General features: G+C 33.5%; 5 protein-coding genes across 6 annotated transcripts; 2 read left to right on the top strand and 3 right to left on the bottom strand.

Moving 5' to 3' along the window:
* Positions 1-15,362: 15,362 nt before the first annotated feature.
* Positions 15,363-37,455, top strand: LOC132730587 (anaphase-promoting complex subunit 5-like). Its single transcript, XM_060716550.1, has 20 exons — positions 15,363-15,477; positions 17,437-17,518; positions 17,878-18,042; positions 18,279-18,361; positions 18,659-18,777; positions 19,501-19,729; positions 20,892-20,958; positions 21,615-21,716; positions 22,121-22,326; positions 23,157-23,238; positions 24,036-24,128; positions 25,119-25,186; positions 26,323-26,436; positions 27,766-27,889; positions 29,847-29,881; positions 31,093-31,122; positions 31,499-31,621; positions 32,431-32,578; positions 36,020-36,182; positions 37,164-37,455. The coding sequence occupies exons 1-20, from the start codon at positions 15,473-15,475 to the stop codon at positions 37,373-37,375; spliced, it is 2,250 nt and encodes a 749-aa protein (XP_060572533.1). The 5' UTR covers positions 15,363-15,472; the 3' UTR covers positions 37,376-37,455.
* A 4,654-nt stretch (positions 37,456-42,109) lies between these two features.
* LOC132730626 (uncharacterized) lies at positions 42,110-43,825 on the bottom strand. The gene has a single exon (XM_060716600.1). It carries the CDS (start codon positions 43,823-43,825, stop codon positions 42,110-42,112), a length of 1,716 nt encoding a protein of 571 aa, XP_060572583.1.
* A 4,274-nt stretch (positions 43,826-48,099) lies between these two features.
* LOC132730616 (ER degradation-enhancing alpha-mannosidase-like protein 3) lies at positions 48,100-77,555 on the bottom strand. The gene is made up of 19 exons (XM_060716587.1): positions 77,293-77,555; positions 69,909-69,954; positions 67,099-67,199; positions 66,871-66,910; positions 66,312-66,424; positions 65,184-65,337; positions 64,301-64,429; positions 61,727-61,832; positions 60,979-61,076; positions 60,407-60,532; positions 59,774-59,941; positions 58,039-58,163; positions 57,233-57,395; positions 54,712-54,896; positions 53,871-54,115; positions 52,876-53,105; positions 52,601-52,646; positions 50,195-50,374; positions 48,100-49,871 (listed from the first exon to the last, which is right to left on the bottom strand). Exons 1-19 carry the CDS (start codon positions 77,406-77,408, stop codon positions 48,502-48,504), a joined length of 3,741 nt encoding a protein of 1,246 aa, XP_060572570.1. The 5' UTR covers positions 77,409-77,555; the 3' UTR covers positions 48,100-48,501.
* A 5,273-nt stretch (positions 77,556-82,828) lies between these two features.
* On the top strand, positions 82,829-98,553 carry LOC132730606 (uncharacterized). 2 transcript variants are annotated; one of them, XR_009625779.1, is made up of 8 exons: positions 82,829-83,006; positions 88,996-89,595; positions 90,637-90,737; positions 92,757-92,835; positions 93,325-93,446; positions 94,563-94,632; positions 96,998-97,068; positions 97,886-98,024. XR_009625779.1 is itself a non-coding variant. In XM_060716574.1 (7 exons), exons 1-7 carry the CDS (start codon positions 82,911-82,913, stop codon positions 98,018-98,020), a joined length of 1,203 nt encoding a protein of 400 aa, XP_060572557.1. In that variant the 5' UTR covers positions 82,830-82,910; the 3' UTR covers positions 98,021-98,553. The 2 variants fall into 2 exon arrangements, 1 of the variants encoding a protein (XP_060572557.1); XM_060716574.1 differs by lacking the exon at positions 96,998-97,068 and having other exon boundaries at positions 82,830-83,006; positions 97,886-98,553.
* A 7,949-nt stretch (positions 98,554-106,502) lies between these two features.
* On the bottom strand, positions 106,503-113,925 carry LOC132730599 (putative RNA polymerase II subunit B1 CTD phosphatase RPAP2). Its single transcript, XM_060716559.1, has 6 exons — positions 112,857-113,925; positions 112,329-112,489; positions 111,568-111,662; positions 109,307-109,387; positions 107,998-108,066; positions 106,503-107,143 (listed from the first exon to the last, which is right to left on the bottom strand). Exons 1-6 carry the CDS (start codon positions 113,857-113,859, stop codon positions 106,987-106,989), a joined length of 1,566 nt encoding a protein of 521 aa, XP_060572542.1. The 5' UTR covers positions 113,860-113,925; the 3' UTR covers positions 106,503-106,986.
* Between the last annotated feature and the right edge of the window lie 6 nt (positions 113,926-113,931).

Raw genomic sequence — 113,931 nt, 5'->3', positions numbered from 1 at the left:
GTTTGATGACGTTGCTAAACTACGTTCAAGATCTGCCACTCGCTGTCGAGATGTTTTAAGTCGCCCCGTAAGATCTTCAACCTCTCCTGTTACGATATTTTCACCATGATATTATAGTTTCAATAGATCTTAAAATCTTATTACAATTTTCAATTTACAAGACATAAAGTATGAGACAAGTGTAATTCTAAAGTATAATCAAGCATGCAGTGTTAACGATCAATAGCAAATGCCTACCAAAATTCTAACTTAAAAAGGAGTATAACCCCAAAAATATTGCTTTCAGAATTATGCCCTTGTGGAACAACTGCACCTTATTATGAATCCAAGTATTCCAAGTTTCATGTGGATAAACCTTTAAACATTTTTGAATAATGGGCTACATTTAAGTTTTTTGCATAAAAACGACGATGCAACAATCATAACAGTTCAACTTTTTCTTCAAAACAGACAAGATATTAAGTGTTATTCCATTTGTAATGAAATTTCAGTGTCTATTTTAGGAGGGGGATGTGGGGGATTCACTAATAGTTTTTAGAATTCCTCCTACTTTTTTCAGATGGCAGAGGAAAAAAATCTTACTAAAAGAAAGCAGGAAACAGATCAACAAATATGTAATAAAATTACCTTATTAATAAAAATCCCCCATTTATTCGAATGCTAGAATAGACACTGAAATTTAGGGGTGGTAAGGATAAAAACCCAACTTACCAATTCTCTGTTCTGAGATCTTTTGAGACTGTGATAACTGGGACTGTAATTCCGTTTTTTCAGCTACTAGTATACCTATAGTTTGTATATGTACCTGAAATAATAAAATACACCTTTAATTTGTAAAATAGACTTGTCTTTTCTTCTTATTTAGAACAGTCCATTTAAATTCAAAGGGGTTTCAAGATGAAAAAGAAAAATATTTAATTTAAAGTATATAAAGCTACTATATTAATTTTATTGTCTGTGAATTGAAAAAAAAAGATTAAAATGATTACAGAATACCTCACATGTAAGAAATTTGTTAGTATATATTATTGCAAGTGAATGGGATATGCATGAAATCATTGCCAAACCAACTAAAAATAACAGCGAGATATGTTGTTCCAGAACATTTTTTTTATTCTTCTGTTTACCTGCAATATTCATGTATGATAAAATGCTAAAATCTCACCTTTTGACCTTACAGAATGAACTTTAAAACGTCTTATTTATCTTTTCACACCCAATTTATATACGATAATGAATGAAAAATGTAAGAATCGGCAAATAAATTAAAAAAATTGTCAATTTTGTGATAATGGTTTCTGTAAGCGTCTAGAGGTACTGCTCCAATCCTGTATAGAGTTAAATCCAAAATAGACTTCACATACCTGTAACTGTTCTTTAAGTGGACCTAGTTCTTTATTGACTCGCTGTTGTGTTTCAGATCTTTCTTTCTCTAGTTGAGATTGTACACTTATTGCATGCTGTCTCTGGAAATAATATAAACATATTATAGGTATATTTTAGCCTGTTTGAAACCAATCTGAACCAGCTTGAAATTTATATTAACTGGCTTAATGCTTATTTGAACCAGCTCAAACTTATTCAAACTGGCTTAATACTTATTTGAACCAGCTTGAAATTTATTTAAACAGACTTAATATTTATTTAAATCAGCTAAATACTTACTTAAACCAGCTTGAAACTTATTTTAACTTGCTTAATACATATTTAAATAGGCTTGAAACTTATCTTAACTGGCTTAATACTTATTTGCACCAGCTTGAAACTTATTTAAATATATATTAACATGGTATACATATGCAATATGCTTTGGATAATGCTATTTAGGTACAAGACAACTTAAATTTAATACTAAATTGGTGAAAAATTATTAATATTATCAATATTGCTGAGACAGACACCACAGTACTTGCTTATATCCAAAGCTTATATCCAAATATAAGAAACCATTTAATTCAAGTTCTTATTTTGATTTATAATTGTGAAATCTTACAATTTGCTCATTTTGTATATTTAACTGTTCATTAGCCTGTGCGTGCTGGGCTAGTAAAGCTGCTAGTTCACGGTTCCTGGTCTCAAGGTCGGCTATCTCTGACTGACACTGTTCTGCTTCAAATCCCACGGGAGACTAAAATATATATATTTCAAAAACTTTCATTAACCCTTTATCCTGGTTGAACGGAAGGTGGTTAGCCTTTGCCATAAACTTCTAAACATTTACTTATTTCAACAATAATGATTAAAGCAGCATGCTAATTTTCATAAAAAAATGAAAAAGTATCTAACAGTACAATATTGTGAAGTTACCATAATAATGCAATTTAGACATTATCAATGGCACTTACAACCCATGTTAACTACCATAAAGAGGTCAAAATATGCAAAAATAGCCCTTACTGTGTTAGTAACGCAGTAGAAATATAGTTATAAATACTGAAATATTGGTAATTAATCGCAAATTACATATAAATTACTACTAGAATTTTGAATCTTTATACTCTTCCGAAAATCTAATTACCTTATTCTAAGGTTTGATTTTATCGAAATATTTTTGCTCATCTGGAGGTGTGCAGCTTTAATTAGACTGAATGGAATTGAAAGTTACAGTACATGTATAAGCTACATCAATGCAGTCTGACCAAGCTCTATACAGTTGGTAACTCATTTTTTGTATTCTGTTGTTAAAATCCCTTCAATATTGAATGTATTGTTCCAAATTCAAAACTGGGTGAATCCATTATACAAATGCAGCAGGTTTTGGGTTGTTAAATAAGACAGATTGGAAAAATAAATATTATATGCACATGTACTTATATACTACTCAGAAACTAAACAGAAAACTTTACCTCAGCTAAAATTCCATTTATTTGTCTTGAAAGTTGCTGGAGACTCTCTGTAGAGGCAGTAGGTCTGAAAAAAAACAACATAAAATCAAGTACAACCTAATGAGGCATGTTATAGAGGATATATTGAATGAGTGTAGGTTCAATACTGAAATTATTGAACAAGTTGAATAAAATTGTATTATGCGAGCATCTTTCGAGCAAAATATTATTTTATTCAACAAGTTCAATCAGTTATGAACCTACACAAAATAATATTCTATTAATCCAAAAATAAAGACTGTTTAAAGTGCAAAAAAGAATCATTTTTCTGTGATGCAACTGAAGCGTAATGCTAACATTTTGCGCGTCTTTACACTATGTTTTAGAGCTTAAATGACGTAACATCAAAATATAAGCACCGCTGTGCGATATCATTTTTATGGAATTGCAAAATCGGCATGGGTATGTGATACATATAATATCTGTTATACCTCTGTATAATCAACGATTTCCGAATTTTTTTTATATATTGTTTGAAATAATACAAATTTTCACATCAAATATTTAAAGGCTCATTATGCCTCAGAAATGCTTTATATTTATTTCTCAAAAGTTTTTTTAATTTTGGTATACTTTTTTTTAGCATCCAAAAAGTTTCTTATTGGCCAATTACCTGAACCATCTTTTTCATCTGTTGCCGTTTGATAATTAGTACAGTTATAGTGACTTAGTGTTTTTGTATGGAAGTCAAAATACTACCCTTATGAGTGAAATTATTTAACAATTTATCACTACTTTCTTCAGTTTACAAGCATCTCACATTCTCTTAAACCATTATTTAAATGATATAAAATTTTCATGCATGTCCTTCCTGAAAAAGTAGAAATTTATTTGTTTCTGTATAATGTGCCTTTAATACAATTATCTCTTGGTTACTTGTCAACATTTACACCAATTCTCTCCATGTCATGCTAATTGTCATCCAAATATTAAACACAATTTATTTTAGTTCAATTTTGTATGAAGCTATAAGCTTATAGATAAACAGTATCCATTCCTGGAAGCAAACAGTACTAAGCAATGAGTGTCAAGTTTCTTGCTTAAAGAAACAACGGTTTGTTCCTGATGGGCTTTGAACTCGTCATTGTATTAACCATTTAATTATGCTGCCACTTCATGAAAATTAAGCATATTGTCACAAAACAGTACAGAGTCACATGACAGCACAGAGGCACATGGTAACACAGTGTCATGTGACAGTACAGAGTCACATGACAGTACAGAGTCACATGACAGCACAGAGGCACATGATAGTACAGTACCACATGACAGTAGTGTCAGATCACAGGACATAGTCACATGGCAGCACAATGCCACATAACAGCACAGTGTCACATAACAGCACAGTGTCACATGACAACACATACTTTATTCTGTGCCTGTGAGTAAAATAGAGACCATGCGGGAATTTCTGTACAGAAATAGGTAAAAATTCATGCAAGAAATACAAGACTTGATTAATGATCTACAACTTTTTATGAAACTGAAGAAATTAGTGAAGTTTCTAGTGCATGACTCTCATGTTTTTGGAAATAGAAGTTGTATGAAAAACAAAAACAATCAAAGTAGAGAGTAAAGAGTAAAAAAGTGTGCAGAAAATATACAGAAGATATCGTAATCTCAAAAACCATTTTAATTTATTTCTTGATTTAATTTTATGCACAAACATATGTAATGAAAAAAATCTACCTGTCAGCAAGTATTTTAATTTAACTTGGGGAAAAAACTAGGGAGGAAACCAGCATAAATGCCATTCTAAATGGGTCAGACTGTCTGATCTGTGGTGAAACTAGAAAAAGACCTGCCAGAAACTGATTATCTGACTCGTGGTGACACTAGGAAAAGAATATTTTCAAGTTTTATATGTTGAAATCTGAACTAAACAGTCAAGACTTTTTTGTCATTGAAAAGGGACGTTGCCTTTCCCTTAAATAAGGGGGAAAATAACACAGTACCTTTGCAAAAGGGGAGGAAAAGACATTCAGAAAATCAGAACATGTAAATTTAATTTTAGGGAAAAAAAAATGATGATTTATAAAGAATTTTACTGTGGGAAAAATGCCTGGAAATAACCCCTGTTGTATACTGAAAAAAAATTTAATTTTAGTATAGCAGATAACAGAAAAAGGCCTCCAACTTTCTACCTTTGAAAAGAAAGTAACCACAGAATGTGCATTAAATTGCATGCAATTGTCAAACAATTTGTTCATGTCTTTACAAAACTAACACATAACCACCAGTGCATAACAACAGAAACATTAAGTACCTGGCCATCATTTGATGGGAACCTGATCCTTTATCACTGTGGCTGGAAAGAATCAAATCTTACATATACAAAACATAAACAAAACATAAACAAAACCTGTGTCATGACAGTGAAACTTGGACATTTAAGATATACTATGCTCATTCTTGAGCAAAATATTTGAATCACAGAAATGTTATTGAATCTATGACATTTTTACTGAATATGTTTAATTTAAATAAAAGAATGAGTAAACTATGTGATATGGAAAGCTGTATTTCTATTGCAGGTTACTGTAAGAAAAGTTGGTCTTTTCTTTAAAAAAATCTGCCATTGTTTTAATAATGCTATATATTCATATTGTGACTACCTATAGTGTGTAGAACTACATAACACATCTTCTTCGTGTGAAGTTACAAAGATACTGTGTAGAAATTTTCAATATTTTCTTTTATCAAAATCAAGCATGGTATATCTTTAAGTCAAATATCAAAATTTTTGTTACTTTAAAGGGCACATAATTGGTATGCCTCAGAAATGTTTTTTTTTTTGTTTTTTTTTTTTGGGGGGGGGGGGGGGGGGGGGGGGTCCTTACAATCTTAAATTTGGTGTATCTATTATAGTATCCAAAAAGTTACTCTTTGGCCACTTACCTAAACCATTTTTGTGATCTGTGGTTATGTGGCAGTAAGTTTAATTATAGTGAGTCTTTTGTATGGGAGTCAAAATACTACTTTTGTTTACATTTTGCTATTTTTATGACAAACTATTTCACATTCATCGCTACTTTCTTCAGGTAACAAGCATCTAAATTTGCTGAAAGCCTGAAACCATTATTTAAACATCATAAAATTAATGTTTGCCATTTTTTAAGAAGTAAAAATGTATTTATTTCTGAGGCATAATGTGCCTTTAATATATATCATTGTGTGTAGATGACATAATATAGAGGGAAGAACAAGCATGTAGCAACTCCACTGATGTTTTTTTAACATGACCGGACAGAAAATATTTTTTTCCAATATTTTTTTTTATACCACTGATGTAGTTCTTTACCGACCAATAACTTTTGAGCAAATTTCAGATCATTTGTTCATTCCATTTTGTCCCGAAATAATTTAATTTTCAACAGTTTAATCGTGTTTTTTCAAATCAGGCTTAGAAATCGCCCAAAATATTGATTTCCAAATAATTCTGATATTTCCATTTATTACTTTCATTATTTTTCAGTTTTTTTATTTTCAAATTTTTCGATTTTCCAAATTTTATTAGTTTATGCTTTTAAACCTCAGTGAAGTTCCTACAATGTATTAATCCAAAATAAAAGTTGAGCAAAATTAAACTGAGTTCTACTGTCAGGATTTTCCCTTAACAGGACATAAAATGTATTAAGTTAAAAAAGTTATCTCACCTGTAACCTGAGTCTGAATATTGAACTTGACCTGTCACCTAAAAATAAAGAGATAAAACATTCAATAACTGCAGCAATATACCCATATACATGTATATGTCACAAACAAGAGCATCGCATGTTGTGCTAACTGACATCTGTTAAAAATGCTTAAGTTAAGGGGGCATAACTCCAAAAATATTGCTTTCAGAATTATTCCCCATGGTTAACAATGGCAACTAGTAACATGATAAGCAAGTATTCCAAGTTTTGTGTTGATACCTTTCAAAATGTTTTAATGATGGGCTAGATTAAAGATTTTACACGACAACAACAACAACGACGATGATGTCACAGAGATCAATAGAGAAACAGACAAACACATTTAAGCTAATTAATAACAACCAATTTACCAGATTATTCCCCCTGTTGGAATACTGTGTTTCGTTTACAGCTTCACCAGTCAATTTTTCCGACTCCTTATCAACTCTATTGTCTTTATTTTCATCAACAAATATCACTTCTTTAGCTGGCACACTCACTCCTTCAACAGACACTGGTACTTGAACACTAGAACTCTCCACCGAAGTTTCCTGTGTTGAATCTATCACAGTTTCAGGATTATTCAAACTTGTAACTGAGTTACACTCTTCAAGTTTATGAACACTGTCCTTGTTTTCACTGTCTCTATTTTCAGCGACACTATTTGAATTGTTCCCTTTTGGTATTTTATGCTTTGGACTTGATGTGCTGTCTCTAGCCTTTGGCCCTTTACCGGTTTTCTGAAACTGCTTTAACTGTAATGAAAAAAAAAACAACCTTTTACCAAGAGCTGTCATTGATTCAGCGCAAAGCATATTGACGATACATCGATATCGGCTGACAAATATTGGCATTGATACACCAATATATTGATAAATACTCTTTTTTTTATATAATTTTTTTTTTTCATACCTGTTTAAATGATTTTAGTAAAATAAATGAATGTGTTGTGTCCTGTTTCTAAAGGACCTTTGTATGATTTTTTTTCTTAATATATTTTGTCATGCATCACTGCCTATGAAGTGTCCATACATAACAACAGCTTAGTGTTAGACATGGCACCTGCTTATATTTTTTTTTAGTGAATTTTCATTTAAATAATTAATCAAAATAAAACCTATTTTTTCAATTGCGTATCAATTATTGATCAGCAGAAAACATCATAACAAACTAAATTAACTGTCTCTATCGATGCCAATATGTATTGAAAACTTACAGATATTTTTAGAGTAAAAAAATTGTCCGAACACCAATAAATAGAATGTTACTATTATTTTTATGTATATATCAAATACTGTCTTTATATCAAATTAAATAGCCAAAATACTGGAAAACATTTGAACACACCGACAGTCCGTTATAACGCTCATGTTGAGTTCCAAGGTCTTAAACCACAATATAAACAGGGTTCTGATATGTGATATTCAAATTCGACTGTTGATAGGTAGAAAATTCATCATAGTTCACCATTCAATTACCTATTCACTTAACAGTAATGTTTTGTTATATTTCAATCAATGAAATTCATTTAAAATTTCCTCACATAACCCATTACTTCATATAGATGTGTTTTGACAGCTATGGTACAGTCAACATTTGTGCCAAGTTTGAACAGTATTGAAGCCTTTTCGATATTTCATAGCATTTTATATTGCATCTTATAGGAGGTTTTTCAATGAAAACAGCCATTTTTCACAAAATGCTCATGCAGTAATAAGTAATAGTTGAAACAAATTAATTCATCTTATTTGGTTGTGTATGTAACAATTATATATAATGAATCTATAACCTATAATTCTGTTGTGTAGTAGAGCTGTCATTGATTCAATGCAAAGCATATCAACGATATATCGATATCAAGTAACTAAAATCAACGATACGCCGATACATCGATAATATCCTATACTCACTTGTCTGTCATTCATTTTCATACCCTTTTCAGTGATTTCAGTCAAAAACATGTTCTGTACAGTGTCTTGTCCACCGCATGAATTTTTCTAGAAAATATTTTTTGTCACCATTGCTATGAAATAATTCCACTATATAACAAAAGCATCACATTTGATATAAATGATTGTTTCTGCATATATTTTGGGTGAATTGTATAATTTCTAGACATTTAATTTATTAGTCAAAAGTATCTATTTTTTAAAATGTGTATCGATTATTGATCGACAAAAAAATATCAACGATACATCGATATTGTCGATATCGATGACAGCTCTATTGTGTAGTGTTACCAGCATTATAAAGTGCTGCCATGAATTAGGTCAGGTACATGTATCTATATATAATCAACATTCCAGGTGAATTTACTGAATAGTTCTGTCATCACTTGGACATGTATTTGTATTAAACGAGCAGATCTTCAATTATACAATATATTTTAAAGAACATAATTAATGTCATTAATTAGATTGATTCAAAATGCACATTAATATTTTTTCAACTTGTTTATGGCGACAAATTAACGCAAACAAAATGTAATATCAAATAATCTCTGCTTAAACTGTTAACACTTTAACTATGAAGTATATATTTTGTATAAAACTTTCTTTATCATTTACCATTTCAAGTTCTGAAGTTTTTTGTTTACATAACTTATGATAAGAATGATCAGATATCAAATAATTATGTTTAGTTATCTCTAAAGAAATTTTGTTGTTTGTTTGTTTTTGTTTTACTTAGAATCTATGACCATTTTATATATCTTACAATATTTCTAAAATAATTTTAAACTGAGAAGAAATCTGCCACCCATGTTTAAAAATTACTCAAAATTTTAAAGGAGAAATGAAAAAGACAGCCTGAAAAACAAAACACTGGCCTGAAAAACAAGAGCAGTGGCCTGAAAAACAAGAGCAGTGGCCTGAAAAACAATACCATTGGCCTGAAAACAAGAACAGTGGCCTGAAAAACAAGAGCAGTGGTCTGAAAAACAAGAGCAGTGATCAGTGTACATCAGCGGCAAACAAATTAGACAGCTTTGTATATAGACAAGAGCTGTGTGTAAGACATACCGGACAATTCCCTGCTTTACAGAAAGAAAAGTGACATAACTCTATACAAAGGTAACTCAAGAGTTACAGGGCCTGTGTCAGCCATGTAATGTCACAGTGTTTTTTTTCACTTTTTGGGGAAGGGGGTCCTCTTAATAACTTAGTATTATATTTTACTTGCTAGTGTTTTTAGGGAAATTCACAAGGTACACATAGTTACACAAGTTTGAGGAGAGGAAAAATACCTTTTTTATGGGAACCATGAGTGGCAGATAAGCATTGGGTCAAAGTACAGGGACTCAGCACAGTGATGGGATAGTGTAAAAAGTTTCTACACTATCCGAACACTGTGCCGAGTCCCTGTGGGTCAAAGCTTTGACTTATTTACAAACAGAAAGTCCTAGTTGAGCCATTGGCCCTACAAGTACTCTCAGATAACATGTATGGTGACAAGTTTGAGAAAAATCCTTAGTTAGCTAGGCAGGACCATTTTGAAAAATCATCGTCTGTTTCATATTTGAGCTTTATTTAAATCACAGGACACTTTTGAAAAAACATTTAATACGGGGAATTCAAAGTCCGGGTCCGCTTCGCCTGCCCGGCTATAGACTACACGTGTATATTTAAAAGAAAATTCAAATAAAAAACAATTAAAAAATATATAGAATTCTATACCTATCAATGAAATTTTCAGTGTCAGTCCTAGTTTAGGCGCCGCCATTTACAATGTAACTCAATGATAAAAGGCGGTGTATTCCGATAACGGAACAAATCTCAACTTTTCGGATTATTAATAATCGTCGGGTGTTCCGAGTGAAAACGGAAGTGGGTACATATAATACCGAATGACACCTTTAAAACGGAAAAATGAAAGGATTTTTTTACCGACTTCCCCGTTCATAGGCTTTGCCTAATTTCATATTAAAAGTATTTGCACAATTCACTGAATTCAGGCTGTTCCTGTTGAAGTATGATGTAGAAAATCAGTAAATAATTATTACTATCATTGATAAGATTAAGATTATAATATGTAAAAGGCAAAGCCTCAAAGCCAGCTCGATTTTCTTTTACCGTAAAATAGTTTAAAATAATCGTTCATTTTTATTTTACATTTTCTGTTTTAAAATTGTCATTCGGTATTTTATACACTGCTTTCGTTTATTCTGCTTCCTCCTTTCTATTATGGTTCCCAACTCAGTGTGCAGGACACCAGTCTACGCTTCCGTTTTCAATCAGAGTACATTGGCTTTTATCGTTATCTTGTAATTCGAAAAGTTGCGATGTGTCCAATTCGGTACTTCAGACGAAAGTTTTCAAAACCATCACCTAGCAGGTACTCGCGTTACCGTTAAGCTCGTTTGCGAGCTTCGGGCCAGCTTGTCAAGCTCGCTATAATAAGAACTGTAGTTATGATGATAAACATAAAAAGCTTCTTATTTAAATAATAGCCACTTCGATAAATCATTGCGTTGAAATACGGTAAAAACAACAACTCTGATTAAAGATTAACAAAAATGACTGAAAGGATATTCGCAAACATACGGAACACTTCAATGATAGGTTTAACACCACCAATTCATCATGTTCATTCAAATATTGAACAGTATTAAATACCTGGATGTACTTAATATTGCAAAGTCCAGGACAGATCTGGTTGATACATTGAAGACTTTACGCTTGTTATTAAATCATGACCTTTCCATGTCATAGGTTGCACGTAATTTCATATAATTTATGGAATGAGAAAAAAAAATTGCAAAGCGGGAGGGGGGGGGGGTGTGTGGTCCAGAACAGATTGTAGTCTAGTTCCATGAAACTATATGTAATAGCAGATAACATATAAACAGATGATATGAAATATGTTAAAAATGTATATGCCACATGCAATTATTGTCTGAAAAGGTCAATTTAGTTCCATAGCTAACCACCGGACCGGTAGAAGTTGACAAGTGTTCGCTGAAGAATGACAGACTATTCTCTCCCTTACCAGTTCCTCTCCCTGACGGTTCTCTCCCTAACCGTTTCCTCCCCTGACGGTTCTCTCCCAAATTAGAAATATGCAGACAGTTCTCCCCCAATTTTATTTTTATAAGAAATCATTTTAGTTTTGACTTAATCTAATAATATTTCTTAATGAAGCTTATTAAAAGAATGTGTTTGATATTAACTGCATTTTATGTTTTATGTTTATCAGCTGAAAAGGGTTTGTAAATTTAACACCTTTTTTCAGTATTTTAAACCTATCAACACCTTTATAGTGAGAGATATAGATCATTGGTCAGTGATTGATGTACACCTGTAATTATGTTAGGTCTAGCTTGTGATGTTCATTCATTTGTTAAATAGTGAATAAGGTGGAAACAAGAATGTTCTAGAAAATAAATAAACAACAACTGGTATGCAAACACATTCCACATTTACTTTTTTACGAAATTGATTTAAAAACATGTAGTCATTAACTTGAAACAATATATAATACCAAATAACTAATATAATAGTTAATACTTATTCTTTTACACCTTTTCACAGCTATTTTAATCTAATCAACACCTTGATTCTTGAGTAATAAATTAATAAACACCTCAATTATCACTCAGACAGCAAACTTAACACATAGGCCTACATGTGTGTATTGAACTCCTTTTTTCATTATACAAAAGTTTAGCAATTATAAAAATAAGAATGGGGAGGAACTGACTTCTAATTTGCAAATATGCAGACAGTTCTCCCCCAAAATAGGGAGAGAACCGTCAGGGAGGAAACGTCAGGATAGGAACTGGTAAGGGAGAGAATAGTCTGACTACCTTCGCTGAACAAGGGAATATTGGGAAAGGATTCGTACCCTCAGGGTGAAATTAAAGGGATAAATTTTAATTCTTATTACTCTAGTATATGATTACTTGAATGACAATCAACGTTAGTATTATTGAGTCCGTAGTTTACGCATAAACCGTACTTTTTTACGAGCAGCCGCAATCTTCTCCCGTTTTGCACTGTCGGCCATGTTTGACAGGTGCGCACACGAAGACGGAAGTCTAAGGCTAAACTTTTACCATTTCCAGCATTTAGAGTACTAAATAGAGCTGGCTTTTTTTATATACCCGAATTTCTGGCATATTATGTTATACCCGCTGGCGTCCGTCCGTCCGTTAGCAATTTGGTTTCCGGAGCATAACTTAAGTTCCATTTGGCCAACAGTATTCAAACTTTATAGGATGATTGTCCGTATTGGGTCGAAGACCCCTATTGATTTTGGGGTCAAAAAAGGTCAAAGGTCAAGGTCACTATTACCTTAAAACTGAAAATGGTTTCTGCCACAGATATTATATTTAGCTCCATGTTTCCGCTCAATCATTTAAGTATTTATCAACCTAAGGCTGTAAAATTTTATAGGATGAACAGCCACGTCCAATACATGGCCCCTATTGTTTTAGGGTCATAAGGTCAAAGGTCAGGGTCACAATGATTTTTACACTGAAAATTGTGGTTTCTGGAGCATAACTACAACTTGGTGATGGTGCTTTGATGTTTCATCCTTACTAACAAAAAACACTTTTGGGCATATAATATGCTCCGCCTAACATGAATTAGTAACAATTCACCGCACTAACGATTTGCCACAGAACAAAGTGGGTAAGTTTACCATTTATTGATATGAATTAGAAAAAAAAATATTGAAGTATTATAAATATTGTTTAATAAATGGATGAATTACAGAATTTCAATGACTAAACACATTTACAAGTATACGTTAGATGTAATAAAAAAATTAGAATACATGTAATTAACATGGAGCTAAATATATTGTTTATATATCTGTATAATTAATAATATCATATATATGCTAAAATATTATTTTCTCTTCCTAATTTATATCAATAATAAACTTACCCATTTATTAAACATGTCACAGGGTAGAATTAATAATAACAACTCCTGGCGTATGTTCGTCAATTTAATATAATACGAAGATAAAGCCTAGAAAAAATAAATACATGATTAAAATACAAGTTAATTAAAACATACATAAAATACAACAATATAACAATTGAACGATGCAAATAAGAATTATTTCAAGTAAATGAATCAAATGAAAATAATCTTACCACAGCGTCTCAATACAAAAAGTAAATAACTTAATAATAAGTTATTTCCAAAAATTCTATTAAATAAACTTACAGAATTTATGTACTAAGTAGAATAGTATATATTAACTCATAAGAGAATAAAGACGAAGTGAAGTGAAAAAGGAAAGTTCGCGGGAATTTGGAAGAAAGGAAATGTTAAAAACCTATCTAAAACTTTCTCTCAAAACTCTTTCATACAACGTACAAAACAAATGGACATACAAAAACAGTTCACAAAATTGCACGAGATACAGACATAGTTGAATTGTTTTGTTTCGGCTGTTTCCGTGAATTTCCGCTAATAAGCGTACATTACGGAACCATCCGATACAATACAATAGCAGACGATAACAGACGCCACAGAGACAAACGATAATCGACGCATGCGCGGACATTAAGATTACTTTTCCCGCGACTAAATGACGAACATTGCACGGCAAAATGAACAATTAACATAATAAATAAAACGACCCGTGACAAACATCTAAATAATTCAATAACATATTTTTTCTCTAATTTGTATCAATTAAGATGAGAATAAAATTTATGAGAAAAAATGATAATTTAATTTTAATTGCTAAATTTCATACTTTTGTATAATGAAGAAAGGAGTTCAATACACATCTGCATATCTTTGCTATCAGAAATAATTGAGGTATTTATTAATTCATTACTCAAGAATCAAGATGTTGATTGGATTAAAATAGCTGTGAAAAGGTGTTGATGAATAAGTATTTTTATTAGTGATTTGGTTTTATATATTGTTTCATGTTAATGACTACATGTTTTTCAATTTTGTATAAAAGTAAATGTGAAATGTGATTGCATACCAGTTGTTGCTTATTTATTTTCTAGAACATACTTGTTACCACCTTATTAGCTACGTAACAAATGAATGAATATCACTACACCTTAACATAATTACAGGTGTATATCAATCACTTTCCAATTGTCTTAATCTCTCGTTAATAGGATTAAAATACCTGAAAAGGATGTTAAATTTACAAACACTTTTTAGATAAACATAAAACATTAAATGCTCTTAAAATATCAAAAGTATTTTTTTAATAATCTTCGTTAAGAATATTATTAGATCAAGTCAAAACTATAATGATAACTTATAAAATAAAATTGAGGATAATTGTCTGCAAATTTCAAATTTGGGAGAGAACCTTCAGGGGAGGAAACGGTTTGGTAAGGGAGAGAATAGTCTGTCATTCCGTGAAACGTAATAAAAGTGAAATAAAATTCAATTCTTTTTTTTAATTCTTTCAAAGTACTACTGTATTACCTAAATTAATCAGATTTCCATTATCACGGATTTAATTCGTGCCATTACATCCGATTATTATCATGCTTTAAACACCAAGCATCTATAGGCTATATTGTCCGTGTTTCGCTCTTTCTCTATTATTATTGTGAGCATTTAGACTGTGCCATTGTATACATTCTCAAATGTTGGATTATTTTGTATGTATATATCAGTTAAAACAATTTTATTGCGTTTTTATTAATAATTTATACAACTTAAAAGAAATTGCATTACTTAATGATACAATATGAGCATTTATAAATATCTATCGACTTATTTATACATACCGGTAAAAGTAACCAGTACTCGGACAGGAGATGTAACTGGTTAACAGGTCTAGGATTTCATGATATGTATGGATAGTCTAGAAATCTACAGATGTTTAATGTGAAATTTGATGTTTTTATTTTTATACTATAATCCGCAGCTTAATATGAGTTGTTTATATTGATTCTTTACATTATCAAAGGAAATGAGGTAAGTTTCAACTTTGTATGATAACTTTGAAATTTTTGTTATAAGTGGAAATTGAAAGTCATCAAATTGTTCTAAATCTTACCATACTGCTATATTTTATTATATAATCAGTAACCTTATTCTTTTTTAACATGCGGTTTAAAATTTTAAAAATTAAAACAAATTCAACTATTTTATCACCGCTTTATCAGTTTAATGTCTGTAAATTTACAGATGAAAAATCTCTAGAGTACATGTAAGTAATAGAAGAGAAAAAAATCTGTATAAAAGAAATACTTTTTAGTTTAATTTTTATGCTCCCCGAAAAATTTTGGGATCACCATATTGAGACGACGTGTCGCGCGCAACATTTGGGTCGCTACCTTGAAGGTCAAGGTCACAGCATGACCTTGCAGCAAAATCGTGTCCGGTCCATAACTTTGTTATTTGAAGTCGGATTTTAAAACTATTTCACAGAAAGGATCACCATATTGAGACGACGTGTCGCGCGCAACATTTAGGTTGCTACCTTGAAGGTCAAGGTCACAGCATGACCTTGCAGCAAAATCGTGTCCGGTCCATAACTTTGTTATTTGAAGTCGGATTTTAAAATATTTCACAGAAATGATCCCCCTATTGAGACGACGTGTCGCGCACAACATTTGGGTCGCTACCTTGAAGGTCAAGGTCACAGCATGACCTTGCAGCAAAATCGTGTCCGGCCCATTACTTTGTTATTTGAAGTCGGATTTTAAAACTTTTTCACAGAAATGATCACCATATTGAGATGACGTGTCACCCGCAACATTTGGGTCGCTACCTTAAAGGTCAAGTTCACAGCATGACCTTGCAGCAAAATTGTGTCCATTCCATAAGTTTGTTATTTGAAGCCGGATTTTAAAAATATTTCACAGAAATGATCACCATATTGAGACAATGTGTCGCGCGCAACATGTGGGGGGCTTCCTTGAAGGTCAAGGTTACAGCATGACCTTGCAGCAAAATCGTGTTTGGCCCATAACTTCGTTATTTGAAGTTGGATTTAAAATGTATTTCACAGAAATGATCATCGTATTAAGGTGACGTGTCATGCACAACATTTGGGTGGCTACCTTGAAGGTCAAGGTCACAGCATGACCTTGCAGCAAAATTGTGACCGATCCATAACTTCCTTATTTGAAGTCAGATTTTTAAACTTTTTCACAGAAATGATCACCATATTAAAATGGCGTGTGGGGCGCAACATTTGGCTCGCTACCTTGAAGGTCAAGGTCACAGCATGACCTTGCAGCAAAATTGTGTCCGGCACATAACATCATTATTTGAAGTCGGATTTTACAACTATTTCACAGAAATGATCACCACAATGTGACATTGTGTCGAGCGCAACATTTGGGTCACTACCTTGAAGGTCAAGGTCACAGCATGACCTTGCAGCAAAATCGTGTCCGGCCCATAACTTCGATACTGGAAGTCGGATTTAACAACTTTTTCACAGAGATGATCACCACATTGAATCGACGTGTCGCATGCAACATTTGGGTCGCTACCTTGAAGGTCAAGGTCACAGCATGACCTTGCAGCAAAATCATGTCGGCGCATAACTTCGTTATTTGAAGTAGGATTTTACAACTATTTCACAAAAATGATCACCATATTGAGACAATGTGTCGTGCACAATATTTGGGTTGTTTTTACACTTTGAACTTTGTCTGTGACATAACTCTGACACAACAAGAGGTATACCTTCCTGTGTCCAAAACCTATTCGGGGAGCATCACCCGGTTCAACCGGCTCTTGTGTTCATAATGAGTTATATGCACTTTAAAAGACAGTCTTTATTTGGACATAGTCTAATACACAGGTTTCATTGTAGATTGATTTTTCTGTAGCAGGTCTACAATTTATGAATATTTATAAGTATAACTATTCAAAATGTATAAATGTATAGAGTGTAAATTTTCTATTGATTATTTCTAGTCATGATTTGGCGTCATTAATGGGGACACATACAGATTTATTCACCATGGGGCCGTTTAGCAAGAGGCCACTGAGAGAACAGGTGAAACCTTTTTAGTACAGTACAAATACTTTGATATAAGCGCTTCTTGGTTTAAGTCAGGAATATCATATTTTATCTTCAACTGCATGATATCATTTTGTATAATTCCTTAGCCTCTTGATTTTGGGAAAAAATATAACTAAATTTGTTATTTGGGAAGTAAAAAAGCAGGTTTATGCTACAATTTTTGGAAAAACTGTGGTTTTAAAGAAAATTTCTGTTGGGAAGAGGCCTTTTATTGGAGTCTGTTCATATTATTTATTATAAGCAGGAAAATCACTGTACACATGTATCTATTTTTAAAAAAAGTGAAAAATTGGACTGAAGATAATATTATTTTTCTAATTCTTGCACCACAGGTAACACCCCACAAGATGTCGGTGATTGTGCTGATACAAGAGTACTGTTCACTAAAAAAAGCCGAGTCCCCTACCTTCGCCTCTTCAAATGAGAGCAGTCTTGAGATAAAATTTACAGAGAAAGAGAAAAGAAACTTTATGATCACAATACTGCAGCTTTTACAGGTTAATATTTTACTTCTAGGTCTGCTACAATTCAGCTTTCTTTTTCAAAAGGACTGGTCTTCCTTCACCAGTAAACCTTATAAATTGCAAAATACCTTTAAAAGTATTGGTGTGACTAAGAAACAAATCATAATGAAAAATTTAATCATAAATTCTGTAAAATGTAAATGATTAAAAAATCATGGCAGTTCTTTGTAGTTACTTGTTTTAATATGTACTGTATATATATTACACAGACATCTGATATCACCCTGAAAGAATTATGCATGAAAATAAAAGACAAGATGAAGTCTGATCTCTACACGATGTTCATAAATAAGTAGGTTATTTTCTTGTCTTGTTATTACTAATGAAATTTTGTTAAGATTGTATTATTTCAGATTTGATCTAGAAAATCAGTCATTGATATATTTTTGAAACATCATTCTAATTATTGATTATTAATGTATAGTACATTGCTATCTTTTAATCAATGTAATTGGTTAATAGACATGTTCTTTAATAAAATTTTGATCTATTTTAAAATTCCAATCTTTTCCATTCAGTTATTGTTTAGAACATTTCAATGTTATGTTACATGTAGTAATGTTGTTGTTGTTGTTTTTACTGTTGCTAGGTTGAAGGAGTTTATTGAAGAAGGTGTTGGTGCCATCAAAGACTATTTCCAGAATATCACATTTCTACTTATGCCCGACACTCAGGAGCCACCGATGATAACAAAGTCGAGTGTCCTAGGTTTGTTTGTTATGTTCGGTCATTCTTAACCTTTAAACCTTGCTGACCCTTAACACTGCTGGAACCAAAAGTGATTTCTACTAATAAGATTTTGCTGTTTTATGCCGTCGCCTCACCAATGACACCAAATGTGACAAAATGATTATTCTCATTTAGTGCGAAAAATTTTCATTGGCAAATTTTACTGGGACCATCAAATTGTAGGACACTTTGTGAAATATATTCAGACGCAAGTGACAGTGTGTTAATTTGAGTAATAAAGTCAGGCCAGCTTGTATTTTCATGCAATATAACCAGGCTCTGTTCTGTTGGTTGGCTGTCTTAATAGTTTCAGCTCGCTGTCCCCAAAATTGATAATGAACCATTCTAGAAATAGAGCTTGGACATGTCCATTTATGAAATTCAGCATGCTAAGGTAGAATTATGAATCAAAAAGTTATTTTTGTTTGTTTGATTAATTCTAGGGTGAGTTAAACATTATATCAGATATGGACCGACATGCCTTTCTAAGTTTCTACCTTAACTGTTTGATACTGTTGCCAAATTGCCTTAGAGTAAGACTTGTTGTGAAATCTTCCAACATGAAAGGATCCAGAATCCTGGGCAGGATTTGAACCCACAGAGGTGTGGGGCAAGTTATTTGAAGTCAATGACTTTAACCACTATGCCACGGAGGCCCCAGACATTGTTCTAGCTAATATCATATCATCTTAATTTTTCCAGGTTTATTTATAAGACGGATGATTCTTGCATTTGAGAAGTTGTCATTCAGCCAGATGACAGACTTATATAGCAAGTTTAAGCGTTACTATGAGACGGCGAACTTCCAGAACGGCTACGATGAGAGCCAGGACTTTGGTGGGTCTCTTACTGACTCTGCCATGAGCCTGTCAGGTGTCCGGTTCAGTCGGTTGGGCAGGTCCCTGGATCCATTCCAGCTAACAGCTGATAGGTGAGTTTGGTAGCTGTCTGGGTGGTGAAGGTCATCGACATTAAACTTCTTGCCTATAAACTCTTCGGGTTTGAATCATTTAATGAATTTTTGATTGTGTCAAGTGAGTTAACTGATTACCTGGCTACATAAACTTGATTTCTCTACTCAGATGCCTGTTGAACAAATGCACATAATCCTCCATCAGTAAAGATGGCATAATCATGACCTTAAAGCTGCATTCCTCCAGATGAAAAAAAATATCTCAAGAAAATCAAAGTTGAGAAAAATACGCTGAGCTTTAAGAAAAGTGAAAAGATTTAAGATTAAAGTAATATTTTCTGTGCGATTAATGACCGATTTTGCTGTTTCTTCATCATATTTCTATTCTGTTAGTACATGTATTTGTACTGCGTTATTTCTACTGCATTAATAATCTCATTGCGTTAATATTTTGACCTCTTTTTGGTAATTTGCATTGGCTGTTGATGCTGTTTTCAATGTGTAAATTATTTTATTTGTTCACTTCACATAGTTTTTCATGAAAATTAGCAGGAATTTGGAGGTGTGCTGCTTAAACTGGCTCCGGATAACTTAAAACCTTACCAGAAAAAAACAAAAAAACAAAAAAAAACACAAAAAACCAAATTAAATTTCTCTTTAACGATTTGTCAATAATTTAGTAATTAAATAGAAATATGACCCTTTATAGTGGTCATTGTTTTTACAAATGGCTTAAATTTATTTATTTTAAGGCATATTCAGAAATAATTTGGCTGTTTTGTAATCAGAGGATTTCAAGTCTATTTCACCGTGGTAAACCATTTTGAATATGGTATTATTGTCTCTAGTTTAATATTGTTAGCAAAATTCTAAACTGATACAATGAAACAAAAAATTAAGCCGCCTCACGACAAAACCAACATAGTGAGTTTGCGACCAGCATGGATCCAGACCAGCCTGCACATCCACACAGTCTGATCAGGATCCATGCTGTTCACAATCAGTTTGTCTACTTGTAAGAGAGTTGGTAAGCAAACAGCATGGATACTGATCAGACTGCGCAGATGCGCCAGCTGATCTGGATCCATGCTGGTCGCAAACACACTATGTTGGTTTTGTCGTGACGCGGCTCAAATATTTATTTGATGTTTTTCCACATTGTTCTTTTTCTCACTAACAGAAAGATGACTGAAGATTTTGGTGGTTTTAATTCACAAAGACAAGCTGAATATTTTATTTTACAACAGGTAAATATTGATGTAACACTAGCTGTAACTTAGTATCATATAATCTGTAATAAAGACCAAAGTAACCTTATACATTGTAAACTGTAAGTCAATGGAAAAAAATCAGCTTAACCATATACATTAAAGCTGAAAACTGAATCTTGCGTGCAAAAATAAAGGTTAAATTAACCTGGAATTAAGGTTAAGTTACCACTGACATAAATCCAAATCAACCTGAAATAAAGAATCAGAAAATAAAAAATAAAAGGTCAACTAATAATTGGAACTTATTGCTGTTGTATTGTGTGCTCAGACTAACAGACAAAGCTGTAAGAAATTAGAAACACATGCTATCATAAACAACAAATCCATGAGAAAAATATTAATAAACTTTATTCACAAAACATGAAAATTTGTTTAAAAAAAGTGATATTTCCATTTAAACAAGTTTGTTCTCAGATATTGTCTTGACACGCAATGAAAAAACAAATTCAGTATTTATTAGATCTATATTTTCTTATTTAAAAAGAAATGACATAGCACACAAATTACCTGTCTGGGAAAAAGGATTGTGCTTAGATGGTAAATTTATCCGAAGTGAAAGTGGAATTAAACTACATGTACATACAACTGGAAGAAAAAAAAAATGAGTTTTTTTCCCCTGTTTTTTTTTGCAGGTGTTTCTATTACAACATAACCAGAAAGAGGCTCTGTCACCATGTGATCTACAGGATAAGATAATGGACATGTTAAAGTCAAACCCTGACATGGCTGAAGCGGTAATTACATTGTGATCTTTCATTAAAGGCACATTATGTCTCAGAAATCCATAGTTTTCAAATTCTTTAGACATGTAAAACATGTGTTTAATAATGTTTTAATAATGGATTAAGAGCAAGTTAGATGTTTAACAACTGTCTAAAGTTGCGCTGAACATGCAGTTATGTGTCATAAAGGTAGCAAAATGTAAACAAAGGAGTACTTTGACTTCCATACAAAATACTAATTCACTATAATTATACCAATTGTCCAACAGAGCAACAGAAGCAAAAATAGTTCATCTATAATCTTTTAGTAAATTTACTGTAAACCTTAAACTTTGATTATGTTAGCACACATTTTATTGTTGTTTTCCTTTCCTTTAATTCTTGGGTAACATGTGCATGCTTTGGCTTTATTTCAGCATTTTCTCAGTTATTTAAACAGTCTTCGAGTCAAGGAATACTGCACAGCACTGAATAACCTTTACCATTACTTTGATCGTAAGACGTCATTTTCTGTGGAACAGACTCCGCCCCAACAGGGACAAAATAAACCCAAAGATGACGAAGTGCACAGAAGATATGCTGCACTAAATTTAGCAGCTCTACACTATAGATTTGGTCATAAGTAAGAAATGGTCATTCTTTGTAAAATTGGTACCTATTTGCAGTCAGGATCTGGTCCAAAATATTTTTAAATTTGGAGAATCAGTCTCTAGTGAAATTGAATCTGTATAAAATAAAGTTTGTTTTAAGTATTTACCATAGTAAATAAAGCCCTTTTTATAGCAATGATTTCTTTATAAGAACATAGTCAGTTCTTTTGAATTTAAAACTTTCATAAGACATTTAATCTCTCTCAACACCAGTCACATGGGTGCAAATTTTCTGGCATGTGCCGAAAGTTCCTTTTTTTTCAGATGCCGAATGGATCAGGTTTTGCAAATTTCGTTGAAATATTTGGAGGGGTATGGTGTGGGTCTGCTCTTTCAAACTGATAAAAAAAAAACATTGATCCAAAGTTCTTAATTGAGAACGCTATAGACATTAACATTAGGGTATGCATCTCTTAACTCCAGCAGGTTAGGTGGTTTTATCATCTGGTGTTTTGTAACACCCAAGGTTTACCAAAATCATCTTTCCTGTTTCGTCACCATATGACCTTAATTGTGTTGATGCACCATAAAACTTAAGTAAACTAGTGGGCAGCAGAGAAATACCATTGATCTTCCATTTGCTCTCTGGATAGTTTATTCACAAATACCAAAGTAATATATTGACTTGGTATTGGCAAGTCACTATAGCTTATAAGCTTAATAAGCCCTGTTTTTATTCATTTGGCATCTCCTCAATATAGTATCATTAGTAAATACATTTTCATAACCTTTGCTGACCCAGCAACTATATAGCAGACATTACATCTGTTGTAATACTGGAATAATTGTGTTGTATTTGTAGAGATGAGGCCATGGCAGCACTTAGAGAAGCAATTGGGATGGCACAGGATACAAATGATAATGTTTGTCTGCAGCATGCTCTAGTAAGTCATACAGATTGTCATTCTTATGGCCTCGTAAAGTATTTTTGGTGCGGCAGTTTTTGTTGCTGGTTTGTCTGTCTAACCTTTCTGTTATTCTTCAGTCTAACATACTTTGCGGGGTTAGCCAAAATCATTTTTCCTGTTTTGGTGCCATATGGCCTCAATTGTGTTGGTGGGTCATAAAACAAAACAAAAGAAAAATACTTGTTTCGTTGACTTACTCTTTTATGGTTGACTTACTCTCGTTTGGTTAACTGTTTTCATGTTCATGTATTTCTTTATTGAAGACATGTATAGCTTAAACAATATTCATCTGTAAATTCATTTTTCCTGTTAAACAATTCTGACAGGGGGTGTCCGTGGCCGAGTGGTTATGGTCGTTGACTTCAAACCACTTGCCCCTCACATCTGTGGGTTCGAATCCTGACAGGGACTTTGGATTGTTTCATGTGAGGAAGCTATCCAACTAGCTTATGGAACATTGGTGGTTCTACTCAGGTGCCCGTTCGTGCCTGAAATAATGCACGGAAGGGCACCTGAGGTCTTCCTCCACCAGTAAAGCTGGAACGTCACGATATGACCTATACTGTTTTGATGTGATGTAAAACCCAAAACAAACAATTCTGACAGTTATTGCAAGAAAAAGAGTAGTTTTTTTTGTAATTAAATATTAATATATGAAAAGAAATTAAAACAAAAGATATGATAATGGAATTATATTTATGACATTGTTTTCTGTGCTGATAAACTGAATGCTCACATATATTATACATGTAAGTACATATATATACTCACAGGGTTGGTTACACAGACTTAGTGAACAAGGAACTGCAAGGACGGAAAATCTTCTTGAACGTGCCGTCGCTAAAAGCAATGAATTGAATCTCCCGGTAAATATCTCTAAAAATTAAATTATTACCATCCTTACTTACCATAAAACTGCTTGAACCAAAAATGATTAGCCATTTTCCACCAGTATAGAGCCAGGCCAGCCTGGACATCTTTGTCTTCTTACCAGGCTTTATACTATTGGTATCTCAATTTTTGTATTTTGATGCTGTAATCCCTTAAAGTTAGAATGGACTGTTCCCAAAATTGAAGCACAAATTTAGGGTTCAATTCTTGAGCTGTCTAAAAGTAAGGCAGACATCTAACAAACATTCTTCGATTTGATACGGGTACCACCATATTGCCATATTTCTTGGTACCGCCATATTTCTTATGCCAGTAATTGCCAGATGCTCAATATGACACAATTGGTAAATTCTCTTTTCCTATCTGAGCTTATTTTCATGTCAGATTTAGACTACTTATAAATAATCATCTATTTTAAGCTCACCCGAGGACAATCTCTAGGTGAGCTTTTGTTATGGCTCAGTGTCCTACATGTATCATCAGTGTGTGCATCTATGTGTCATAAATTTCTTTAAACAACTTCTCATCTTTAACCACTTGGCCAAATGTGTTGAAACTTTGCAGGGATGTTCCTTGCATGAAGCTCTACCAAACTTGTACAAAAAATTAAATTCCATAAAGAACTCTGGTTGCCATGGCAACCTAAAGATTTTTTTTACAAAAAATCTTAAAGAAATCTTCTTGTATAAAACCGATAGAGCTAGAGCTTAGATATTTGGCATTAAACATCTTCTAGTGAATGTCTACCCAGTTTGTACAAATAAAAGCCCTTTTATGCATTGGTTATATCATCTAAATTTCCTGCTTGGCCGGCCTTATCGAGGTGTTTGAAAATCTTAAAGTCCAATTTATTCCAAGGGGGAATGGTGAGGGTGAGGATGGGCGTGGTTACAATTTACTGGTGCATTATTAAGGTAAACCAATATTCTGACTTTAAAATTTTGTGTTTTATTTTCCCCACACAGAATCTGACATCGATAGGTATTCAAGCTTATGCCAGACATAATGCCTTTGCTACCGCAAGACCATCGCAGTATGTATCTTTCATTTTTTTTGTTTATTTATAGTACATGTATTTGATTGCTATCTATCTGCACTTATTTTATCATCAATCTCCAGTGCATTGTTTGTGCTTTAGGTCGTAGGTCTGATCCTCTACTAGGTTATACCAAAATGGTATGAGTGGCATCAAGTTTACCTCTTGGCATTAATCAAGTAATTCAAGTTTCTGTAAGGTGTATGATTTATTCAACTGGGTAGTTCAAGGGTCTATTTCGTAACCTGCTGTACAGATAGTGGTTCAACATCTCTGTCAAGTATATAGCCAGGCTATTCTCTGTTCAGTCTGACCAGGCTCTATGCTGTTTACTGACTAAATTAAAAAAATTATTGTGGTATTGCCAAAACTTGATAATGGACTGTCCCAAAATTGGAAGCTGGACAAGTCCATTTAAGAAATTTAGCAAGGTAAATATGTGGGTATTATGCCTACTATTGAAAGTAGGCATCATTTCATACATTGAATAATATTTGTTATAAGTATTTCTGATATACGAAGGAGTACTGAAAGGATAGTTCTGGTATATTTAAGGGTATGTGAGTATTTAAGAAAGAAGTTAGGAACAGTTTAGTGTTTTTAAGTTTTCACAATGGACTTTTGGTGTATTCCAGGGCATTTAAGTAAATAACCTGGGGTTGTTTGCTATTGCAGGGTGTTATGAATTTTAAATGAGAATGTTGGTATATTGCAGGGTGTTTCTGCGAAAATTTTATTATTTAAATATGAGAATTTTGGTATATTGCAGGGTATTTACTCAAGAATTTGAGTAGTAACATATGAGAATTTTGGTGTATTGCAGGGTATTTACTCAAGAATTTTAGTATTTACATATAAGAATTTTGGTATATTGCAGGGTATTTCCTCAAGAATTTGAGTAGTTACATATGAGAATTTTGGTGTATTGCACGGTATTTACTCAAGAATTTGAGTAGTTACATATGGGAATTTTGGTATATTGCAGGGTGTTATTAATTTTGTATGAGGATTTTTGTATAATGCAGGGTATCTACTCAAGAATTTGGGTATTTACATATGAGAATTTTGGTATATTGCAGGGTATCTACTCAAGAATTAAGGTATTAACATATGAGAATTTTGGTATATTGCAGGGTATTTGAGTACTTACAGAAGAGTGATGTGTTAAACTGCCAGCATTCACAAGCAGGTTTTATGTGTACAAGCTTTGCTAACAAGGCAGCATTATGGCAGATGTATGGGAAAAGGTGAGGAAGGTCACTGAGAACTTACCTTTCAGAGATTTTATTTTTGTGGCTTATTTTAATGCCAATATTTGGTTATATTCACAATTGAAACAGTATATTATTTTCCCAATCAAGAGGGAAAAATTCCCAATTGAAAGTCACAAAATAAAAATATTGAATAACAAATTCTAAAATCTTTGAAAATAAGGGCTTCTTCACTGTTATAGTGCTTAAGTGTTTGAAGATGCCATCCTAGACAGTGATTGTTTGCATTCATTTAATCACTGCAAAATTTCAGTCATGCATATTTTCCCAATTTTTGACAAAAACATAGCTGAAATTCCCAATTCCATGGGTATGGGTAATGTTCTCAAAATCCTGGGGTAAATAAACTGCATTTTTTTTTTGATATACAGGAAATAAATATCATTTAAGGTCACTAATTTCAAATCACTTACCCCTCTGCCTGATACTTCTGTATGTTCGAATCTCGTCAGGGACTTTGGATTTTTTCTTGTGAAAAAAAAACTTTGGATTTTTTCTTGTGAAAAAGCTATCTAGCTAACATAGGTATAGTAGGTGGTTCTACTCAGATGCCAGTTTGTGCCTGAAATAATGTACAGAGGGTCACCTAAGGTCTTCTTCCACAAAGTCCCCTTATGACTGAAAATCAGACAAACCATATAAACAAACAATAATCAATTTTGAGGGCGTTGTTGAAGCGTTAATGTGCAGAAATATATACATGAAGGTCGTATGGAAGATTATGCACATCATTTTTACTTTTTCATCAGTGAAAAAATGTGGTTGTTATGGTTATGGCAGTCAGTTTAAACAATGAAACTGGATAAATAAATAAGATTCTGTGACAACACAAAAGTTAAGATAAAGATAAATAGATAATCAGATAAGAATTATGTTGATGTCCTTAAAATTACACTAGCCAAGTATTCCTTTCTAGCTACATGTATGTGAACAAAAATTCTTGAAAGTCATTCCACATTTGTTTCAGTTGAGGTAGGGTCAGGAATTATTCTACTGTTACGGGGACTGCTACATAGTCTGTGACAAGCTCTTGTTTCTATTAGTTATTGCAAAATCATTATTATTTGTAGGGCACTTATTTTCGTGATTTTCGTGAATAGGTCAATACACGAATTTAAGATCCAATGATATTTCCTTTCGTCTGCTGTAAGATTATTTTTGCATCACATTGTTTACATTTAACCTTTTGGAAAAATAGAAAGTCCACAAAGTTAAGAACCCATGAAAATGTTATTCGTGACAAAAACACGAAATTTCATGCCCCCAAAAATTATGTGAATATACAGTATGTTGTTTTATTTTCAGAGATTGTATGTCAATGATGAGTCAGCTAATTCTACATTTAGATACCACAGAAAGTGGGCTGTATTTTAACGGAGAGTCTGTGTGTATAGCTCTGTGTAATATAGCCAAACTTCATGCTGATGGTGTAAGCTCAATAATGTTTCATATTTTTTTAAAAAAAAATTAAAACAATGTATTAAAGTTAATTGGCTTCGTCTGATGAAATCATACTCACATTAGGTTATAGGTAAATGTTGAGGAGTTATAGGTAAACATTGATGGGTTATAGGTAAATATTGATGGGTTATAGGTAAATATTGATGGGTTATAGGTAAACATTGATGGGTTATAGGTAAATATTGATGGGTTATACAGTGATTAATCTAGAAATTCCTTGCAATGCGTCGGACGACGCACATGTATGAAAACAATGAGTCCTGTAGCAAAATCAATGAGTCACGTAGCAAAATAATTGCGTCTTAACAGAAAAAAAAATTAATAGCAGATCCTTGACATGATCTGCATGTTTTTTAATAAGGGATTAAATAGTAATTAGTGTATAAAACATTATTTTTGGTTCTAATATTAATTGCAGGCAAAACATCTTCTATTGGCTGCTCAAAAATCTTTTTTGCATAATTTATTTTCTTACTGCTTATGCCTAATACTGTGCATAATCCATTTTAATTGTTTCTAATTTACACAAACTGTCCCTGTCACACTGTTTACTGATGATTTTGCTCCTTGTATGCCTCTGTGTAGAAAGCATACACCAACAGACCTTTTGATCATATAAAAAAGTCATGCACAATGTGTCCCTGATTGGTTAATCTCGGTTCTGATGACGAAATAGACTATTTTTACACTTCATCAGCCAAAGCTTGCGTGAACTTGAGTGACCTAAATAGGGGAAATCAATTTGCACACCTGTCAGATTATACTGTAACTTACAGCATTTCTTAAAATAACACACTTTTTTCAGTTACCGATAATTATTTAAAGTATTAAGTAGATTTATGATTTTTTGTTTGCTTTATTAGATTAAATTTACGGTAGTAGAAATGCGTTTCTGTGTGGGAAAGGGATTAAGTAAGTAGATAACATGGAAAAAAGCTATAGGGAAAAATATGCATAATGATAGGGGAATGGGTAACCTGTTGTTGTTGATGGCTAAATAACATACGATATAAGTCTGGGACAGATTTTAGATGCCCCCTTGGCCCTTTGCTGATGATTTTCCTGTGCCATTTTCATTTTTAGCGCCAATGGCGTAGGCAAATCTCTGCCTTAAGCATTTTTATATTTCACCATTGTAGGCGATTTCGCTCTCATGCAAAAGGGTCGCTCTGATTTGCTAATGCCAATAATGGGTGGTTGCAGATTACAAGCAACCCTTGCTTGGGATTCAATGTTTTAAGCAAATGGGGGATGAGTCTTGCACCTGTTATCATCGGAAATAAAATTATTCAACTGAAGAAATTGATGATTATTCAACTGATGAAATTCAACTACCAATTGGTACATAAAAATCACTAATCGGATTATAAACTACCAGATTTGCATGGGTCAAATTGTATGCACATATTTTGAAACTGTGCGTCTTTTTCCATTTTTATGCGTATTTTACGCAGGACGCACATCTAGATTAATCACTGGTTATAGGTTTCTGTTGATGGGTTATAGGTTGTTGATGGGTTATAGGTAAATGTTGATGAGATATAGGTTTATGTTGATGGGTTATACATAAATGTTAACATGGGTTATACATAAATGTTAACAAGTTATAAGTAACTGTTGATGCGTTATAGCTAAAAGTTGATGGGTTATTGGTTTATGTTGATGGGTTATAGGTTAATGTTGATAGGTTATTGGTAAATATTGATGAGTTATAGGTTTATGTTGATGGGTTAGAGGTTTATTTTGATGGTTTATACATAAATGTTAACAAGTTATAGGTAACTGTTGATGCGTTATAGCTAAAAGTTGATGGGTTATTGGTTTATGTTGATAGGTTATTGGTAAATGTTGATGAGATATAGGTTTATGTTGATGGGTTATAAATAAATTATGTTGAGATATAAGTAAATGTTGATGGGTTATAGGTAAATGTTGATTGGTTACAGTTAAATGTTGATGGGTAATTGTTTAATATTTATGGGTTATTGGTTAATGTTGATGGGTTATAGGTAAATATTGATGTGTTATTGGTTAATGTTGATGGGTTATAGGTAAATGTTGATGGGTTATAGCTAAAAGTTGATGGGTTATAGGTAAATGTTGATGGGTAATTGGTTAATGTTGATTGGTTATAGTTAAATGTTGATGGGTTATAGGTAAATGTTGATGGGTAATTGGTTAATGTTGATTGGTTATAGTTAAATGTTGATGGGTAATTGGTTAATGTTGATAGGTTATAGGTTAATATTTTGAAGTAATTTCTGTATATTACAATTAGAATCACACTAACCTTAATTAACACATATAATACTGAAGAAGAACCACATAGGTGCGAACCTCCTCTGTGGTCAAGGGGTTAGAGTCAATGACTTCTAATCCATTTACCTCTGACGTGGGGTCGATTTAATATCTTGTTTTAAAGTGAAAAGATTAGGAAGTCAGTACCACTATGAATATCTGAATACTATATTTATTCAATATCTTAATTCAATATTGAAAATTAAGGTAATGTAGCACATCTCAGTACAGATCATGTATTCAAAATCTATCATGACAATTTAGGGAATTGATACTTCATTTTAGATCAATTTATAGTGCTTTTTTTTTTCAAAGGATAAGCAAAAGTATTTCCGGATTTTTGTTTCTAAAGGACAAGTTCAGTTGTATTTACAATTAAGTAATATTCCTGTTAGGTCTCAGTAACCCAGGGGTTCTTGTTTCTGTCTTTGAAAACCTTACCTGTCACTGCTGTCAGCTTAAATCCTGTTTAGGATTTTGCGTGGATTCTTTCATATGATATGAGGAAGTTTGGTTGTTCTTCTAAATAGTCTGCAATAAATTTTCCTCCATCGATGATGAATTTGAATAGCCATTATATAGCCTTTACAGTTATTGTTTGACTTATTGTTTTTTTAAAGGGAAAATTGAAGTGGTAAATCAGAAAAAAATTTAAAAATGTAATCATTATTAAAAAACAGATTAAAATTCATTTTGATAGGGGTAGTAGGATTTGGCGCTAAGATCTGATAAATTGTTGCGAAGAAGAGATTTCCCAAAGAACAGTTTACACCGGAGACTGGATGGAGTGCGAGCAATTGATTCGATCGGACAGGACGAATGTTCAACCGTAAATTTGGGTTTGTAGCCGAACTGGCTGTCCTAATCTTAAAGCATTAAAATCAAACACGAAGCGGAACTTAGGGTTAATCTTTTTTCATATTTAAATAAATGTTCATTGCATTGATAGATTGGAAAGCATATTGTTTTTGCAGGGTGTCTGAGGCAAAGTTGTTATGGTTGATGACTTTGAGTCACTTGCCCCTCGCCGCTCTTCCCAGGAAGAGTTTGACCTCAAAATGGAGAGACGGCAAATGAATGGACTTGAGCTTCTTGACCATGTATTCAACAAGTTCCAGACAAAGTTGTTGATGTAAATTGTAAGAACTTAGTTCACAATAGTGGTCATCCTTTTTTAACCCACTATCATATCATGTATTTTTTCACAGATGTACCAGTATAGAACTTAATTGGTCTTTTCTTTATAAAGTACTTATATATCAGTTATTTGTTTTCACAGATGTGCCATATTGAATAAAGAGAAAGGGGACATCACTCTAGCATTACAGCAATTTCTCCACCTACTGGATAGTTGTACCTTACAAAGGGGAGAGAATTCAGTATCCTCTGATTTTAGATGCAGGTACAATTACATTCTAAATTTCTAGATAATATTCTAATCAGACCTTTGTTTGTTTATGCAAGTGAAAGGCGTAAAACTTTTGTAACCTATATGGTTTAGATGATGCAAAATAAAGGTGAAGGATACAGGAGTAGAACGGTCTTTTCATAAGCTAGCTGGATAGCTTTTTACACATGAAAAAAGCCCTAACGGGTTTCGAATTTATAGGAGTGTGGCGCAAATGAATTTAAGTCTCTGACCTCAACTACACAGCCTTGAAGACCCCTTCTGGCATGAAGCAGCACTTCGAAGGTAGATATTGAATTGGTGGGTACAATTTTTAAGTAGACACTGTATCTACATATATATAACTAATAGATTTTTAGCTTGACTAGTTGAAGAATAGGGAGAGTCGTTGTTCTCACAATGGAGTCAGTGTCACACTTTGGTAAAGTTTTTGTGTGCAAGTTACTTTCTCCAAAAGTACTTAAGGGAATGGTTTGAAACTTCTCTTTGAGAGTATAATACATGGTCATTGTCCAAGGCCCATAATTCAAAAACTTTGACAGAATTATGACCCTTTTTGAACTTTATTCAAATTCTACATTATCCAGGCTCTTGTTTTACAATCAAGCAGTTAGAACAGTCAAGAACGCTATTGTACAAACAGCTCTTCTTAAAATTGACAATATTGTTAACCTCATACAGTAATACTGTTGTTATTGTCTATTTTCAGAGTATTACTGGCTCTAGGAGAGTTGTACAGTCAAACAGGAATAAATGTTAAACTCAAACAATAATAATATATTGTTGTTATTGTCTGTTTTCAGGGTATTACTGGCTCTAGGAGAGTTGTACAGTCAAACAGGAAATCCCACCAACGCCACAACTTATATACTAGAATGTATATCTTTAGCCAACAAACATCATTTGGAATACCTCCGTGCTATAGCATCAGTGCAGCTTGCCTACATCCAGGTTAGTTGGCAATATAGGCTTAATTCAAACAATTTTATACCTAACTATGCTAAATATCTTAAATGGACTTGCCCATCTTTCAATCAGGACAAAACTATTCATCACTTTTAGGGAAAATTTCAAAATATGTACTGACTGACACCATGATCAGACGGCACTGATAAGGATACACATTATTTAATTATGTTGATTGAGAAGAAAGCCTGAACCTCATTTGAACTACTCTTTGAGTCTACTTTCTTGAACTAACCAGTACAGGCCTCAAGGTTATAAAACTTTAATCGGGAGTTCTACCTCGAATCTCGGGATTTTCATTGGTTAGTATACATTCTGTGCTGCTTTCTGACCAATCAAATACCTGAGATCTGAGTTTGTGTCATGTAAGGTAATTACACTTGTAGGACTCGAACTCGCAATTCCTGGTTTGAGCAGCAGGCACCTTAACCAGTTGGTCACCGCTTGCCTGAAAACAACTTTCATAACCATTATGTAAAGGGTTCCTTGTAGATAACACTCTCAGAATTTAGGTTTTAGTTTTAGTTTTTGAATTAATATATTTGTTGTTAATGTTAATATGCATCTGGATGGGGTATCATGGTATATTCTAGAGCTTGATGGTTACTATGCTCACTGCTAAAAGTTGAAGCCATTAACTATACAACTAACTGGAGGGTGATGATAAAATCAAAATTGTCCACCTTAGTCCTGAAAACACTTAAGCCTATTACATAAGTCGGCATGGAACCTTCAAGTCATGTGCCCTTATGGTCATGTGACCTAGCTTAGTGACCTTTGAGTCTTTTGATCTAGCTTAGTGACCTTTGTGTCATGTGACCTAGCCATGGGACTGTCCAGTCATTTGACTTAGTCTTGTGACCCTCTAGTCAATGACTTTCTTGCCATAGGACCTCCTAGCCTTGTGGAATTTAAGTAATGACCTTTAAGCCATGACCTAGCCTTCTGACCTTCTAGCCGTGTAACATAGCCACTGACCTTCTAGGCATATGACCGAGTCAGTGACCTTCTAGACATATGACTGAGTCAATGACATTCTAGGCAGTGACCTGGGCATATGACCTAGCCACTGACCTGGTAATATGACCTAGCCAGTGACCTGGCAATATGACCTAGCCAGTGACCTTCCAGCAGTATAATTTTCTAGCCATGTGATCTTCAAGCAGTATATTTTTCTAGCCATGTGACCTTCAAGCAGTATATTTTTCTAGCCTTGTGACCTTCAAGCCATGTTTCCTTTGTCTTCTTACCTAGTCATGTAACCTTAAAGTACAGTCAGTACTCATTACAACGACACTGTTTGTTCCCAAAGGATATGTCAGTACATCGAATTTGTCAGTATATTGAATTTCATTATTCATAATATTGTAATTGTAATGATATGCTTATTCACTGGTATCTGAACATTATGTATTTAGATCTATAATAAACATCTAAAGTGAAACAGACGGACGGACACCAAGGGGTATAACATAATATGCCCAAAATTCTTATTAATATCACTTTGTGTAACATCCTTTTTACTTTCTTTATATGAAATGATTTCGTATTTTCGTACAAAAGTTAAATTAGTCTGTTGACGTTGAGCTGGAGGTTCTGCCATTATTAGTCCCCTACCGGTTTACCGGAGGGGACTTTAGGTTTACCCTCCGTCCGTCTGTCCGTCTGTCTGTCCGTCCCTCCGTCCGTCTGCACTACCGAAAAGGGATAGGGGGCCATCTAACTGTAAACAGAACAAAAGAGAACAATTGAGTTCATTCCGTAACAATAGAGTTAGGGGCCATTGGCCCTCTATTAAACAATAGAAAATAACAAAAGAAATGGCCCCTTATTCCATTTCGGCCGGACGTCCGTCCGGACGTCCGTCTGTCCGTCCGTCAGTCCGTCCGTCCACAAAACTGGATCCGGCGATAACGCAAAAAGTACTGAAAATATTTGAATGAAACTTGATATATGGATAGATGGCAGTATGGAGATTATGCACGTCTTTTTCTTTTCTTCCTATGTTGAAAACTCTGGTTGCTATGGCAACAAATAGACTGAAAATATGGCAAATTTTATACATAACCTGGATCCCGGGATAACGCAAAAAGTACTGAAAATATTTTTATGAAACTTGATATATGGATAGATGGCAGTATGGAGATTATGCACGTCTTTTTCTTTTCTTCCTATGTTGAAAATTCTGGTTGCTATGGCAACAAATAGACTGAAAATATGGCAAATTTTACACATAACCTGGATCCAGTGATAACACAAAAAGTACTGAAAATATGTTTATGAAACTTGACATATGGGTAGATGGCAGTATGGAAATTATGCACATCCTTCTCTAATATCTTCCTATGTTGAAAATTCTGGTTGCTATGGCAACAAATAGACTGAATTTCAAGATTTCTGATTCTAGTTTTTAAGTTTTTTCACTATAAGTTCTTTATTTCTTAAGGTATTTTCTTCAAACTTTAAATATAAGTTGCTTGTCATCAACCACATCATATGTGACAAGGTTTACAACTCTAGCACAAAATTTATCAGAATTACCTCCCTTGAACTTAAAATTTTCATGAAAAAAAACATTGTTTTTTTTAATAACTTCATTTTCTGAATGTATCTTAACTTCAAACTTCATATAAATGTTTCTTATTATCACTCAACATTTGTGAGTGTTCAATACTCTAGCAAGACTATTTCCAGAATTATGCCCCTTTTGAACTTAGACTTTTTTTTGAGAAATTGGTACTTTTTACTCCAACTTCTTCAATCATGATATGATTTTAAAAATGTTATATTTTGATAACAGGGATGTTTAAAAAATAACTTTAGAGTGTCCTTCAGTCTGTCTGTCTGTACATAAAAACTGTTTCCTGTGATCACTTTTAAAGAACTTTTTCAACAAATTAGGAACCTAAGTGAATGGCCAATGGCCCTTCAAAATGTTGCTTGGGCTCTTACCGGTAGGGGACTTATGGATTGCTTGCAATACTATGATAATTGCTTGTTTTAATAAAAAAGTCACAAGTTGGCAAGTGTAACAAAATTCAGCTGACAACAACACATTGGTATTGTAATAAGGTGTAACAATCAACTGACCAAGGTACAATACCTGTTTTAACACCTTGCAGCTTTTGTTCAAGGCTCAATGATACACGCGCTTGACTGACCAAGTGTCAGTTTAACGGGTACTGATTGTATAGAAAATAACAGGTTTGGTTACCTATTTTATTGTGTCGGAGTCGGAATACGAATTTTCCGTTATAGCGGAAAATAATAACGTTGAAAAAGTTTGGTTCCCACCAATTCACTGTCGTTATTTGAATTTGTCAGTATAATGGATTCTGATGTATTGAGTCCTGACTGTAGTGTGACCTTGATCATATTCATGTTAGTTTCATCTATTCTTCATAAGTCCTTCTATTTCTTCTTCAGTTTCAGATGCAGTTACCTGAACAAGCTGTCTCAATTTTAACTAAAAATATGTTAACTATACTATCCCATGGTACAGTCTGTGATCAGGGGAAGTTACTCTGTTGTTACGCAAAATGTCAGGTTGCCATGGCAGCAAAGTGCAATGAAAAGGAGAGGAAAGCAGGTAAGGCCTTCTATGAAATTTGAAATTGTAAGATTGAAATTATAAAGTAATAATCCTTATTTCCTTGTATCATTTCATTTGCTAGATTTGAAGTATCTTTTAAAATGCACCCCGAATGAAAGAGCTCATTTGTCAAAGGTGGTTAATAATTTTTCTTCAGTTTTAATTTTCCCTAATAATAAGTCTTTTTCACAAATGAAGTCGTGTTTTTCATGTCTAATACAAACCCAAGTAACCTACATGAATATAAGAAGAAGGAAAAAATATTGTATTAAGCAAAAAAGTCCAATTCAAGAGCAGATAACTAAAAAACGAGGAAGGTCACTCAAAAATTTTAAAAAGTTACTGTTAACAACATTCCTAGTCTAAAAAAATTCTGTATAACAGTTTTGATTTTGCCTAGAAGTCTATATGTAAAAACTCCTGATATTGTCTTTAATTAAGATAACACAATCTAAAAATTATGTAATATATCGCATATACTAAATGTGATTTTTTTTTTTATTACATGCTTTTCGGTGGTTTATAGAAATATATCAGTGATTTAAAACTGGTAATTTCACTGTTTGAAACAGTGAAATTACCACTTTGATAATTTCACTGTTTTGAATTTAAGCCCCTTATGTTGTTTCAGTGAAATACCAGCGTGCACAGTACTGGGTACCAACTTAATGACGTGACGTCGTAAATGACGTCACGTTGTATTATTATTTGGCGCGCTTTTCATTCAGTTTTAGGTGAAATGTCTTTTTAAAACGTTTCTTTGCATATAATAAAAAGAAAATTTGTTTAGTTTAGTGTAAGATTGAAATATATTTCACCTTGTGAACACCAAAAGTTCATATTTCACTCGTGGCTGCGCCACTCGTGAAATATACCTTTTGGTGCTCACTCGGTGAAATATATTCCGATCTTACACTGAACTAAACAAATATCCTCTATATATTCATTTAGATATATCTTTTTTCCTTATATTTTCAGCAATGCTAGCAAGTGTGAATCTTCTATACACAGTAATAGATTTGTACCAGTCAGCCGAAGCATTTCTACGTGTTAAAGACACTATGTATTACCAAGCCAGGTTATATCACGAGCTCGGCTATTATTTTGAGCGTAACAAGTGTTCCCATCAGTTTAGACAATTAGACGCTCAATATCCTACACTTAGTCAGATGTCCGTAAATGTGTTATGAAAAAAGAAAATTACGCAAAAAAAAGTAACACAGAGATTTATAGTGAATAAAATCTGAATTTCGTTAAGTTGTTAAATTTATTATGTTTCCTTTTTCAGCTTGAATAATGTAGCCAATGGGTGAACACATTTAAGAATCTTACACTGGCTGCCGGTACTGACCTGAATATCTAGCTCGAGGGTGTTTATGGCGGTAGGAAGGCTCTGCTTATCAGATACCCCAGAGTCAGATATTCATGTCTGTACTGACAGCTGGTGTTTCTTTTTTTTCTGGTATATTACATGTCAATTGTTTTTGGAACAGAAATTACGCACTTTTTTCTGATAATAGCGTATGAACTTACAAACTTCATTCATAACTGGAAAATGATGTCATCCAAAGAATGCTATTCATTCATAAAAAGGGCGAGACAATGACATCATTAAAAGCATGTGACTTGTCTTATAGAGGGGGGGGAGGGGGAGGTGTTAGCACCGGTGTAAACGGTAGATAATCCTGTGGAGATAATAATTTTCATTTTGTGCAGGCTCCTGATTTATAATTGTCATTTGTGGCAGTAAAATAGTTCGATTTTAGCATTTTGATACCAAATCCCCAGAATCAAAATCCCATACTTTAAAGAAACTCGACTAAGGTCCAACTACAAAAATCTCTAAACAAATAATATTTCCAGTCCTGTCCTGTCAAAAAACAAAACAAAGCCTCTCAGTGGAGTCCCTTTAAATACATTGCATTTAAAAAGTTCAAAGTAAGGTTTTAAGTCCCATTGATGCAGAACTGCAACTTTCAAGCTTTACTGGTGGAGATATAGCTCAGATTATATGAAAAGATGTTAAAACTTTGAACAAACTGTATGTACAAATCAGCCTCCATAAGTACAGGATTTGAAATACAATATGCGCTTTGGTTTCAGAGCTCCTAATTTGAAAAGGTTTATAACATACAAAAGAACTAGTGTTGAAGAAGATATGTTTTATTTTCAATCACCATTTATGTGAAAAATGGCATGTCCATGAAAGATATCTATACACAACATGACAAGATTAACAAGGTGAAAATATACCTAATTCTATTTCAATTTGTTTATAGAATGAAGTATTGCACATGACCAGCATTGTGACATACTGGTATTAACAATAATACAAAGTATAGGCTGCACAAACTGAAATGTCTTAAATAAATATAAGTATAGGCTGCAAATACTGACATGTCTTTTGAAATGAAAAACTAGCAATTGTGTAACAATCAAATTTATAGGCAGCACAAACTGAAATGTCTTTAATAAATGAAAATCTTGTAACCTAACAACAAACAGATTATTATAGACGGTACAAACTGAAATGTCTTTAAATAAATGAAAAACTGGTATATCACCAATTAAAAGTATAGGCTGAACATACTAACATGTTGTTTTGAAATAAACTTGTAGACTTACAACAATTAATCAAATTTATAGGCTGCACAAACTGAAATGTCTTTAATAAATGAAAAGCTAGTTTCATCAAATGAAAGTACAGGCCGCACATGCTGAAATGTCTTTTTGAAATGAAAAACTTGCAGCCTTACAACTTATCAAATTATAGGCTGCACAAATTGAAATGTCTTTAATAAATGAAAAAAACAAAAAAACTGGTATCATCAATTACAAGTATAGACTGCACATATTGACATGTCTTTTTGAAATGAAAAGCTTGTAGCAATTGTGTAACAATCAAATTTATACCTAAAATTAAAAGTACTGGCTGAACATACTGACTTGACTATATTTAACACATAAAATAACAATCTGCATTCTTGAAAATATAACAGTAGTTTTCAAAGAAAAGTAAAAATGCACATCATTTGAACATACATGTACTATGTCTAATAGGAAAGCATATATTATACATCAAAATTTCTTCACAAAACTTTTGTACATTTAACTTGAAATGAAAAATATAAATAAAAAATATCCGAACATTTATATTTATATTGAAAAACTTTCATCAACACAAATACATTTATATTAAAATCCAGACAGATTTTAATAACTTGAGTAAATATTAATTGAATTAAATCTATAATTTCTACAGCTCTACTCAATGTACAAAAATAACTGGAAAGCATTTTTTTTAAACACTCTGAAAAACAATATATTTGAAATTATCATTTAACATTATTCAAAAACTCAAGAGATATGTTTCAAACAGTATAAAAGCTATATCTGAACGAATTATTTTTTAGAAAATTCAAAAATGATAAAATTATGTTCTTTCCATAATTCTATGAGTGATTATCAAAAGAGTTTTATCATAGAATGTTTCTGTTATTTAACATTGATGAAAACTGAATATGTACAGAATAAAATGTTCCTTAACAAGCTTTTATGCTGCAATTTTAAGTAGGATTCTAACGATTAAGCACAGATTTCATGCGTGGGCTCATAAGGAAAGATACCAACGTAATTTGTTACATAGTTACTTTTTGGAATTAATCTTTTTAAGATTAAAACAAATATTTTATAATCTGCAGGCAGCAGATTTTATTTTAAAGGGAACAATTCATTTTTCACTGGTTCCAATTACAACAACATGCTTAATCTATATTAACGAACAGCAAACAAAGAAACACCATAAAACAATAAAATGATACAATTTTCAAGATATAATACAACTTAAAAAATACAAAATAAATTCTATTCGTTAACAATGAATATATTATAGTATAGGCAAACTTGAGTTAAAGACCACCGCTAAAAGCAGCCCATACAAAAAATCCTATTAATACCATTTTCTCCACGTCCGAAATTGAAATTTAGAAGCCTCGCCATTCCCGACAAGTTTGACTGTTGTGAATTTTCAAACAAATTCTAAAATTCTATCAAACTTTCTTTCAATTATGGTGAACATATCATGAAAAATGCATGCAGTAAGTAGATAAATGAAACATTCTAACATACATATATATATATATTATCACAATTCCTTTATCCTTTAAGAAGCAAATTTTGGATTCATATGCATCACAGTTCTTAATTATCGTACATTGTAATATAAATTTGTGATACAATGTAAAATCTATATTTCATCTCTTATTCCAAGAATTGTAGTTCGGCACTTCTAAATTGAACCCATCCAAACACACATTCTTACAAAATAGACATGTATATAATTATCATACATAATGATAGCACTTGTTAAAATAAACCCACCCAAGCTCCAAAATCAATTGTTGATATGAGTATATGTATAACCATGGATACACATTATGATACGCAACCTTTCTGGCATTGACCATAATGTCATAATGTAATGATATAAAGCAAACTAACATATTATTTCTTTCTTACACCCATGCTTTCATTTGTAATTTTTTTACCATTTTAATATCCTTCATTCCTTTTTTTTTCAATCTCTTGTTCACTTGTCCTTCATTCTCCCTTAAAAAAATCTCCATTTTTTTTATCCCACTCTTAATTTCTTTTCAATCTATTGCATCTATAATTCCCTCCACTCCAATTTCCTACACTCCTTTAACCCCCAATCCAATTTCTCTATCCAATTCTTTATCGTCCTCTCTTATTACAACTTATCTCTTCTTGCCTCTCACCTCACCATATTAATGCCCCACCATATTAATGCCCCCCCCCCCTTCAACATCCTTCCCACCCCCACCCCAAAAATCTCCTCAATCAGCCCCCATTTCCGACCAATATTCTTACCTTTATCTCTAATAATTCCTAACTATTGGATCTCGGACTTCCTTAACCTTTCCTTGATTACATTATATAAAGCAATACTAATAATATAATACTTTTTTAGGTCATTTCACTGACTTGATGCAAGAAATTACCCTGAAAAAATGCTATCATTAATACATTAATATTATTTTTAAGTTAACTAACAGTTTTTCAGTTGTTACAGTTCAACCTTTGCAGAGCAACCCCCTTTTGGAGACAAAAGAACTTGGTTGCTGCAGAGAGGTGTTGCTGTACAAGTTATTGTAAAACCTTTCTTTGGGAAAAAATGATTTTTCTTGAAGATTTCTCTACAAAGGGTGGCTGAGTTGAGGTTGAACTGTATATGCATAGGAAAAAAAATATACTGGTAGAAGAACAAGTGGTATAAAATATACCTTAACTTTGGTAAGGAAAGATTTTCTGACTGTAAAATCATATTTGTTTGCACAGCACAAATTTTCGTTAAAACTTTAGCTAGAAAAATGCATTAATCAAAGCACAGAAGGCGCTGAATTTGTTTTGGTGTCAGAAAGGTGAAGGTTGTGAGATTATAAACCAATTTGTTTTTGTATAGTGCCACCAATGCTTTCCAGTGTTTTAACTGTAGTAAATTGGCTATAAGACTAATTGCAACACTGATAGTCAATTCAATGTTTATTTATCCTGGATTGACGGGTTTTCGATACGACAAGATATTTTTGGCAATTTTCTTTAGTAAAAAACGAACAGAAGTACAAAAAATATAGCCTTACCTTTAATTTAACTTATTTTCTTGTCAATCACATGTTTTCAATTATTTAATCAATGTTATTCCTTTTGAAAATATTCCACAAAAGTCATATATAAATCTGTCCTTCCAGAAAAAAAATTGACGTATATTCGAGACTCCAAAATTGAAGAGTACCACATGTACAGTCACTACCCAAAAGTCTTGTAACAATATAAAAATAACTGGAAACATTAAATTTAAAACATTTATAAACTGTTTGAACTTGTAGTGTTATTTCTTATATGGATTATACCTCAGTATTTTCAGTGTTATGGCATGGACAGATGAAGACATCATGTGTCCTCACTACAGTCTCTTTGCAACAGTACTTTAGATGTGTCCAGTGATTGCAAGACTGGAAGTCACATTGAGCCCATGAAGTGAACACCAGAGAAACACAGTTTTGTAGTTCTTTTGGTTGAAAAAGTTTACAAACACAACATTTCTCATCATCTGAAACATCTGAAGAATCTTCAGAGTCAGAGCTAGCAACCACTTTTTGACGTTTATGTACCTTATTTGTTTTACCTTTGCCACTTGCAGACCTTTTAGTTTTTGATTTTGAATACTTTGAACTCATTTCATTTTGATGATCAGTAATTTGTTTTTCAATTTCAGAAGTTGTAATTGATTTCCCAGAAACAATTTTACTCAAAGTAGCGTTTTTTGTCTTTTGTTCAAACCTTTGTTTATTTACTATTACTGTCTCTGCAGCTTTAAAGAATGAATGTGGTTCTTTTGAAATTTGGTTCTGATTTTCAGTAGAACACGCTGGCTGAGGTAAATCAGATGAGGAGCATGATTCAGACTGTGGTGTTGAATAGGCCTTAGATGGTGCCAGTTGACTGTCTGTAATAACAGCAGGGTTAAAAGGAAATATACCACTGCGTTTAAATGATGACCTTAGATTTACAACAGACAGAGCTGAAGCATATGCTGGACACACCAAGGAACAAATATTGTACCTTGTAATTTTAGATGCTGGATTGTTCCTCAAAAATTTTTGACATTCAGAATTGTATATTCTTTGGAGAGGGCCAAAACATCCAACATCTAAAGGTTGTAGAATATGACTTGTATGAGCTGGCAATACCATGAGGATAACATGATGATCTTTTGCCCAGTTGATAACTTGAAGATTTATATGTGACTTATGACCATCATAAATGAGTAGAACAGGTGTTTCACTATTGGGTCTCTGTACATATTTAAGAAAGTGAGTTTCCAGATACTCAAGAAAAATGGCAGTATTCGACCAGCCACTGTCTGTAACGGTGCCTTGTGCTCCTGGTGATGACCCCTCCATTAACTCACTCCTCATTCTCTGTCCCTTGAAAATAAAGTAGGGAGGAATTTGAGAACCAATAGCATTACCACAGGCTAAAATAGTAGTGGTGGATGAGCGGGCAGAGGTTATTGCTGGAGTTGTTTTACTCGTACAAACAATGTAAGGTGGACTGTGTTCAGTCTGGACACCCTTCTCATCAACATTATAAATTAGTTCAGGGCTGTCCATCAAATTATTGTCCTTCAATACAGACTGGAGGTTATCAAAGAAAGAAGAAATTGCTTCCTTAGAAGAAGCCTGTGCTCTGTAATTGGAAAGTGCTCTTGGTTTCAAAACTTTCATCTCAGGCCATCTATCCATAAAACCACGGAACCATCTATCACTGAGTGGATGATTCTTATCCCGTAAGCCAAGAAATAAGGCAAAGTTACTGGCTTGAGAGGTGACTTCAGTACGGGAATACCCATACCCCAATTCTGCCATGGCTTTAAGATGCTGAACAAACAAAGCCTCTTGCTCTTGTGAGAATAAAGCCTGTGGTCCAGAGGATACAGTATCTGGATCTATTCTACCCAGGACACGGTCACGTAGTGTAGTCTGGGGTACACCATACTGGCGAGCAGCAGTTTTAATAGGCATACAGGCATCTTTCACAGCTTGGTAAGCTGAAGTCATGGCTGTAGGACTATACAGCCTATACTTCATGGATGTTTTCAGAGAATTTGCCTATAAGAAAAGAAAACCAAACTATAAATAGTTGTTATAATGTTAATTTAAAGATAAAATACTTTTTAATAATCTCAAAATGTTATAACAGGTAAGTATTTTTCAAACACCCTGTACTTATTTATAGACCATGGAAATCACATGACGATCATGTGACCTCAGATAGCAGACGATGCAGGACCCCCCATGAAGCTTTTTTCTTTATTTGCAAAATTATTATTCATAGAGCTTTTTATTTTGAAACATGTAACAAAAGTATTAGTAAAAAGTTAAGTTTTATTCATTTCATTTTTAAAAGTAAATAAACTTACGTTTTTCTTGCGCATTTTGCAAAATTTTATAGTGTTCGATTAAAGTTAGGAACTAGGTAGTTTTATGAAATCCCGTGTGACGTCATTCCACTTCCGGCGGTGTCGCGGTAAACAAAAAACATAAAGTATCGAATTCAGGTCAGTATCGATTACACGTCAATCCACGATAAAAAAAAAAAGAAAATGAGTTGCCTCAACTGGGTTTTGAACTCCAGTCCTCTCGATTCATACGCGAGCGTGCAAACCACTCGGCCACGGTGAAGTTATATGTTAACGGCCTGAAGAAAACCATATTATTCTAAATTAGGTTTTGTAACTCTTTATTATTTCGACACTAAACCTGTTGTTTAACACAGATGTAAATAATCATGGAGCTTACTGTAAGCATGTATATCTATAAAGAATGAAACAATATAAGAAATATTCGACCATTCGGGAACTACTTTGCCTGAAAATTAATGCGCCTGTCATTTGACCATCTTTACGCATTGATCTCCCCTAAATTTTTCGGCGTTGGTGTACATATAAAGGGAAGTAACCGCTTCAAAAAAGTGGACTACTTTAGGCATTTGCAATTAACAGCATTAGGCTCTGAAATTTCGCTACCATTATTTGTTTGGGTCGTCAAAACCATTATTTGTTTGGTCTGACGACCCAAACAAATAAAAACTGCGCATACTTCCCATTTATGCTGTTTGCATGGAAATTAAATGATTTTACTGTAAGAACAATACTGTTAAGATTTGTACATAATTATTTTAAATGTCTGCCTGACACACTTTTCTTGAAAAAGAAATCGAAAATTTAAAACAATGTTTACAAAAAGAAAAAAAAATCATATGAGCCGCGTCATGACAAAACCAACATAGTGTGTTTGCGACCAGCATGGATCCAGACCAGCCTGCGCATCCGCACAGTCTGATCAGGATCCATGCTGTTCACTATCAATTTCTCTACTTGCTATAAGGTTTGTAAGCGAACAGCATTGATCCTGATCAGACTGCACGGATACACAGACTGGTCTGGATCCATGCTGGTTGCATAACCATTATGTTGGTTTTGTCGTGACGCAGCTCATATACACATTCACTCAACAAAAAATATTCATATATGCCGTACAGATATTTGTATGTGTAAACTTTGAGCATACGTTTCTGTTTATATAATAAATAAATGCCATGATATATACATAAGCTTTTCACAACATGATCTACACTTTACTGAACAATAGTGAACATGTAAATAAACATACATAAAGATTATCGACTCGAGTTAATTTTTGATAGGAAATTAACTCATCATTTTAACACATTTATACTTAAAACTGGTAAATTTACCCTTAAATTTATATAATAGACTTGTCAAGGTGTGTTTTTCGAACAGTCCATTACTATTTTAAGGGATATCGATATTTAAAATACTAAAATTGTTCAGTGGACAGTATCGATGTGTATTCTAGTATGACTATATGCTTGTTATAATTCAGTGTACACTCACATGATTAAGCCCTGGCCTACTTGATTTTATTCACACGATTAAGCACTGGCCTACTTGATTCTATATTTTAAACTTTTTTCAGAACGAAATTCTACAGATTTGCCCTATTCGACTAATATATATTCTTCTTAAAATTTTTAACTGCTGTATGAATAAAAGAATACAATCATATTAAACAAGAGTTTTTTTAACACCTATGTTAGTTATACTATGTGACTATGCTGCATTTACAAAGCTAAAATAAAGCACCTTAAGCAAAGGAAAAGAAAGAAAATCTATTTTTGACCTCAGTGACCTTTGACCCAATCCACATAAACCCCTACCTGAGGGTATCATTTTATGAAAGGTATTAAAACACTAAATATCTAATACACTGTATATCAGTCAATTAGTAAAGGTGCTATGAGAAATGGAGTGTGATGAAAAGACAGAAGGAAAAACGAAATGTCATATTAAAATCCATATGTGCCATCAAAAATAAATCTTAAAGGGACTGCACTTATATGCGCCATCAAAAATAAATCTTAAAGGGACTGCACTAATATGCGCCATCAAAAAATAAATCTTAAAGGTGCTGCACTAATATGCACCATCAAAAATAAATCTTAAAGGGACTGCACTAAGGTTTTTTTACACGATGGAACTAGAAATAATTTTTTCATGATTGGTTGACTATTTGATGTAGGTCTATACAGAGATTTATTTAGCTTATCTTTTAGATATTCCCAAAGAGAAATATTGTATAATATTTTCCTAATCCACAGGAAAAAATTCCCAATTGAAATTACAAAATAAATGATATATAAATGAATAATGAATTCTACGAGGGATGTCCGGAAAGTTCATATACTTCTTCATTTTTTATTGTAGAACAATACATACGTTGAACAAATTTTGTCAGCAGAAACATACATATCTAGCGAACAAATTTATAAAAAATTACTGAACTGTGACTAACGTTTGTATTTTAACAGTAATTACATACAACATATATACATCATCATGGAGCACTTTGACAACGTCAACGGCGTCAAATTAACTTCATGTTTATCCGCTATTCAATTTCTTCCGATTTCAACAGCCATGGTACATGTCTGGCTTATACAAAATATATGTTGTGTTGCTTTTACTTTATGAATTTCATATTTAAAATTATTATTTAAAAACAAAAATGTCACTGGTTCCCATACTGTGTTGTGAGATGTCTGTCTATTTCAAGGTTGTTGTAACGCAATATACGAAATCTCGCCCATGCTACCTTTAGGCGTCTGGGGCGTTTCTTATACGATATACTGTCATCGCCGCTTCTTAATCTTGTTTGCCATTTAAACACAAGTTGCCTTCAACATTTTTGGTTGGTTTTGTTTTTAAAGTAAAGATTAAAATCTCAGCTGGTGCCATATTAGCGTTGCTATGAAGGTAAATATCATTACGTTGCTCCGTCCGTAAATTTGACGTCATTTTTTCAACACAAAATTTACGCACCTTCATTGCCTATAATCGTCGTTAACAAGCTGTTTATTTGCGTATGACGTCATAATTTTCACTAAATATCATGTAATAGTATCTCATGATGTCACAAAATTAAAACGACAGTTTGAGTTAAAATTACAACTTTTAGCAACTTATTACTCAAGTAGCTATCGTGATGAAATCAAAGTGCTCCGTGATTCGTTGATCATGTTGCCATGGTGATCGACGCTTTGCGAATATTACTGTTATGATGTTTTTTAATTTAGAAATATGTAGCAAATAAATACATTAGCAAATTATTCAATCTTCATATTGATAATGACTGTTCATAGTAATTTAATAGTCTTGTCTACGAACTTTCCGGACAACCCTCGTAAAATCATTGAAAAAAGGGCTTCTTCACTGTTATGGTGCTTAAATGTTTGAAGGTGGCTGATGCCATCCTAGACAGTGATTCTTTTATTTCATTTAATCACTGCAAAATTTAAGTCATGCATTTTTTCTCAATTTAAATACAACAAACATTGATAAAATTGCCAATTCCATGAAAATGGGTCATGTTCCTAAAATCCTGGAAAAAGAACCCTGCTAGACCAATAACTTGTGCACAAAACTCTAGATCATTTTGCTCCCTTTGTTTTTCTAGAAAAAAAAAATCATTTACATTCAGCATTATGACCCAAAAGTAAAACGTTATTTGCTCTTTTAACTCATATGGGGATTAGAATTGCATGAAATATTGCTTTTCAATTTTCCTACAAATATATTTCTTGATTATCTTTGTATAAATTTTCGTTTTAGATGCCTCACTTCATCTATATAATATTTTCAGATTTTATGATTTAAGGCTTTTGGACCTCAGTGGAGTTCCTTTAATAATGAGCATTAAAAATATCAATACAAAACTATTCATTCCGTAAACACCATTCAAAAAATAAATACTAACAATTTATTATGTGATTACATTTTCCAACAGTCTCATTTCCAAACTGAAGAAATAATAAATATACTTGGTGGAGAAGCCATAAAATATGTGATAACCATATAAACAGCACTCAGAAAAATATCTAGGATAAAAAAAAATTACATTTCCTGTCCCTTGACTTTAAAATACTTTGCAGAAATTTCATCACATTTGTTGTATACAACAACAGCAAAAAGAAAAATTCAAAATTTCAGGAATGCTGTGATCTAAATAGCCAGATTTCACAAAGCTTGAGGAAGACTAAATGTGCTTTAAAATTATAGACAGCAAAACATATGTTCACCGCTTTCCGCATTTTCTCGACAACATTTAATTCACAAGTGAGACTATGAGACTTCACAAATATCTATTTAAAGCTATCACGGAGATCTTTTCGTTTCCCTGACCTCGTCTGAGGAAGACTTTATGTTCTCTTTATTATCACCTAGTGCATCAGATCTATCCGTGCTTTCATCACTTTTAACTTGAGCACTATTAACACTTCTAGAATCGGATGATTTCAAATTACGAACCGTCCGTTCATGAACTGGTTTTTCGTATTTTGGAACAGCTTGTTTGGGATTGCCGGGAGAATTGTCACTCTTATCCCCAGTCTTATAGTGGTGTATAACAATCCTATTGTCACTAACTGGATCATTTTCTACTTTCTCTAAAATGTTTTTAATGCCCTCTGCAAGATGCTCATTCACACCTTGTTTTAACTTTTCAAAACTAATGTCGTTATTATCGGGTTTTATTTTCACATCATTTTCTACAGGATTATAATTATCATTTATTCCAACTACATTTGCCTCCTTTTGAGTCACAGACTCTTTTATATATACATTATCTATATGTACACTATCTTTTTTATAAATATTTTCTTCTTGTATATTTTCATTTAATTCGGATTCCTTATTACGAGTGGATTTCACAGACAGAGGCTCTTCAAAATCAGTCACATCTGCGTATGAGCGTGACTCGTCTATATTTATTTCAGTCGTTGAAGGCTCTTTGACTGGTTTAACAATTTTTGTTTTAATTTTCACTCCCATCCCATTAAGATTAATAATCTTTACTTGACCGTCTTCCAAATTCAGGATTTCGGGAATCTCTACAGAAATTTTATTCTTTTTATCTACTGTATCATCCACTTCTTTCTGATCAACGCCATCATTACCTTGTATATAATCTTGTTCTTCTAATTCCATATTCTTAGCGGCAGCTATTTCTTTCTCAGATAAAATTTCTAATTCATTTGAAAGTTCCTCGAACAATTCTTGAGATTTTGAATCTAACGATTGCTTTCCAAAGTAAGCGGATTCTAAAAGGCGAACAATAGCAGTTAAGTATTCACTCTGTTTTTCAAGGAGTTTAAAATTCGTTTTTTCTAACAATGTTGCTCTTAGATTTTCGTATATTTCTTCTAGGGAAGGAGCACTGTCCTGATTCTTTTTTAATTTATCAAATCTAAAAAATAATTGTTTCGATCCCCCAGGTAGTGTTCTTATACTAATTATACCATCTTCGTCTTCGACCGAGTTCGGTGTGATAATTCCATCGGCAAGCTCCGGTTCTATTGGCTGATACACTCCGTTCTCAATTTGTATCATTTTGTTAAGTTTCAAAGTTCGGCCTGGCACAGGGTGGTTCGGTTCAATATTTTCCGACACTATTGTTGTCTGTGATTGGTGACTGCTGTCATGTGATGTCCAAGACTGGTCACTAGGATTTTTAGGAGTGTCAGGTCCTAAATTTCAAGTTCATAAAAGTTAAGTAATTATATCTACAAATTTGTTTAATTCTATACTGGCTGCCGGTACAGACCGGAATATCTAGCTCAAGGGTAACTATTTACCTTTTTTTAATTATAGAAATAATTTTGTTATCCCTAAAACTTCCAAATTAATATTATGATTGTACGGTAACTTTAATTATAATGAACTTAAATCAAACTTCAATTTTTTTCTTTTGGGATAAAACTTTATTTACTTTCAACTTTATTTTTAATATCAAAGTGGTTTAATAAAAACTTTTAAAATATTTTGAATTAAAGATCTAACTTTATTTTACCTAAAACTTCAAATTTCGCAGCCATGACAACTTCTATATTTGGATTATTTCGCCACATTTGAATGATCTGTTGTCCCTCTACGTGGAACAAGAACAGCAATGGAATATAAACATCATCAGTGCCGTCCCCGGACATTGCAAACAGTGGTGACCCATTTGTTGTGCTGCCTGGATTATGATCTACAAAAAGAAAGCAAACTTTTATTATAAAAATTCCACGAATTCAAAATCTGGCACAATGTAACAGTTTAAATACTCTTTATTAAAACTAACCTTAAAATAACAAGTAACTGTACAAAAGACAGCGCCCTTGACTATTCTCAGTGCTTGACAGTAAGAAAAGGGGCATAACTCTGTAAACAAGAGCTGTCCGTAAGACAGCGCGCTCGACTTTTTTATTGCTTGCCAATAAAAAAAGTTTTTGCAGTAAAAGGCAATACAAGAATCTCTGTATTTTTAAAGTGAACAATGGCCATGAGCATTAAGATATTTAGTGAAGAATTATTTTACTGAATTGTGTGATACCCTTGAACACTGCAGCAAAGTTTGAAATGTTTAAGTCAAAAGAGGGCTGGTAAGAAAGAAAAAAAAACTGAGTTGAGCCTTAAATAAATTTAATAGTATTAAACCCACTTTGAGAGAATAAGGTATTTTTACGTCACTCAGAACACCTTGGTAAAATGACATAATAACATAATTTTTCAAGAAATCTATGCCAAGGAAGCAGTATATTTTTGTACAATCAGCATAATATATAGATTTGAATTTTTTTTAGATTTTTTTAAGTTTTTTAGTGCTTGCCTATAATACAAAACATTGACAGTTAAGGGCCATAATTCAAATAAAATCTTTTGACAGAATTACCTTCTCCTGGACATGTGTGGGAATCATGATTGTAAACAAGTATTCCAACTTTCAAATTAATATCTCAAACAGTTCAGTCAAAAAGTGGACTGGTACTAAAAACTTAACCAAGATTCTAAGTCGATAAAAGGCCTTAATTTTTAAAACAAATCCTTGACAGAGTTACCTTCTCTTGCGTACAGATGGGGGTAATGATGTGAAATAGCATTAAAAGTTTCAAAGCAATATCTCAAAGGGTTAAGGCAATAAGTGGATTTTACCCATATTCAATGTATTTTCTAAGTCAAAAAGGGGCATAATTCTGTCAAAAACCTTGACAGAGTTATGTCCTCTTGTCTGTTGATGAAGGTCGTGATGGTAAACAAGTATGGTCAGTTTCAAAGCAATACCTCCAATGGTTTTGAAATAAAGTGAGGTGGTACAAAAAACTTAACCAAGCTCAATACACTTTCTAAGTCAAAAAAGGGCCATAATTCTGTCAAAAACCTTGACAGAGTTATGTACTCTTGTCTGTAGATGGAGGTTATGATGGTGAACAAGTATGGTAAGTTTCAAAGCCATACTTGTAATACTTCTGAAATAAAGTGGGGTGGTACGAAAAACTTAACCAAGGTGTGACGCCGACGCCGACGCCGGGGCGAGTAGGATAGCTCCCCTTTTCATAGAAAAGTCGAGCTAAAAAGTAATTCAAGTAATGAATGTGTCTATCATGTTGTGCCAAGGCATGTAAGATTATCACAGATAACAAGTGTCTGAAGTTTCAACCCATTCCCTTCAGTAGTTTTGGAGATACCAACTTGCATGCAAAAAAAAAACTTAACCCAAGTGTGACAGCTGTGCTGATGCCAGGGCAAGTACAATAGCTCTCCTTATTCTTCGTATAGTCAACCTAATAATGGACTGTTCTTAAATCAAACCTAAATAAATCCTTTATGTGAAAGGGTTATATTAAAAGCATGGTGTTTAGACATAATACATGTGTCAAGAAACAAGCCCGAATAAAACCACCACTCCATTACAATACAACTTCTTCAACACTTTCTTTGTGTTTTTGAAGTATTCAGTGTATTAAACTTGTCTTGCTTGGAATTTTGACAGGTCAACGTCAAATAAAAGTTCAATATCAAAATAATAAAAATGGACCAGGGAGACAGTATATGATCTGGGCAGACTCTATATAATATTTTAGTTCCATTTTAAGCCTCACCAGCACTTGTTAATGGTTATATGGTAGCTTTCCGGCTTTACTGGTGAAGGAAGACCTGAGGTCAACTTCCAGGCATTCCAGGAATTAAAGGAAACCTGAGTATAACCATTGATTTTACTTTACATAATATTGATTGCTAACCAAAATGAAAGAATACAAAGTTACTAGCATGTTTTCAGCACACAGTTCTTATAAGCAAGACGTTTGCAGGCAGCAACTTTTTCCTATCAACCACAGAGGTCCTAAACAATAGATAACTGTAGACTGGTATAAACCTAACCATGTGATATGTCATATCCACTCAAACAATTACAAAATTAATATAACTAAGTTACCTATAACAATTCCTCCAATCGCACCAACTCTCTGTAAATTTCTAGCCTGCAAAACATAATACAGATATCAAATATACATGATATCAAATATACATGATATCAAATATACATGATATCAAAAATACAGAATGCTATAGCTTTGACAAAGGCGATAGACATTTCAACAACTAAACTTTCAAACGTAAGCTACAAAGCTTAGTCAAACATATAAAAACATATTCTTGGGGAAAAAAAGAGAGAAATAATCAAGCAATGTTTTCAACTTGATTTTTTACCTTGTCAACAAACATACAGTTCCCTCGCTCAATCAGAACAATTTTGCCTGCCAACAGTTCAGGATTCTGCACTTGGCTACTGCACATCTTATATGGTTGACCTATGGCCAATTTTCCTCTAATATTTGGTCGTTTCTTCAGATCGTAACCAAATTGTGCTGGGCCCGCCTTAAACACCTGACTGTCCTGTTCTGTGATAATAACCTTGAGTAATAAAGGTTCATTCTGATCTGAAATGTAAATTTAAAATTTAGTCTGCTGTGTTCTTGTAATGGACTTGTCCTCGGTTGAATCTGAAACTGTCCATGGTCTTTTCATAGAATTTCAATAACAATATGTAACAACTTTTTTTTGTTCTGTGTCAAACTGTAATATTGCATATTGGTAGATTTACTTGCGAGTACCCCTCTGTGCAATACTTTAGAGCAGAGTGGCACTTTAGTAGAACCACCATTTTAACCCACAGCAGTGAAAGGCAAGATGTTTATAGTCAGCAACTGTAAAATGCAGAAAATAAGCAGCCTAACAGAACACTTAATACAGGAGCAGGTTGGCTAGCTCCTATGGTGGTCACAAAGGACTGTCTCTATCCTAAGTCAGAGACTTAAAAAACTCTCACATTCGAGGTCTCATTATATAGGTAATGTTAGAAGAGCATTCATTTTGGAAATCATAAGCCAAAATCAAGGAGTAAATGACTTCCATTAACAGAAACCCTAGATTTTGAAAGGAGAAACAATATGTTACCCATTCATGCTAAGACTGCCACAGAAAATGAAATAATAAAACCCTACTGCCACTGAGAATAAAATAATAAAACTCCACTGCCGCTGAAAATGAAATAATAAAACCCTCCTAAATGTCCTATTTTCTTGTTGTTTCTTGAAGATTTAATATAACTAGACTTTAGCATGACTTTGGCCAGAGATCAAATCAGAGACTTTTACTTTGTAGGCCAAAGCTGCAATTTGAAATTTAAATTTAAGAAATCTTACTATCTTGTGGCTGTTTCTTTGACAGTTCAATCATCTCTTGCATGAACAATAACCCCTCCTCGGCTAGTTGTGGAGAGAGCGCCTCGGATGCCGTATGCAGTAACTGTATGCGACCATCTGCCATTGTCATCAGACGTATGCCCATTTCCTTTAGCTGCGTAAGCTGATCCTGGTTCCCTGCTACAAAATCATTAGCTTTAAGCCTGGAGCCGCTGACTCTAAATTGAGAACATTGCTGACTGGCACTGAAAGTACAAGTTATTAAATATGGGCCAGGAACCATTGACTCTTACCTGAGTATATTTCTGACAGGTAATGTAAGTAATTAAGACATTTGTGTCACATTTTTTTTTTTTAATTTTCATTGGATTTTACTTGACATCAAGAATTGCCATGATAATATGATGACTTTTCAACTTCCACTACACAGGGTCCAAGTTTAAATTAAAAAAAAAACTTTCCTCAAAAGAATACAAATATGTCATTCTTATTTCTATATAAAAACTAGAAATGTATTCACAGGATTCAGATACCCCCATATGTCACTGTTTTGTCAGTCTTTAAATGGACAGCTGAACAACAGGACAGACGGACACAATGGAATATGGGACTTTTTCATTTGTTATCTTCTTTTCTTCAATAGACGGTCATTTTCCCCTTATTCTATTATTAAAGAATGAACTCAATTGTTCTCTTCAATTCTGTTTACAATTAGATGGATCCCTATTTACTTTCTGTAGTGCCGAACCAATCTATATGAAGGGGGCATAAAAAATTTCGTAGTATTCAGTTCTGGACTCATAATGTTTTACTGTATTTCTAACTCAAACTTGATACTTACGGAACAATAGGCTGTGACAAATCCACCATATTTTTCATACTATCTCTAAGATTGGAAGCGTAGTTCATTCTAAATTTGACGAGTGGATTAGGGCAAGTGTTGTGTGGGCTGTCACCAAACTCATCGTGGTCGTGAGTCTCCTCGTCTATCTGCTGTAAATGGCTGTACATCTCACGGCTTAGACGCTGAATAGGATGAAAAAAATTTACACCCTGGTTAACAAGCATTTGATAGTATTGCGGGCAATACAGTAGTCCCCTACTGGTCCCTCAAAAAGTTCTTTAATTGTCATACACTCCTGTGTATTGCCATTTATAATGAATTTGAGGATGAAGTCTGTATTTGAAAATATCGACCACAAAACATAATAAAATAAGTTTGTCTATATCACAGTAATGTGTTAAGTTTCCATGCTTAGCAAGGAAATTATGTTTATACAACCTTGTCATATTATTACGATGTGGGATTTTAAAGTTGGAGTGAAAATACCAGTTTCTCGAAAAAAATCTAAGTTCAAGGGGGACATAATTCTGGAAATAGTCTTGCTAGAGTATTTAACCTTCTCAAAAATGTCGAGTGATAATAAGAAACATATATATGAAGTTTGAAGTAGATACATTAGGAAATAAAGAAGTTATTTAAAAAAGACAACATTTTTTCCACTAAAAAATCTAAGTTCAAGGGAGGTAATACTGATATTTTTTGTGCTAGAGTTATAAACCTTGTCACATATGATGTGGTTGATGACCAGAAACTTATATTTAAAGTTTGAAGTAAACACCTTAAGAAATAAAGAACATATAGTGAAAAAGCTGAAAAATTTAAATCAGAAATCTTGAAATTCAGGCTATTTGTTGCCATAGCAACCAGAATTTTCAACATAGGAAGAAAAGAAAAAGATGTGCATAATCTCCAGACTGCCATCTACCCATATTTCAAGTTTCATAAAAATATTTTCAGTACTTTTTGAGTTATCACTGGATCCAGTTTATGTGTTAAATTTGCCATATTTTCAGACTATTTGTTGCCATAGCAACCAGAATTTTCAACATAGGAAGAAAAAAAAAAGACGTGCATAATCTCCATACTGCCATCTATCCATATATCAAGTTTCATAAAAATATTTTCAGTACTTTTTGCGTTATCGCGGGATCCAGTTTTGTGGACGGACGGACTGACGGACTGACAGACTGACAGACAGACAGACAGACGGACAGACGGACGGAGGGTAAACCTAAAGTCCCCTCCGGTTAAACCGGTAGGGGACTAATAAAGCATATTGTACCAATCTTTTGGGGCTAGAGGGTGTAAAAACTTTAGATTGCAAAATATGCATTAAAAAAATCAAAATCTGTACAATCACTCATATTCTTATGGTTGTTTTTAGAAACAAAACATCACTGACTAGTTATTAACAGCTCTCGGGATGCTGTTTTGTTAAAGGTTTAAAAGTGATATGATACAGTTTTCCAAGATGAAATTATTGAAATATTTAGTTAAAAACAACACAGAATTGTTTTTTCCAACAGAAAATAAAAACTTAAGGCCACCACATCAACAGTGTTAATGTCATACAGCAACTTTCCAGCTTTACTGGTGGTAGAAAACCTTTAGTGCCCCTTCTTGCATTATTTCAGGCACATCCTGGCACCTGAGTAGAACCACTGACAATATGTAAGCTAGCTAGTTAAATTCCTTGCATGAAAGAATCCAGACTTCCTGATGGAATTCAAACCCACAACGGTGATTTGAAGTTGGTGACTTTAACCACTTGGCCATGCAGGCACCTAACAAAGTGCTAAATTCACTGTAATGTCAAAGGTAACAACAGACAGTTGTCAGTGGAATAGCATGATCAATATTCCATTGTGTTTGAATGTAATACAAGGTCCATGAAGGTTTTTTGTACATTAGTAAAGGGGAATAGTTTGATGAATTGAATGCTCCAGTTATGGTTTTTGATCAGTAATGTACACTAATGACCCAGAAGTTAATATGAGATTCAAGTGAATAACTTAAGTGGTTAGTTTATACGAATTTACTTTAGTTGGATCGTGTTGGAAGCTTATTGAAACACTCTCAAATCCGTTCCTGAAACCAGCCAGTACTTAGTAACGAGTGTAAAGTTTCTTGCTCACAAAAAATTAACAGTTTGCCCCTGATGGGGTTTGAACCTACACAGCCAGCAATCCTAAATTTACTAGTCAGAAGTGTTAACCACTTGGTCATGCCGCCACCTTCAGTGGTTTTAGAGATAGAATTCAAAACAAAACATTACCTACAAAAACTGTTTTTAAGTTTAAAGGAAAATAATTCGGTGAAAATAAATGCTCAAGTTATGGTTCTTAATCACTAACCTACACGCATGAGTAAATCTTCATATGAATAATTAAAGTAATGAATAAAAAGTGAAATTTGGATGCAAAACCTTAACGAAAATTTACCCAAACAACAAGGTGAGGAGGATAGCCCTACTTATCTACACTACAAATAGTCAATCTAAGAGAAACTTAAAACTTACCATAGAAGCAGGTTTAGACCCGTTACATCTGGAGAGTGAGAGTGGTAGAAGATGGGCTTCCGTTGTGAACACATAATCATCAATGTCAAACAATATGTCACTTTTATCAGCAAACATCAGATATAAATACTTGAATGTCTCGGCCAGTACAAATGAATCCATCCTTGAAAAAAAATTGTAATATTTACTGCATAAATTTTGAACGAAAAAAATGCGTAAATGAATTATCAATTTAAACAAACAAACTCTGTGTGATCAAGGCAATGGATTTTTTAAGCATTCTTTTTTATTCCATTTTCTTACTTCTTTTTTATTCCATTTTCTTATTTCTTTTTTATTCCATTTTCTTATTTAATTCAATTTTTTTTATCTTTTCAGGCAGAGTCTGGTCAACAAACTTCCATATCATAGCTGGCTAGCTTCCATAAACTTGCTTTTTAGATTAACTTGCTTTTTAGATTCTTAAAGTCAGCTGGTTACCTTTAATAAACAAGCTTGCCAGCTTCCACAAACCAACTAGTAACCGTGCATACACTAGCCGGTTAATTTCCATAAACTAGCTGTTAAGCTTCTGTAAACTAGCTTGTCAACTTTCATAAACAACCTGACTAGCTGGTAAACTTCCATAAACAAGTTTATTGCCTTAAGTAAACTACCTGGTCAGCTATCACACATGAGAGAATCAAAAGTCCCTTGCAGGATTTCATCCTACAGCTATGAGAGACCAGCAAATAAAAGTACAGGGTACCTTGTAAAGCAACTATGCTTCTGTAATCTATCCATAAAAATATGATCAAATGACTTACTGATCTTCATGTGTGCCTTTGGTAACATCTTTGATGGCAGCAAATCCACATGGAACACGTGCAAGTTCATCTAGATTCTCAATCACCTTTTGACCTACATCTAGATAATGCTGATCCCCGGTTGCCTACATATACAATGTATCAATAATATTTATATACCAATAACTTGGTTCCCCTTTATATAAAAGAATTGCAAACAAACATAAAATATTTGTGATAAAATTATATTTAAATTAAGATTCTAAAGCATGGTTGAATTAATAAAGTTTACTGCTCATATAATTAAAGTTTTGCTACTAAAAGAATAGGGTATCAAGTGATAGCTATCTCACATATACAGATTAAGTCTTTGCCAAGACTTAAAGGGCAAACCATTTCTCTTTTTTACTTGTACATATATATTTATCCCCCCCCCCCCCCCAGGGCCAATTTTAACCCAAGGGCTTTTATTTGAACAAACTTGGTAGACACCGATAAGAAGATGTTTCATGCTAAACATCTAAGCTCTAGCTCATTGGGTTTTTTAAAAGAAGATTTTTAAGTTTTTACTATACACATACATGTATAGTTAAAAACAATGACACCCCTTGGGCGGGGCCAGTTTTGACACCAGGGCTTTTATTTGAACAAACTTTGTAGACACTTACTAGAAGATGTTTCATGCTTAATATCTAAACTCTAGCTATTTATGTTTTTTCAAAGAAGGTTTTTAAGTTTTTGCTATACACATATAAGGAAAATCAATGACCCCGGGGCGGGGCCAATTATGACCCAAGGGCTTTTATTTGAACAAACTTTGTAGACACTCATTAGAAGATGTTTCATGCTTTATATCTAAACTATTGCTATTTAGGTTTTTTCAAAGAAGATTTTTTAAGTTTTTTGCTATACACATATAAGGAAAATCAATGACCCCCGGGGCAGGGCCAATTTTGACCCCGGGGCTTTTATTTGAACAAACTTGGTAGACACATTAAAACATGTTTCATGCTAAATATCTTAACTCTAGCTCTTTGGATTCTTTAAAAGAAGATTTTTTTCTAAAGTTTTTACTATATGCATATAGGAAAAATCAATGACCCCCTGGGGCGGGGCCAATTTTGACCCCGGGGCTTTTATTTGAACAAACTTGGTAGACACTCATTAGAAGATGTTTCATGCTAAATATCTTAGCTCTTGCTCTTTGGATTCTTTAAAAGAAGAGTTTTTAAGTTTTAACTATATGCATATAGGGAAAATCATTGACCCCTGGGGTGGGGCCAATTTTGACCCCAGGGCTTTTATTTGAACAAACTTGGTAGACACTCACTAGAAAATGTTTCATGCCAAATATCTAAGCTCTAGCTCTTAGGTTTTTTTTAAAGAAGATATTTAAAGTTTTTCTTTCGGTTGCCATGGCAACCAGAGTTCTGCATGGAATTAAATTCTTTGAACAATTTTTAAAGGTGACCACCAAAGGAACATTCCTGTGAAGTTTGGATGAAATTTGCTTAGTGGTTTATGAGGAGATGTCATTTAAAGAAAAAGTTTACGGACGGCCGGACGCCGGCCGGACGCTGGCCGAAAAGCTATCACAAAAGCTCACCCTGTCACTTTGTAACAGGTGAGCTAAAAATTCTTTAGTTGTAAAAATTTTAGCTGAAATGTTTTCAAACATCAATTTTAATATCAAGTGGCATTTCTTTACCTTTTAACAGATGTAACTTCCAAAATGTCCAAACATATTATATCTTACCTTATATAAGAAATACGTAGACTCTACAAATTCTGGTCGCAGTGGATGGTGACCCCAATGTACGTGAAAATCGGAGGTAAAAGCTTCGGGAAGAAAATTATGTCTTTGTATTACCTGATACAACATCTCGTGTACCTCAATAGCTGGCTGTATATCTCCCTTTAATACCTACAATATATATATGTTCATTATATAATCCATAAATAGCTTTGAAACGCGGTTCTCTGGTTGGCTAAGGAGTAACTTTTCGTTAAAAAAATAAACATGTCATATTAGAATATATTGACTAATTTTTCACTAAAAATAAATTTTCAGAGCATACTCACTGTTATTTTTTTTTTCATTTAAAAATAGATTTTCTGGAAATCGCCCAAAAAGATGCGATGCTATCAAGTGAAATCATTCCAAGTTTATTTTTATATTTGTGTATCTACCATCAATACATGTACTTGTATATCTCCCTTAAAATCAGTTACAATTTATCTCCCTTTAATACTTACAATATTTATGTATTTCACACTTTCATACCTACAATATTTATAGCATATCTCTATTCAATACTTCTTTAATATTTGTACATCTCCCTTTAATATTTGTATAAATACACCCCCTCCCCTTTTAAGTCTGGCCTACCTGTAAACCTGGCCAAAAAGCCAGGAGAGCATCCATAAAGTTTCTTGAGGTAGATAAAGGTCTATGCATATGAACATCGACAAAGCGTGGTCCTTGACTAATATACTTCTTCACGGCATCGTAATGCTGCAAAAATGATGAGAGACAAAATATGTCAAATGTCTGTAGTGAAATACAAAATCTTATTAACGATCACAACTCTTATCCAATAGATGATTGGAAAAAAATTTTTCAATGATTCTAACCAAAAATTAAATCTTTTAAAAAATTAAATCCTTATCATTGTTGCTATTATATTTTTATAAGGTTCTCTTTTTCTCTAAAGAAAGAAAGGAATTTATTAGTGAGATGTTATATTATACAATTATATACATAAGTTTTGATATAAATATAGCTTTTCAGAGCCAAGAAAAGTTATGTTGACCGTGAACAATAGTCCCAGAGCAACAATATATTGACTTATACATAAGTTTGCAACTGTTTTATTGTATACAACTAGCTATAGAAGAGAAAATGTTTATATTTTAAATAGCAAAGCATCTAGTGATAAAACCATCAATATATATACTGACCTTATTAAATCTAGTGAGGTAGGTATCGTCTCCTAACAGAATATAAGCCTTTAAAACATACTCATAGTATGAATCTATTCCAGCCCCGACACCACTCTCTGAAATATATCATATAATACTTTACTGTGAATTCACTTAATTTCGTGGGTATGAAATTTCAAGGTTTTGTCACAAAGAAGATTTTCCTGGGTTTTTAAATTTAAGGATTGTTTTTTCCCCAAAAGGTTAAATGTAAATAATGAGATGCAAAATAATTTAACAGCAGATGAAATGACATTTTGTTTGATCTTATGTTCGTGGGTTTGACCTATCCACGAAAACCACAAATATTAGTTCCCCACGAAAAAAAATGATTTTGCAGTACATTATTCCTATTTTATTTTTGTTGTTGTTATATTATCTTCTTTCTTTTTCAGTTGGTTTATATGCTACACTGAGACCATGGATGTTTTTCACATAGCAGTTATTAGCTCCCTTGGTCACCATTTTGGTGGTAATTCACACATATATTTCATGCTTAACATAAGAATTAAATCTCTATAAATTATATCATTACAAGCAGGAATCTGAATTAATCTATAGACATTCCATAACATAGATGGATAGCTTCGTAACGTGACAGAATTTTAATCCCCTGGTGGTATTCAAACCAACAGCGGAGAAAGGGGAAAGTAGTTTTGAAGTCAATGAACTTAACCACTTGGTACTGGCATCAAGAGCGCTAAAAGATCAGAAAATTGGAACAAACCTCGTCTTATCCAGTCACCATTATGTATATTGATGACTGTCCCAACTAGGTCACTGCTGCGATGTCTCTGGTTCCATAAATAATCCATCGCCTTATGTGCTTTCTCCTGTAAGTACACAATACTGCACATTTGTAACGTCCTTTTTCACTGGTTAATCGTGATGTTTATTTAATTTTTATACACAGTCGCTTTCAAGTTACGAAGATATTTCTTCATTTTTTTTTCAGTTTTGCTGTTCATTGACTGTATATATGGCTGCATATAAACAGTTGATGGCTCAGGTTACATATACAAACAAGCAATTATCATAGTATTGCAAGCAATCCATAAGTCCCCTACCGGTAAGAGCCAAAGCAATATTCTGAAGGGCCATTCACCTATGTTTCTATTTTAAGTTGTTATTTTGTTGAAAAAGTTCTTTAAAAGTGATCACAGTGAACAGTTTTTATGTACAGACAGACAGACGGACTGAAGGACACTCTAAAGTTATTTTTTAAACATCCCTGTTATCAAAATATAACATTTTTAAAAACAAAAATTTAAAAAAAAGAGGAGATAACGATGTCATACATGATGTGAGTGTAACAAAGAACAATTAGTAATGAAGGTATGAATATTGAATGTTTATTTTGAATTTGAAGTAAATGAAGGTTAAAAGAACGAATAGGAAAAATTAAAAGTTTAAGGAGGAGATAATTCTAGAAATATGGATGCTAGATTTATAAACCTTGTCATATTATTATGATGTGGGAGTTTGAAGAAAATCCTATCATGATTGTAGAAGTTGGAGTAAAAATTACCAATTTCTCAAAAAAAAGTTCAAAAGGGGCATAATTCTGGAAATAGTCTTGCTAGAGTATTGAACACTCACAAATGTTGAGTGATAATAAGAAACATTTATATGAAGTAGATACGTTCAGAAAAAAAGAAGTTATTAAAAAAAAACAATGTTTTTTTCATGAAAATTTTAAGTTCAAGGGAGGTAATTCTGATAAATTTTGTGCTAGAGTTGTAAACTTTGTCACATATGATGTGGTTGATGACTAGCAACTTATATTTAAAGTTTGAAGAAAATACCTTAAGAAATAAAGAACTTATAGTGAAAAAACTTAAAAACTAGAATCAGAAATCTTGATATTCAGTCTATTTGTTGCCATAGCAACCAGAATTTTCAATACAGGAAGATAAGAAAAGAATGTGCATAATTTCCATACTGCCATCTACCCATATGTCAATTTTATAAAAATATTTTCAGTACTTTTTGCGTTATCGCTGGATCCAGGTTATGTGTAAAATTTGCCATATTTTCAGTCTATTTGTTGCCATAGCAACCAGAATTTTCAGCATAGGAAAAAAAAGAAAAAGATGTGCATACTCTCCATACTACCATCTATCCATGTATCAAGTTTCATAAAAATATTTTCAGTACTTTTTGTGGTATCGCGGGATCCAGGTTATGTGTAAAATTTGCCATATATTTAGTCTATTTGTTGCCATAGCAACCAGAATTTTCAACATAGGAAGAAAAGAAAAAGACGTGCATAATCTCCATACTGCCATCTATCCATATATCAAGTTTCATCAAAATATTTTCAGTACTTTTTGCGTTATCGCGGGATCCAGTTTTGTGGACGGACGGACTGACGGACGGACAGACGGACTTTCTCACAGGACAGTAATTATGTGGCTACTCTATTGTTCTCTCTATTGTTCTTTTAGCCACGCAAAAGAAAAATAGCCACATAAAAGCATTACGGAATGAATGACATCAAAGAGAACCTATTGTCCCTCTAGCCACATAATTACTCTCCTGTGAGTGCGGACGGACGGACAGACGGACGGAGGGTAAACCTAAAGTCCCCTCCGGTAAACCGGTAGGGGACTTATTACTGTTTATAGAGAGGCATATAACCTGCCAAAACCTTACCTTTAAAACTTATAATATAATAATATACCCGTGTGTTTTTGTTATTTTGTTTATAAAAAAACCTCAATAATAATTCATTTCTCTGCCTCCTGATTCATTTTAATTTTCATTAAAATTTTGGAAATGTATTTAAAAGTAACCTATTGTGAGGTGAACAAATAACGCAAATTACATATTGCAATTGGCACTTACATTCCAAGAAAATCAACAAAAAGTGGTCAACATATGCAAAAAAAAAAAAAGCCCTTAATGCGGTAGTAACACTAATGCAGTAGCAATATGGTGATAAAATACTGCAATAGCAGTCTTAAACCTCATATAACATGTAAAATATCACATGGATTTTAAATGTTTTACCTTTCTTAAAATTTTAGTACATTTTTCTCAATATTGATTTTCTTGAAATATTTTGGCACATCTAAAGGCGGCAGCTTTAACTGTAGTACAAGCTAATCATCCGGATCTTTTTTCTATATTTCATAAATCTATACATAATTAAAGAAAAACAACTATGTCATCTCAGAATTTCTTTATGAGGCACTTTTAATATAACACCTGCTGGTGGCCATGCAACCAGAGCAGACTAACAACACCCTGCACAACCATGCCACCCGATAAGATTTATATTATCAAACAGGTTACTGACCTCATATACAGGATCTCCTGTTAGACGACTGAGAGCAGCAAATTCTAGAATCATCGTTCCTGCACACGCTGTACAGGTGTCACGATAGTTGGCACTCACATCTCTACTAATACCATGCTTCAAATTGATCTGTTAATATATGAACATATAAAACGTTAGTGCAATAAATGACATAACTATGCCAGGAGTGTGCAGACTACAGCCAGGTTCATTTTATCTCACTGTGGGCAGATTAATTATTTATATATAGATCAACTGTAAAGGAATTTAGTAACTTTTGAAAACCAATTTCAAGTGAACTTAATAGGTCTGATTGGGACCATGTCAGTTAAGGAAACATAATTTTGAACACAATAAAGCTCAAACCTACAATCCCCAGGTTTAGCGGCAGATGCATGAACAACTAGTTCCATGCCAATTAAAAGTAGAGCAAATTTCTTTACACAAATACAGTTGGCTAAAAATTAATTAAGCCAAAGTTTCAGATATACAGGCAGAGGAAGCCTTGTAGTTTCTATAAGTTTACATCAGCTATATGCAAGCACCTTCATAACAAGTGATGATTAATGGGGATATTTTTGAAAAGATTCTTTGGCAAGGAAATTTTAAAATGGCAGCATGGCCTAGTGAGAAACGCACAAGATTATTTATCTAAGGATTGCCAGAGCATGTGGGTTCAAACCCGTCAGGGGGTAAGCTGTTGTATCAGTTAGCAAGAAAATTTACAATCATTGCTTAGTACTGGCTTGTTTCATGAACAAAGTCATATGAGATTGTTTCAATAAGCTTCCATCTTCCAACACAATTGAACTAAAACAATTCTGTATAAACTAAACTTAGGAAATTTTAATCATAAATGGCCATAAAAAAGGGCGATATATACTCTAGGGTATGGTATCCCTGTGGTGGTATTAAAGGCAGGTAATAGCCGGGTACCAATGTCTTTCGCCATCACTAACAACTCGTCTTTATACCAGTCCATTGATAATTTCCTCTTCTTGAAATATGACGCAAGTACGTGACCTCCTAGCAATCCACTGAAATGTGACATAGACAAATTATATACATGCAGGGGTGACAAAATTAATTGTCAGTATTATCTAAGATTGTCCCCCAGCCATTCCGGACAAGTAAAAAATTTAAAGAATTTACTATATAAATGTCACATGGACAAGTTACAAAAATACATTAGATTAAAACGGACAAATAAGTAAAAATCAGATTTTGGCGGCCCGGTACATGTATTGATGTAAATTTATGTTTTTTTGTATAACAGGATAAAGAAACTGCATAATGTTTAACAGTACACTTGGTACCATGATCACAAAAATAATCTTAAAAAAAAAAAAAAAAAAAAAAAAAAAATTAGCATCACTGATAAACTGTAACAAACACAGTCAAAGATCTTTGCCCTAATGCAGTCCCTGACTATTACACATACTCAGGGAGAAAAAACAGGAGCCAGGGTAAACAGTCCATTTTCAAACATAATTAGAGCTGTCATTGATTAATAGCAAAGCATATTGATGATACATGTACATCAATATTGGGTGAAAAATATCAGTGAAACACCGATATATATCGTGTATAGCCATCGGTGTATAGTTCCTAATTTCTTGAACATATTACACTTTCATACCTGTTAAAATGACTTTAGTAAATTATTTGTTCTGTTCATACAAATATATTGTGCCTATAACAAATCTAATTGCATGATTTTTTTCGTAATCATTTTTTGTCATCGCTGCTATGAAATGTGTCTATTTTGTAACAATAGCATAGTGTTAGACATGCCCACCTGCTTTTGTATATGTTTGGGGTGAATTTTCATAATTTATAGACATTAAAATAATTTATCAAAATATTGATTTTTCCAATGTGTATCAATTATCAGTATCGTCTCTATCGATGACAGCTCTATACATGTACATAATGCACAAAATTATTCAAGACTACATGTATTATAAACTTTGGGCAAATTTCAAAAATACAGAAAAAAACAATGACTCACCCTAGAACTCTAATGTTGGTCTCAAACACTGACACTATTACATCAGTATCAAACTTTGTTGTATTGATGACTAGAGACACGGCCCTCTCAAACTCCGGTATATCTCCAAGAACCTACAATCAGTAAAAATAATTGTTTTTCATTCACTGCAAATTTGTGCTCAAGGGCGGGAGAAATTTTGCACTTTTTCACTATCTCTCTTTAACAGACTCGATTAAATCAAGTCTGTAATTATCAAGTAATTTTGCAATGCTTTATAACCATATTCTCACAAATTGTTAAAGATAAATTCAGACTATTAAGTATTCAAATTCAGATTTTTTAATGATTTATTCAAATTCAGATTTTTTAATGATTAATTCAGATATTTAATGATAAATTCAGATTTTAATGATTAATTCAGATTTTCAATGATTAATTCAGATTTTAAATGATTAATTCAGATTTTAAATGATTAATTAGGAGTAAAAAACTCATTCCCTTTGTTTCATGTCATTGACAGGTCTTATGAGTAAATTTGCACATTATGTAATAATAATATAGAAAAGTTTTTACTTACTGCAAGTGTATCTAAACTGTCAATCAAGGAGAGTGTGAAACTGAAAACAAAGAAATCAATATTGATAAAACATAAATAGAAAATCTTCTACGATTAAACACATGTCAAGGCTTTTAATTTATATCTGTCTGTTAACTAACAATGTCACTGTCTTATTATATAGTCAGAGAGATTTTCATGTTTGTACGCTACCGTATTATAATATAAGCTGGCCACGATGTAACTTACTTTCCTAAGCTGTCATCAACATCGCCTCTGCTCGGCTCCGAACCTCGGTACCGACCTTTACAACTTAATGGCATTAACTCGTCCGCAGGAAATGCATGTTTCTGAAATATAATAACCATGTTAAAAGCGGTTATTTTTCACCAGTTCAGGGTCAATAACTCCTTATTAAGAAAAAAAAATATAACACACCTTCCCTCGGCAATATCTATGTAATTGAGATAAGAAACTTCTCTTTAACCCACCTGACCACCAGCCCATAAAAATATGCAGACAAGGTTTTCTTTAAAGTAGCACATCAAAATGTATTATACAATAATTGTAACCTGGTTTCTGCTTTAACCTTAAAACATTATGTCATTTCCAGTTCTCAAACTGAGGCTGAATTTTCATTTTATTTCTTTATTATATATAAAATACAGAAGAGTTAATATCCCATGCCAAATAAGCTATATCCTATCAGTTCAGGGGCAATAACTCCTGAAATACATGTATATCCGATGTTCTTATAAAGCAAATTATAAAGTCATACTTTTGGATGCTCGGAAATGTTCAAAAGTTCTTCTTAAAAAAATCAAAACAATTACAAGTTGAAGCTCTGTACAGACATTTTTCAACATCTCACGGGCAATAACTCCTTATTATGTAAAAAGAAATTACACACGTTGCCATATTCAACATGTACAACAAATTCTTTTTTTTTTTTTAAACTCTTTTTCTCAATTGCAGCTCTGGAAAGATGTTTATATGTATTCTCAGTAAGTTTAGAACTTTTATTAACTATTACAAGCAAGGCACAAATGATCTGCAAAAAAAGTGATAACACACACTGTAGTTATGTACAGCAAGACTTCAGAATTTTTTTACTGATATCTTTACCATACAAAAAGCATGTTTTACAACATTAATTTCTTGAAATTTTCAAACTTGAAACCTTTGTAAACAATGCAGACCAAGATCAGCTGGCCACATCCATGTGAAATGACCATGGTCTGCATTTTTCTTTTAATTCAGGACATTCTGTTTGAAAATTTCCCTAAAAATGATGAATGGTTTAGTCCAGATTAAAAGATGGACAAGTCCATTTAGGATATTTTAGTGGGGTAAGCATTATAAACATACAAGTATTATACAAATACTAAAATCAATGAAGTAATGATTACAGCTATTGTGACAGTATAAATTTTATTAAATTATTCAAACCTGACAAACATTAATTGGTTTAACAACTCATCTAAAATTCATAAAGTACGAAAAACGATATTTTATCTGTTGTGAGATACATGTAGATCCAAGCCTATTTTACGCAAATGAAAATATTTCATCACTTTCCAGGTCAGGTTACAAATTGAAAAGATCATAAAATAAATGCAATTATGATGTACAGTAGTAAAAGAAATCTAAGTCACATGATAATTTAAGCTACAGACTTGAATCTGAAAAAAAAGAAGAAACAAGAGCTGTCAGTAGGACAGCAAAGCTCGACTATTCTTAGTGCTTGATAGTAAAAAAAATGCTTGATACAGTTACCTCCTCCTGTCTACAGGTTGGGGTCATGATGGTGAACAAGTGTGCAAAGTTTCAAAGCCATAAGTCAATGGACTTTGAAAATATTTGAACTATTACAAAAACTTTAACGTAAATTCTAAGTCAAAAAGGGTCATAATTTTGTCAAAATGCTTGATAGAGTTACCTCCTCCTGTCTACAGGTTGGGGTCATGATGGTGAACAAGTGTGCAAAATTTCAAAGCCATATGTCAATGGACTTTGAAAATATTTGAACTATTACAAAAACTTTAACGTAAATTCTAAGTCGAAAAAGGGGCATAATTCTGTCAAAATGCTTGATAGAGTTACCTCCTCCTGTCTACAGGTTGGGGTCATGATGGTGAACAAGTGTGCAAAGTTTCAAAGCCATATGTCAATGGACTTTGAAAATATTTGAACTATTACATAAACTTTAACGTAAATTCTAAGTCGAAAAAGGGGCATAATTCTGTCAAAATGCTTGATAGAGTTACCTCCTCCTGTCTACAGGTTGGGGTCATGATGGTGAACAAGTGTGCAAAGTTTCAAAGCCATATGTCAATGGACTTTGAAAATATTTGAACTATTACATAAACTTTAACGTAAATTCTAAGTCGAAAAAGGGGCATAATTCTGTCAAAATGCTTGATAGAGTTACCTCCTCCTGTCTACAGGTTGGGGTCATGATGGTGAACAAGTGTGCAAAGTTTCAAAGCCATATGTCAATGGACTTTGAAAATATTTGAACTATTACAAAAACTTTAACATAAGTGGTTACGCCGACGCAGACGCCAACGCCGACACTGACGCCGACACCGACGCTCGGGTGACTACAATAGCTCTACTTATTCTTATCGAATAGTCGAGCTAAAAATATATGGCCACATTTATTAATGATTTTTGTATAGCCATTATCCTAATTTGTCCTATCACATTACATTTATTCCTTTATTTATAATACTGCATGTTTGTAACGTCACTCTTCATTGGATAATCATGACGTTTATATAGTTTTATATACACGGTTGCTGTCGATTCATGAAGAAATCACGCTTTAATCCATTAAAAATGATGCTTGCTGTATTATAAATTCGTCATATATATTTCTGACAGATTATATGGCCTTATATAAACAGTTGTTGGCAATATAACAGTTTATATAGGGCCATATAACCTGTCAACAATCTTTATATTATAACTAATAATATAAACATCACCATTATCCATTGAAAATCAACGTTACAAACAAGCAGCATTATAACAGGTAAGATAAACTTGATACTGACCATGTAAGCACCATATGCATGTTTGAACATCTCTATCACTTTCAACCTGCAAAATAAAAATGATACATTGTACATAATATTATATTTTTTACCTATGATTATTTCTACCTATTTCTATTGAAGAGTTTCTATCAGAAACTTAAAAATTGAAACAATTTTTAGTCCAAACGCAACTAAATCTAACAGCATTTGTTTGTTTTTTTTTATTTTGTTGGGTTTTCTCACTTCTCACTTTCTCACCAATATAATAGAGCTCATATGGCAATTTTCTAGCTTTAATGGTGGAGGACGACCTCAGATGCCGAACAAATCTGTGCATAATATTTCAGGCACAAACAGGCGCCAGAGAAGAATGGTATGACGGTCTGACCACCGGCTCCTACAGCATTATCAAAGTGAAAAGTTGTACATATAATATGCCAACTGTATGATATTTAAATTAAAGGTATCTGCAGTATGGTACAGAAGCTGTATATGCTCTAAAAGGCAAAGAATGAACCAATTTAGTGTTTGAAATTACTTTTTTACAAACAGTTGATTTACTAGACTGAATAATAATAAATGAATTAATGACTAATAAATTAGTAAATATTATTTACTAATGAATCATGAGTAGATTGACAGATATTTCATCTGGCATGGAGGGGTGCCAGAGGAGTCGCCTGCTTCACAATGGCATGCTTAGGATGATGTTACTTTACCATTATGAATGAAGTTGTAATTTCATATATTGTTGTAAGAAAATAGTTAAGGGTGTAATGACATAAATTTCCATGGAAAATTGTTTCATTAAGGGAAAGTATAAAATATAATGGAATATGGTAGAATATGCGAGAAAAAAAGTCTGTCATGTTTGCGGTTTGGGTCGAAATTTAATATCCAATCTGAAGCGCAACATTTGACAGATATTATTAATGTCACATGGAGGGAAAATAATTTTCTTAATTCTACACATTCGCAAATATAGAAAATTATTCTGAAATGCATTAAGTATCATCATTATGATTGGGGTAAATATCTTCCAATGTTTTTATTCCATTTACCTTTTTCTTATAATTATGTTTCATTCAAAAATGTTTTCAACTAAAGTTAAACCCTACATTAAACACTGAAGTTCACTGTAATTATAGTTTAACAGGTAAAACGTATTAAGTATTATGTGAACCATTTACCACATTATAGGTCATGTAGTAAAACCGACTAATATGTACTGTACATTAAACTAATAGTGTCAAATTTGTAAAATTCATCTTATATATATGAATCAAATCTAGTCCACAAATAAAATGTAGTAGCTATGAATGACTTACTCATGTACGTTTTAAACAATCTAATGATCTGAAGAAAATTATATTCAGATTGGGCATGGGACAGTGAACTATGAATCAAAATACAGTGGTACATTTTGTATTATACAAAATTAATAGTAAATACATATTTGACTCAGATTCTAACACTTGCCACAGCATACCTCCACACTGCAGACCTCTCAATTGCCAAAATTTGGTAACAGTGAGTCCCCACTCAAAAATGTTTACAAAACATACTTCCTCTCAAAAATTAGAGAGGGGGTGTTAAACGGAAACAATATGTCGGGTATGTATGTGCAGCAAAAACTGCCTAGAATTTCCTTATTCAAAATTCTGAAATTTCTTCAAAAAAAATTGGTTTAACATTTTACATGTATATAATGTACATTGATAAAAATCTATGTTTTCGATGTACATTGGTATACTTATGTCTTTCAGATATTCTTTAATACATATATGTATCGTAGAAAAGCCAGTATATCATTAAAAATAGTTGTAAGATTTTAGATTAAACATGTACATCATTCACTCAGTACACTGCACAGATTATTGACAATATAACAACAGCTGTGAGGAAATCTTTCTTAGAACTGGTCTATTAAGCTGATGAAGATTGACATAAATAATTTCCACTCGCCAAACCAACAAATTATAACTTTAAAGCAGCATGCCTCCAGATTCATAATGATTTTCATGAAAAGTCTAAAAATGTATTTAATAATAAAAAGTAAAATATTGTTAAGTGCACAGACTAATTAATTTAATTTGCACATAATGCAAATGGCGCTTGCAATCTATGTACATGTACATGTATAATTACCAAAAATATGCGAAAATAGCTGACATATTAATATATACTTTAAAATCAGTCATTGAAATTATATAAACATGTAAATTATTGCTTGAATCTTGAATCTTTTTACTTTTCTCAAAATCTTAGTACCATTTTCAAGTTTGATTTTTCTTAAAATATTTTGGCTTACCTGGAGGCATGCAGCTTTAATTGGAAACCAAGCAAATACATGTACGTGCGACTTAGATTAATTAAATGCCATCTGTTAAGCTGTAGCATATTGTGAAAATGGAAAATCATTTTAAAAATAAATAAAGCATTAAACCATATCACTTTGTGACATTTCTTTTTCCTAATTTGTTTTGACACATGCCTTATAAGAAGGTGACAGGTCCTATGATCATTAACACATATCAAAAACTATAACAGTCATATACAGGTTGTTTTCAACTTTTAAAATTTCTAGAATTTCCCAAAGATACATATAATCAGTTCAATAAAAACAAACGCTTTTCTTAAGCTTTCGACGTTTAGTCTTCTTCAGAAAAATTGACGTTTATAAAATAACAAATGATGCAACGTCCGTTTAACTATACGCTAAACAGAAAATGACGTTAACGTTTTGTTTTTTTTCTCCAAAAATACATAATAATTTTGTCAAAATCACGCCTAAGGCCTTATGCTATCTGGAAAACACCCTGGTCTTTAAGGCTAGAAAATGAAGTTATTCCGTAAGACGATATTGCTTCTTTCTTATCTTTTTGGGCTACCAAACTTTAAGTAGCATGCCATTAGATTCATGCTTATTTTCAATGAAAAAATTTAAAAATGAATTTGAAGATAAAACATTGTCAAGTGAACAAAGAATTTAGACAATAGTACATGTAATCTGCACATTGCATTCAGCAATTAAAGTCTACGAAAATAACCAAATATAGATCAGAAATGCAAAAATAGTTAAAGTCACACAGTTAAAGTAGAAATATGGTGATAAATACAGCAAAATCAGTCATTAATTGCATATCACATGTAAATTATTTCTTGAATTGTGAACATTTTAAAATATCTTAAAATCTTTTTTCTCAAAGATGATTTTTATGAGGCATGCTGATGCAGATTATTTTTTCCTGCACATAAGTATATAGTTATAGTGAAATAGTATTTTGTAAGCAAGTCAATACATTTATAGACACCTTGAAAACTAACTTATTTTAAGTGGTAAAAAAAGTTACCTTTCTACTAGTACATGTACATTGTTAGGTGTCACTGTTACATGATACAGCCGGGCCAAATGGCATAGTATATTTATGACGCCTAACCTGCTAAGTTTCTTAACTTGTCACAGGGCATTTCACCTTCTAAAGCACTGGGCCATTTATGTGTTATGTGCCGATTCCATCTACCCCCCCCCCCCCCCCCCCGACAATTCTATAAAATCATACAATGCAGCAGTTTCCTGAATATAATTCAATTAATGTGGAGTTTTTTTCTTCCCCTTTCATGCTTTTGTAAAAACACTTGTTATTTTCCTAAAAATTTTACTTATTTAAGGGAAGGACACTTCCCCTAAACTACATGTTTTAAAAAAGCTCTTTGTCCAGTTTCCACTTTAAAAACTGTTCATTATCAATTTTGGGAATATCAAGATGAAAATAAATCAAGATGAAAATAAGTCAACCAACAGTGTAGAGCCTGCAGTCTGCTTATTCATGACTAGCCCATGGCTAGTAGAATTTGTGTCAGGCCTGTGAAATTTTCAACTAGCTGAGCACTGTGAAATTTTCAACTAGTAGCACGACTGGCCTGTGAAATATAGGTGGAACAACTAATTTATCCAATCTGAGTATCATAAGTCAACATCTACTTATTTCTTTTATGTAGATCTGATGACCACCATTTATGTTTTGCCTTCTGTATAATTCAGATTTCCCGAGACAGCTAATTTTAGCCATGCAATCAAATCAATTTTTACATAGGCATTAGAAGAAATATATAAAAATACTGTTATCCGTTGAAGTTATCCTGAATTCAAGGAAGTCAACAACAAAGAAACTATATATAACTTTAATTTGACCTTGTAAAACCATAACTGGGCTAGTATATATTTGTCAACAATAATCCCCAGTGTTTGGTCATTTTCTGGTTGTAAATTATTTGACTGAGCCTGGTCAGGCTGGCCTGACTCTTATACTAATAGTAAATGTTGATCACTTTTGATTTCAGTAGCTCTCAGTCTTTACACCAATAGTGCAGTGTATTGTTACTCTCGGAGCAATGGAGAACACTGTGATTGGGTTATGATAGCCAGCAGTCAGGCATATTGGCTGATACAACTTTCCACTTAAAACACCACAAACACCACAGTGTATGATGATTGCTGAGGACCTAATATATTTTGGTGAAGTTAACATTTCATTGTCCTTTCTGACAAAGCAAATAATTTGCCAATAATCCCTAGTGGTGAGCCAAAGCCCTTGTAAGTTTGTTTTTTTCCAAATATAATTAATATTTGTATTAAAATAGATTGTACATGTAAGTAATCAAATTGGCAAGTTAAATACAAGGCAAAGTATACAGCACAGCTTCAACTTTTTTTCCAAAGTCTGCCCATCCCTGTGATAAGCGCCATTTTACTACAAATGGTTTAACACTGCTAGGACACCTCAATAGCTGCTACTTTTTGCTCTACCGACTAGAAAAACAAGCACAGCAGGACTTTGTCACCACAGAAGGCAAGACAACATTAGTCATTACAGGTGACTGATAATTTGTCTTAATATATATAAAGATTATTAAATAAAATAATATTTATGAAATAACAAACTCCATATTTTCAATATTCAATGCCCAATACCCACATTATAGTCCATAAAATATATAATATTTTGAAAAAAGTTATCCTTTCTTTCCAGAAATATTGTTACAGACACCCTAAGGTACTTTAAAAAAGCAAATATCACCTTGTATGTTTAATTTTATTTATTGATGTAGAACTGATTACACATTTGGCCCATTTACTGTGCAGCATGCATTATAACTGACAGAGGAATATTGTGTTGGACAAACATTTATTTTTTCAATAGTGCTTTCAATGCTTGCTGTGCAAATCATCAAATGAATATTTTAATCAACAATAATTAACTAATAAACAAATGACCTAACGCCATGTACGTGACTCCCGTATGATTAGAACTTTTCACATTTGATTGTTCCTAAATTATATATTTTATATTTTCTTATCAGAATGAAAGGGTCAATTAACAGAACCTGTCAAATTTACTGATGTAATATGGAACGACTTCCTACCCAACCTACCTACCTAATTTTCATTAATGTCAAACAACTTGCGGGGATGTAGAAACAGTCCCTAGCTTTTACTGAATTTACCCCTTGGTTCTTTTACATGGCCAGCGCACAGCACTGATACATGCAAGGATTACCTGAATTTCTTACCAGTACACCTCCAGGTAGGTGCAGTGTTCAATCTAGAACAAATTCCCAGGGGGTCCTTCGGGCCCATAAACTTTTCAAAAGGGGGTCATTTGAGAAAAAAGGGGGCCCGCACTTAAAAGAACATCAAATTAAAATAAGGTATTACAAGTATCTTTTAAGTTACTTGTTCACGTACCATATATAGACTAAAAACGGTTGCAAAATTCCAAAACAATCAACTCACTAAAAAATTGACATTATTTTGACCATTTTTGAGAGTTCTGTTAGCGTTGATACAGGCTCAATTTTAAGAACTGATTGGTAAAGAAACGATGACATAATGTTCAAAGAAACATATGAATCTTATTTTAATGTTACCATGGATATTTAATAATAATGTTCAGTTTTTTAATCAGCGCCCGATATATAAAAGAAAATCATATTTCCCAATTAGCTTTGTTGATGAAGACTATAAACTTACAATAGTCGCTAAAAACATTTACCCTTCTCAATATATCCAAACGAAAAACAAAGTGTCAACAGGTGCTAAGACAATGTATATTGACATACCGGTACCTTTGATCTTTTGTCAGGGCAGCAGTTCTTACGTCACGTGTATTGATTAATGATATGCGCCGACCAGCCAAAGACCAATCAAAGTTTGTTTACTCAATTGTCAGACACCCCTAGCCAATCGTGTTTGATTAGCTCCATCTTTAAGACTTTTTTAATTGGATGAAGGCATGTTCGTTATAATTTATGCACACTTCTCTATAATTATCTCGCACTTTTCACAAATATATAGTTTTTTTCCTCCGGAAAGTTATGACATATTTATTTGTTTGACCGTGAAAAAACTATTACTACACGCACGTATTGGATTATCTGTGACGATTTGTTTTGTTTATAAAAACTGTGACTCAAAAGTAAGTAATAGTTACGGTACGAAGAAAAAGTCTACATAGTATTTACAGACCCCGGCCGAGAGAGTGTAGCGATCAAGGTTTTAAAAGGGTTACCGAGTGCGGTAACTATCTTACCAACATGCTCTTGTTTTTCTATACAAACTTCAGTTTTGAATTCAGTATTTATTAATATTATTCACAAGAAACTTTTTTATGTACTTAATCAGGTTAAAGAAAGCATTCTAATGTCATTTAGGGCATTTTCAATGAGTGTGCCCATCGGGCCCACAGTTGAATTTGTTTTGCGCCGGCGGTCTTTTCAGGGGGTCAATGGCGCAATGGCGCGCTCTAGATTGAACACTGAGGTGGGAAAAACAGAAAGTGTCTCTGAAAAGAGGCAAGGGTGTTACCAAGGTTCGAACCCAGGACCTCAACAGTGTAAATCAGTGGTCTATCAGACAGAGCTATCGCGCCACCTTTAATTTTAATTAATTAACTTTTTTTTTTTTAATGCTTTTATTTAAGGTCGCCGCCGGAAAGCCCATATAGGCGATCTTTCACTCAAGTCGGGCCATCCTAAAGCGTCCCGCCGAGATTTTTCGTCGATTTTTTCCAGCTTGATAGGTGTAGAACCACCGACCTTCCGTAAGCCAGATTGCTTCTTCACATGAAAGATTTCGACCCCAGTGAGGATCAAACCTACAGCGGTGAGGGACCTGTTAGTCAAAATATATTGACGTACCAAAGCTTAATTCTGAGATATTTTCGTTCCGGGCAGAATCTCATAGATGCGAGATATTGCCCAGACACGAAAATAGCACAATATCTCGTCTCGGAGTACAATAAGTTGGACTAGGGACCTGTGATCTGAAATCAGCGACCTTAACCACTCGGCCACGGAACCTTAATTAATTAACGATCTTTGAATAATAATTATATATTACCTAAGACTGCGTTTGGTAGATACGTCCATTCCATAACTTGGGTGTTCTTCCAAAACAACCAATATCAAAACAGTAAGCGCTAAATAAAGTGTTAATTTATTCGAAGACATTTTCATATTTGATAAATTTTTGTTTGTATAATAAAAACACACTTTTTGTCAATGAACAAAATTAAAATAAGTGTTTCAAAAATGTTAAAATTCTCATGTAAAACATTATTTTCGAATTCAGGAAATGTTTTTCTGCCATGTTGTCAAATAAGGTATATCCTAATATATATCCGAATATATGCCGTTTTTACTGTCGTCATCCGTAAATTTAAGGTACACATCCATCATAGGTTCGAAATCATATTGCATTCGTTTAGTCACGTTCTTCAAACTAGATATGGTTGATAGTCAGTAGTAATACTTATTTCTCATCCTATATTTCTAATATTTATGACGATGCAAATATAATGTTGTATGGACTTTTTTGTGTGTAGAGTACACTTATATCATTATATGCACATGTATGTAAATTTTGAAATTGTACACTGTGTGTACATTTAAACAAAGAAACATTATTAAACTAAACCTAGTATATATAATGTTTAATTTCAAATATCATTTATTGATATACTCTTTACATTATTTTTCATTGATTTAATTGATTTAAACGTAAATCAATCTTCCACCGTTACATGTATGTCCTGAAAAAGTAATTTTCACAATAATTACCTCTGTCAGAGACATAGATAACATCTATTATTTGTATCTATGTCTCTGCCTCTGTGCAATTTTCACAGAGTTATAGCCAAAGAGATGAATTTTGAGCCAAAATGAAGATCACTGAATGGCAATGAAATATATGAAAAAAAAGAATAAAGATCAAAAAGGCAAAGGCAACGTTCACAAGACGCGGCCCCCAACACACTTAAGTAGGGCACCCAAAAGGCACCAAACAAAAAACCTGGAGTGGACATAGGGGCGAAAGAATTGGGACATGTAATGTGAAATAATATAAACTAAAACGGGCCCATAAGGGAATTAAAGAGATAAGGGCTGTGGTCCAGTATGAAATAGCATCCTGCTCTACTATAACCTAAAAGTTGCTCTACTATAACCTAAAAGTTATAGTTTAGTAGTTACAGCAGCAATGTTTGCCTTGGTAACCGAAGTTGTAGGGCTACCTGAACGGTAGTCATCTTGGACAGACAAGTTACTAGTTTTCAAAGCTTTTCACCCACCTAATGGTTACGCCCTTTGAAAGACATGAGGTCCATATATACCACATGATTCAAATTCATTAAATATCTGCATTACAGCTATATAAAAAATAACAAGAACAAAGATCAACAAGGCATAGGCAACGTTCACAGGACGCCGCCCCCGGACACACCCAAGCAGGACACCCAGAAGCCGAATGCAACATTTAATGTAGCTTCGAATTTCATTTTACGTCTATTGTTCAATATCGTCAGTAAATTAGTCTATGCATATGCCAGTTATGACTGCATATATTTCAAATTGAATAGCAAGAAATAATAGTTACCAATTCACGTGCAATGAAGTTTCAAAATACTATGAAGATAAAACAACGGAAACCTACAAGTGACATAAATTATTGAAAGATCCTCATATATTAAAACCATTCAAGAGATGATATTAAATGCTTTATGTTTAAAACTTTACATAATTATGCTTCCGTATTGTATTTAAATAAAATAGTTGAAAAGTAAAACACTATAGCTAAATATTATAACATCATCCTCACATTAAAGGAGATAGAAATTTCTAATTTGCAAGTACACGGGGGTGGTTGGAACTTCATGAGAATCTCAAAATTGAGCATCGGTAAAAAATATATGAATTTCCGCTGCTCAATATGTCCAGTATAACTCGGTATGTGAAGGAGAAAATAGGTCAATCACAGGGTAAGCTTTCAACATTTATATAACATTCAAATCCTTTTTTAAGAAAATCGAAATGTGATTCTGCCCTGCTGGCTTTTCTCTATACATATTTTTACCCATTATGTTTGGTTTTTTATGCAGTCTTCATTGAGATATATGGAGGGCGTTCGTTGCCAAAATTCCAGACATGTAAAGTGTTCCTTTTAAAAATCACTTTTGAAAATGCGAACTTGTATGCCTACCATTTTTTATTGTACCCGTGCATAGAACATAACTAATATGCCTCTTAATTCATTCTTTTAATTGAAGGTTCCCGCCTTTATATAACAAATTTACATATAGATCGTTACAACTGACCTTTAAACATGAAAAACAGCAATAAATTTACAAGTTCGTATCTTCCATTGTATATAATACATAAGCATGTTAGCACAATTATCATGCTTATAGATATCCAACCGTACCTGAAAAACGAAAGCCCTCCATAGAGATATTCTTTCCGTCGTGGGTTCGGGTGTGCCAAAAATATGCAATGCGTATGTAGAAAATGTTGCTAAACGGACTCCAAATACAGTTTTTACAAAATATGAATTTAATATAAATGTTCAAAATGTTGAAAACTTACCCTGTGATTGGCTTATTTTCCGATGCTCAATTTTGAGATTCATATGGGGTTCCTGACCTAGAGCTAGTAATCTACTGAAATTGTCTGCATGGTCCCGAGTATATACAGACAATCATTATGTCGGCAAATTGCCTCAAGGCATGCAGTGTTTTTACTGACATAAAGGTTAGGGCTTCAATTAAAAAGGATTTAGTGACTTTCATTTATCTTAAGCCAGTTTTTGCTGATATTTTACTCTTAACTGCCCTTTTTGATACAAAACAATCCACATACATGGGCGTCTGGTAAGGGATTCCACTGGTAGTGGATCCATGCCTGAATGTATTATGAAGAGTTTAGGTTTGTTGTGGTATAAAAGCCACAAGTACCACGTAATAATAAGTAAAATGTATAAAAAGCAGTGCCGAATTCAGGCCCGCGTTTCAGGGCTGCAGCTCGGCTCCAACGAACGTTTACGGGCTGGGCTGAAATATATTTGTGTCAGTTTCATACATTATTGGTCGCAGTTTACGTACTCCCTTATCAAAGCACTTAATGATGTCGTCCGATTGTTAATCTCCTGCGTGGGGGCTTGGCAGCATAAGATCTTTTATCTATCATGCTTAAACGACATGAACGTTGAAACGGCATATCCAATTGGTTTATTACTTTCCAAACGTCTCATGAAAATATAGTCACAAATAATAGCGAACATGTGTGTTATACAATACAATATGTTTACTATCTTTGTTTTTTCATTTTTCTCCACGAATACAGTGTAATTCAGAAATTGCAAATTGTGATGTGAAAATTTTAAAAAAGGTGGGGAGTTTTGTAAAGAAAATTTGAAGGAATTGCATTTGAATTAGTAGTTTTACTTACATTTTCATTAAGATGAAATGATTAGTCACTTATTTTTTTAATATTCTAATGGCTGTAATGTTATTATGCCTTGAATTAAATTTAAAATGTAATGAACTCTTAAATATCTAAAATGGATTCATTGATGGAAAACGTCATTATTAGTTTAATATTATCTTATTGCCCTTTGAGTACAATTTAGGAACATTATTTTAACATAACAACACTTTTAACAAAGGGCAAATGGTTGAACAACAAGTTCTAGTAACATTAACAACGGTTCTTCCCTTAAGCATCATAAGATATAGAAACGAAAACATGTTTAAACAAAATACGCATGGGCAATAAAAAAGATTAAGACGGATACAAATATATAAAGTAGCAAAAAGAGATCGACATTAACTTAAAAAGAAGTATTGAACATTTAATACCAATCCTTATTAATACGTGTTAGTAATATTTTTTGTATGTAAGGCAGTTTTTCAAATAACACTACAGCTTTGTTAAATCGACTAACTATTGTAACAACATTGGCAGGGCGTTATAATACTGATAATGAGCATGATAATATGCAAAAACTTACGTTAGTGAGTTAACATAAGGGATGTTTCCCATATATAAGGACAGAAACCACTCTTGGTGAGGAGCTAGCTTTTCAACGACAGGGTTTGTGTGCATATAAACGAATGTTACACTATTAACAGAGTCTTTCAAAGAATTGAAATACCGACTATGAATAGCATGATATATTGTGTTTTAATTTTTATATTGTGATATAGGAGGAGATAATCTGGAAACAATGTAGTTCACTAAGTTAATATTATGCATAACTGAAGGTTTTTATGTTTTCTATGTGCTGTATTTGAAGATTTGATTTGGAAGTTAAGTGCAGAACTTTACTTAATTGAACTTCTCAGTACTTACTGTAGTCTCAACTGACTGTTTGGTTCCGTGTCGGTGGTTTGGTGTTGCCAGAGTTAATTGGGATTGGGGACCCCCGTGAGTGGGTGCATGGGGAGGGACAGGGGCTGCGTTCATTTAATGCTTTCCTGGTTGATATTTGTTCTAATACAATTATTTTCAAATATTTTGAATGATACAATGTTGTTAGATTTGTTTAAACATCATATATACAGAACGCTTATTTTAATTTCCTCTAGGCGGTCGGTCTATTTACCCCAATACACCCAAGACTACCCCAAGACACCCTCAATCGCAACTACTCGGCCCTTTCCGTCAGTCAGTTATTATAGATAATAACCGAGACAGTTCCGAATGCCCTAGACTACCCCCAAGACTACGCCAAGACACCCAAAGACTACGTAAAAAAACCAAGACCACCCCAAGACACTTTTACTGACATATATGACGTCTTAATTTTACATTTTTTACGGAAGGTAACTATGCGATTTCACATTTACACATTATATCTCTCTTCATTTATTTCCCTGTACTTTTTTAATGTAAGATTATAAATATATTCTTTTTTGTGCAAAATAGTTTACAGCAATGAAATAATGCCAATGTTGCTGGATTTTGGTGTAGTGCAAGTTTAATTCTGCGGCCTGTCATTTTATGAGTGACACATTTTTCATGCCTGATTATTAAATTGATCATATTCTGTTTCATAATATTGATTTTTTTTATTTCATCTGTTCCACATTTCATTAGATTTATAGATTAACATGCATAGTCTTGTTGTTTTAGTAAAGTCAATTTCAATCAAAATATTTTTTTTATATTAAAGAGTTTATCAATAAATATTTTAGTGATGACAGTTCCAAGTCAATACAGTACATATTAACAACATTTGATTTGACTGTAATTAACAAGAGGACACGTAAATAATCATTTGTGGTATATAATAACACTTTCCCAATTTACACAATATATAAGTTTGGGGGTATAATCCTGGCCACTCCTGGGACTTAAAATGTGTACCAGTGTGTCTTGGGGTGTCTTGGGGTAAATAGACCGATCCGGCCGTAGGTGATGGATGGATGCAAATTTCGACCTTTAGCTCTGAAAGATAAAATAATTTTCAATTAGTACAGACCTTTTAGATATTTATCCTCTCTTCTTATGAAATTCATAAATAATAAGTGAGCTTCAGATAATCGCGGACAAAATATAATTTAGATTTTTAGTCGACATAGACTATAATAACATTTTTGCGTATTCGTATAGGGTTTAGTCAGCTTCCATTTCCTGCGCACCGGCAATATTTATTTCTCTAAAATTTAATATAATTTCGCCGAAATGAGTAATAGCTGGTTATGTACGAGAACAAAAGTCCTGCAGATTTGTCAGATACGGAATTTAACAAATACCTCTTGGTTCCAGAATCGTAGCAATGTAATTATTCACATCGTAAATTATTCAATGCGTCTTATGTAACATGTTTTCGTGTGTGATGAAAAATTTGAAGGTCACAATGAATGTCTGTTGTTGTAATGTGAGAGAAAGTTAGACCAGCCATGTCCTAATTTCATGCATAATTTGTCGATTTAATATGAATTTTAGCTGTTTAAAATGCTGTCAAAGAGCTCGTTATTTATTGTAATGACCAAACACTTTTCCCATGGGAAATGAAACCTTCTCCCATGGGAAATCATGGAGGGACCAAAATTTTTTTTAAGCCATGAATCTTCATGGTCTTGTAGATTATCAGATGATTTAAGATTAACTGGAATGCTTTGGCTTTCAGCCATAAGATTTATTTTGTGGTCATGTGTTGTAGATGACCCCTTTACCTAGTCCAATAGATTAGACGTTACAGGCTTGTTATAGTTTTATGTTGGTCAAGCCTGACTTCTAATAGTTATTGCTCAAAAACGCGTAGCATTTTGAAAATTTAAAAAAATGTCTGTTGACTTGCCTTTCAAGCTTTATTCAAAAGCTTATCTTCTGTTCTTTCAAATGCATGGTCTATCATTAACAAAAACTTTCGAACAATGTACTTATCAATTAAAAATAAAATATACATATCAGTCTATTTCGCTCATCGGCCATACTGGTTAAGTAAAGCGTTTTACAGATTGATTCCAATTTTTTGAACGGAAAAATATATACGAACACACTGACGGTGCATGGGCAATTATTTCGTTGAAAAAATATTCCGTTAGAAACTTCTGGACTCATTTAAACGCTTGCATTTGAATTAGCCAATCAGATTTCGCGCACTGTATGGCGGCCATTTGTATATTGGCTGTACAAGGAATTTAATTAAATGAGAGGATTTAATCATGACTTTTCGGATGTGACAGTTCAATCATTTTGTTAAAAGGTATTTTTTTTTTAGTTTTGATCATAAATATGTCAAAATTAATGTGAATACACGCTGTTTTAATTGTTTAAATTCATTAGATCTAAATCGATGTCTAATGTCAATTTTTTTGCTACACGATTTTGCAAAGATCTGTTAAGACCTAACGTAATATGGAAAATGAAAAATGTAAAATATCAGATTAATGAATGATAAATATGAAATAGGTTACGTATAGGTCTTATAATTAGGACTACCCTTTACCCAGCAAACACAAGACGTCATACTGACATCAGATTTAAGTCAGGTTCTGACATCGGATGACGGTCGGAAAAACGGTTGGATTTGAAAGTTTTTTTGACGTAATAATCTGACGTCAGGTAGACATCAGAATCTAACCATTATTTAACCTTTTTCTGACCAAAATCTGACCTTTATCTAACCATTTACCGACCTCAATCTGACCATTTTCCGACCTCAATCTGACCATTTTCCGACCTAAATCTAACCATTTTCTGACCTCAATCTGACCATTTTCCGACCTAAATATTAACCCTTTCTGCCCTAAATCTGATCATTTTCTGACCTTCATTTTATCATTCCCCTAATCCTTTTTGTTTCACCACGTCATAAATATTTTCTGGCTAATCCTGATTTGATCTAATTTAATGTACCTCATTCTATTAAGTAACTTTCTCTCAAATGAAATGTATAACAGAAAACTAAAAGCAAAAATATGTTTCATGCTTTTTAGCTCGACTATTCGATAAGAATAAGTAGAGCTAGCCTATTGCAGTCACCCGAGCGTCGGCGTCGGCGTATCCACTTATGTTAAAGTTTTTGTAATAGTTCAAATATTTTCAAAGTCCATTGACATATGGCTTTGAAACTTTGCACACTTGTTCACCATCATGACCCCAACCTGTAGACAGGAGGAGGTAACTCTATCAAGCATTTTGACAGAATTATGCCCCTTTTTCGACTTAGAATTTACGTTAAAGTTTTTGTAATAGTTCAAATATTTTCAAAGTCCATTGACATATGGTTTTGAAACTTTGCACACTTGTTCACCATCATGACCCCAACCTGTAGACAGGAGGAGGTAACTCTATCAAGCATTTTGACAGAATTATGCCCCTTTTTTGACTTAGAATTTATGTTAAAGTTTTTGTAAAAGTTCAAATATTTTCAAAGTCCATTGACATATGGCTTTGAAACTTTGCACACTTGTTCACCATCATGACCCCAACCTGTAGACAGGAGGAGGTAACTCTATCAAGCATTTTGACAGAATTATGCCCCTTTTTCGACTTAGAATTTTCGTTAAAGTTTTTGTAATAGTTCAAATATTTTCAAAGTCCATTGACATATGGCTTTGAAACTTTGCACACTTGTTCACCATCATGACCCCAACCTGTAAACAGGAGGAGGAAACTGTATCAAGCATTTTTTTTACTATCAAGCACTAAGAATAGTTGAGCGTTGCTGTCCTACTGACAGCTCTTGTTTAATTTAAGATAAAAGTTGCAATTTTAAGCTGATAAGTGTAACTTCCGAATTCCGGAACTTCTGAAATCCGGAAACTTCTAAAAACCGAACAATTTTTTCGGTCCCGATTTTTTCCCTTCTATTTTCTTTTTATATAATACTTCTGAATTCCGGAACTTCTAATTTCTGAATTCCGGACAATATTTTCATAAAATTAGAGTCAAATCAATGCAATTTTACCTCCAAAAACCGGAAATATCCAAAGGTGTGAAATACATTGTAAACCCTGCAGGAAGATTTAATCTCCCTATCAATTGTTTACTAGTTAGCGGTGATCGTGTAATTTGACACGCGTTAAAATCACAAACTGTGAAATGGTATGTTTGAAGTGATGCGGTTAATTGAAGTAATTAACGGCGGTCAGTTAATTTGAAGTGTTTATTAGCGGATTAAATGACAATTAATTGGACAATGTATGCATCAAAAGTCTTTAGGGATTTTATTGCATTTGATGTAATAGTTTATTAACTAGCATCGGACGATATGTAAGTTTATGCAATAAACAACATTTCTACAAACTGATAAAAATTCAAAAGCATTTGCAAGTAAGATAAAAATGTATTCTTTTCATTCACATCTTTATCTTGATAAAAAGACTATTATATATGATATTACAGTAAAGGCCACTTCTTCCTTGACATTTATTGATATTAAGTGGCTTAGTCTTGTCCGCATTATCATAAACCTCTGAATTCCGGAAACCTCTGAAATCCGAACTTTTTGACAAGTCCCATGGGTGTTCGGTTTTCGGAAGTTACACTGTACATACAATTTTAGTAAATTCTGCAAGGTTAAATAATTTTCATAAATTAAACAAAATAAAACATAAAATAAGTTAATTACAAAACAAAAAATATTACAAAAACAATGACATAAATGAAACTAAGAAAACATGTACAAATATTAAAGAACAAAACAATGTATGCACATTTCTATCAAAGTTTGCCTTATCAAATAAAACAATGAAAATATTATAATTTTAAGAAAAGTTAAAAGATTCTGATAATAATGTTTCAAGCAATTAATGACAGATTTTCAGTACTTTAACTATATTTCTACAGCATTTCTAAAACATTTAGTGCCATTTTGCATATTTTGACCTCCTTTGATAATTGTCAGTAATGTATAAATTGCTGCCTTTTAGTTACTTCACAAAGTTATACTTTTAGATATCCATGAGAATTAGCACGAATTTTGAGGTGTGATGCTTTAAGATATGACCGTCTTTCAGCACCCCTCGTCTGTCCAGAGGATATGTAGCGTTTGAAGCGCCCAATAGCGTGTGTGACATCATTTTCACTGAAAAAAAAAGAAATTTATGAAACATGTAAAAATAACAAGCAAAAATGTTTTCATGGTTATCTTAACTTAATGAACAATTTTGCCAACTTTTTATAAGAGAGCTTTAACAAAAATTAAAAGTAAACATAAATACTCAACATTTAAAAAGCCGCTTTTAAACTCCAGTTTAGTATGGATTAAAGTATGTAATAGAATTTACAAAAATCTTACTTTCATATATTTCTTTTTACATATTCACGTGTTTCTGTCCCTCCGACCTTTGAGAGCATGTCCAACACTTTAACTACCTGAAAAGAAAATTATATTCTAACTTATGTATATATTCTACGTTTGAAATATAACAGTTATGCAAGTCTAAAATATTTCATAGTTTTAAATTAAAGATTTAATGGCGAAATGTCTGGAACAAAAACGTCTTGCGTTATTTGGGACGGAACGTTTTGGGTTATTTGGGACCGAAACGTCTTGGTCCGAAATGCTCGAAATCGTACAAATTCATTCTCAATTCTCAGATTTTAACTGACAAAAACATCATAGTTAAAGAAAAATATGAAAACTAAGCATTCTCTTTGGTAGTACTGAAAGGCATATTATAAACTCTTCACAAGCAGAGTTAAAACATGTCAATTTAAAAAGATTTATTATTAGACATTATAGCGAATTTGTGTGACATTTTACTTCAGCTGTTCAAATAATGATAATTAAATTTAAGAGTGCTTGCAATCATGCAATTATTTATCAAATACAAAGTAGAAATAAATCTAAATAAATTGAACTGACCTTTTTGTTCAAGAAAACCTATAATATTCACTTATCAATGCATCCCGATTCCTGACCGACAGCCAAAACGTAACGCCTACGAATTTGAATTTCCATCCACGTGACTTTAGATTCGAATTAAAGGTTAATTATGTTTTCTTTCCCTTTTCTGTCACTATGATTAAATGTAAAAGCACTACCACAAATGATAATATTACAACGTTAAATGATTGGAACTTGTAAACAGATCTGTAGCTATAAATAGATTTCATAACAATAACACATGTAACTTGCGTATATACAGCGCCACCTTTATGTTTTATTAGGTTGCAGCGCCGCGATCATGGTCTGTATTTATATAAGAACACTTCATTTGTAATCCAAATAACATTTGAAAAAAAGTTTAAATGATTACAACAGCGAATATAGGATTATTTTTTGTTATTTTTTTTACCTACCGTCAGGACACCTACCATAACCTGACGTTAGTACGACGTCAAAAAGAAACGTCTATTAGACATCGGTATTTTAACGTCAGATAAACGTCGTATTTTGGTCGCCGACGTCGTGACCAAAATCTAACATTAATCCGACGTTATTTTAACGTCATGTGTTTGCTGGGTAGGTTTTTTAGGTCAAAGGTTAAGTGAGCAGTGGCCTTGACCATTTATATCTTTAATTAATAGAGAAGGCTTTTGCTTATATGTAACTTCTAAAAGTTGGTGTTAATGTTGGTCAAAACTAGTAGATGAACCCTGAAGTCATATTCAGGTTTCGGGTCAATTATCAGGCTGCCTGGTCATATTGCCCGATCAAGGTTATAACATAAATACTTTTATTTCTTGAATAGCAAAGAAGATATTTCTTTTACACTAACTTTATTCATGAAACATGACACACAAATACACTGAAATTAAAAGGAAAATTGTGAAAGACCATTCGTGATTGTGAATGGGCCTGTTATTTCTTACCACTTTTATAAGGAAAAAAATCGCTGCAAGTCAGTAATGAGATTGGGAGGTCCTGTTTCAGCAAGAAAAACACATTAGTCACTTTCATCTCAACACGTTCCCAAAGTGTCAAACAATTTTATGATACATTTTGATAAACAAACTAATCACACTTGACCTTTCATTTTTTGGCCACTTATGTAATTTACGCGGCTCTTATTGATTTTTAAGTGTACTAGTTGGCAGATTTTTTTATCTTACGTTAGTGCCAGTAAAATCTGCCAACTAAGGATTTTATGCGCCAGAATTAATATTTTGTCGCATTTGGTGCCATTGGCAGGTGGCAGCTGGTGGCAGCTGCCATTGGCTCCAACTTTTCTGATTGGCGAATGGGTAGAAAACCCTGCTGTCAAGATATTATAATTTTAGTAGTAAACATTAAACATGTTATGACCATTACTTTTTGGGGCTTGATTTGCTTCGCAATATTCTTGGGTAACTATATGATTTTTTTTTTCAGACCTTATCTGTGGGTCTAGGAGGAAATGTGGCTAATGTGCAAGATCAAAGTTGTTTGATTAACTCGGATAACAGCTTATTCTCAGTGCAACATTTAAAATTTCATTACCCCTTTCTGGAGGGCAAAGGGCATAAACCTCAGTTGCAGTGTATAGAAGGAAACAGTGAGAAGCTAGTGGGACTAAATTCAGTCTCCAAATACGATGTATTCACATATTTGAGACCTTTTTATTCAAGGAACCAGGACTTGTTGAAATGCCTGGCTCGAGTTGTGGAACCAGCAAAATTTAATGACACAATTCACGTAACAGGAGCAGAAAATAGTTTGTCTCAAAGCACGCGGGAGATAAAGACACGCTTCAATTCAGATAACCATGCTCTTGAAAGCTTTGATGCATTCTCTGCAATAGAACATGAAGTGAACAAAGACTTTTCGAACAGTTTACATATGAGTTTACCACAGGGTACTGTAAAAGCTGAAGAAAAGGATACATACATGAACAGTTCAATGTCAAACAACAAGAATGATGACACAGAAGGTGATAGTAATAGGCCATCATTAGAACAGCTGGAAACTGTGAAAGAATACTATATTGAACAGGTAGGTTGCTTTACCATTTCTTCACTTCTTTTTTTAATTTTTCTCTTTTTCATATAGTTTGGCTTGATAGCATTTTTCCCAGTGGCACAAATGCCTGTTTTTAGGTGTGTTTTTTTTTTCAAAAGAGGTATGAAAAAAGGACAAAACAGTCCATTGATTGTTAAATTGTTTGTTTTCTAGGATTTTGGGAACATGACCCATACCCATGGAATCGGGAATTTCAACAATGTTTTGTTGAAAATTGGAATAAAATGCATGACTTAAATTTTGCAGTGATTAAATGAATGCAAAGAATCACTGTCTTGGATGACGTATTCAAACATTTATGCACCGTAGCAGTGAAGAAGCACTTATTTTAAAAGATTTTAGAATTTGCTTTTCAATTATTTTATTTTGTAACTTGGGAAAATAATGTACTATTTTCAATTGGGAATATGACAGAATATCGGCTATAGAATAAGCCCAAAAAAAAATCCCTGAATTTTCTTTTGTTGAAAACTTTTCATGTTTAGATTCAATGCTTTTTATTGGGTCGTTTTGGGTTGTTTGCCCATCAGCAAAAGTTTAAATTTTGGGCCCCTTTTTTTTCAAACTTTTTAAAAAAAGTTATAAACAGGGGAAATCTTGGTGTTTTGTTTCTTTTCATGATATGGTGCATTTTGTTAAGAAAAGGGGGCATTTTTTTTCCCTGAGAAATTTTTTTTGGGAAAATTATCCCCTTCTTTAACTTAAAATTTTTAAAACTAATGTGTAAAACCCCCCATGGGGTGTTTAAATTTTTTTTAAGATAAGAGAGAAACCCGGGATTTGAAAACATTTTTTAACTTTTTTTTTCTTTTTCTGAAAAAAAATTTAAACACCTTTGCTACCAGTAAAGGGTAGGCCCCCCCCTTCACACCCCATAAGTGCCCTGGACTTGAATAACTTCAAATTTTCTTCTCAGTACTCCTAAAATTGTCAATGGACAGTTTAAAAAATGTGAGCTGGACAAATCCATTTCAGAAATTCAACTGGTAAAGGATTAAATCTTTTCCGTTTCAGGTGCCTAAAATGCCGACACAGACTGAAAATTTCTCATCAGGGTTGCACCATCATGAGATTGTTTTTGAGAATAATTTCTTTAAGAAGCCTAAAGTGACAATGTAAGCTTTGTTTTTAGAATGTTTAAATATGTATATAGTCAGAAATAACTTCAAATAAGGTGAATGATGTGTTACATCATGGCATAGTGAACCTCTACCAAACTTGTTTCATTTCAATCATGGCATATGATTGAAAATTATATGACATTATGGCATATGAGTGAAAAATTTGTATCATAGATATTATGACTGTAAAAATATAAATTTGTGTCATATGGCATAATGGCTCTGTGAGTGAAAATTTATGTAATAGGGCATTATGACCGTTTTAGTGAAAATTTATGTCATAGGGTATTATGGCTCTGTGAGTGAAAATTAATGTCAGGGCATTATGGCTCTGTGAGTGAAAATTTATGTCATAGGGCATTAAGACCGTGTGAGTGTAAATTTGCGTCATAGGGCATTATGACCGTGTGAGTGAAAATCTGTGTCAAAGGGCATTATGGCCGTGTGAATGAAAATTTATGTCATAGGACATTAAGACCGTGTGAGTGTCAATTTGCGTCATAGGGCATTATGACCGTGTGAGTGAAAATTTGTGTCAAAGGGCATTATGGCCGTGTGAATGAAAATTTATGTCATAGAGCATTATGGCGTGTGAGTGAAAATTTATGCCATAAGGCATTGTGGCTCTGTGAGTGAAAATTTATGTTATCTATATAGGGCATTATGGAGTGTGAGTGAAAATTTATGCCCTAGGGCATTATGACTGTGTGAATAAAAATTTGTCATAGGGCATTATGACTGTGTGAATGAAAATTTACGTCATTGGGCATTATGATCGTGTGAATGAAAATTTATGTCAAAGAGCATTATGGCCGTGTGAGTGAAAAATTAAGTCATAGGGCATTATGGCCTGTGAGTGAAAATTTGTGCCAAAGGGCATTATGACTGTGTGAATAAAAATTTGTGCCATAGGGCATTATGACCGTGTGAATGAAAATTTATGTCATAGGGCATTATGACTGTGTGAATAAAAATTTATGTCATAGGGCATTATGACCGTGTGAATGAAAATTTATGTCATAGGACATTATGGCGTGTGAGTGAAAATTTATGTTATCTATATAGGGCATTATGGTGTGTGAGTGAAAATTTATGTCATAGGGCATTATGACTGTGTGAATAAAAATTTATGTCATAGGGCATTATGACTCTGTGAATGAAAATTTATGTCATAGGGCTGTATGACCGTGTTGGTGAAATTTATGTCATTAGGGCATTAAGACCGTGTTAGTGAAAATTTATGTCATAGGGCATTTTGGCTCTCTAAGTTAAAAATTTGTATCATATAGCATTATGGCCATGTGAGTGAAAATTTGTGTCATATGGGAGGGAACATTCATTCAAGAAGTTTATTTTTATATTACTTCACATGATGCTGTTTGTTTGTAATATAAATTTAGGGAGAGAGGCTTTGTAAATTATTTATTTTTTATGGATGTACAGTAACCTCCACAGTTGGGACCTCGGCAACAACATATTTATAAGCTGTATATTGTTATAAGTAATAGAAAGAGCACCGAAACACGAGGTTATCTGATTTGTACGAGGGGGTATTAATCAGATTACCGAGTGTTTTGGTGTTCTTTCTCTTTTGTATCATAGTCAAACATAAAAACACGTTCCCTGTTGTCACAATATGAAACCCCGGCAAAAATGAACCAATGAACGAACATCTGAATATGATATTTCTGTCGCTTTCCCTTTCTCTGCCGTCACAATATGTAAACCCCAGCAAAAATGAGCCAATCAATGGGCATGCTCTGGAGTGCGGGTAACTAATACCCGCACTCCAGTTAACGCACTGTGCATGTATATGTATACGATTTAACCCTGACACATTTTCAACAGAAAGGTCCCCAAACTATGATACAAGCTATAGATATTGTTATAAGTGGAGTTTACTGTAACATAGGCATATAGTCGATTGAGATATTTAAACTGTTAAAAATGTTAGTTTCACTATATATCTGTCAGATTCTTTACAAACATAATTTTTTTCTCTACATTTTACAGGGGTTTAGCCAAATATTCACTACAGTTGACATATATGAAATGTGTTGCAGCTATCATGTTTCCCAGAGTAGAGTTGGAGGTAAGCCCTTTAAGATTTATCTTTATCTTAATATAATTTTGTAGGGGACTTGTCTAATAACCTTATAAATGTAAAAGATTTTCCCTAAAAAAGGTGAATGGTTATGTCCAGATAGAGTTCGTGGCCAAGTGGTTAAGGTCGTTGACTTCAAACCACTGTGAACTCGAATCCCGACAGGAACTTTGGATTCTTTCATGTGAGGAAGCTACCCAGCTAGCTTACGGAACATCGGTGCTTCTACTCAGGTGCCCATTCGTGCCTGAAAAAATGCACAGAGGGGCACCTGAGGTCTTACTCCCTCAGTAAAGCTGGAAAGTCGCCAAATGACCTATACTGTGTCGATGTGACGTAAAACCCAAGTAAAAAAAAAAAAAGTGTATGAATCCTGTTAAGTTTGATTATCTTGTAATATTTTTTGGTTCATCTGGAGGCATGCAGCTGTAAGGTTTTTATGATATGATTTTTATTTCATTTTTTTTTCTCTTTCAGATTCAGAGTATTTTATCGAATTATGAAGAAGGTTGTGTAAAAATGCATTGGAGAATGTATATGTTTACAACACTTGACTTTTTCAAATATTGGATACCATTTGTGAAGGAGGGCGAAAAAAAGTAAGTAATTTCTAAATTCTTGTCAGTTTTTTTCTGTTCTGGTTTTAATTCTTAATTTGCTGAATTTAATTTTACAAAATGAATTTTCACTGTGTTGAATATGGAACAGTACCTGCAAATTAATTTTAATATCAAAGTAAGAATTTGAGATACAGTAGTAAGGTGGCGGGTCGGACTGCCCAGATGATCTGTCTGGCCTGACTTGTTGGTGGTGGCAAAGGTTATACACTGTCGGTTTTCAGCAGGTTAAGGTGGTAAAGAGTCTGTGGATAACTGCCTTCTACCCAGGGAATGTGGGGTCCAGGTGGCAGACTTGAATGTAGTTAATAAGAACATGTTCAATAATCAACCTTTAATGAGAATGTGTTTAAAAAGAAAAATAGTTTTGATGGGCTTTCATTTGAAGATATCCATTAAAATACTCATAAGTACATAATGATAATACTTGTAGTTCATTGATTTTTTTCCCCCAACAAACTGTATTAAAATTTGCTGACGTTCATCACCCATTGTGAATTGAAAAATTAATTAAAAGTCTTGCAGTATTTGTATTTATAAATGGTCATTAAGCTTTGGAATATATTATATTTGTATTTTACGTTATTTATTTCACACCTGTTACCAATGAACTTTCAGCGTTTGCACCATGTGATCTTCTAATAAAAATCTAAATCTGATCCATCTTTATCAATTTTGGCCTTATTTTCATTTTATAAGGTTAAAAAAAAAAATCCTCATCAAATTGTTTTGTACTCCATCTAGCTTCCGAGTCCAAAACATCAATATCAAATCCATATTGTATTTGAAGTAACAAAGTTCTGACATAATGTTTAAAAAAATTGCTAGTGTGAAATAAAGAAGTTGTTAAACATTTTTAAGTACAAAACTGATTCTTTTATAGGACAAGCCGACAAGGTGCTATCCAAGTCCGATTTAGGTTTTGCACTTGTGTACTCATTTTATAAAATTCAGTATTGTACTCTATTTTTACCTCACATGTTTTTCAATTCAAGCCAACAATTTTTTCTTTTTTATGAAAATGCACATTTAGTGGCCCTGTTTTTGGTTGTTGTGAATTTCCTTACTCACAAAATGCTTTCTTCTATTTGTTTACAGAAGTATAGATGCTATATCAACATTTTATCTGAACAAAGATGGGCTGATAACCTTACACAGGCTTGACAGGGTAATCATTTTTAGCTTGTCCAAGCACTTCTCTTTTGTGAGCTTTAAGAATCTTTCATTGTCTTGTCGTCAATCCATCATCCACAATTGTTTCAAATGACATGTTCTCTGTAACTACCAAACTTGCCTGTAATGTTCCTTGCATCTTGCTCTACCCAAAATTGTTCAAATGGTTACACTTCATTGCACTTAAGGGTGACAGACCTAAAAATAGAGTGCCAACTATAAATCTATTCTTCTGCAAAACTGTAAGGTCTGAGGTTCAGATATTTGTTAAGTTGCTGCTTGCATCTCCTAGAATGTGTGCTAAAAATGTTTGGTTTTGTATTAAGTTCAAATCTTTTTATATACGCCCGTTTGAAAAACGGGACGTATTATGGAACGCCCCTGGCGGGCGGGCGGGCGGGCGGGCGGGCGGGCGGCGTCCAATTTTGTCCGGAGCATATCTCCTACATGTATGGAGGGATTTTAATGAAACTTCATATAAATGTTCACCACTATGAGGAGCAGTGTCGCGCACATGAACCAGGTCTCTAGGTCAAAGGTCAAGGTCACACTTAGAGGTCATTGAAAAATGCTTGTCCGGAGCAAAACTTCCACATGTATAGAGGGATTTCAATATTACTTGGCACAAATGTTCACCATTGTGAGGCGGAGTGTCGCGTGCAAGATTCAGGTCCTTGCGGCCAAGGTCAAGGTCACACATAGAGGTCAAAGTTCAGATAAAAATATGAAGATGTGTATATGGACCATTTAGTCATCATTAATTGAGGGATTGTAACACAAATGGTCATTATCAAGACTATGGCTGTGATACATATAATTTAGGTCAATATATACAAGGTCAAGGTCACTAAAGATGATGAAATATCCAGATTTTGTAAATAGAATTTAATCAAGGGAGACAACAAAGTTATTACTTTGTTCATAAATGACTTACACAATTACTCCCCTTGATCTAAAAATAGAATTTAATCAAAGGGCATGAAATAATCCTCTTTCTTGGACTTGAGTATGTTGTAAAGAATGTAACATTTATTTACACATGTTTCATTCATTGGTCAAGATTCTTAACTGTGATAACTATGGTGTTCTGTAGACTTGGTATTTGTTCATAAAGATCATACAGTAATTACCTTATCAAATGTAAATACTTTCTCATAGAAATTTAATTATATTTTAATTTTCAAGTAAATATCAGTTCAGCTCATTCAAAGATTAAGAATTGTAATGAAATGTATTTCCCTAGAATAAAATCTTAAATCAGAATTTTTTAGTTATTAAATTACATGTACTTTTTATACGCCCGTTTAATAAAAGATAAATATATGAAGATGTGTATAGGGACGATTTAATCATCATTTATTGAGGGATTGTAACACAAATGGTCATTATAATGACTACGGCTGTGACACATGTACTTTCGGTCAATATATGCAAGGTCAAGGTCACTAAAGATGGTGAAATATCCAGATTTTGTCTGGAGCATATCTCATACATGTATGGAAGAATTTTTATAATACTTTATGGAAATGTTCACCACCATGATATGTATTGCTCCATGCATGATCCAGGTCTCCAGGTCAAAGGTCAAGGTCACACTTAGAGCTCATTGAAAAACGCTTGTCCGGAGCAAAACTTCTACATTCATAGGGGGTTTTCAATATAACTTGGCACAAATGTTCACCATTGTGAGGCTGAGTGTCGCATGCAAAATTCAGATCCCTGCGACCAAAGTCAAGGTTACACTTAGAGGTCAAAGTTCAGATAAAAATTTGAAGATGGTTATAGGGACCATTGAGTCATCATTTATTGATGGATTGTAGCACAAATGGTAACTATCATGACTACAGGTGTTACACATTTAATTTAGGTTAATATTTGCAAGGTCAAGGTCACTGGAGATGATTAAATATCCAGATGTTGTCCGGAGCATATTTTCTACATGCATGGAGGAATTTTAATGTTACTTTTATAGAATTGTTCACCACCATGAGACGTAGTGCCTTGCACATAAACCAAGTCTCTAGGTCAAAGGTGAAGGTCACAGTTAGAGCTCATAGAAAAACACTTGTCTGGAGCAAAACTTCTACATGCATAGAGGGATTTCAATATAATTTGGCACAAATGTTCATCATTGTGAGGCTGAGTGCCGTGCATAAAATTCAGGTCCCTGCAACCAAGGTCAAGGTCACACATTCTGTGCATATCTTCCCTATTGATTTGTTTTAAGGTTCATTTAACAACACAGTGCCAAGAATAAAAACTTGCTTGCTAGATAACACTTATCCATAATGCCCCCATCTCCATCTAAAGCTTTTTTGTAAACGGGCGTATTTTGTGACTATGGCACCCTTGTTTAATAGAGCATATCACTGATGTGAAGGTCAAGGTTTGAACCCTGATTGTTGCTAGAAGTTACCTGGCATGGCACTTGGTAGGTTACAGGGATTGTTCTAGGAGGGGTACAGATTTATATCGTAATTAGTATAATGAGATAAATGTGTCTATATATATGTATTAAGTTTTATAATGCCAACCCACTGTTTTCCAGTGAACACCATTCTCTAGATAGGGCTTGATTTCCTAGAACTTTACTCAACAGATAACACTTCATTACATTTTGAGATGTGTAAGTGACAGAATGCGGTACAAATATAAATATTATTGAACATGTTAAACCATTAAGACTTCTGGAGGCAACTGTTTTTACCTACCCCTTACCCCTGAGCAGGGTCTGCACTGTTAGCCATTCAGTCAGTATATAGATGTGTTATGAATTATTCCCAAATGAAAGGTTTTGTAGAAATTTGGTTTTGCCGAAATTAAAAATGGGAAAGGGGAAAGTCCATTTAAGATAAAGACAGTGATGATGATAATTTAGTGGTGATGAAAAATTTGTGAAGATCATGGAATGAGGCAAACGAAAAGGGAGGTAATCCATATGGTCCTCTGATTTATTTATATGTTGTGAATTCACTTAAATTAAGTGGCATAAATTTCATGGTTTTGTCAGAAAGGATATTTTTGTGAATTCTTTAATTTATGGATTGTTCGGATTCTTTAATTTATGGATTGTACATGCATAAAAGTAAAATGCAAATTACATTGTATGTTATTAAAACTCTTACAACAGACAAAATAAAAATTCATTAAAAATTCATTGGATCTTAAATTCGGGGATTGACCACAGAAATTAGTGCCCCACAAATAATTATGATTTTGCTGTATTCTTTATAAATTTTTATTTTCAGAGACTTCCAATATCAAAACCAAACAAAAATCCTGTAGCAAAGATGGCAGGTAAAACAGCGCAAATGTTGGGCTTGGCCCCAAAGTCCAGCTGTAAAGAATCCTCTAAAGAACATTCTAATCTGAGAACAGGTTAATGGTTCTCTGTTGTGATAAATACTACATAGGTTTTATAGAATAATAACGGAATACTGGTGAACCAGTCTCACAAGAGAAGAGGTCATGTGATCAGTAATAGCCAATAGGATCATTCTTTGTGCTCTGGGCTGGTTTTTTTCAGAGAGAAACATTAATCTTGTTTGTTTCAAGATGGCGTGACGGGTGTTTTCTATAAAAAGTGTAATACATAAAGGGTTCTTTTTTTTATAAAAGCAGTTTTGAAAACTGGCAACAAAAAGACTATAATAAACCATGTGTGCAGACTTAAAATTGTGTTGAATAGGAAAAATAAAGAATTTTAATTGGAATGTATTTATATAGGATTATCATCATATATTATCATGTTAATATTATAATGAGTGTGATTAATGTTTTCAACTTTTTTTTAATGACTTCTAGTTTAAGAATTATGCATAGAATGTCGCTGAAATCCTGTCATATTCTGTTATTGTTATATCCTGTTGCTGAAATACTGTTGTGTAATGTATCAAGTATAAGACAGATTTATGCATGTTTAACAGGGCTGCCGATTTTCCACGGATCCGCAGAAATCCGCGGATTTCGTGAGCTCCTGGGTCATTTTTGAGATCGATGTAAATTCGACAAAGACAATAAATTCATTTGTCATATTTTATACAGTACCTAAAAACCGGCACGCTTCGGCTTTTATCGTTACGCTAGCCGCCTATGGTACGTCTGTAAGCGCTTTTCTCATTGGTCATATCGAGTCTTTTCCAGCATTCTATTTTAGAATAACCAAACAAATTACAGTTTACATTGTCGCTCTTGTATTTTGTCAAAATGTCGGATATTTGTCAAATTTAGAGTCCAGGAAATTGATTTTAGGGCATACCAAATTGGCCCCCTTGACCCCCGCCGTATTTTCCGCTGATTTTGCAATTTGCTGTTGGCAGCCCTGATGTTAGAAACTTAATTTATAAAACTGCACTAATGTAACTTAGATCCTCATTGGATAATCTAGATGTTTGTATTTTATTTAAACACTACTGCTACAATTTTATGGATAAATTTTCATTTGTACTAAGCCTTGATAACTTAAGACTGGTTATATGGCCATTTTTTTTTAATGCTCCACATTTAATAAACTCAGGCCCCGCGTTCATTAAGGAAAGATCACGAGCAAGTGATCCTGATTTTATTTTCATTATTTTGTGTTACTAAAATTAATCGTGTTTTGCTAGAATTAAATGGTAAATATTCAAAATGTAAAAAACTGCTGATTTGAAAAGAAATCAAACTGATTTTGAGATAAAATCAACAAATAAAACAAATTTACAAAACTATTCAGATCAAAATGAGGATCAGGATCAATATTTGGACCAACTGTAAAATGCCTTGCTCTTGTAAAAATAACAAAAAAATTTATTCTAAAATTTCATAAACTTACTATTGCAAGTCCAATTTTACCAGTTTTATCAAATAATATTAGGTATTTAATCTACGAGGCTAATAGAGGTTTTAAATTTGATCTTGATCCTTAAATCTTTGTGAACACGGGGCCAATTTTCATTGCAATAGTCAATAGTGTAACATTTATATAAACTTTATACACGATTGCCGTTTATTTATGAAGTAATTCCATTTTTTTTCTCGAACAAAGATGGAAGTTTGCTATATTCTTAAATCGCTATAAAGATTCTTGACAGGTTATATTGTTGTATATAAATAAGTTGTTATGCCCCCACAAAGTGGGAGCATATAGCGTTGCACTTGTCCGTCCATCTAAACGTCTGTCTGTACATCCCGAAATCTTGTGAACGCAACTCCTCTTAAACCGGATGGCAGATTTTGCTTAAACTTCCAGGGATGAACAACCTTAATGTGTAGATGGTAGTTAAGGAATGAATTTTCGCTGCGACCAAATTTTACAGAATTATGGCCCTTTGTTGATTTTTTCACTTTATGCTATGTAGAAATTTTGTGAACGCAACTCCTCTTAAACCGGATGACAGATTTTGCTTAAACTTCCAGGGATGAACAACCTTAATGTGTAGATGGTAGTAAAGGAAGGAATTTTTGCTGCGACCAAATTTAACAGAATTATGGCCCTTTGTTGATTTTTAGTTTTTAACTTGTGACACATGTAGTCCAAAAAATATTTTACCTAGAGTCATAAGATTGACAGAATAGTGGCGTGTGGGGGCATCCGTGTCCTATGGACACATTTCTAGTTTTCAGTATAACCTTTGTCTAGCAGATTGGATTATATATGCAATGAAATGTTTATATATGGGAATATAACCCGTCAAAAATCCTGCTAGAGATTTTGAAAAATTCTCATGTACAGAATTTTTCCAGCTAGCTTACAGTATGCCTGTGGTTCCACGTGGGTACCAACCTGTGCCTGAAATAATATATTAAAGAGAATAGGAGGTTTTTCTCCATCTGTAATGCTGGATCATTGATATAGAGGATATTGAATGAGTGTAGTTTAATACTAAATTTAATGAACAAGTTGAATAAAATCATATTATGCGAGCCTCTGGCGAGCATAATATTGTTTTATTCAACTCGTTCAATAAATTTAGTATTGAATCTACACGAATATAATATTCTATTTATCACATATATAAAATAAGAACAGTAAACTGTTAAAATGAGTAATTTTTTTCAAAGACGCGCCTATAGTGTAATGCTAACATTAGCGTGCTTTAACGCTATGTTTATATATTGCGCAAATGATTTCACTTCAAAGTGTTATTACACTAGTGAATATAGTTTTTATTAAATGGCTTTATTACACTCCTGCGCCGCGGTTTATGTGATAAATATAACTTATACAACAAAAAACACTGCAAGATGTTCTCTTATTGTCAGAGATGTGATATTAAAAATAACAAAACAAGTACTGTAGAACTGATTTTATTTATGTCAGACTAATTTTCACGAATTTTTTTTTTGAATACTGGTATTATTTCCTAAAATGCGAAAATTATCACGACACAAATTAAAAGCAGTTTACAGAATGTGCTTGAAAAATTGCTTGTAGTGCTTGGTAGATAAAAATGTGCTATACTTTTAGTTAGGTAAGTTAAAGATCCTGTAACCCATTTTGTTCATGGTTTTGTATCATAAATAGGATGCTCAAATAAAGATTTTATCAATTTTGTAACTTCCAAAAAACATTATTTATTAAGATATTACCGAATTTACCATTTCATGTAGATAAAGGGAGGTAGTAAAAATTTATTTTCTATAAAGTCTTAGTCAAATTTTTCAATAAGAAATGAATGCCTTTATTTTAATGATTACATATAATGTGGACAAATATTTGCAGTACATATTTTACATATTCTTCGATGTTTGAAAATTGTTTCATAAGCATAATTATATACATATATAAAATTTCACTTAAGTGTGGTATACAACCTCAATTAAATAGGCAGGATCTTTAACCTCATATATTTTATGATTTAAGTCACAGGCAATAGAATTATAACTTTGTTATATGTGTTATTATTGTATTTGTTCACTTTCAAATAAAACAAGAGGGCCATGATGGCCCTAGATCGCTCACCTGAATTATCAAACTCATCCAAACAATTACCTAGACAAGCATTCTGACCAAGTCTCATGACAGGTGAGTCAAAAATGTGACCACTACAGTGTTAACAAGGATTATCCATATTTGAGCAGTGCGACCTAGTTTTTTACCCAGGTGACACATATTCAAACTTGACCTAGAAATCATCAAAACAAACTTTCAGACCAATTTCCAGGATACTTGGATCAAAACAGTAGCAACTAGAGTGTTAACAAGATTTTTCTATTTTTAGCTCCGGTGACCTAGTTTCACATGCGATTTCGAACTAATCCAAGCAATTACCTAGACAAGCATCCTGACCAAGTTTGATGATAATCGAGTCGAAAATGTGACCACTAGAATGTTAACAAGGTTTTTCCATATTTGGGCGGTGTGACCTAGTTTTTCATCCAAGATGACCCATGTTTGATCTTGACTTAGAAATCATCAAAAAAAAACTTTCAGACCAATTAACAGAATATTTGGATCACAACAGTAGCCACTAGAGTGTTAACAAGATTTTTCTATTTTTAGCTCATGTGACCTAGTTTTTCATCCGAGATGTCCCATGTTCGATTTATTCCAAGCAATGACCTATTCAAGTTTCCTGACCAAGTTTGATGACAATTGAGTCAAAATTGTGACCACTAGAGTGTTAACAAGGTTTTTTCTATTTTTAGCTCCTGTGACCTAGTTTTTCATCCGAGATGACCCATGTTCGAACTCATCCGAGCTATCACCTAGACAAGCATCTTGATCAAGTTTGATGATGATTGATGCAAAAATGTGACCGCTAAAGTGTTAACAAGGTTTTTCTATTTATAGCTCCGGTGACCTAGTTTTTCATCCGAGATGACCCATATTCGAACTCATCTGAGCTATTATCTAAACAAGCATCCTGACAAAGTTTGATGATGATTGGGTCAAAAATGTGACCACTAGAGTGTTCACAAGGTTTTTCTATTTTTAGCTCCTGTGACCTAGTTTTTCATCAGAGATGACCCATGTTCGAACTCATCCAAGCAATTGACTAGACAAGCATTCTGACCAAGTTTGATGATGATTGGTTCAAAAATGTGACCACTAGAGTGTTCACAAGGTTTTTCTATTTATAGCTCCTGTGACCTACTTTTTCATCCGAGATGACCCATGTTCGAACTCATCCGAGCTATCACCTAGACAAACATCCTGACCAAGTTTGATGATGATTGGGTCAAAAATGTGACCTCTAGAGTGTTCACAAGGTTTTTCTATTTTTAGCTCTTGTGACCTAGTTTTTCATCCGAGATGACCCATGTTCGAACTCATCCGAGCTTTCAACTAGATAAGCATCCTGACCAAGTTTGATGATGATTGAGGCAAAAATGCGACCGCTAGAGTGTTCACAAGAAATTGTGGACGGCCGGACGGACGACGGACATTCACCGATCCTAAAAGCTCACCCTGAGCAAGCTCAGGTGAGCTAAAAAAAGATATGAAAGAATTTATTTGTTAGCAGTTTATTCAAGGCATCTCATGAAAAAGATTTATGCATGTAAAGCTGAAAATTGATTGAATTGAGTTGTATGAAAGTGATAAGTTTAAGCATATTTATTGAAGCTCGATTACGAAAGATCTTGCAGCTTATATTAATCACTTTTGAGTCCACTTCCTGGAACCAACCAGTACTGGTGCCATTTGAAGAAATATGGTCCTGACCGAATAGGGCTCGAACCCATGGTCCCTAAGTTGAGAGGCAGACACCCTAACCACTAGGCAACCGCTCCCCTTGTATGAGTGTTGATGTTTGTCCGCCAAGGCTGAGCAAAATCGAATCATGCACCACTGTGGGTGCAGCTTCTGTTGTTATCCCCCGCCGATGGAATCGGGAGGGGGATATAGTTTTGGCGTTGTCCATCTGTCCGTCCGAATTTCGTTTCCGGAGTAGTTCTCTGCAACTACTGGCTGGAATTCAACGAAACTTTTTGGGAATCATCAATATCAAGAGGAGATGCGCATCTGACCGTCCGTTTGTCCATCCGTCCGAATTTCGTTTCCGGAGTAGTTCTCTGCAACTACTGGCTGGAATTCAACGAAACTTTATAGGAATCATCAATATCAAGAGGAGATGCGCATATCGTCGGCTTGTTCCGGTCAGACACTTTAACTCAGAGTTATTGCCCTTGATTAGTTATGTAGTATGCATATAGAGTAAAAATCGTTTCCACGCTACTTCTCTGCCACTACTGGCTGGAATTCAACGAAACTTTATGGGAATCATCAATACCAAGAGGAGATGCGCATATCATCGGCTTGTTCCGGTCAGACACTTTAACTCAGAGTTATGGCCCTTGATTAGTTATGCAGTATGCATATGGAGTAAAAATCGTTTCCGCGCTACTTCTCTGCAACTACTGGCTGGAATTCAACGAAACTTTATGGGAACTTTCAATACCAAGAGGAGATGAGCATATCGTCGGCTTGTTCCGGTCAGGCACTTTAACTCAGAGTTATGGCCCTTGATTAGTTATGCAATATGCATATGGAGTATAAATCATTTCCGGAGTAGTTCTCTGCAACTACTGGCTGGAATTCAACGAAACTTTATGGGAATCATCAATATCAAGAGGAGATGTGCATATCGTCGGCTTGTTTCGGTCAGACCCTTTAACTCAGAGTTATGGCCCTTGATTAGTTATGTAGTATGCATATAGAGTAAAAATCGTTTCCGCACTACTTCTCTGCAACTACTGGCTAGAATTCAACAAAACTTTATGGGAACCTTCAATACCAAGAGGAGATGCGCATATCATCGGCTTGTTCCGGTGAGACACTTTAACTCAGAGTTATGGCCCTTGATTAGTTATGCAGTATCCATATAGAAAACTATTTGTTTCCTCGCTACTTCTCTGCTACCACCAGCTGGAATTCAATGAAACTTTATGGGATACTAAGAGGAGATGTGCATATAGTCGCCTTGTTCCAGTCAGATACTTATAACTCAGATTTATGGCCCTTGATTAGTTATGTAGTATGCATACATCTCATTGGCATTTCCAGATTTTACTATTTAACACAAAGTTATGGCTCTGTTATTTCCCTGAATATTTATCAGTTCAAGTTCAAAGAATATTACTGTTTATGCCATGATTAATATATAAATAAAGCCTTATGTCTTAAGTTGTTGTGTTAATAATAACCAGTACTCGGCGGGGGATATAAATTCAACGAATTTGCTTGTTAAAATATATTTATCCATCATTCATGAATTATTTTTCTTGACAGCTATATTTCCGTTATTACTTGTGACATAATCAATTTGCTCGTATGAAATGACAACTCCCAGAAAACTACTACAATGTAATATTCCGTATTTTTATTCATTCATACCAATATTATTCCTTTAGCTAAAATCATATTAAACATTGATTTGGCTGTTCAGATATCAACAAGCAAATTCGTTGAACTTATATCCTCCGCCGAGGACTGGTTATTATTAACACAACAACTGAAGACATAAGGCTTTATTTATATATTAATCATGGCATAAACAGTAATATTCTTTGAACTTGATAAATATTCAGGGCAATAACAGAGCCATAACTTTGTGTTAAATAGTAAAATCTGGAAATGGCAATGAGATGTATGCATACTACATAACTAATCAAGGGCCATAAATCTGAGTTATAAGTATCTGACTGGAGCAAGGCGACTATATGCACATCTCCTCTTAGTATCCCATAAAGTTTCATTGAATTCCAGCCAGTAGTAGCAGAGAAATAGCAAGGAAACAAATATTTTTCTATATGGATACTGCATAACTAATCAAGGGCCATAACTCTTGAGTTAAAGTGTCTGACCGGAACAAGCCGACGATATGCGCATCTCCTCTTGGTATTGAAGGTTCCCATAAAGTTTCGTTGAATTCCAGCCAGTAGTTGCAGAAAAGTAGTGCGGAAACATTTTTACTCTATATGCATACTACATGACTAATCAAGGGCCATAACTCTGAGTTAAAGTGTCTGACCGGAACAAGCCGACGATATGCGCATCTCCTCTTGGTATTTATGATTCCCATAAAGTTTCGTTGAATTCCAGCCAGTAGTTGCAGAGAACTACTCCGGAAACGATTTTTACTCTATATGCATACCGTATAAGTGGTTTTTTCTGCGGTGACTTTATTTCTGCGTTTTCTGCGGTCAGTTTCAGCACCGCAGAAATAAAAACCGCAGAATATTTTTCTTTGTGTTTTGTTTTTTAACCTGGTACTATATCTGCACTGCATTATGACCTGTTTCATCTAAACTTTAAAAGTAATAACGACTAACGGATTATAACGGTTAGCGGGTTTTCAAGTTGAATAAAACTGTTGTCTGCTAAGTATGTATACTGTGTTTGTTTGTAAGGATGTACTTATTGTTAATTATTTTAACTTAAGAATAAAAATATTTAAACAGCATGTAATTTATAGTGTTTGCCGATACGCTAAATGTTTGTTTATCACTAAATAATTCAAACCATTTCAACCCTTATACTGCTAAATAATCGTCGAATACTTTAATTGTCATCTGAATTACGGTATCAAATTAAAGATACTACCGGGGTATATTTTTCACACATCATTTCACGCTAATCAAAAATGCATACCTTTCTTTTGTTGTGCATTATATTTGTTTGCAAGGAAGCAATATAATTGTTTGTAATACTGTACAGTCTTTTTGTGACGACGATAAACAAATGCGAATGTGTACATGAAAATAAACTAGAGAAATGTTACTTTGATAAGGAAAGTCGCAGAAATTAAATCACGTTTTGTTCAAAGAATGTGCCGCAGAAATAAAGTCCGCAGAAATTAAAACATGCCAAAATTTGGAAAAACCGCAGAATTAGGAGCCCGCAGAAAAAACCACTTATACGGTACTACATAACTAATCAAGGGCCATAACTCTGAGTTAAAGGGTCGGACCCGAACAAGCCGACGATATGCTCATCTCCTCTTGATATTGATGATTCCCATAAATTTTCGTTGAATTCCAGCCAGTAGTTGCAGAGAACTACTCCGGAAACGAAATTCGGATGGACGGACGGACGGACAACGCCCAAACTATATCCCCCTCCCGATTTCATCGGCGGGGGATAACAAATAATCATTGTCAATAATAATTTTTCACAAAATTAATTCATCATTTAAATGGCATTTACTTGAGCTTGATTGAAATGAAAGGTCAGATGTTCTTTAAACCACATTTTAGTCTGTATACTGGAACACCAGTAGGGTTAGAATTTCTTTAAACTTAGTCAGGGGATGACACTTGTCAAAAGACGGACACTACGTCAAGAATTCGACACTAAGTCAAGAGGACGACACTACCTCTATATAATGTCATATTGTATAAACCACTCCTCCCATTTTGTATTATTTTAGACGTCTCTAGGTTGTTCAAATGTTAATAATTTGTTAACAACAACATCCACTTGTTCTATACTCCCACCAATACTGGATAACATTACGATGAAATATTTCTCGGCACCTGGGCTCGTAAAACTTCTCTGTACTGTCACCATCTTTCTTGATAACCTGCAGACATAAAATTATTCAAAAGATAGATCTTACTAACGATCAAATATATCTGACCCTATATTACATTAATGATTGAAATCTGGGTATAGTTCTGATAACATAAAAGATTATTTACCAGGGATTTTTTTTTGGCTTATTTTAAGCCGTTATTCGGTCATATTCCCAAATGAAAATAGTATATAATTTTCACAATCCACAGGAAAAAATTCCCAATTGAAATTACAAAATAAAAGTATTGAATAAAAATTCTAAAATCTTTGCAAATAAGGACTTCTTCACTGTAATAGTGCTTAAATGTTTGAAGATGCCATCATAGACAGTAATTGTTTGCATCCATTTAATCACTGCAAAATTTCAGTCATGCAGTTTTTCCCAATTTTTAACAAAACGCCATTAAAATTCCAATTTCCATGGGTACGGGTCGTGTTCCCAAAATCCTGTGTATAAACAGGGTGCAGAAGAGATTTGATTTCTATAACCTGAATAACTTGTCAATATTTTGTTCCCATGTTTTTCTGACTTTTATGGTCAATCAAACTAACCAGCTCTACTGGATAACTAACCAGTAATTAACCAATTTCTCCTCAAGTGACTGACTACTAATCACACATGATTTCAGAATCAGCAGTGAGAGACAAATGAACACAAGACCCATTGTGCAAGATCAATCATTGACCCCTGGATTATTGACCCGATGTTCTCTCTAATAAGCTGTGAGAAATTACTGTGTACAGTTATACATGTACGCCAGAATACAAATTTACATATTTTTGTATTTTAGTGTTATCTAAAGGTACACTATCAAGTCAGGAATAAATAACATACATGGGTTATCATGGAATCAAACTTACATTCTAAGTAGTATAAGAGTGATTATGGTCCATTCCGCAGGCTTAAAGAGGATGTTGTTACTTGTCAAACTGAAATATATCATAAATATATATCATATCGTAAATATGTAAAGTGATGATGTCACACTAAAGTTAAACATAGCTTAAATATATAAGGTCAATTAGCACTAAGAACAAAAGCGATCAGTAATCACATGTGTCCCTCATGATGGCCAATTTCATGTTGGGACAAATTTTGTGACAGACGGACAGTGCACAACTAGACTTGGTACTGATCATTCCTGTAAAGTTTGGATAAAATTGCACCAGTAGTTTATGAGGAGTAGTCCGGACAAGCTTTTGCGTATCTGGCAACACACAGAAAAAAACACCTTTTTATCAAAGGGCCATAACTCGGCCAAAAATCATTCAACTGGAAAACCCGTGCAGTACGCGCAAGGACTTGAGCTACAGATCAATCCTGTAAAGTTTCATTGAAATTGCATTAGTGGTATAAGAGAAGTAGTCCGGACAAACTTTAAACTTAAAAATTATTAAAGGGCCATAACTCTGACAAAAATCATTGAACCGGAAAATGCTGACAATATGCACAACTAGACTTGGTACTGATCCTTCCTGTAAAGTTTGGATGAAATTGCACCAGTAATAAATGAGGAGTAGTCCGGACAAGTTTTGTGACGGACGGACAGACAGACAGATGACGGAGAAGTGATCCCTATATGTCGCCACTACTCCATAGAGGCCACACAAAAATGCAACTGCCCCTGTGGTGTGATGGTAGCATACTGGACTGGCAATCCAGAGACCCGTGGTTCGAGTACCAGCTACTGTGTGCCGATTTTTCTGTGTATAATTTCCCACTTACAGATCATCTATCATAGATATGTATCATATCCTATCATAGAAATATATCATATCCTATCACAGATACACATATATATCATATCCTATCATAGATACATGTATATATATCATATCACAGATATGTATACTATTCTATCCTAGATATATCATATATTAGTGAAGTCATGAATGTCAGAGATTTAATTTCATGTAGAAAATTTCACCTTGCCCGAGGATCAAATGAGCAACCCCTTGATTACAAATCCGACGTTCTCCCGTAGCTGAGCTACCGGGTAAGTGGGCGGACATAAACTAGGAATGACAGCTTGTGTTCATCAGCTATGTACATTGTAACATTAAATATTTGTACTTGGATATAAGTCTGACAAGGCACATTAAGAAAATAACCATTAAAAGTAATTGTGCAGCTAGCCTCGCACCGTACATCAAGAATATTGAAACTTACTTGAATGTGTAAATGAGTTCCTTCAACTCTGTACATATATCTTGTACCAGCAAATGCAATGGTGGTAAAATATCTGGTAATCTACAACAACAACAAATTATACATGATATAATAGTGATAGCATATAACAGTACATTCACTAACTTTAATTTGTTTGTTTGTGTTTTAAAGTGTATAAGGCTGCAGTAAATCTGATGAAATACCTTTTATAAAGATTTAAAAACAGTAAAACTTTGTTGTTTTCATAGCCTTATGGCCATTTTATGAAAGATTTGTTGTATAGAATGTCTAAGTCACTTAATATGTATGAGCATTGAATGAGAAGAGAATAAAATGTTACGGAACAAAATATTCTGTAGCTATTCTCGTAGGTTTGATGATGATTTCATGCATGCCCTACTAGCTTTCAATAAAACATAGTGACAAATTTCTTTCAAATTCGGGTATTCTGTAATAATTTTACTAAGTCACAATATAAACAATAATTTTCCAATCCACAAGTATCAAAGATATATCTATAAACTTTAAGTCACTGTACTATCAGTAAGGTCAAAATGTGACATTCTTTGCTTAACTTGTTAAGCAAGAAGGCCTTCAGTGCTTTACGCAGAAACAGTCAACTGCAAAAAACCATCAACATAGCTTGATGCCTTCCAAACATGAAATAAATCAATATCCCTGGTGGGTTACTAAATCATAGGTTTGAAGTGCTAAATTATACCTGTGGTGTAGATATTTTAGGTGCTACAATTAGATGAATCATTCATATAAATATATCACAAATTCACAATCAATCAACACTTGTATACAATATTTTTAGAGATGTGTAACACATCTGCGATTCTTAGACATTTTGTTACAAGCATATCTGCGATTCTTTGACATTTACTTACAAACACATCTGTGATTCTTTGACACTTACTAACAAACACATCTGTGATTCTTAGACACTAACTAACAAATACATCTGCCATTCTTAGACACTAACAAACACATCTGCGAATCTTAGACACTTACTAACAAACACATCTGCCATTCTTAGACACTAACCAACAAACACATCTGTCATTCTTAGACACTAAACAACAAACACACCTGCGATTCTTAGACACTTACTAACAAACACACCTGCGATTCTTAGACACTTACTAACAAATATATCTGTGATTCTTAGACATTTACTAACAAACATATCTGCAATTCTTAGACACTTACTTACAAACACATCTGTGATTCTTACACACTTACTAACAAATATATCTGTGATTCTTAGACACTTACTAACAAACACATCTGTGATTCTTAGACACTAACCAACAAATACACCTGCGATTCTTAGGCATTTACTAACAAACACATCTGCATTTCTTAGGCACTTACTAACAACACATCTGCGATTCTTAGACATTTACTAACATACACATCTGCAATTCTTAGACACTTACTAACAAACACATCTGCCATTCTTAGACACTTAACCAACAAACACATCTGTGATTCTTAGACACTTACCAACAAACACACTGGCGATTCTTAGACTATTACTAACAAACACATCTGCGATTCTTAGACACTCACTAACAAACACATCTGCGATTCTTAGACACCCACTAACAAACACATCTGCGATTCTTAGACACTCACTAACAAACACATCTGCCATTCTTAGACATTTACTAACAAACACATCTGCCATTCTTAGACACTTACTAACAAACACATCTGCCATTCTTAGACACTTAACCAACAAACACACTGGCGATTCTTAGACTATTACTAACAAACACATCTGCGATTCTTAGACACTCACTAACAAACACATCTGCGATTCTTAGACACTCACTAACAAACACATCTGCCATTCTTAGACATTTACTAACAAACACATCTGCCATTCTTAGACACTTACTAACAAACACATCTGCCATTCTTAGACACTTAACCAACAAACACATCTGTGATTCTCAGACACTAAGCAACAAACACATCTGCAATTTCTAGACACTAACTGCAATTCTTAGACACTTACAAACAAAAACATCTGCCATTCTTAGACACTTACTAAAAAACACATCTGCAATTCTTAGACATTTACTAACAAACACATCAGCCATTCTTAGACACCCACAAACACATTCCATATATACTTTGTTTAATGGTAAATAGCCAGGGTTTAACAAGAATGCAAAAGCATGTATTCTAAATGAACTCACTGGAGTTCAGACCCAAAGAGACAGTCTTGCAAAAAAAAAAGCACTTACATTCTGTTTATTCTGTCAAGAACTATCTTCTGTCTAATCAACATTTGATCATATCTGTCGACAGTTGGTAACACAACCTTGTCTGAACCATCGTCCTAAAATACAGGTATGGGCAATAGAGTAAACTGTCTGCTAATACAGTGTCTTAAGCAGCCAATCTGAGCCTGCATCTCTTGTCTGGTTGCTTAAGACAGGTTTGACTGTATTTCAAGTTCTTTCTCCAGGAATGATGTTTAAATCAATTTTGCCAAAGATATCTGTGACAGAAACCTCCAATATGGGTAAATTTCAATTCCATCAGATTCCCTTCCCTCCTCCCTCCACCCAATTCTCTTTTGACCTATTTGGTAAAAAGGGACCATTACCCCTTTCCTGAAAATTTTCCAAGAATATTTTTACATTATGACAGTGTTTTAAACTCACTAATTAGCATATTAGCTATTTTTTTAGAACTTTTTTCTTTTTTACTTTATGCCCAATTTCAGATTTACATACATGTAGCTCCTACTTTGGCAGTACCCAAAATCATTCCCAAATGAATGGGAAAAACACTGAATAACCATATGTTCATCAGATAAAGTAAAGTACATGTAATTCAAATGACCTAAGCTCTGTAAACCTCAAAATGCAGCTATGGCACTTTGCTGACACACAAATTTTTTTTCATAACCACTTTTTTACCCTTGGTTTAAAGTTTTGTAAAATTTTCCCTTTTTTATGGCACAGAAATACCCCCACTCCCTGTTTCAAATGTTACTAACCTTTTTAAAAGTTTGTTTCTCCTGAACTTTGTATGTAAAAGATCCCTTCATAAACTCTCTGACTCGGATCTGATCTTCTTCCAATTCTTCGCGGAGAACTTCAAAATGTGGTAATGGTGCCGAGGGCTTGTCTGTAAAATCTGAATCCATTGTCTCCTCACCTAAACAAATATTTAACGGTTAATGCACTAATCTCTTGTGCATTAACATCTGCAGAAGCACAAGGATGTATTTAAAGGCCAAGCCTGCAGGCGAGGGATTTAATAAGTCTGAGTTTAGCCCTATTCTTGCATAAAAGTATATGTCTAAACTGGTAATTTTGCATTTCATTATCTGTTGCCATGCTTTCAATATGGTAGTGCCATGTCATTTGTCAGTTATGTTTTGCTAATAAAACTACCGGAGCCCCATCATTGCCATTCATCAAAAGATAATATGACTAACTAAGCAGTCCATCAATAGAGAAAAAAATACTGGTAAAATTGTTATAAAAAAGTTCATAAAAAAATAAAGACAAAAACAAATTACCAAGCAGTCCGTCAAAATCTTTCTCCTGTGCATCCACTTTAGCTACAAGAGCTTTGTACTGTTTCTGAAACACCGAGTTAGCAGACTTTGTCTCATCTATATCCCCATCATTATCATCGTCAACTTTTAAATAGGCTATGGTTTTGTCAGTGATCCAAGATCTAACCCCTCTACTGATTAAATCTAATACTGACAAAGATTTTGTCTTCTTTTGATTGTCACAAGCAATGTCATTTACAAAACTTTTGCCTTTCTTCTTTTCTACTTTAGATTTACAATAACTTTTCTCAGAAGTTTTAATTTCAGAATGTTCTTCATGTCTAGGTAGAGCGTCTTCTTTTGGTTTAGTAGCACTGGATTCTGGTATTTCAATTATATCAACTTTTTCCTTCTTATTAGTATTGTTCTCTGCTCTTTTCTCAACAGTTTTAGTCTTATCACCAATATTGTCACATTCTATGTCCCCCTTTGTTGTCTCCATGCTATCAATTTTATCACTAATGATATCAGATCCTTCTCCATGCTTAGTCACAGCACTCACATTGTTTTCCTCATTTTGAATATCTGCCATCTTACTTAGAAGTGCTTTTCTCTTATCAAGTAACTGCATTAGGTAATCTGTTTTTGATTTACTTGGACCAACTTCTTTATGTCTTTTAGAACTTTTAGATTCAGATGAATTTTTCACATTGTGTTTAATTGTTTCTTTGACTGTGGTCTTTTCAATTACAACATCATCAACACTATTGTTAGTAGTTTCTGTATCAGTTACCTTACCTGCATGACCACTAGACATTTCCTGGTCATTTCTACTGTCATTCGTTTCTATACTAAGCTCATCCATTGCCTTGTCAAGAGTGTATGTGACTGAATCATCTCTTTTAATGCTGTCTTTTTCATCATGGTTACCATCATTTACTTGAGTGTCTATCTTTTTGTCATTTTCTTTCTTCTCACTTTCCAAAGAATCACCATCTATAACTTTCTTAGCAGATTTTTTCATTTCCTTTTCTTTCTCTATCTCTATATCATGTTCGTGTATTCTTTCCGCCAGGTTTTTCTGGTATTTTTCTAG

Source organism: Ruditapes philippinarum, unplaced genomic scaffold, assembly GCF_026571515.1.
Source record: "Ruditapes philippinarum isolate M1 unplaced genomic scaffold, ASM2657151v2 ctg4438_1_1_1_1, whole genome shotgun sequence".
Taxonomy (NCBI): domain Eukaryota; kingdom Metazoa; phylum Mollusca; class Bivalvia; order Venerida; family Veneridae; genus Ruditapes; species Ruditapes philippinarum.
This window is presented reverse-complemented; position numbering and strand designations above follow the sequence as displayed.

Excerpts from the sequence above, each read along its gene's own strand:
- LOC132730587 (XM_060716550.1), top strand. Across the intron at positions 17,519-17,877 it reads AGAGGCCACTGAGAGAACAG|GTAACACCCCACAAGATGTC; the intron begins GTGAAACCTTTT and ends CTTGCACCACAG. Across the intron at positions 18,043-18,278 it reads CAATACTGCAGCTTTTACAG|ACATCTGATATCACCCTGAA; the intron begins GTTAATATTTTA and ends TATATTACACAG.
- LOC132730626 (XM_060716600.1), bottom strand. The coding sequence starts at position 43,825 with ATGACTTCAGCTTACCAAGCTGTGAAAGATGCCTGTATGCCTATTAAA.
- LOC132730616 (XM_060716587.1), bottom strand. The coding sequence starts at position 77,408 with ATGAAAATGTCTTCGAATAAATTAACACTTTATTTAGCGCTTACTGTT. Across the intron at positions 54,116-54,711 it reads TTGTCACAGCCTATTGTTCC|TGCCAGTCAGCAATGTTCTC; the intron begins GTAAGTATCAAG and ends TTGTACTTTCAG. Across the intron at positions 52,647-52,875 it reads ACTGTATGTTTGTTGACAAG|GCTAGAAATTTACAGAGAGT; the intron begins GTAAAAAATCAA and ends TATGTTTTGCAG.
- LOC132730606 (XM_060716574.1), top strand. The coding sequence starts at position 82,911 with ATGAGTAATAGCTGGTTATGTACGAGAACAAAAGTCCTGCAGATTTGT. Across the intron at positions 92,836-93,324 it reads TTCCCAGAGTAGAGTTGGAG|ATTCAGAGTATTTTATCGAA; the intron begins GTAAGCCCTTTA and ends TTTCTCTTTCAG. Across the intron at positions 93,447-94,562 it reads GTGAAGGAGGGCGAAAAAAA|AAGTATAGATGCTATATCAA; the intron begins GTAAGTAATTTC and ends ATTTGTTTACAG.
- LOC132730599 (XM_060716559.1), bottom strand. The coding sequence starts at position 113,859 with ATGAAAAAATCTGCTAAGAAAGTTATAGATGGTGATTCTTTGGAAAGT. Across the intron at positions 108,067-109,306 it reads GAACTCATTTACACATTCAA|TTTGACAAGTAACAACATCC; the intron begins GTAAGTTTCAAT and ends GATATATTTCAG. Across the intron at positions 107,144-107,997 it reads ACTCTTATACTACTTAGAAT|GTTATCAAGAAAGATGGTGA; the intron begins GTAAGTTTGATT and ends TTATGTCTGCAG.